The sequence below is a fragment of the Zeugodacus cucurbitae genome, chromosome 5, assembly GCF_028554725.1.
Source record: "Zeugodacus cucurbitae isolate PBARC_wt_2022May chromosome 5, idZeuCucr1.2, whole genome shotgun sequence".
Lineage (NCBI taxonomy): Eukaryota > Metazoa > Arthropoda > Insecta > Diptera > Tephritidae > Zeugodacus > Zeugodacus cucurbitae.
Genome location: NC_071670.1, coordinates 13,670,015 through 13,814,193, shown reverse-complemented (window position 1 = coordinate 13,814,193; position 144,179 = coordinate 13,670,015). Strand labels below are relative to the sequence as shown.

The following is a 144,179-nucleotide window of genomic DNA, read 5'->3' as shown; positions in this document are numbered from 1 at the left end:
GATTAGGAAGCATATAAATATGAATTTTTATACGAAATTTGTGACGTGGCTGCCTTCAGTCTTAAATTATTATGCCTTTCATATAAATTATGAATTCACTGCCTTGTTATTTGTCTACTTAGTTATTAGTTATTCTATATCATCCCAAGATTGGCCCTGTCGCATTAAATTATAAACAGTTTAATGTCAAGTAATAACATGTATAAGTTATTTATTTACATCAAGTAGTATGCACTGTAAATTGTATATAATATAACTCTACTGTGCCTAAAGGTATACTATACTTTTTGTACGCTCTTCGTTCTCAAGATTTACCCAAACAAAATATGTATCTTCTTGTCAACTATTTGCCACTTTAAGGCACTTGAAGTGTAACTAAAACTTATGCTAACAACTGTTAAGCGCCTAAAAGTATGGCAATCGTTGTTGTGCGGCGGACGTTTAATTTATGGCAAACAAAAGCTAGACAAACAAAGTGCAGAAAAAGATAACAAATTTATCAAAAGCCATGCTACTTGTTGCTAGTTAGTCAAAGTACATTGATTGTGAACATACATAAGTTGACACTTGCAAGTAGTTGAAATTGTACCCGTAACTAGGCTGTGCTTGGGGAAAACCTAAGTGATGAAATTTATGACATTTTACTGGCATTAGTAATATTTAAGTAGCCTTTGATAATGTTTAATCAAGCTGACAGTAAATAGATGACTTATTAAGGACGGCACCTTAATGTAGGCAGTGATTAAATACGAAAACAAGGAATACTTTCGCCTGAAATGCTATTTTACGATCGTAGCTATCTATGGCTACATAATTTCATGTTTAAAACTCAAATATTTATTCACTTTGCATGTTTATTTGAATTTAAATTTATTGCGCCTAAAATGATGCTACTAAAATGTATATAAACTTTGATTTCAACACGAAAGGAAACCGTTATCTTTTGTAGCTCTTTCAACTATCTTTCACACCCACTAAAAATATATTTTTATGAATGTCTTAATGACATTTCAAAGACATCGACCCGCCAATAAAATCGATAAAATTTCCATTACCGCTGCCAATGGCAACATAGCGGTATAACATGACTACTTTGCTTGCGCTTTGTAGTCTCGTAAAACTAAATATTTTCGGAAATTTATAAATTACTCAGTCGCAATCGTAAATTGGTTGTTAGCGCGCCTTAAGTTATGCAATGAGACAATGTGACCATTGAGTAGGTGCAGCTAAGGATAATAGTACATGTATGAATTACTTGCATAGAAACCTGCAGGCTACGGACATAGATTTTATGAAGTGTTTTATAAAATGATATTGAAGCTGGAATATTGACTATAATAATTTTACGCTTGTCAGATACTCAGTTATTTGTGCATGAGGTGCTGCTGTTAATAAAATCAATATGAATAATTCCTGTTATGTCTACTGACAGCTAACAATTGACAGATGGTATTTCTGATTACTGAATCCAACAGATGAGAGGTGACAACTGACGATATATAAAGTCTAAAAGACAGCAACAATAACTTAAAATAATGTATCCAAGGATTGATTTGTTTGAAAACTTTTTTAAATAAAGAAAATATTTAAGTACAAATGTATATGACAATTGACAATTAACAGAAGATTGACCGAAGGACTAAACAATTTTTGACACTATCGGAATGCAACTTCTTACTAAAATTTATAGAAGCTGTCTTCTATCATTTATTGGTGATGATTCTATCAAAAAAAATTTAGGTTGCAAACAACTGTTATTTATCATTCAAAAGAAACAAAATGGATTGGAGGTATATTCGTGAATAACTATGAATAGTTACCTTGGAAATTACAAAGGGTAATATCTAAATCAATTGTCACGAGCAATTTTGTGTTCTTAAAATGTTTAAAAATAAAGTCAGCTGTCATTTATCAACTTTCATATACATTCTCATTGAGATATATCTAAATGTTTAAATATTATACAAGTTGTCATGCGTCATATATCACATATAAGTTTCAGCCGTTTAGTTGTCAAATGTCACTTACGGTTTTATAATATTTTGTTGCTTATCAGCTACAATTCAGCTAAGATAATTCAATTAATCGTCAGAGAATGCTATAGTGTTATACCATATCTGAGTTATAATATTTAAAGTCTGTGAACGAAAGTTGTCATCTCTCAACTAATGCTCGTAACATGGCCGAATGATTTGTTGAATACATGGAGTAAAACTGTCATAAAAGTACATGAAATAAACATGTCACATGTCAATTACAAGATTCGACATAGTTAAAGATTATGTCACTTAGATTATAGAGAATTATATCAGCTGTCACCTGTCAGTTATCACCGTCGGTGTTTAGTACTGTGGTTTTTTAAATAATGAAGAAATGTTGTATATTAATTAATGAAGAAATTAGAATATTTTTTGGTATTATAAATTATTATTATATAGATTATGCCTGCTGTCATATGTCACTTGTCATTTTCAACTGTCAGTTATCACTATTGACATGTAGAAGTTATTGTTTATGCCTAAAATGTTGTTAAGTTAAAAAGATATTACAATATTTTTGATGCTGTAAAATTATTGTGACAATTACTTAAAGGTAATAAAATACGAACAAATTAAAAGATATTTATATTCTTCTATTCTTAATTCAGGACTAAAGCTACACACCAAAAATCAAATTGCATATATTGTCAGCTACTTAAGCAAATTAGTATGATATAAGCAGGCCGATTATGTGACAACTTGTCAATTAAGTTATGCGTACACGTTTTCTAAACATAGACAACTACATGTCGAATCGAATTTTTGGGTATGTTTAGTGTATGTATATCAGATTTATAGTCATATGTGTTATGAGCCACCGGCATATGGTCGAAAACTATCAAATTATCCTGCACACTGAAGTATGTAGCTGTGTGTATGACAAGGTTATTACAAGTGACAGGCAATGACAGTGTATATGTGGAAATATATGTAGCTTGAAGACATTAATGCTGATAAAACCAATTTGACAAAACAGCGTTTTGAGGTGCCGCAAGAAATACGCCAGGGTGGGTATTTGAATATAGTTGTATGTATATATATTTAGATATATATATACTTCTGATATGCAATTGCAAGGAAAGTGGTATGCGGACACAAGATTTTGACTGGCTTTACCAGATGGGCTGTGACAGGCTCGTGAGTAGCGCACAAACTGATACATATATGAACACACACCATAACATATCTTCTTCTTCTTCTTCTTGACTGGCGTAGACACCGCTTACGCGGTTATAGCCGAGTCCAAAACAGCACGCCACGTATCCCTCCTTCTGGCAGTTTGGCGCCAATGTTTGTTTGGCTGTTTTTTTATTCGCTGGACTATGTCTATGTCGTCGAATAACACATACAGCTCATCGTTCCATCGTCTGCGGTATTAGTCGTTGCCAATTCTTAAGGGACCATAAATCTTCCGCAAAACCTTTCTCTCGAAAACTCCTAGTGCCGTCTCATCGGATGTTGACATCGTCCACGCTTCTGCACCGTAAAGTAGGACGGGAATGATGAGAGACTTGTAGAGTTTGGTTTTTGTTCGTCGAGAGAGGACTTTACTTTTCAATTGCCTACTTAGTCCAAAGGTAGCACCTGTTGGCAAGAGTGATTCTGCATTGGATTTCCAGGCTGACATTGTTATTGCTGTTAATGCTGGTTCCCAGGTAGACGAAATTATCTACAACTTCAAAGTTATGACTGTCAACAGTGACGTGGGAGCCAAGACGCGAATGCGCTGACTGTTTGTTTGACGACAGGAGATATTTCGTCTTGTCCTCGTTCACCACAAGACCCATACGCTTCGCTTCCTTATCCAGTCTGGAGAAAGCAGAACTAACGGCGCGGGTGTTGTTTCCAATGATATCGATATCATCGCCGTACGCCAGTAGCTGCACACTCTTATAGAAAATTGTACCTTCTCTGTTTAGCTCTGCAGCTCTTATAATTTTTTCCAGAATCAAGTTAAAGAAGTCGCACGATAGTGAGTCACCTTGTCTGAAACCTCGTCTAGAACGGCTCGGAGAGGTCCTTCCCGATCCTGACGGAGCTTTTGGTGTTGCTCAACGTCAGCTTACACAGCCGTATTAGTTTTGCGGGTATACCAAATTCAGACATCGCGGCATAGAGGAAATCCTTTTCGTGCTGTCGAAAGCAGCTTTAAAGTCGACAAAGAGATGGTGTCTGTCGATCCTATTTTCACGGTCTTCTCCAAAATTTGGCGCATGGTGAATATCTGGTCTGTTGTTGATTTTCCAGGTCTAAAGCCACACTGATAAGGTCCAATCAGTTTGTTGACGGTGGGCTTTAGTCTTTCACACAATACGCTCGACAGAACCTTATACGCGATGTTAAGGAGGCTTATCCCACGGTAATTGGCACGGATTGTGGGGTCTCCCTTTTTATGGATTGGGCAGAGCACACTGAGATTCCAATCGTCAGGCATGCTTTCTTCCGACCATTCTGCAAAGAAGCTGATGCAAGCACCTTATCAGCTCTTCGCCGCCGTATTTGAATAGCTCGGCCGGTAATCCATCGGCACCCGCCGCCCTATTGTTCTTCAAGCGGGTAATTGCTATTCGAATTTCTTCATGGTCGGGCAATGGAACATCTGCTCCATCGTCGTCGATTGGGGAATCGGGTTCGCCATCTCCTGGTGTTGTACTTTCACTGCCATTCAGTTAGTCGCCGGATCTTTTCGTAAAATTTTCGAGCATTACCCCTGTCGGCCAGCTTGTCAAGCTCTTCATACTCACGCATTTCGGCCTCTTTCTTTTTTTGTCTGCAAATGCGTCTCGCTTCCCTCTTCAGCTCTCGGTATCTTTCCCATCCCGCTCGTGTTGCGGTCGCTCGCAACATTGCGAGGTAGGCAGTCTGTTTTCTCTCCACTGCGAGACGACAATCCTCGTCATACCAGCTGTTTTTTTGGCTTTTCCGAAAACCAATGGTTTCGGTTGCAGCTGTACGTAAGGAGTTTGATATGCCGTCCCACAGCTCCCTTATACCGAGATGCTGATGAGTGCTCTCAGAGAGCAGGAGTGCAAGTCGAGTAGAAAATTGTTCGGCTGTCGGTTGTGATTGCAGCTTCTCGATGTCGAACCTTCCTTGTGTTTGTTGACGTGTGCGCTTTTCTACACAGAGGCGGGTGCGTATTTTAGCTGCTACAAGATAGTGGTCCGAGTCGATGTTGGGACCACGAAGCGTACGCACATCAAAAACACTGGAGACATATACTTATGTGTAATTCCATGCATATACTTTACATATCACATGTAAGTAATGACATATTATATAATAAGTTGTCTTGTTCACAATATTGCAAGCGCCTTATTAGCTGTCGAAATTGTCAGATACACGTGTGCGTCAGTCGGCATTGCATAACATACGAAATATGTGCGTTATAGCGGTTTGTTGCCAGTAAGCAAACATTTGATTAGTTAAAAAGATAACAAGTTTATGATGCAGATAAGTGACGGCTTCGAATGAATTATAAGCGCGCGAAATATGAAAAGAAAATCTTGGAGGACTTATATAGGAGTTAGAGGAGTGAATGAAAGGTTGAGAGGGGGAATGAGCGGTGAGAAATTAAAAAAACTCTTTGCAACAGCCAGAATTCAACCAAAGTGAGCTTGTAAAAAAATGAAACATAAAAATAAGTAAGGTAGGGAAGCGAAAGAGAAGTGATAGCGAAGCTTGGATACAATCTAAATTTATAATAAATTGAAGATCCCTGTAAAGGGTGTGAATTTACCACTCATTACTAATTAAAATTTTGAATCATTTCCAATAATTCTTACAGTAGAACTAATTAACATTATTACTCATATGCTTACTTAATTTCACATTTCATTAAAATATCTGAGTAAACATTCGAAATATTAACTTTAAATTCGATCAAACTCACTTTAAAGTCGACCTAACTGAATGAAATCCATATGGTGAGTAAATGAAAATATGAAATCATTAATATATCTTGGGAAAAATGCGAAACGCTCACTTTAAAGTCGACAAAACTAAAGAAATAAGTAAATTCACCACATGGTGAATAAGTGAAAATATGAAATCATTAACATATCTTAGTAATTATACGATATATTTTTTTAAAGTCGACCAAACTGGATGAAATCAGTATGCTCACCGTATGGTGGCTAAGTGAAAATTTGAATTAATTTCAACAATTTTTATTTCCTTCAAATAATCAATATATCTGTTATATGGGTACGAAGAAAATGTCTTCACCAATTTTAGCAATTTTTAACAAAAAGGTAGAAAATGTTAAAAATAAATATGTTCATTTAATTTGAATCAGACATCCCTTGTATTGTTCGAAATATAGGGTGTTAAGACAACCGAAAGTTCTATATCCATGCTATTAGCTGTATTAGGTCTAGAAAAGATGTGCAACTAATTCACTCTTTTTAGATACTATGTCGTGTTATACATATCAAAATGTTGTAACCAAATATTATTAACCACAACTCCACCACTAACCGATATTTATGGTATAAAGTGAGTCAGTAGTTCGAAAATCATTATATTGGATATATGAAAGCTAAAATAATCTCTTGATCGACTTAAATTATTTGAGTCAATAATACCGCTATATGGATGATGGGCTTTGTAAAGAGTCAATATTGGCACATAAATAATTATTAAATTTGTAAGCATTTTTCTGTCTATCTCTTAATTTATATATTAATTTTTCGCATTCTTTTAATTTTGCTCTCTTTTGAACTCTTAAAGTCAACGAACTGCTCCAAAGCCAATGACATTAACCACTATTCATTAATCGTAAGCAACGATAAAAGAAATTAAAGCAGACGACAACTTGAGTCTAATAAATGCGCATAACTAAAGTGTCTAACTCGGTCAAACAAAGCCAAAGCGACTTGTGCCCATTGAGTCACACAGCAAAAAGCCACAAAGCTGAATAAAGCTGAGTAAAGGCAACTGCGTACTAAAACGAGCAACAACAACAGTAACCATAACATTTTGTGCCATAAATTATGCAATGCGCTGTGTTTAAGCCAACAACCAACAGGCGTTTAACAGCGCACATCAAAGGCAACACACTGACTGGAAAAACTATGAGTATTTGTTGTTGTTGTTGTTTGTGCGTTAGCAAATGGCAAAGCAAGTAACGCAAAAGCACAAAACAATCTTGACCGCCTCAACGTCACTTTCAACCAAGCTGAGTAGTGTGCTGAAGTGGAGCATGTGTGCCAGTGAGTGCCTTTGGGTCATGTATACGCCATGTTGACCCAGCAACGAGAGCACATGAGCAGGCATTAAAACGCCGTCGAAGCCTCAAAGAGGCAAATGGTGTATGAGTATAAGCATGGAAAAGCGGATTTCATCCAAAGTGAAGCTTCTCTACGGCAAATGTTTCAACAAAATCAAAAAATATATGTGTGTGCTAAGGAGCGTATGAGAGACGAAGTGGTGTGTAAAATCATTAGCTGAATAACATTAGGCATATTGGTTGGCGATTAGAGGCATATCAGACCTTTGTTGCTACATAAATGACGGCAGTAAAGTAGAAAAGGGCAAGGCGAATGAAGGCGAGCAATTCCATTTGAGTTATGCAATCTATGAAAAGGAAATGAGAGATTTCGGTCCCCAAATAGTCGAAGTTGTGTGTGGAGAACAGCAGCAGTTGCGCATAAGTATTTCACAAATGGAAATGGTAATCAAAGCGCATACAGATAATTACTTATGTATTGGACAATATTTATGTGGGAATAAGTAATAACTTTGCGAATTATTAATGATGACAAATACTATTTGTTTGATGAGAATTTTTTGAATTTGTTGTTGAAGCAAGTGGGAGAGCAGATGTAATTATATATCATTAGGTTGCTAGAAATTGATTTGAGGATATAATGATGTTCTTTTGGTTACGGAATTCAGTAATAATGTTTTTCCTGAGTTCGCTAATCGCTAAAAGTAACCAAGTAAACTTACTCACAGCTATTCTATTATTAGACAGTAGATTCTATTATTTCATCTGTGCATAGATGTATAAGTGGAACTAGTCGGTAGAGTCGAAAGTCGTAAGTCGTCCTAGACCGTCCCACCGACAGTTCGACCTTTCAACATATCGATATCCCTGCCTGTCCACTAAATCCGGTGTTACTAGCTGATTGTTATATCAAAGGAGGTCGCATGCTTTTAGAATCACAAGTTATCGGACTAGTTTAGCTCTGTAAGAGTACCTCTTCTTTGTTCGCTAAATCCGTAATATATTTAAGTAGACCGTTGCAATGACAGTAGTATATTCGCTGATTGAGAGTTCGGCCCTGTAACCATTCATCTATCTCTTTGACTGTTCCCCAAAATCCATAGAAATTCCGCTATACCCTTCCAACGACTGCATCTGCACCATCTCGGTTTGATTTCCCATCAATGATAGTCAAGCCCGACAGAAACTATTTGGCGACCGTTTTATGACACTACATTTACAAAACAAAAATATCCGACAAATAGCAAATAAGAAGCCTTCAGGCCACTCCACTGAGCGTGTCGCAATCCGTGAAAACCTACAGTTGCTGCTGTTGAAGATCAAGAATAAGTTATGGCTGTCAACATTGATAACACGCAATTCGAAATGACCAGTAGTTGTGATGGATCTAATGTAACCCATATTCCATATGCCGATCATTGTGTAAGCTGGTTCAGTTCACTTCTAGCTGGTTCGTTGTGAAGGTACACATTATAATTATAGCTAAAGGACATGGCAGTAAGCTTTTACACGTTAATTCAGTTCAGGTTCTGGTCCAAAAACCGGCTCTAATCCTTCTATTTAAAAGGTTTTCCTTCAAAGTTATCAGTCCAAAAAAACTATATAGACGACGGTTTTGAACAGGAATATCACAAGATCCTTATGTTTTTCTAGACAAAAAAAAGATCGCATATCCTATCGCTCTGATCTCACTTGCTTATTTTGCAAAACCATAAATTATTTTGTTGTTATTTTTCTTCTTAAGGATACGCAAAACATACACTGATACATATTAAATTGCCTTCAGACTCTCCAGTGCCGGAGAGAAATGCCGGACGCAACAAACGCCAGAGGTGATGCTCACAATTTCGCACAACATAACGGAAATGTGCATGTTTTGCAGCAATATGTGTGCAACATGTGGCATGCAACTTTGACGTAGCTGATACTTGGCAGCCTTTAATACCGTAAGCATGCTTGCCATTTGCTTATATTCGTGTGTGAATGTGTATGTGTTTTCGAAAACCTGTTGCGGTTAAGTGTTATCTTATATGTTTAAGTGAGCTCAGAGTATTTTATTAATGTTGAATTTTCCACGAGCAACTTGACAAAAACAAATATTTCCACTGCTAAGTTGCAGTTACGGTTGCTGGCAACAACTGTGTTGTGCCCTACATACACGCCCATATCTAGATGCTGCTGTATTATACTTCGCTTTGGTTGCTGCTTCGGTTGGTAGCTTAGAAAATACTCGTTTTCTGCTGTCATGAGCTTAAGCTCGTTAAACAATGCCACACATGCAAGCTTTGTGAGCAGCGAGTGCAAGTGAGTCTGCAGTCGAAATTGTTGAGTACCCAACTGTCAGTTGACTTCTAGTGGTTTGGCTTAACACTTGGGAAAAGTAAACTCTTTCGGTTTTTATGTGGTTTATTATCACATATTTTTTATTCCAAAAACCTTTTTTCATAAAATCCAACAGTGCGTGGAAAGCTGAAGACCCTCCAGAAAAAGTCCATTTTCGGTGGTTTTTAGAAGTGAGAACACGCTGTGAACAAGTCTCCATTACAGAGCTCCATATGAATAATTTGAGAAAAAACAGCGTAGTTTTTACTTTTTTCCACAGTCTTTGCGACTTTCAAACAATCAACGGTAGCAGATTTGCTATTTTTTTATTCCAAAATCAAGCCAAAATTCCATCACTGAATTCATTAGAGTACCTTAACTTCGTTTTTCCTCGCCACCTTTCGAAGAAGCACTTTATTGCTACGGGTCTCCAGCTTGAGGAACTACCGTTGCATATTTAGAAAAACTTGGAACAAGTAATCTTTGCTATTGGTTTATTTTGTTATGTTTATACGATTTTCTCGGTCTTCGTCTGGAATTTGCATTTCGAGCGGAAGGAGTCGAGAGATGAAGATAGTATAACTTGCCTCCGATACCAGGAGTGTGCATTGGGAGCTTTGTTTAAATGACGAGAATAATTCAAGAGGACTCAGCCTCCATAGATGCTCGAAGTGTTCCAGAGAAGTTCGAAGAGGGGTATGTTCAGCACTTTAGTCAGAAAAAGAGAGCAATAAAGCTTCAAGAGTCCTTTGAGACAGTTTAAGTTTTGTACTTCCTCTACAAACACAACAATTTATTTTTCAAAGATCTTAGCACCGATACTTCAGGATTGAATCTCTCGAAGAAACCAGTCTTCTTCTACTTACTTTACCGGCTCGAACAATGAAGTTTTGTATTTTAAAGAAACTTACAAGTTCTTGAGTGCCAATACGACAGCAAACAACTGATATGACTGAGTCTAAAGTTAGTATTCTTATAAAGCACGAAGTGTAGTAAGGTGACAAAGGCTAATATATAACTTACTAAGTGTCCAAAATACATGAGTGCGGTGGTTTTTGAGACTTTTGCTACAACAACAACAACAATAAATTATTTTGCCTTAACCACATTCTGAAAATCGTATCAAGCATTTGTAAATGTTGACAATATTTACCACACTTATCTTTATACTATCGCTTCTCTCTTCTTTATTCCCATACTTCTCACATATTTTTGCCGTAATGATTCTGTTCTCTCACTCGCTACAAGTTTATCTGGATATGGGATACATTAATACTTGCTCCCCAGCAACAATTTGGATTTTAATACATATACACCTGCCTTGAAGAGCGCCCATACGCCCTGGTGCGTCATAACCGGCGTACATACATACATACAAACACAATGTGAAACAAATAAAGATGTGTAAACAATGTATGAAGGAAAAGTGAATGTCAAATGGCTGTAAGGACGATGAGTATAAGTTACGAAAAGTAGTATGTGTTGTTGTTGTGGTGCAAGGTTCTATTTATTATTATTGTGTTGTGTGTATATTAGTGACCGGTATGTCTATTTGCACACCTATAACCATAAGGATATTACTACTAATAACACAAAGGCGCTTGAAGCTTTAAAAGCACTTTGGACAGCACTTCAGGTTACTCTTAGTATCAAAGAAATGTGCGAGAGTCTTATTCTAACGCACTCAAACTCTCACACTCTTACTCTTTCACTTATATTACAGGTATGCTTGTCGGAATGATTTGTATAATCCTTGAGGGTGCTATGGATAGTCTTGCAGATACAAGTTGAATACAAGTTGATGATTTTTGGGTTATCTATTACTAGTCTTCAGTCTGTATATAGTTAAGGGGTTAGGGGTAGTCAGGATTTTCAAAACATCAAATTTTCTTTTTGCATTTTCGTATTTTGTATTTTCGTAGAATGAATAATAAACTCAGGCCTGCAACAAAGTTTTTTTTTTTTAATTCGATTTTTTAAGACCATTTAACTGTTGATTTTTTCCGAACAGCTAGAAAAAAAATTTCCTGAGGCCGCCATTATTTTTGAAAAAAAAAACTTCGATCAGGCCCAGGATTATCTATTTATAAAAGTAATCTTTTTTATCCGATTGATTTTAGATGAATCTCCAAGGACTTATGATTGTCACCGCAAAGACCTTTTTTTAAAACTGAGTCAACACAGACAGCGAAACTTTGGAAATTATAATTTTTTTTTACAAATTTTCGTGACTTTAAGTCAAAACATTTTATAATAATGCCATATTATTATTTTTGTAAAATAACATGATTTAATAGCAAAAAATGTGTTTTCGTGTCCCTGACCACCATTAACCCCTTAAGAAAAGGTTGGAGTCTTTTAAAGACGTATATTACTACTATAGCTTTGAGGTTGTAAAATATACTCAAATAGTATAGTATTTGAAAGAATAAAAATACTTGTACGTATTCTAGTTTTCTATGAAAATTGGGTGCGAATTCTGAATTAATTTCTTTCACTCTACCGCTTTTTATTGGACTGCGGTACTTAAAAATAGTGTACAACAAAAAGCAAACTTTTGCCTTCACCTCTCACAGACTCGCTCACAGTAATTCATGAATTTTAAAATTCATCTGAAAATTTTCATTTCCATATGTGGTACTTTTAGTTTTCTTTTACACGGAATTCAGCGAGGACATTCAAGGGCGATCAGAGCTGGGAATTGTATTAATACACGTTGCGAACGGAGCATCACGTAGAATTGTTGGCAATGTCAATAAGCGCTGCAATGCATGAAAAGCAACTTTATTTACAGCTGTGCGTATTAGGGTGGTACTTAAGTGCAGAAAAGAATTTGCATGAGACAATTTAATCATTTTAGGGCAATCTAAGAGTTTATATGGGTCTTGGACTATAGTAGTGTATTTTAAACAAACAAAATTATTTTTTTCTCATATATAGGGTGCTGTTAAAATACGAAATAGAAATCGTGCGAGGCAGATTAAGCATATTGGGACAATATAAGACATATAGCAGTGTCGATTCTTTCATATTTGAAATTAAGAAATTATTTTTATTTAGAAAATAAGCTGTGCGAAGCAGGTTAAACATCTTAAAGCAGGAGAACAGCTTATATAGGTTGTCATCTGTTATATTAGTGGCAATTTTTTTATAATTTAAGCAAGTTACGTGTTTCTTATATTTTTTAGGGTCATCTAAAGGCCGCCTTAACTATCCCCAAGTGGTAAAAAATGTTTTTCTTTTTATCTTGAACATGAATAATACGAAGATTGATGTTAGTAATATCAAATATATTTAATTTTAAGTCTTAAGTACCACCCTAATGCGTATAAATATGCGTATTGTAAGTATACGTTTGCACATTTGTTTACTTTGCGTGTTTCTGGAGTATTGTTTTATATATTTACGCTTATGAGAACATCCATACTACCTCTGGCGCGTAAAAACCGCAATGCTCGCAAAAAATTGCATATGTATTGTATATATTGCATTGTATGTATTGCATATGCCCGAATTCTTGCATGTATGCAGCGTTTTTTCTCAAACACATGTCCTTAAGCTTGCTGGCTTACTAATACCAATGAATGAAAATGCGAATGGGACCATGGATTTTGAGCTTTCCGCTATGATTTATGTTTTAATTCATTATTTTTTTATGTTTTCGTGTCCAACATATTCGGTGTTCTTTCGCAGGCAAACATTTACATATGTACCGCTATATTTTTGTACATAACCTCAAAAAGCTATTTACTCAGCAAACCCAATTTGAACTTTTAAAATGGTGATTTCATGGTAGTGCCGCAAGAAGTTTGGGTAATTTGAAAATTTTTAAATTTGTTTGAATTATTTTTTATTTTTTCCAAGGAAATCGGCACTGCCCTCTGCAGAATGCTTTTACAGCCTTCAATAGGTATTAAAAATATATATGTTACAGTAATCTTCGACTGGGAGCATTGCTTTTGGGGTGAAATAGAAAATAAATTTTACTTGATATTCAAAAGACCATCCTAGTATATGCATATAATCAGTTATATGAAATTTCCAAAAAAAAAAAATAAATAAATCAACTCATATATGATGCAATAATTTGTCAAAATACACGTCTATTTCCACGAATTAACTTTCATACAATCCTAATATTTTTTCTATATTTCGAAACAGAACCCAAAAGCTAAAAATCTTCTAATCCGTACTGTTGTTGTAGTGGCTGATTTCATATTTCTTATATTTCATACATAAATACTGTTCAGTTAACAGTCATTGGCTGCATATAAATCAGGGTCCTTTATGAATATGTATACCCGACTTTCATCTATCATTAAAGATTACTCTTAATTTTACCATTAAATCTATATATGGAACCTATATAAATTTCCTCTTGTCTTTCATAAATTAACCATTCGAATTTCACTTACTTGTAATATGATGTTTTCTAAAGGGTCCAGGTTCTATAAATACTCTAGTTCTGTTGTCCAATACAAGCTCGGCGATGACTTACTCAATCCTAACTCCAATATAGGTATATACTGTTCCATAACAAAAGTCTATCGACGAAATAAGAATGCATGAATTGTATGGGATCGGTAGTCAGCTTTGTGGCTCTTCTTTTCTCATGCACGACCAGCAGCCCGAGCCACAAGTAGTAAATTATACTGGGAAAGAATCAGATCATAACTATGAAATTTAGCGTTCCGATATTTAAACTGAGAGTGGACAATCAACAGACATCCATTGAATATTTTTCGCAAAACATAGAATGAAACCCAAACAGCAATTTCAACAGACTTCAAACCCTTATGAATATTTTTTCCAGTAGGTAGTCACACTACTTGGCGCTATATTTCAATATCGCCAGTAAGTTGGTGGGTAATCTCAGCTGTCAGTTATAAACTCGCGCTTATCACACACACACACATACTGCGGTCACTCTGCAGCAATGCTTTTCCAATACAAAAAACGGTCTGGCGCCGCTTGAATGCAACTCACGCACATGCAACCAGCCATTTGAAGAGTTGGCCAGAGTAAACTGTCAGCCACAGCAGCTAAAACCATCCTCACACTGAAAACAGTTACACACACTGCGCTCCCACGCTCTACAGTTCAACAATAGAGGCTTGTGAACCGACCTATGAATGCTAACAATATTTTTTGCCATCAACACTTTGGCCTTTGAATAAATGGGCTTTTTTCGGTACAAGACACTCGTGGGATGTGCGATTATTTAATTTTTGTTGCCTTCTATTCAGTAGAAATGGCAAAGCGATGGAAGTTGTAGGGTTTGGGGGAGTGTTATTGGTGGAATGTATGCGGCAATCAGAAATGTGCCAAGACCGGAGGACGCCAGTTTGATGAATTCTGCTTGGCAATGAAAACGCAAATTTTTCGCTGTATTTATAAATTTTATGAGTTTTAAAGCGGAAATGTTGCAGTGAGATGAATTTTTACAAAATACAAATCTTATTTTTTGACTTTAATTTTTAATCGAATTATAATCGAGTTGAAAATGAAATACAACCCTTCAACAAAGAACGTATTTGGTAGATGTCGCTGCTGGCAACAAATAATAAAATGGCAATCATCTGATCAAACTTACCAACTTCTTATGAAAAGCAAAAAAACAATGTATAACAGCTGATCGATTATCGATCAACTAATTTGGCTGTGCGAAAAGGCTATAAGTGAGTAATATTTAATGAAGTTAAGTTTAGTCCAGTTAATTTAAGTTAAGGTAAAATGGAACGTTCGTTCTAAATAAAGTCCCAATTAACCTCCTATGTCAATAATTTAATTTTGAATTTGTCAAAAAACTGCCTTCGGCAATTTACTCATAATAATGATATAAATTAGTTTCAATTTAATTATTATGTGACTTTAGTAAGTTTGTTCGGGGTACTTTAAGACGTCTTTGCACAGAGCGTTTCAATGAAATATTAGGTACAGCACTTAAGGAGTTTCTTATGAAATCTAAAAGATCGTTAGTGGCAGTTATACTTCCAGATGTTGTATTTAGCAACAATTTATCAGAATTTCATAAATTTGGTCTGATTTCTTTCCGATTTTCTGGGCTCAGCAGACTCTAAGAGAGTACTAATTTGTTTTTGAAGACACTCATGTGAGATTTAAAACATCTTTGTGCTTGTTTATAATTGTTTATCGCGGTTTCAATATTGATGTGAAATTTTCTCGCATGTTTTTGATTGCAATTATCCAGAGTTTACTTTTTTGCTCTATCTATTCCATTTCGTATTCTCTAACTATCTTTTATTCACCACAATATACTCAACTTTCATAGCGGAACTACTTCATGTTTTACGGCTTGAAAAAATAAAATTTCCTCAAATAATTTAAAATTTATATTCTTTAAACTCTCCCAAATTGCATGCACAACACTATGTGTAACACCCTCGTAAAAGCTTATCCATCAAAGAATAATTTATGAACCCGGTGTTTGTCCAACACATCACGCCGCAGGACAAAGGCACACACCCACACACTGACGCATACACGGCGGAAGCAAATACAAATTTGATTATGCCCACATGTACAACAAACGCTGCGAATACCCAATGGTGCCGTAGCTTAGCCAGCAAAATGTTATTTTTAATCAAGTCTTCTAATTTACGGCAACGAACGAGAATTTGTGTTTGTTTTTCGGCATTTTGATGAGCTGAGCTCGCTGCGTTAGACGATGGCAGACGGATTATTCAATTTTACTTCCTTTTACAAACACACATACATGCATTCACCATATAACAATTTAAATTTTATTATCAGCTGCGTGTATGTGTGTGTGGAAGGTTGGAAGTGCATAATAAACGGGATCGGTTGCTCAACTTAAAGCTTATGCGTTGAAGCGCCATTGCCTTAGTGTCCTAATATGTTCATGGCTACGAGGCACGTCTTTATCTTTACTTAGCTGTGGGAGTTTGCGGTTAACGGTCTGTGTTTGTTTTGATAACTATTATTGCATATATAGAAACGAGTTTCTTATTTTATAGGGTTGCCAAGTGTGTAGAATTTTTATATATTTTTTTAAGATGCACTGTATATATGTTGGGTGGCAAACTTTGAATAACAGTATTTTGTTAACAAATAATAAAAAAATGTAATATAATATTTTGGAAAACGAAATTCAGGGTTGCCAAATGAATGAATATAGTATGTAAACATTTTTTCTTTAATATAAATACATTTTAAGCTGTATATGCCTTAAAAATTATGCATAAAGTCCATTAATTTGAACTAAATAATTTAGGGTTACCACAATTTTCACGTCAAATTTATATAGAGCCGAAAATTGTTATACAAAAAATTATAAAAAATGTATTCAAAAATATTTCCAATACAATTAATTAATCGGCATAAGAGTAAGAATAAGGACTACCATTTATTTTAGCATTTTATTTATTTTTTATTTTTATTTTTCATAATTTTCCAACACAATCAATATAACAATAATTTAGTTATAATAAAACTCAATATCATAAAAATTATCCTGTTGCCACACTAATAAAACGAATTTTATTGCATGGAATCTCGTCTTCAATATTTTTATCACAGGCTCCGCATAATATCATGCCTAAAAAGTATATTTTACTAAATAGGGTTGCCAAATATTTTAACAAAGAAATTTAATTGAATAAATCTGTAGAAATAATTCAATAAAAATTTTCTGAATTCTTTTTCATTCCTTTCCTTCCAATAAAGTTGGCGTAGCCTCTGGCTAACAGTGGTTTACTGTGTGTTTCATGTATACATTTTTTGTGTCTGCCTTCTTTAAAATACAGTGGTAGGACAACTACGAGTACAATTATCCCAGCTGAACATTCAGCGCCTGACAGGGATTACACTTTCCCCAAATTTTTAATTTCATGTATATTCTATTTACATATGTGTATTTATTGTACTCTTGTGTATATGTATACACCGTCGTATAACCAAAGTCAGCTGTATGCCACCTGAGAGGTTACTATTGTTGTATTTTATATATATATATTCGAATATGTGTGTATTCCGCAGTGGCATGCAGATAACAGGTGAGCTAAGGCATATACGCTAGCGGCATACATTTTTACAATATTCCAGCTTGTATGTAAGTTGCTGACAAACACGGAATAGTTTTTTATGCAATTTGGATGTCCAATTTCAACCTTTGAAACAATATTTTTGCTTGTACTTTACTTCCACTACTTTTGTAGTGCTAAAGAATTTGCTGATGAATGCAACTTAAAGTGCAATACATTTGAGAAATGACAAACTTGGCAAATCGAAAAGCGGAAATCAAATTATAGTTGTGATTGCTGATTTTAAACCTTAATCTGGCATGGAAAGACAAATTCAGTTGAAGAAAATTGATGAACTAATATGGAGAACTATTAGAAATAGCTTTCAGTTAGTTTATAAAAGCTTTTTTAAAAGTTTTCATATTTTACATTCGTCTCACATATCATGCTTTAAAAAAGTGTTCGTCTGCTTAGAGAAAAGAGGTCACTCATACGCCCGGTACACCTTTCTATATTACATTTATGAAAAATAATATCAAATATTGAGAAAACGTCCAAATAATTCATTTAAATTTATTTACGTTTTTTCGTGCTTTGTTCTCTATTTCTATTTCATTTGTGCTTTCCTAAGTGGCTCACTTTAATGAAAATATTACTCATACGCCTAGTACGCCTTCATAAAATCATGAATTTTCCTATATAATATTTATATTTAATTTCAGCGATCCTCTCACATCTGTATCTCAATACTTTAAAAATAAATAAAATATATCCTTCTTCATCACTTTATGTATTAGCAAAATCATTTTAAACGAAATGCTGAAAGTAATTGCCACAAATGATGTCATTTGCCAGTTTAGTACGCTCATTCTGTCTCTCAACGATCTTCACATCGCTTCTTGACGAATGAAATAAAATAAAATAAAATAAAATAAAATAAAATAAAATAAAATAAAATAAAATAAAATAAAATAAAATAAAATAAAATGAAATAAAATAAAATAAAATAAAATAAAATTTATTATTAATTAATTACTATTAAAAAGATTAATTAGATTTTTTTTACTAATTTACTATAAAGACTTAGTTAAAAAAAATATAAGCTTAATTAAACCTTCTAAACTAATATGTGTCTATTTAAATCAGAGTAAATTAAAGTATTTTTCAAATTAAGTACATTATTTGCGATGTACTCTGAACTATTTTATTTTATTTTTTGAAAAAAAAAACTGTTAAGTTCAGAATGAGTTTAGCTTCACAATTTTTGATTCGTTGAGAGGTGTCAGAACCTTTCAGATTCGTAAAAAAATTGTGATATTAAGAATAGAAAAATATTAAATAGAATAAAATTATTTATAAAATTGTATCCATTACTGCAACCAGAGTGAAACTGTTTTTTTCTGCACCCATCTAAACTTTGTTCAGTAAAAACGACACAAAAAAAAATTATTTCCGCTCAGTGGAGCACAGTAAAATAAAATTTTGATTTTTTACACTTCCGAATTTGTTGCTTGAAGCTTTATGGATTGTTATAAAATGCGTCCCTCATATCTGCTGAAAAAAAGCTAAATAAAAACACTAAATGAGCTGCAAATTTTATAATCCTCAAATGATACTTCCACATAACTACCCACTGTCGTACTAAATCCCATTACACCCCTGCGACAAAGCACCTATGTTTTTTAACAAACTACTGAACGCACCGCTGCTGGCGTTTACTCCTCTTCTTTCATGCATAATGACCGGCGCAGCGGGAAACACGCTTAATATCCCTGTAGACTTTGGTTGTCGAAGCAAAAAATGCAGATATATTAAAAATAAAAATACCGATAACAACAATGTGCTCTCTTATTTGTCTGTGTATTTGTTTGTGTTTATAACTAAAGCAACAACAAAGCCAACGTCAGTATAAACGCGGACTAACTAACGCAGTGAAATCACTGCACGCAGCGGAAATCAAGTAAAACATTAAGTGTCACAGCAACAGCTCACTCGTTAAGCAACTATGCATACATACACATAGATCAGAGAGCAGCTTCGGGTATGTTCGAGTGTGTTCAATCACACTAGCTTAAATTCGGTACGAGTGTGTCGTAACACTCTTCAAACACGTGTTCGATCGAGTTTAGAACCCGAAGCGAAAATAACGCAAACGAACAATCAAGACGGTCCTATCTTCGAGTGCAAGCAGCAAACTCGGATTTTATGTATATTATATTTTCGGGTGTGTCGTGCACGTGTTGATTGTGATCGACACACTCGAGTGGCACTCGAAGACCAAAAAATAATAGATAAACATACGTACACACATATGTATGTATGTTGGCGTCGGGATGACGCGTTCTGTCTTAGCTTTTTTGGTTGAATACTTTGAATATTAGACGTACATAGTACATATTATAAAAGAATAATTCAATTTAAGAATAGAATTCACTCAAAACTTATTTTATTTATTAATTCATAAATCATAAATAAAAAACATTTCATTGCACTTAAATATTTTAATTTTTTTTAAATCACAAATTTCAGGTGTAGACCAGATAAGGTGTTTGTGCCATTGGAAATGTTCTCACAACCCGAATTTTCTATCGTTGTCATTATGAATTATAAAAAGTAAACAAAACAAACAAAACCAATAATCGTTGACAAACACTACGCAATAATAGCATGACTGCCAATTACATACATACATATTCTGAAATTTTGTGCACACTCGTGTGTGACTCGATCACATTCAATACGATCGGGTTCCAGCTCGTTCACAAACGAGTGTCAACTCGGCACTCTGTTAAAATAAGCATATATGCTTGTATTTCGAGTGTCGCGAAAGGCTCGTTCGTTTTGAACATGTCTCCAAGCGATCAATACGTGTATTCATACCGAAAAGTTTGATCAAACAAAATCAGAGTGGACATTCGAGTGTGCACGAAAATGATATATCCGTTGCAGCTCTCTGACATAGATATAAATAAATACACGCTCATTGCCACACTTTCACTCGCTCGCTCAATCACTATTTATGGTCATTGCTATGCAATTTTGTTAAAATCCCCAAAATTTCCAAAAAGATTTTAAATAACGAAAGCACGTTCATTTTTCTATTGAAAATATTATTAAATTCGAAATTTCTGAAAAAATGTTAACCCAATCTCGAGTTTAAACCCCGTCAAATCCCGAAAATTCCAAAGAGATTTTACGTAACAAAAACACGTAAATATATTATTATAAAGTATTTTAAAAATGCGGACAAAAATTCACATTATGGAAGTTGCCACGCTCGGCGAAAAAGGGTCAAGGTTTACTTAGGAAAAATGAAAAAAAAAAAAATAATATACGCATAAAAAGCCTTAACAAACGACGAGTTCGTATGCATATATAGAGAGGATATATCCATGTATTTGATTTGGCGGAAAGTTATTTCTACATATTCTTGATAAACAAACTTCGTCGCTGCTTTTGAACTTTTGTTTTTAACGTTTCAGTTGTGTGTTAGCAATGTGTCTTTGAAGAGCAGGATAAATAAAAGAAGATTAGAAAGAATTATGCCTGGAAAAAGATAAAAAAATATAAATTTCCAAAATTGTAATTAAAAATGAAAATTCAAGAATTAATTAAAAAAATTGAAATTAAATATATTGGAAAATGTAATAACCATTAAATAATTATTATTTCATTTTTAACGAAAAGTAAAGCAAAATTTGAAGTAAAGAAATTAGAAAAAATAAAAGAAATTATTTAAACATAATAATTAAGGAATAAAAATTGTTCAAATACATTTTTTTTCTATATAAAATAATTGTTTGTTTCAAAAAATAACCAATTTATTTTTGTTATAATTATGTTTCCGAAAAAAAGGGAAATATCATATAATTTGTAATTTAAATAAAATATAAATAAATAGTTCAATTTATTCAACTATTAAAATGATAAAAAAAAGCATGAAGTAAAGTAAACTTCAAAAAATATTATTAAAAAAATAAAACTACAATAAAAAAATAAATTATAAATAATAAGCAATAAAAAATACAAATATTATTATAATTTATGTATTATAGGCATTTTCAACTGCATAGCCATATATTGTCATCGACGCACACATACTATTCTATAAGGCGACAATACAAATTCCCCACTAACGATTCAACCTCCTCAACCAATTGATCAATGCAATTTATCAGTTTTTCTCCTTCAAGTGTAGTCAATTTATCAATGCAACGCCATAAACCATGCAATAACCGAAACACATTTATTGTGCACAAAATGTAGCATAACAAAGAACACAGTAGCTTATTTTTGGAGGAGTGAATGAAGTGGAAGAGAATCAGCGCAGCTGTGCTAGTTAAAAGAAGAAAGATTGTGCTAAACAATGCAACTATGTAAGCTGTTGTTATTGTTGTACGGTATCAAGTATGGCTGGCGGCAAATGCACTTAAATAAGATGATACTCAAAGTGGAATAAGCACTTGTCGTAGTGACAATTGTTAGAAATTAAGTGTTCAAGGAGAGACATAAAAAATGAAAAAGTGGCAAATAATGAGAAAAATTATGTTATTATTGCATAACACTTCAATAAAGAGAGAGAGAGGAAATAGTAAGAAGACATTATCACCGCGATGGAGCTTTCTGTGATTGATCTCACATGTGTAGACTTTGAAATGTATTTTGGACGTAATGGTTTGGTCAGATATTTCAATCACCTTCAAAACAATTAATAAGTTTAAAAATAAAATATAATAAAATTTGAAAAAAAACACGTATATAGTCCCGAAAAGTCTCACAACTCAACTCTGTTTAAAGCGAAGTTGAAAATTAACTAATTGTAAGAAAAAACGTTTAGTCTCATTAAATCGGAAGAAAATATCAAAATCTCGTAATAATAAAATTCCGACGTAGTCCCGAAAGAATCACGTATCAGATTTGTTAAATAATATTTGAAAACGACTAAATTGTTTTCAAACCGGTATTGTACCGAAATGAATTATAAATGAAACATGAAACATGAAAATGGCTAAAAATCGTTAAAATATTTCCAAGAACACGTTCTAAAAATGTGGGAGTTATAAAATTTCAAAATCATGAAACAGCCCCTAAATAACACCGTGACAAAATTATTAAGTTGTGGAAAGGTTAATATTTCCAAACCCGTTGTAGTCTCGAAATAAAATCGTAATATGACCAGAGGTTGATGAAAATCATTGAAGGATAATTATCAAATAAATCACCTAAAATGAACTATCCACTCTTTTTGCACGTCACAACTTTCGTCCTTAGTTATATATGTATATTATTCAAGAAGTCCACTCATGTCGTCCTCAACATTTCCATCCTCTAATTAACTGTGAAAAAAGTTTTCATATCCAAACACCCAAAGGATAATTAATGCATAATTTGCACGCAATTAGACCATAACTTTCTGAGTGTCAAGGGAAGAAGAAGGAAAAAAACAAATTAACTAAGAAATTTGTGTCGAAGTGATAATTTAATTAACATTTGTAGCAATATATACGTATTTACTTAAATGGATATACATAGGTAGGGAAAAGGCGAAATATATTAAATAAAAGTGAGAGTCAAAGCTTAAGTAAACAGTTAGAAAGAAAGCTAATGGAAAAACTATAATTGTCTTTCGAAATTGCGTTTTCTTAAAACTTTCCTCACCATCACCCGCTGCCCACAAATTGTTTTTTATACTTTTGTAACCATTCTTCACACAAAACCAAAAGCTATAAAGACAGTATCCTTTCCTTTATGTTTTCTTTTATCACCATGTACAACAACCGCCATCATCAATTCACCGCAATCCTTTGCGCTCTTTCTTTCTGCCTTCCATCCTGCCAATGACTTTAACAAGCTAATTAAATAAAATAAAATATTTTACTCACACAATTCACTAATTAACAAGCCTGTGTACTTGCCATCCAACTGTGGGACCCCACTTAGGGCAGCGCCGCTCAATTCAATTAAATTCAATTCCATGGAACCGTTGTCTACTCTTGTGTCTGACACGGGCTCCTTGTATATTTTTATGCGCCGCATGTCGTTTAACCCGTTTTCATCCATTCCTTTAGCCACACGGCGCGAGTCCATCTTATCACTTCATTGTCTGCACCATTTATCTTCGACATGCTTTTGACTTTCCTTTTGTTCTAACACAATCCTTTGGAGAGCATTCATTGTCAATAAGAAATTACCACACCCGTGACTAATGAGTACATCAGATATAGGTATATAGTATAGTATGTGCCCGCCTTGCAAAATGCGCGTCTTTTAAGGATTTTCTGCATTATCCCACACTCTTTTCAAACATTTTCGCTTTATCTCCCACAATTTACAAGTTACTGGATTTTGCACTCAGCGCTTTGTGTGTACATTTTCACTTCACTGCCTGCTAATAAGCCTTTTTGTTTGTACTCATACTTTTTCTTGGTCCGGTTATATGTTCGCTGGAACTTTCACTGGTTTTGGTCCTTCATTTGCAGGCTTAGCTGTAAACTCTACGCACCGCTTTCGTCTTCCACTCTACTATTCCTAGATTCATCTCCCTGCAATTTTAGCTGTCAAAACCCTTCATTGGCAGACTCTGCTTTGGTAGACTTTGCTTTTATATTTCCTGGTAACCGCTCTTATCCCTTAACCATCTCTTTCTTAAACCCTTCTCTCCTTTATGTTCATAACTGTAACGGCTCGTCTCGATTTCCTTGAATTTCACTACCCTTTACGCTACTGGCATTTATAATCGCATTTCCTTGCATTTATTATACCCTCGTCTATTTACCGTGAATTCAGATAATTTGGCAATAATTTTAGCATCCTCTTTCGGTATTCGGCCGGCCAACATGCTCAGTGAGTTGTTAAGTGTTTTGCTATGTTTTATCAGCCTTTTTGGGTTTAAATTTGACTGCTCAGCAATGTAGTACCATTTTTTGTTGTCAACAGCCAGCTTGTGCTGTCATTTCAAACAGAGCTTGAGTTTATAATTTCTTTGACTTCTTCTTCCCATTACCAATAAGCCTGATGTAGGCTCGCCACTGCATCCGATATCTCATTGCTTACATTTTCCTTATCAATTTCACATATCATTATACCTTTGTTCTTGAATCTTCCTCAATTTACCGTTACTAATTTATATGCTAAGCACATGCCGACCTTCTTGTAATCAAATATTCTTTTTTTTCTTTGCTCTTTGTCAAATAACCGTTTATGGCGACTTTTCGTTATATTATAAATTCTAAGCCCACAAAATCAAAGTTAAGTTCACGCACATACTCACAGTTACATTTATTCTAATGCAACTTACTTTCTGCCTTTGTTTAGAGACTTTGTGACCTACGACAAGCTTTAAGGTTATGTTAGTGTAATCTATCGTAATTCTTGTACTAGCCATAATTAAACCCAAAAAATGGTATACCCAGAGAGTATTAAAGAGTGTGAAGCTGAAGTTTTTAAAAGGCAGATTTGAAAAAGTTCAATTTTAACAGTCTGATAATCTCTAAGAGAACTTTCGAACCAAGGCAAGAATTTGTCATCCGTTAAATAAATAATAAAAATCCTCACTGTGTTTAATTTCAGGGAACACCTAATATTTAAATAGAAATAGTAGTAACCACGATGTGCAATTCCGCTTCATAAAACTCTAATTTATGGAAGTCTATCGAGTTGGATACTTACAAGAACCACAAACAATTCGATAGCCTAACATACTATTTACAGACTGTTCCCACAATAGTCGGTTCTACGTAAGCGGAACAGATCTTGATACTTATCAGGCCAAAGATTGTCGATTCGGCATTACTTCCTCAGAAATCAGAATATAAACTTTATATAGTAACCGGTAATCACATTCATGCCATCATATTGAGAGCTATAAAGTGCTCGGACAGAAAAGGAAATGATTCCGTATGAGAAACTCAACTAATTCGAGGGGTTGAGAAGGGAAATGAACGAAACTTCTGAAAATATAAGCTCAACTACACTTTCAGTGTTAATTAAAAACTCATCGAATCCTACAATTTCTTGGAAACATTCGTTCAAAGAATAATCTCAGTAGAATTCTGAAATTTATCGGAAAGAAAGAGGATTTATGAAAAGTGTTTTCTGTTCGACCATACGAAGTGATGGTCATTAGGGAATTTCTCTTCTTTACGTCATAAGTTTCCTTCCTAAGGCTGGATCACAAGCGTTATAACCAGTACAATGATTACCTTCGACTGGTTTACATCTTCATTTATTCATCATTCGAACAAATGGAACTACCTTAATATATTTCTTTCGAGTATACTTGCAGAGGATCAGTGCATATTAGACATCCGTGTTACTAAATCTCTCCTTGAATGGAAAGGTCTTACAAAAGTAGATCAAGTAATAGAAAGCATGTTATTTTGCGGCTAACATCCAAAGCAAAATCAATTTAAAAAGTTCCGAGACCATTTTATGAATAATCTCACTTGATTAAGATGAGAATCTCGATAGAACACGATATTGATAATGAAGTAATAAAGATTCGACAAAATATTACAAATTATTGTATGTATAACTTCACGTCAAGAGATCATTTATTTGAACGCAAGGAAGATGCTCTTTCGAAGTAGTAGTGCCAAATGAAGCTAATTAGTCCCTTCCATAAATAAAATATATACAGTAATAAAGTCCACTGGAGTCTACTAAGGCACCAAACTGACAGTACCAATGGTTTGAGTTCGATTACCCTCTCTATATGATCAACAGACTTATACTGCATTCCACATAAGTTAGTAAATTAGCTCGAAGATAGCCCACGAAAATGCTAGAAAGGTTATATAATATTGATTTGGAAGAAAAATGGTACTTCGAAGCAACTTGAGTGGATTTACAAAAGATTTGTTGAAGTTATTGTCCAATCGTCCGCTTGACAATATCTCGGCTGAGAATTGATTGCTTCCCCAAAAATTAATGTGAAGTGTTGAATAAATTTGGAAATATTATTTCGAGTTTGTTGCTGCAAAGGATGTAGAAAAGGATGAATAGATCTTGATCTATTAATATCTGAAAACTTTTTTACCTCGCCGTTTGTTATGCACTGAAAATATGTTTTTATTGTTGGTGTAACTCGAGTATGAGTGATGTGTCAAGTTGATTGATTATTTCGAGAAATTATAGCGTCATCTACTTCTGTCTTATTCTTGGGAGTATAATAACTGGATATATTCTCTACAGGGATTTTCACATTTCGAAAGCATCTATACACGAAAGCCAATAAACTTTGGCTGATTATGATTAATCACGCAGTTGATGTGTGGAGTAAAAGTTCTTCTCGCACATACAAGAAGAACAAAGTTGTAGTTTAAATCGAAATAAAACGAAAACTTTAGTACGCTGCCAATTACAACCGCTCGAGCTCCCCTCACAGCACGTACAGAGCGAGTAAGTGCAGCTATATGGATTATAAGCTTTGTATTTTCATGTATCTGTTGAGATCCATTTTAAGTGGGGGAAGAAATTTATAGAATTGAGTAATGCTGTTCATAAATCTGTTTTTAGACGAGCAAATCCATTTTGCTTTCATAAGTATTAATGAATTTTAAATGAAGCTTTTGTTTCAAAATCATTATTTATTAAAAATAACTTTCTGTCTTTGAGTCGCCTAAAAGTTTGAGCATTAAAGAGCAAATTTAATAGCGCTCAGGGAAAAGTGAACTTAATGGATGCAATTGGGTATTGGAAAGTGTTAATAAAAGGAGTATGGGTTTAGGGCAAAACTGTGATACATTTATTATTTATAATTTATTATAAAAAAGTAATAAAGTGAGCTAAACTTGAGTAAAAAATTAAAGCAAAAGATAAAATTTTAAAATTAATACTAAGGCTGGGTACATAATGGAGCAGCAAGTAAGATAATACGTAATCTGAAGTGAAAGCTCAGACAATATTGTATATTTTAGAATAAGAATGGGCACATAGCGGATTAACAAATAAGACAAAGAGCAATATCGAGAGAAAAGAAAAAGTAAATGGTTAAATTAGCACTAAGGCTGGATACAAAGTAAAATAACAATAAATCTATATATGGTAGCATATATAAGTTGAGAGCAAAATAATTCAATATAACGAATTGCTACTTTCTGAATATTTATTATGCTTTTCTACTCTCGCTCACCTTTGCTTTTCAAATCAATCCACTGCGTACCTACTTTAAGCTGTGTTGCTTTGGAACAGTTAGTAAACACTTTAACAAGAATTCACACGAATGTCTAGAGAGAGGTACATAAGGGTATGTTTAAAATAACTCTAGACCAATCTCTTTATGAACCTAATTAAATATACGATATCACTAGAAATTTGAAACTCAGATTTTCAACGAAGAATTTGTTAAATACATTTCTCGATATTACTGATTTCTATAAAATACAATATATAAGACTCAGTGAGGTTATATATTTTATGCTCAGTGCTCTGCTAAGCTTTCCAGGTCCTCATATTTTACTAAAATTAACCATCTAAGATATGAATATCATAATAATACAGGACTAGAATGACAATACAATTGGCTTTATGTATGATTTCATTATGGGCTTCATATACCATATTATATGATAGTTAGTAGTTAGGCCTGTATCTAGAATTGTAAATTGCAGGTAAATACTTTTCCATCGCAAAGATATTTATAATTGAAAGATCCAAGAGTAATTCCTTGCATGCCCAAATTGAATATTTTAGAGTCTTGATTAAGTCAGACTAGAAAACCTTCTATCAAGTATTAAGTTCACTGAAAATCTTAAATTTAGGCACATTTTGGAACATGGTTGCCATAGGTCGTTAAAATACCTCAAATGTACTAACCAAAGAAGTTTCATAAAGTATTTGATCAAAGCATTTAGGACGATTAATTCAAAGCTTCAAGGTCAGAGGAATAATCCGCTATTGGTGACTGTAATTAGATTTAAACAAATTTTGCCAGATGTGAAAGACGCAAGACAGCTTTATTTTACTATCTCCATCTATTATATGTATGTATATACGAATATATGTATGTAATTTCTCAGCAATTTATTACTGACTCTCCATTAACTAAATTTAGCCAACCATTTGTTGAGTTTATGTTAATTTTCCAGCATTTTTGGCTTTATGACATTAGCAGCTATTAATTTATACTCATGAAAATATTGCAAATGCCGAGGGGATTAGGCGACTTAAGCACAAAGCCAACGTTTCAGCAAATAATTAGTACACATGTTTGCCGATAATGTGGGGTAGTTTGTATAAATTTAGAATTGACTTAATAAATGATATATGTATGTAGATATATACAAATGTATAATCATTTGAACATGAATAAACATGTATGTAAATATTGTTTATGCATAAGTATATCACAAATAAACGCATAAACGGGACTCAAATCACTATTTATTGGCTACTGAAGCTATTTTAGGATGGCTAATTATGTGTGTGAGCGTAAATTTCTGAGTGTATATCAACTTATGACATGGGTATACTATTGCTAGTACCGTTGTCTACTAGAGATTTAATAATTTAAAACCAAATTATAACCTTTTGTATAAAAATATTTAGTGTAATACAGTTTCATACAATTTGATTTGCATCCAATGTAAAATGCGAAATTGTTCAAATATTTGCTGAAATATGCTAAAAATATGTTTTTTTTGTGCTTCGCTGTTTAAATCTCGCCATGTTTACCTACATACATACATTCTATAGTTTATAATTTCTTTTTATATTTTTTTTGTCGCATTCTACTCTCTACTTCACCACAATAATGGCGTAATTGCCTTTTTATTGCTCAACTATATTATTTTATTTCACCGAATTGCCAAGCAGTAGATGATTGCGTACTAATTAAATAATTTCATTAATTAAATGACAACAGCACTCAGCAATGAAGCAATTATATAAAAACTGAAATTTAATATGACTGCTATGCATTTTTTGCTATTAATTATAATTATACTAGTATTTCATTTTTTTTTTCAAGATTTTAGTGAATAGTCTAGGTATTAAACTTTAATTAAGCAATTAAATCTTAGTTAATGCTAAATTTAATAAGAAAACACATTGGAATTTTGTATGCAAACTAAAACACATAATTTGCTAATATCATTGTAGGTATGTGACATTGGTAAATGCGCCTGAATGTAGGCAAGGTTTCACTGTCATTGTTTAATTGCAATTGAGATTGAAAACCAAATATATGTAGACTCCTATGTACACAGTGTGATTTACGACATTTCAGCATAAGTAGTACTGAATAGGCTTGTTAATTTGAGAGAATTTAAATTATATTTTAGAAAAATATTAATTTTCTAACAATTAAATACTACTTGCGAGCAATAATTTCTTTTTGCCCAGATTTTACATACTTTCGGGTTTGCTATGGCTGTGATTATTAAACAATAGAGTAACGATTTTAATATCGATTTAGGTATGTGACTTCGCTAAATTTAGCCTAAATGTAGGCAATGTAGCAGTAACACATATAAGTGAGTTAGTATAATAAATTTTAATAAAAAGTCAATCAAAATGTTAGCTTCTTTTTAAGAAATGTTGATATGTCGTACCCGAAAATGTTAAGCCACATAATTTGTCAGGGTTCAAACAAGGCGAAGTTTTATACGCATATAAATACATAGACGTTTCTCAACAATATAAGCCTTACCTTTTACAACGATTTTGTTTTTTTTTTTTTGCATAATGAATATAACCGAAATCTGGTCATACAAAATGTTGGCCATATATTAAACAGTGGATATATCTAACTTTTTATAAAAACCTACTTGCCACGTTTTTGATTATTTTAGGTATTCAACTTCGCTAAATGAACCCTAAATGTAGGCAATGTTTTATTGTTTAAAAGTTTTTGGGCTGTCAATTGAAATTATTTGAACTAAAAAATTTCAAAATATAATATTTTGATTAAAAAGATAGGAAAAAGATGATTTATGAAATTCATAAGTGTAATATCATATTTTTTGGAGGCGAACAATATCATATATCTTTTGAAATTCGGCCTCAATAGTAAAATTTTAAATTTTGTATTATTTCCTGTATTATGTTCGATTTATGGAAGGAAATTTGTATGAAATTTACCTTCTATTGCCAATTCAATAGTTCGAGTTATGGACATCTTCGAGTTAAGGAAGTTTCGGTTATAGAAGTTCCACTGTATATTTGAAATTAACGCTTTTAATGTTCTGCTATTGTACCAAAAATTTATGTAATTATATTACACAGTATGTTTAGCGCAAGCACCATGCTTACAACCAAACTGTAATTTTAATATCAAATATAATTACTATGCGCCCCACAACAACCTTATGCATTAATATAAATACTTTTACTGATTCTCCATTTAAAATATATTTTTTATCAGTTTTTTTGTATTTCCTTTATCAATTTGCGCGCACCTGTGTGTTCTTGTCCTTGCATTTATTTTCACTGACGCTACTTAATGTCAACCAAGGTTAATCCACTCAGACGACGAACTATAGTCGCATGCCTGTAAACAATTTACTTTTAAATTTTGCGAGTCAACGCGGATAAAAAAGGCACAACGCGAAATTGAGGTGAAGTTAAATGAAAAAAGGTTCTTTCCGCTATAAATCTTCTACATACAATATACATATTCTTAATGTAATATATCTATGTAGACTTAGATAATATATACACAAAATAAAGCCACTCACGCAGATAAGTTTATTAAAACGTATCACTTGGCTTAGACAAAGCAGTCATTTGTCTTTTCTTGACGGTTACACATATGTACTCGTAATATATATAAATATGTACATATGTACATAACGATTTCCCCCAACTTGTATAAACAACAACGTGCAGTCAGGCGGCTGGCCAACATACACACTTTCAATTTTGTATGTATATACAGAGCTTGAGCACTTTGTAAATATATATTTTTCATATTTATATACACACAACATGGTTTAAATATTTATCAAATACAGTTATGTTTATATGTGTGTCTCGTGCTATACATAGTCATTTTTTATTGCATTCTCTCTCATTTGCCACACTTTCTCACTCACCTGTCATGCGGCGCTTTATCCTTTTCACCTTCATGTTGCGTATCCGCCAGCGCGACTGTCGTTTCGCTGTCATTTTTCTTATCCTTCGGTTTGATGTTGTTGCCATCGCCGCCGACAGTTGTGCTCTGGCCTTGTGCGTTGTTATTGTGACTGATGGCAATTTCTGTGCTGTCGCCACTGCTGGCGGCGTGTTTATCATGGTTCTCGGTCATGCTGTCGATTGCTAGACGTTTAAACTGTTTGTTGTTATTGTTGTTTCGTATAAAATTTGTTTTTTGTATTTTTTATGCACCTATTTTTATTTAATTACGTTTAAGCCACACTTTCCGCACTTGCACAAATTAGCTTCATTTAATTAGTTGGCGCTGTTGCGCTTAAATAATCACTTGAATAATTTGCAATCACTCTTTGAACTGGTATTACAGGTGTATGCTGTGGCCTATAGCCAATATAGATAACACTCAATCACTTTTTGTAGTTTTTATGCCTTCGCTGCTGTTGGTAATTTATCATATGTATACCGCTGGTTGGGTCGGGCGTATGAGCAACGCATTTCAATGCATTTGAAAGGTTTTCAGAAATTTCAGCTCACATTATTCTTTATTAATCATATAATTATTTTTCTCAAAGACGATGTATCACTTGTTAGTCGAATTTCAAAAGTCTGCCTTTGAATGTCTGTAAAAAAATAAAATAATAAAATTTTAAATTTTTTTGTAGAATTTTTTTTTGTAATTATTTATTAAAATATTTTAATTTATCAAATAAAAATTTCAAATATATTAATTGTTTAAAGTACACTTTTCTGCTTTTACTCCTTCCCACAATCAGAGTGATTACTACCCACTGACTACCCACTCTCAATTACTAATTTATTTCGCGCTGTGTAAAAGGTCACGCCTTTTGTAATTAATTGTTCTCTTTCTTTTAACCGCTTCACCTCAGGCATTTGCACTGTCTGTGCGCCACCCAAAGTTCACGGCTACAAAAGTCTATAAAAGTATTTGCTTTTAATTCATTTGCTCCGACTTCAACGGAATACATTTCATTACATGCTATGTTTTAGATAATAATTTTTAAGTGAAGGACAAGATGGTGTGGTGTGTTTAAATGTGAAAATATTTCATGGGAAGTCGCCGCTTCTGCTTACGTCGAATATCTTAAAGGCCTATCGAATCCGAAATATGTTAACCTTAGTTTTTTGTGGCTTGTTATCAATATTGATTTACCACCGCATTCGACCTGGATAACGGAGAGTGAAATACCATGTAACTAATAATTACAGATAAAAGACAATACTTTAAGCAAGATCCTTTTTAATCCAACTCAGTACTAAACATAATATACAAAAAGTCTTGAGATCGATTGACAAATTATATTTGATTTCTGCTAGTAAATCCCTAGCCCTAGAGATGTTCACAAATTCTCAATCTTCGTCTGGGAAGAATTATATAGCAGGATACCAATAGCTTCCTAAAATTAATGCCACGGTAATCGATTCTTGAGAACTTTTTATACCTAAATAACGATCCATAAACTATGATTTTAAAGTTTATCTATCGCACGGTTTCCGACCATATTTTTCATAATTGACTTTTCTCCTGCAACGTAGAATTGAATTCAGTTTGTGCCTTCAAATAGAGACTTTGAAGGTTCAAAAGGTACCCAGAAAGCTAATATATATTTTCAACGTTGTAATATTGAATAATATTGTCCACATAAGTTGTAATAATACGTTTTCATTTAATATCCACTCATGCTTGGAATTCTAAAGAAGTTTATATGAAAAAGGTTTTCCAAATTTACAAATTTGTGTATTATATGAACTTTTTCGATAACAGTAATTAAATTAAATTAATTTGTTAGTTCCATTCTCATGCATGCTTGGAATTCTCAACAGGTTTATAGCTAAAAAATATTATATACCGCTATAGTTTATCTTTATATGGAATACAAAATGTAGTTTCTCACTACAAATGAAATGGCATACCAAATAGAAAATTTGATGCCAAAGGGTTTATAGAGTGACATACTATTTTTATATTCATGAAGTCAGCATAAAATGTAAAAATATTTACTTTTATTATACCTTTTATTATTTAAATTATCTTAAAAACTGAACTGAATTCTTAAAAATGTAATATACTCTATGCGCTTTGGAAAACAAAATATATAAATGAATATATTAAATTATTTTACTATTTGTCGTGTCTGAAGCTAATAATATCAAATAAAAATATAAAATTGACCCACCCTAATGTATCATATTTTGTACTCTATTAAAATGATATATATAATTGAGCGTCTTCCGTTCATCAGGTGTATGTGGGTTAAGTCACTTTCGACACTTTGATGAACTTAAATCTCTACGACCCATCTCTTTCTATTAAAAGAGTAGAAAAGTTTTGAAATTTGTTTTCACATATTTTTACATTTGTTCTTCTTGTTTTTATATGCTTTTAATACTTTTTTCCCCGTAGCTTTGCAAATTAGTTTGCAACTTTTCCATGCATTTTCATTTCACTAATTGCATTTATTTTTTAATATATCTGGCTAAATGAGTCTCAATCGGCTAACAAGACAACACATTACACGTAAACACCATACCAACACCAACACCAACACCTGAGAAGCTCTAATCACCCTGGACACACACCATTTCCACATGCAAATACACATCACTAACACGCTACATTCAGCACACTCACCACATCACCACTTACCATCCACAACACTCAAGAGCGCTCTACAAATCAATACTACACATCGATACACCAATACACACACATACATCAAACCGATAACAGCACACACGAGGACACCACACCGGCCACACAATCTCATACAAAAGGGATCGCAACAGGAGATCTCGCCCCTTCTTTTCGATACGCCGTCGAGTACAAGTTGTCACGCGACGCTGTTCTAAATCGCAATTTTATTCCATCCCTCCTCATAATTGTACTAATTGCCTATTAATTTAAAATCTGTTGAATAAAGATCCTAAGTTTGAAAAAACCAGAAATTACGAAGTGAATACTCGTTTGAATAATTGGTTAGTGTGAGTGCAAAGCTAAAAGGTGAGTGCGGAACAAATAAAGTGTCTAATATCTAAACTCGATTTTTTGTTAATATTTTCATTGTTTTTCTTATTGTTGTTATTATATTTATGGTTGTTGGCAATAAAACTATTTTATAAAATGAACCGTACTCATGCCATTTCCTGCTCTGTGGTAAGTAAACTTTGCAGAAGGCGGAGTGTAGATGGGATGATATGTGTGTATAAGTGTTTCGATATGTGTCTATGATTTAAATTCTGTTTTACACGCGTACAGACAAGTTTCTGTGAATAGTCACACATCTATTTATTGAGATGTTTATACACAAGTATATGGATATATAACCGTAATTCGTTTTTAAATGACTTACGGGACTCTTAGTAACTCTTCTTCAGCTTCTATACGTTCCTCCCTGTGTATGTATATATGTATATACCCTTGTGTACTTTTGGTGGTCATAATTGCTTTTAATGTCATTTAAAGGAGATAAAAATGTAGTAAATAACTCGCCACTTCATAAATATTCACACATATGTGTGTGTACATGTTTTAATTGGTTTTTATTGATGTTGTTATATATTGTATGTGCGGAATATATATATGTAGGCACGCAACTGCAACTTGCCCATTCACGTAATTCGTTTAATGCTGCAAACACTTGAACACGCGAAAACAAGTTCATAACAGAGTGAGTGAAAAAAATCGTACAGAAGAAGAGAATTTAACATAAATGATTTAAAAAAAAATTGGGAAAGCTTAGATTACAATATTAGGTCTACAACTTTGCTTCCGCCGTTACATCCGAGAGCATTCGATGAGCATCAGCCGCACTTTTCTTGGAATTAAAAAAAGGCAAAATTTGCCGCAAATGTCATGTATCCGGCTGAAAAAGTGACATTTTCAGCTGAGAATAAGTTTGGGATGCAAACAGATCTCTACAAAATTTTGTAGGGTAAATGTTGACACAAATGTCCAAGATCGATTAAAAACGATTTAATTGACCAGTGCTTGAACCTAGAGACATCTATTGGAAAACGGCGGAAGCAAGCTTTCATATATGCTTACTTCGAGCTTTATTCTAAGCATATAAGTGAAACTTTAAACCAACTTTCAAGACGAAACCAACATAATAACTCCCGTTTTAACTCATATGCCTTACAGTATTTTCAGTATGCTCTAGGTACATGCTTCTATCTGACAAAGTTTATCTGTCTACAGTTCTATCATTTATGGAGGAAGCAGCTTCTTAAAGTTTATCAAAATGTAAAGGTATGTTTCTAAATAAAGTGGTTTCTGTCATAGCTATTTGTTATCCAAATCTTATGAGCACACTCAGTCTAAATCATGTAGGATCTCGGAAGAGGTTGGATGTACTTTAGTTTAAACAATTTGAAGCTACTTGTTGAGTGAAGTATTTAGAACACCGAACTTAATTGCTGTAAATCAAGACACCTTTACGAGTGTATTCATTCCTTTATCACACACTGTTCATAAATGCATTTGCGTGCTTTCGCCAATGTGTTATATTGTAAACACAGAAGAGTACTTAATTTCGAGATAATCACTTGATATTAATGAGTTTTCAAAACGAACGTGTGCAATTTAAAATTACTTACATACAACAGTACATACATCGAGCATTTTAATTAACTTGCAGAATTAAGATAGATATATCACTACTTTCCTTATATTAAACGTCCACTAAGAAGATATTAAATCAATAAACTTTCAGGAAGTCGTAACAAAGATTGAATCAAACCAGATCACGTTCCAAGAGAAGAGAGTTAGTGTTCTTGAAGCTAAGAAACTATATGTCTAAACCTAAGTGAGGTAAGTCAGTTGAAGCACCATTGTACAGTACGATACAGTACGAGTATAAACTAAGACTAAATTCCTAGAAAGTCATAAGCCTGAAATTTAACACAAACTCATATTTCTACCGGTCTGAAAAACTCGTTTTCAAATCAGTAACTGATGGCTTCTTAACACCAGATATAAATCGATCGGTTTAAAGCTCTAAATTAAAAGAACCAAAATGATCACTTACAATCCTCTACCTGAGTGGTTTCGGAGTAACGATTGCGAAGCCGTAGTTACTTAAACAACGTTTCCTACTGTTTACTCTTTAGCGAACAGATGGTAGATACGGTAGATTGAACTTCTCCATTCGACAGCTGGATGATGTATCCACAGTGAAAGTAATTTTTACTTGGTGTCGGAAGTCCACTAAATGGTTTATTCTGTCTTTTAAGTAACGTCGGTCATAATAAGAGTACTTAGGATCAACAGACAAAACAAATGGCGATTCATTCTAAATAACATTGTCTAGACTGTAATTTTACTCGATATGATACTCGCTGTAGTCACATAATTTACTAAAAGACATAAAAAGCCAACGCTAAAATAAAATGTGTAATCAAAAGCGAGCGAAAAAATGATTTGTGCTTCAAAGAAATACGAGAGAAGGTAAACAACTAAAAGACCCAAATATTTCAACAACAATAAATGCTTTCGGGTTCCTTTCTTTGTAAAACAACAAAAAAGAATTACACATAAAAATCATTAAAAAAAATGTCGTTACTAACAGAAATAAAAACAATAACAACATAAAGTGGAAAAAATTAGCATGTAATAATAAAAACAAAAGCTCGGGTGCTCGTAAAAGGCACAAAACTCGTAACAAAACAAGTAAGAACAAAACAAACGCAACGCTCAGCACACAACGCATAAACTACATAACTTTCTACTTTCACTTATCTAGCAAAATACTACCACCTGCTGCCACCGCTTACACCACACACCGCTAGGTGAGGGTGTTTTGCGGCGCAGAACTTTATTTATTGCCATACTGTGGCAACGTTGCGCTTATTTATTGTCTATTTTGGCTTTTATTGCTGCTACGGTCAACGATAATTTTTGCATATTATAATTTCCTTCCTTCTTTTCTTCAACGCGCCACACATGTATTTATATTATGGGTACTCATATGCATAATGAACGTGTGCGGTATGCTTGTAAAGTTATGTAGAATTTTAATTATTATATTTAGCTCTGAATTTCATTTGGAAATATTAAACTGAGAATACCAAATCAAATTAAGAAAGCTTATGAAACGTAGCGTTACTTAAGTTAACTCGACGTAATTCACTAAACTTAACCTAATGAAAGTGAAATTACTTTAGGAAGTTAAATTAATTTATTACGATTTATTTAATTCAACTTAACTTAACGTAACTTAACTGAACATTACGCGATTGAAATGACTGAAGTAATTGAGCAATAATTTTGAAGTATTTTGCTGTAATTCTTTTTGCTTGACTTAACTTAACTTGACATAACCTAATTTAACTGATAAGTACATAAGTAAGCTAAATTTAAAGTACTCTCTTAATTTTTATAAACTTTAAGTTATTTAAGTTAACTTAACTTGACTTGTCTTGACTTGACTTGACTTAACTTGACTTATTATTAACCCAAACGATTACCCTCCTCCCGCCCAACCGACGCGTGGGGCGCAGTCCGCATACGAGCGGAATTTGCCGAGTCTAGAAAGGCAAGAGATTTTTAAGCGTCCGGTTCTCAAACTGCTCAGCTACAGAAAGAAACATTTCAACAGCTGAGATTTAAAAATTTATAAAAACAAAAAGTTAAAAATTTCTGAATATTATTTATTAAGAGAAGACAAAATAGTTTTTTTGATGCTAAATATTGAGTCAGATGGATCAAATGTGCTGGAATGCGAATTAAAATCATGACATATTCGGCAGAATGGTTCATTTAACTCAAAATTTGTTCTAGAAGATTTTAGAAATAATGGTCTAAACTGCCTGGATGAACGCAATGGGACATTAAACTTAATATCAGACAAAAGGAATGAACTACAAACTAAACCATTCAGAAGTTTTACTAGAAAAATTATACCTAGCATTTCTCTGCGACTAGTGAGTGTGGGAAGATTTATAAGTTTTAAACGACTAGTATACGGGGGAAGATTCAATCTTGAATCCCAATGTAAGTCGCCTAAAGCAAAAAGTAAAAATTGTTTTTGAACGGACTCAAGCTTATCAGAATGGGATTGATAGCTAGGATTCCATACCACAGAACCATACTCCAATATAGGCCTTACCAATGTTGTAAAAAGAATTTTAGTAATATACGGATCACTAAATTCTTTAGACCAACGTTTAACAAAGCTAAGAGCACCTTTAGCTTTTAAGATAATTGAATTTACATGAGAATTAAAATTTAGTTTAGGGTCCATATTAACTCCTAAATCAACAAAGCTAAAAACTTGCTCTAAACTGAAGTTATTTATTACATAGGGGGAAAGATCAACAGTTCTACGGGAAAAGCACATCGTTTTACATTTTTTAAGATTCAGTGGCATATCATTTTTGTGACACCACGTAACTAAATTATTTAAATCCGATTGCAACTCAGTCCTTTCGTTATGAGAAGTATATGATTTAAAAAGTTTTACATCATCCGCATATAATAAAATTTCTGAAAACTTAATTACTGAAGGTATATCATTGATGAACAACAAGAACAGAATCGGGCCGAGATGACTACCCTGTGGAACCCCTGAAGTGACACTAATTGAATCGGATAAAATATTATTAAATAAAACTTGTTGTTTTCTGTTAGTAAGATATGAGGATACCCATTCAAGAAGTCTTGGTTGAAAACCAAGAAGATTCAGTTTTTGCAAAAGAATTGAGTGAAAGGAATTACCTTAACTTAACTTGCAAAAAACATACAAAAAAAGCTTAAATAATTTATTATCTTTAATTTTATGTAATTTCGCTTATCTTCTTAACATAAAATAATATAACGTAACATAACTGCAACGAATGAAACTGCACTGTTTTAAACTTTACTTAGCTTAATTGGTATTAAACTAAATTAACAGAACTTAGACTATGATACCTTGAGTTCAACAGTATTCAGGGTTTGCTCAGTCGATATTGAAAATATTATTTGTGTCGATGTACTCTAAATTAACCTTTTACTTAGTGACCCGCATCACTAAGGCCGCCTTATCTAATAAATCTTTACAAATTGACGCAGCAAATACTTTTAAATTTCAACAACCGCCCATTCTTTGCCCACTCAACTTGCCTTGCGCATTGTTATCTTTACTTATCTTCTTCATGCATATCCATTATATTTTCCGAACTGAGCACTTATAATGCTCCAAAAAAATATCTCGAATTTTTTGTGCATATATGCATGTTTGTGTGTGCAAACTCGCTTTACTTAATCGCATCCTGTTCTTGTGTCCTTCCTGTGACCGGATAAACTACACAAACAATCAAAAGGTGTGGTTTGGAGGTCTTCACATATACGAGCACGAGTGTATATTGTTAGTCTGGTAGCGTGGCTTTGTGTTGGTGTACTACAAATTAAGCTGTTGCTGTTTACTATACTCTCTACTGGTGATATACACCTGTCTACCACGCCTTTACGCCCACAATATGCAGATTGGTCCATGGTCATTCCAAGTCAACGCCTGACATATTGTTGCTGTGGCTTTCAATGTTGATTGAGTCTAAATATTTCTAGTATCTGTGTTATGCATTTTGTTGTTGTTTACATTCTTTCTTACATTTACGTTCTGTAGATGTGCTTCAAGTTATGACTGTGAAAATATACATTTATGTTGTGGTTTTTGCTTTGTCTGCGGATTGTTATTGTGTATTTGTGAATTTGAAAATTCTCTCAAAATATTTAGTTATTTTATTTTGCACTTAATTTTATTGAAAATATTTGCTTGTCATTGATATAATCTTCCGACTATTTATTATGGTTTTCTGCACAAACGGAAGCTGCTTAGAGCTGTCAGAATGTATTAATAATAAATAAAATATTCAAATAATTCAATCAAGTAGATTAACCTATGCTTTGAATCCATGGCGACTAAAAATTAATTCCGATTTCCACATACAATTTATATAATTGTGGCATAGTGTTGCAATTTAATATTGAATTGCATTTAAATACGGTATTTTGAATACAAGAATATCAGTCCATTTTATTTTATTTTATTTTATTTAATTTAATTTAATTTAATTTTATTTTATTTTATTTAATTTTATTTTATTTTATTTTATTTTATTTTATTTTATTTTATTTTATGTTATACTAGCTTTTTACCCGCGGCTTCGCCCGCAGTGGAGTCATTAAATAAGTATGAGAGATAAAGGGCAAGGGTATAATAATAGAAATGAGTCAATATGATAACTAAATTTGATTGTTTGGCTAAGATCAACAATTTTTAAAAATTACTACAGACAGAAGTTTCAACACTTTAATATATGCTTATTGAAATGCAACAACAAATGTTAAAATATATCCGAGGTATCCGGTATCCTAGGTATTATAACACTATTTCCCTTACCGACACCTGTTAATATAGTAGCACCAAGTATGTTGTGTCCAAATTTTGTTATCCGAATCTTTGTTCCATTACATAGCCGAGGAGCATCTAGATTTCGCATAAGCATTACTGGTACATTTGGTTGCAATTGAAATTTATGTGACGGTACACCCGATAGTTCAAGTGAATTTAAAAACTCCACAGGATATGAAGTACTTATTATTATTAAACTTTACCACCGGAACAGCACATTCCAGCAGTTTCATCTTTCCATTTAAAAGCATCGCAGTACTGACATTTTTTATTCATTGAGCCAATAACAATTAATAGATGATTATGTTATTCAATTGAAGGATCATATTGAAACCCAGTACCATTAAACACAGCCCAATCATTACGCATTAAATTTCTGCGCCGCGTGGTCTGCATGTCTGCATTATGAATTCTTCTCGCCTGCGATTGTTCTGGTGTTTCTATTGCTCTTCTAGTTGTCTGCAGTGCAGCTTGTCTTTCTAAACTAACTCGTGCCTGAAGAGGCGTTTCAGCTGTTCTCAAAACTCTTTGTTGCTCTTCTTGTTGTTGTCTTCTCAGCTCTGCGTGAGCAGAAGTTTCTTGATTTCGTGCAACTTTTGCGGCCCGGGCCGCATAAGATAGACCAGATTTCCGCTTTCGAGGCATTTAAAAAAAAAGCAGAGTAAAAATTAACATCAGCGAGTAAGATCTAAAAAAATAAAGTAACAGCTAACCCCAAAAATTACGGATAACCTCAAAAATTGGAATAGTTTTATACTGCATGTAACGACAGAAGAAAGTCACAATAAATATAGAAAAATTATAAACAGTTGAAATTATATTCAAATGAATTAGATATTTTCGTTACCGCCGGTAATACAATGAGACGGTATTACAGCATTCAGGGTTGAAACTTCATGACTGTAAAACTTCATTACTGAAGTACATAGCTAAATTTGACGATTTTTTGACAAACAATTGTTTTATCTTTCGTAAAAAATTTTTTTTTAATATAAAGTTGCTTCTAGTACCTTCAAGAGTATATGTAGAAAGTTTCATGATGATCGGTTCAGTAGTTTTTGCGTGAAAGCGTAACAAACAAACTTACATTCGCATTTATAATATTAGTAGGGATTATTTTATTTCATCCTATTTTATTTTATTTCATTTCATTTCATTTCATTTCATTTTATTTCATTATATTTTATTTTATTTTATTTCAGTCGCACCCGACGCCAACAAAGTTTACGTTCTAACATAACACATGGCCTTTCGATATGGAACTGATTATACATTATTTATTTACCTTTTGCTATGAATCATGTCAGCTTCCATACACACGCGTACACAGTTAAATCGGTTTTTTGCTACCGAAAATTATTTCATGCCGAAAATATATTGATAAGTACAGTCATATACATATGTACATACATATATAGTATACCGTTATCAGTGGCAATGAATTCTGTGCACTATCTTAGCGCTGATTAAACGGCTAATTGCCACACTAATTGATATGATGTTCAGTTATGTATGTATGTATGCATTCGCACTTCAAAATAAACAAAAACACGAAAAAAGCTGAGAGTTAGACTCGCTTGAGAGCAGCTGGTGGATTAATGTTTTTCTGCTCGTCGCTTGAGAAAAGTTGCACTGAAGTAATTTTACACTAACAACTACTGGTGGTCAAGCATTTGAAATACTCCCGCTTGTTGCTTCATATTTTGAAAGCTTTCTTCAAATGTGCTCTCTTCTACACTTTCACTTGTTTATATTACACATTCGCTGCCGCCGCAGCCTTTTCATGAACCACTTTTATTTTTATTTAGACCTTTTTATTTCTTTTATTCTCAAATATTCAAAAAACCACAAGCGTTCGTTCTCCGTTGTACAACCGTTACCGGCGCGAGTTTAACAGCAACTGAGTTCGGAAAATCGGCGATGTTGTTATTTATGGCCAGATCGACTGTTGAACTAACATTTCGCTGTTACGAAATGAGATGCGCAACAGCGCTGGGTGGATAACTGGATGTTCGTTAGTGGCGGCGATGTTTTCGTGCGACACTGTGGAGGTCAAACGGCGGTTGGGAAACAACATACTTCGTGGTGTGGAATTTCGAGAACTCAGCAGTGCAGGATGGATAGTGTCGAGTTAAGTTGACGATGAGGCCGATTCCGTTTGAAGAAAAGAGTTAGTGTGTTGATTTTAAACTTTATAAATTTATTGGGGTGTGTGTTGACAATATTGTTAATTGTTTTAAATGTAATTATTTAGAATTAAGTGTTAGTGGATATTTAAAATAGTGACCTGTTTTGTGTTTGTATTCCTTTTTATGTGTTGTATAGTGTTTTACTCCTCCGTGTTGTTGTGTTGGGTATAATTCGTGGTGTGGATTCGTTCTCCTTGGTTTGTTATTTCCCTTAGGTTTTGTGGATTGATGTTATATTCGTTTTTCACTTGGTTTATGATTTTTGTATAACTGTGGGTTTGTGTTTACTTTAATTTGTGTGTTCACTTTATTTAAAAGCGCGGGTTTTTGTTCGGGTTTTTGTTGTTTTCGGGATGTTCACTTCACTTGCTTTTCTCTATATTGTACACAGGGTAATGTGTGATAGGTGAAGTTGGGGCGGTTTGTCTCCTCTGCATTACTTCTCTATTACTTTTCGGAGTATATGAGAATAATGCAGAGGAGTATTTGTTTGGACTAAACAGATAGATATATGCATATATATATTCCATGTTTCCACGTATACCAGCTGAAGAGCAGTCCAATCCATGCAACAGTTTGTTAAGAGCGAATAAAAGAGGTTAGTAGTTAAGCATACAGTAGCGGTTGTTTTAACAGAGGACAGTATGGAAACAGCACATACTATCCTTTATCAACCTCCAATAAATTAGTAAAGCTGTCATCTCTGAAAAACTACCAATACTAAGTAAGAAACCTTTTCATTTAAGAAATAGACTGAAGACTAAAAACCGGTTGAAGAGACACAAAGCAATAATAACTTTTAAGGCGGCTATATCCGAATTTTCGTTCGATTAGAGTACACTGCATCCACATCTTACTATATAATATCAAGTAGGCACTCCACCATCCGTCCGAGCTTGTGTTTTTTTGACCACAATGGCATCCAGATTGCAGATTCACATCTCACTCTTTGATCAGATCTAAATCTGTGACGATACGAACGTAATACAATTCCGAGTATACCATTCCGACTCTTTTGAACTTATAGATTCATAGAAGGAAATACTTAAAACTTGAGTACGAGAGATTGAGCTCGCTTAAGGCTTTATGCGCTTTACATGATTCCTTTAGCTGTCTAACTAAATGTAATTTAATTGGAGAAAGAGTGAGACAACATCTCAATATGTCGAGTGACCCACTGAGATCCCTGAAATACCATCCAAATCGAGTTTATGTCAAATTCTAGTGTTGGAGTTGATGTTTCTACTTAAACAGTACAACCAAGCTAATATCTAATACTAAAACAATTGACAGATATTATTTCTGAGGATAATATGGTTGAGAATTCGCTCACATAGTGAAAAAGAGATATTTGTTTATTTAACTAATTTGTAAATGGTACTCTCTCTAACGGTAAAATCCAAGTCCGTTTTGATTATGTAGACCCGGCATTCGCTGAAAAAGTTAGTATAAGCTCATAGTCAAAGAGTCAAAGCATATATTCATGATCTTCAACGTACATCCTTTAATTTCTAAATCATAACTTGAGCAGCTATTCTCTGCTGGTCCACGGAAAACAGCTGTTAAACAAACTAACATGCCACTGTTAACGAAAAATGTTATCAACAGCAGTAAACAGCGGCCGAAAATCGCCGAATGTAAACACTGTTAACAGTTTGCAGACACTCTGTTAATACGCAAAGGCCACCTGTTAAACTTGAAATGTTACAAAGGATATGCTGAAATGCAAGAAATGCTATTCAAGATTTACAAGGACACAAACACAAACAAACAAGATTGTGGTACATACAAATGTACATATGTAGGTATGTGTAACACTCATCCCTGGCTAATCTCTTATCGATTATCAAAGCGCTAAAATGTCTTGTCTCTAACATATGAGCTAGTTAATAAAGTGATTCACTTAATTAACAAATTAATTAGTTTGATTAGAGACGTAGAAGCACGTGCCGGTAAATAGCATAATTATGTACTGTTATATTTCATGTGTATAGAAACTGAGAATACTATAACAACTCTGCCGAGTATTCTCAGTTTCTACTCACATATGCGTATGTTTGTATATGAAGGCAAAATTAACCAAATTGTACCAAATGTGGTTGAAAGCATATAAAAATAGATGAATAAATATGTAAGTATAGCCACTTCAGGTGAAAAGAAATAGTCAATCTGGTACGTGATGCTAGTGGCATTATGTAGTTGTTGCGGTTTGTTGTCTCGCAATAATTCGACGAAAATAGAACAAGTTATTTAAGGTAAACCAGCAGATAGATAAGGCTTGAGGGAATTTAAGAGAATTTCACATGACTTAGTAATAAGATCCTTTATGATATTTCAGCTGACGAATGCTACAGTATTGTGCACCGAAATGGGGAAATCTAAATTTTAACTAACGGAACATCGATTTCACTAATAGTAATTTGTTTGCGTCGGGACATTTCTAAAACTTCTCAAATGTAAAAAAAATGTTTTCTATATAAAGAGAAGCAGTCCATAAGTTTGTAACTAATTCTACTATATAGGGTCCCAAAAATACCACTTCCATATATAACACAGTAAAATTGAAACACAAAACCGTTTATGATGTCCGAATACGAGAATGTAGAAAGAAAATTATGGATAATATCCAGTATTCGATGAACCCATTTTGGGTATAACGAGAGATATGATCTATGCGAGCAACCATCTTTTGAGGCTAAAAAACCAGTGGTTATGTGGACTATGGAATTTATTCTGAGTGAATGCAAACTCTACAACTCTGAGGAGTTTTCACTGTGACCCTAGCTAGTTTATGTATGGTCACAGATTGTATCATGAAGACCAAATGGAGACTTACCTGCTAATTCGTACTCTAAGATGACTACCACGGTTTGGTAGGTTAGAAACAGGTCTTTTACACCAAATGTTGCCATCAACCAAAGTATGAAGAACAAACCTACCAAAAAATTTTTCCCTTCCAACACTTTGATTTTTTAGCGTAATATCGAGTAGAACTAAATCTAATCGTATACGTGAATTTTGAACGATCAAACATAACTGAAATCGATAAGTTGTCGGTATTTAAGCTACTCTCAAATCTTTTGTAAAATAAATCAGTGTAACGTTCACAAATGGTTTAGCCTTATTACAGTTTCTTAGATAAAAAAAAATCAAATGACGGAGGGGTTTGATTTAATTGTTGGAAAATGGATGGTTCTCGGAGGAACACAACTGTTTTGGACACACGCTATTTTTCTCAAAATATTACGACTAGGGTGAAATTCCTAGTTTCTGCAGGGTATGTCGTGAGAAGCCATGTTGGCACTGATCACATTAAAGTCTCCAAAGACGTCCATTATTATGAGAAGGTATTAGGTCTACAACTTTGCTTCCGCCGTTTTCCAATAGATGTCTCTAGGGTCAAGCACTGGTCGATTAAATCGATTAAATTGTTTTATATCGATCTTGGACATTTGTGTCAACATCATTCCAATATTTTGTGAGCAGTGTGGTTTAGCAGAGACATAACTGCGAATGATTTGTTAAGCTAAAAGTTCTACTGAACTCTTTCAGGTATCGCATTTATCAACTTTCGTAACAGATGTATGAGAAAATGGAGCTACATCTAACAATAAGTTGTGGGTAAGAAGAGCAAACTTTGATTAAAAACGTGAAGAAGTAATTAGAGATTATGTGTTGAAGTGCATGACTCGATTAGCTGTGTCCTGTGATATACGATACGATACATATTTATGTATATAGAAGTGAATGAATGTAGAAACATGAAACAAGAATTGCGTTTCCTTTACGTAGGTGTTACTAAGTAGCGACTGGTGCAAAAGTTGCTAACAAATTGTTTAACTTAGCTAAAGCTCTTCAAGAGATATTGATGACGATAACCAGAAGACTAGAAGACGAACTAAGATGCTGCGTTTATACTTATAGACGGAATATTTTAGTGCTAAAAATATGTAAGTGAATTTATAGATATGGCTTGTGTTTGTTAAGCTCATCTGAGTGTTAATTAAAAATGAAGATGGATAGAAATTAACAGTGAAAGAACTTTGTTGCAATCAAATTTTGATAAACAGTTGTTTTTCAAATGGTTGCTTTAATTGGACTTCAGAGGATAAAATTAATTTGCACAAGTTAATAGTATAAAAATATTGGCTAGCTGATTAAAGAACTACAGACTTAGAAGGTTATTATGAATATGCGTATGAGTATAAAGATGAGTGTAAATACAAGTCTGAGCATTTGTTGGTTGAAGGCTAAAAATATGGAAAAAAGAAGAATATCTCGAATATAAACGATAGTTCAAATATGAATATGTGTACTAAAATGAATTATAACTGCGAGTATGAGTATTTGTATTACTTACTGGATACTAACTATATTTCAATAGCTGCGAAATAGTGCACAAGAAAGAGCTTTTGATAGTACCAGTTGTAATAGTGTCTCATTAGCCTTAATGAATCCTTCAATTAGTTGGTTTGGGTATTTTTAAAAGCGCAAAGAGGAGTATATGTAAATAACTCATAAACAAAGAGAATTCCGAAAGCGCCTTCGTTTTACTCTCAAACGAAGTGCTGGCATAAACGCCTATTTTAAAGGCGACAACATTAATGTATACGAATGATTTTTTTTTTTTTTAATAAAATTATTAAGCTCCACCTCGCTCCTCTAATCGTGCTTAGTAGAACCTGCTCACCTACTTGGCGTTTCAGCTTCTGGTGTCATAACATTTGCACATAATGGATATTAAATTTTCAAACTCAAAAGCTAAAGTGAAAATATTTTTATTTATTTGATATTATTATTATTTTTGATTAATAACAGGCAAAATTCAAAACTCAAAGCAGGTGACCGCTTTAATGTTTAGTGTCACACGCTTTCGCCTTAACAACGTTAATTGTAACTAACACCGTTTGCTTGTTATAATCTCTCTTCTTTGTAGAATTACCTTTTGTTTCTAGCTTAGTTTAGATTATTAAAAATTTATTTAGCTTCTATTCAACTTACCGGTTTGCCTCAGATATTTTATAAAACATATACACACACCTTTTCTCTACACAAAGAAAACTGTATAACAACAGTTGGTAGGATTAACTTGAATAAGCGCTGTCAAACAAAAGAATGTGCAACAAAGAGCGTTAAGCGTAAAATTTTAATTGCGATAACCTGATTAAAATTGTAAAATATAACACTGGTTAAAAAATATTTAGCTTTTTTTGTCACATGAAAAATCATATCAAATTTTGAATGTTGTTTAGTCAAAACAAATACTCCTCTGCATTACTTTCCAAAAAGTAATAGAGCAGTAATGCAGAGGAGATAAACCGCCCCAACTTCACCTATCACACATTACCCTTTCAACACAACAACACTTAGAGAAACAGAACAAGTGAACAATACGTACAAGTACCCGCGCTTTAAACTAAAGTGAAAAAACACGAACCCAAAACCCGCGCTAATAAAGTGAAACGAACGAAAACCCGAAAACACATAATTTAAAGGAAAATATAAAATCCACAAAACACAAACAAGCACGAATTAAAGTGTAACTAAATAGGAGAAGATCACCCACAACAAAATACATCAAGTGAAAACATATACAACATATACCCACAAAACCCAGGAGATAACAAAATATGATAATCAACAGAAGGAGGAATTAAACACTACACAACATAAGGAATTATACCACAGGTCAATATAGTTACGATATACTAACACTAAGTGTAACTAATTACACAAAAACAATTAACCCTATTGTCACTTACACACCCATATAAATAAACCTAAATATCATAAAGTTTAAACTCTAATCAACCCATCAATCTTTTCTTCAACGGAATCGGCCACATCGTCGACGTAACTCAACATTTTTTGGTCCTTCGAGCCGGATAGTTTGGAGGAGAGAAGAGGAGTCACACAGTAACAACATCGTTGGAATAAACCAACACCCAACAACAACAATATCATCGTTGGATTTATACCCAAATATAGTACACCAACAAGAACACTAATAATTATTAAAATACCCCAAAATTATCTTAACAGTGTGCGACTGTAAGTGCGCCCCAATATTTATTTAAATTAATATTAAAAGTGCAAATCAAAATCGGTGAAAATTAAATTTTCTAATTGTGAGTTTGAGTGTACTTAAATTCATTTTATTTGACCCTAGTTTCACCAAATTTGCTTTGCACCAATTAATTACATACATATGTACCCAAGAGAAGAAGTGCAATAAAAAAAAAACGCATAGATGCCGTCGGCTATTATACTCTTCTCGTAAAAATCAATAAATACTTGAACAAATATATACATACACCAGCACTCAGTTACATACTTACGAACTAGCGATCTAGTTCGCATAAGCATTGTTGGTAGCGATCACCAAAAGCGGACAACGCATAAGAAAGAAAGCACCCAATAAGAAATCCAATACGTGACCCAGTAGGAAAAAATTGCAAAAACCCTTCCTAATTTTATTTTCCGAATTTATTCCCAAAATTCGCCCGTACGTTACAAAAATAAATAGTTTTTCTCACAAATAATAACCCGTACCCTATAAAAAGTCAAAACCGAAATTTTTTAAAATAAAGAAAGTTTTTGATAAAAACAATTTTCTACCCGAATTACTTCAATTTTACTCACTCAAATAATATTATTTATTAAAAACACTCACCCAATTGCTGAAATGGAGGATTTCAAATTCACAACCAGCGATTTAATAGAATTCGTTGAAGATCATTTCCATACCCAAGCTGAAGAAGAAACAGTTTACACCCTAGAAATTAAAAGAGTTACACTAAATTCGCTTTACGAGAAAGCAGAAAGGGCATATGATGCAATTCGGAGAATTTCTAGTGATACCCGCGAAACCATCGACTTTAATAAAGTCAAGGATAGATACAAGAAATCCTATAATATGTACCTATCCTGCTTAGCCTCAATTAATGAAGATGTAAACAGACGTAAAACCCACGCGTCATCCCAACCCATTAAGGAAAGAGCCTCAGAAGACTCTACAATAGATTTCGGTCCCAAGATTGAGTTACCACCATGTGACACCGACATCTTTTACGGAGATTACACAGCTTGGCCCACATTTCGAGATATGTTTACGGCCTTGTATATCCGTAACCCCAGAATAAGTAATGTTGAAAAACTCTTTCACCTTACCCAGAAGACCGGAGGCGAAGCAAGAGAAGCTATTAAAAACACACCCCTTACGAATGATGGTTTCATACTGGCTTGGAAGAATCTGGTCGAGCAGTATGAAAACAAAAGAATGCAAGTCAACACCCAATTAAAAACCCTTCTCAACCTACCCGATGTCACTCAAGAAACAGGCTGCGCCATAAAAGCCCTGCAACGAACGGTTAACAATGTGTTAACCAATTTAACTCATCTTGAGATTGACACAAAAAGTTGGGAGCCGATATTGATATATCTTTGTAGTTCGAAACTACCGAAACAAACACTAGAAGCATTCGAATCTACCCTAGAAGATATTACTTCTATACCCACATGGTCAAATTTCGACTCTTTCTTGACCCATAAATATAAAACCCTCGAATCCGTATCAAATTTCAAGGATTCAGTAATAAAACCCCACTCACCCAACCTATGCACAGATAAAAGATCCGATGAAAAAAGATTTAACCCCAGAAATAGAACCTCAAACTTTCAAAACAATTACAGTTCTTCTCAACCCCACCCGGAAACAGAAAGTTGCAAACTTTGCAAAAAGCATCACTCAATTCGTGAATGCCCCAAATCCCTAGCAATGAATGTTGAGACCCGTATTGCTACGATCAATAAGTATGGTTATTGCTATAACTGCTTAGCAATCTCACACAGCTACAAGAACTGTAGTAGTAAATACTCTTGTCGCAAATGTCACAAGAGACATAACACCTTGCTTCACAGAGAATATAACCCTCGACCTGAATCCACTCTGGAAACTTCAAGAATGACTAGTACGACTTCTGATACCGCTACAAGCACCGCAATACCCACCCACAAAACAATTCAGCAAGCCTACACCAGCACAATACAGTCCACTCAATTCTCAACCCGAGACCCACACAACCCAAGTAGGAAGCAGATATTATTGGGTACTGCAATGGTTCAAGTAGAACACAATGGTCAACTATATTCTGCAAGAGCACTCATTGATTCAGGATCAGAGGCCACATTTATATCTGAAAGACTTCAACGAAGTCTGGATATACCCACTCACCCTGTATCAGCCCAAGTGACAGGAATAACCAACACGGTTCTAGCAACCCCCACGAAAATTTCCAATATTACCCTTTGTTCACCCATAAACACAAATTACAAAATATCGACTCGAGCATTCATCATGAATAGCCTTTCCGATAATGTACCCACTTACCCAATAAACCCAAATCTGGGTCTAAATAATCTTGGCTTCACCCTAGCGGATACCCAATTCCACAAACCGAGACCCGTGGACATATTAATTGGTAGTGACATCTACCCAAATATCCTACTAGGCGGAGTAAAACGAAACATTCTAGGCTCACTCCTAGCTCAAGAGACAGTATTCGGATGGATTCTGTCCGGACCCATTACACAATCTTCCAAAAACTCATCAATAGCATCGTTTCATAACACTATTAACCCGAAGTATCTACTCACTTGCTTTGGAGAGGAGGAGGAAATCCCTAAGGATCCCGTAAGTCCCAAATCACATAAAATATGTGAAGAAAAATTTCAAAAAACTACCCGAAGTAAATCAGATGGGCGCAACATATCAACCCTACCCACTACTCGGAAGAAAAATAAAAGCGATGATCACAACACGACCCGATCATCATCAATCACCCACCAACGAAGAAATAAAATCCATCGTCATGTTGCATGCGGATTATGCAAAGATGACCACCGGTTAGCCACATGTGTCAAATACTTGTCGGCTAACTTGCATAAAAAATTCGAAGCTGTCATCAAACACCGCTATTGTATCAGTTGTTTAGCCAGGTCACACAAGACGGAAGGATGCACAAGCAGACATCGATGTTCCACCTGCAATGGAAAACATCATTCATCTCTACATGGTCACCCAAGACTGGACCCTGTAAATGAGAAAGAAGTTTTTGAGAAACCTAGATCTCAAACCCTACCCACAGAGACCCTACTACCATCCTTACTGGCTAAACAGACCCTTACACACTATTAAACCCGACCCTTAAGAGACTTAAGTGACGTTGATCAAATACTCTTTGACAACATAGTCCTCTCTGACCCTCAATTTCACACCCAAACAGAAGTAATGTTGGAGATCGGAGCGGATAACTACCCACACAATACCCGATATGGATTGTTCGACTCAGACGATGACACAGTGGTAACCCAGAACATGGCATTCATCTGGGCCATAACTTGCACCCTATAAAGCTAAGTACACTTTTTAAATTTACTCATACCCAACTAATACAAAATATATTTCGCAGATACTGCAAGGCGGCCGGGATGTTTAGTCCAAACAAATACTCCACTGCATTACTCTCCAAAAAGTAATAGATAAGTAATGCAGAGGAGACAAACATAGAGAAAGAGAAGAACAACCCCAACACAACCCGCGCTTAAAGAAAGTGTTTTCTTCTAATAGTGTGTCTCTGTTCCAAAAATTATTAAAATCGCGTCATAACATCTCCTAAGTAGCTCCCGTATACCTAATTATAGGTTTTTCAAAATTACGGCGGGCTTTATACCGCATATATCAGTTAATCTAAATATTATGAAATATATTAGCATGGATATAGTGTACCTTGCTGGTGAAAATGAATAAAAACGGTTTAGGAATTATCTCAGCCCGCATATCTATATATAACGATTTTCGTTATTCTATTAAATTTTATGCCGAATTTATGGGGAAATTTGTGTGTTATCTTAATAAAATTTCTGCAACAAATTGCGAGAGTATTATATGTTTGGTTACAACCGAACTTAGCCTTTCCTTACTTGTTAAATTATAGAATATGTAACGTATACATATATGTATGTACGTGTTCAATGTAATTTTCCATAACAGAAAGATTTATTTCTCTGGAACCGCCTTTAGTTTCCCATATACAAAAACTAGCTGTGGCCGCGATTTCGTCCGCGTGGAATAGTGATTTTGGGCTTCGTCTTTATCTTCGTCCGCGTCAATTTCTGTTATCAAAGAACTTCTGCGTAAATTATATTTTTTGTTTTATTCTCTGGTTGCAGAAGAATATATTGATTTTCTCCGCAACCTGATCTTGACAACGCGACGCGACGGCCATGTGAAAACAATCTTTGCGTAAATCGATCCCCACGTGTTTAAATGTTTGCCCCTGCGATTTATAATTGTAACGGCGAAAGATAGCTTAAGGGGAAATTGAATTCTTTTAAAATTAAAAGGTATATCATTTGGGATCATCGGGGTGCGAGGTATAAGTACTGTTTGACCAACCGCTGGACCAGTCAAAACTATTGCAACGATCACGTTATTGCGAAGAAATTTTACTTGAAGTCGGGTCCAGTTGCATAAATTAGATGGTTTCAGATTTCTAAGTAAAATTATTGGGACGCCTATTTTTAGCTTAAGGGAATGTGGAGGAAGGCCACTTGGGTTCAAAGAATTTAGAAACTCCTGTGGGTGATGGACCACATCTTATTGATCCATTACATTATCAATAGATGTGTATGTGACTATATCTCCTTCAAGTTTATTTAAAATTATGTCATTAATTTCGTCTACGCTACTGTTTCTCGCCGCCAATATTGCCCTTTGACTCATCCATTGGTGATCTTTATTTTCTTTTTCGCTGATGCCAGGGTAAACATTTAATATTAAATCCTCAATGTTACCTACTCTTACTCCTAAATCGAGGTCAATTCCAATTTTATTTTGAAAATGAGGTATTTTCCCGTCTACTAAAAGTAATTTTGAAGAGAAAGTTATACCCCCCCAAATGGGCTCTCATATTTGTCGATAATTTTAAAATATTTACAAACTTCCATAATGGAGAACTTTTAAGGTAAGACTTTACAATGTCTGCTCTAGTTCCCCTTACTATTACGGGTAAAGTTTGTCGAAAGTCCCCAGCAAACATAACAGTAATCAAATCAATGATTTTATCACAGCTTCTAAGCCCTAAGAGTTCTGTCTAGAGCTTCTACGCTACTGCTAAGGCTAGCTGTCCCTGAGACCTTACTTTTGCTAATATAAGATAGTAATGAATGTCTTGCCGGTCCCACCGGGAGCGTCCAAAAAAAATCATCCTTCATTGAAACGAACACTTTGCAGAATACCATTATACGCTGTCACCTGGTCATTAACTAATCTTGGTTCATTTTGAATAATATACTCATTTAATTCATTTATATCATATGGCTTTCGCAATGCTACTTCTAACGGGTCCAAAAGCGAATAATTTCTATTTGATGCAGGAAGCCCATAATCAGTTAGGGATTTGTCGCAAATCTCATGAATTTTATATTCTATTATGATTAGTCCATCATTGTATACATAACTTTTGTGTATCTTGAACCGCTTTCGCAGCGCAAGGAACGGAAGCCCTCAAAGATAAATAATTTCCCACGTTTTTTACACATTTACCACTGTTTCATATTGGTCGCAGCGTGATGCTATATAGCCTTCCTCGGTAAATGGACTATCCAACACAAAAATAATGATTCAATTCGAACCAGTAGTTTCGAAGATTAGCGCGTTCAAACAAACAAACAAACAAACTCTTCAGCTTTATAATATTAGTATAGATAATACACACATATTTTTCTAACAAGTATTTACTTCCGCAGACTAGTGTACAGCTGCCTTCACTATCGTAGAGAAACAAAACATAATGATAACCTTTATAACCATTGCTCACAAGTGTATTGAATTCTTATCAAACTCTCGATGTGTTTACCAGTTTTTTACTTGCCTCAACTTGACATTGAAATATGCTGTCAGCTCAATGCGACATTTTGTCGCACACGCACACACTTATCGGTTTTTAACGCCTCCTTCAGTTCATGCGCCTCAGTGTATACTACACTTTGGAGTATTCAAGGTATGACATTTGTTGTTGGTTATTTTCCGCCTCGTACAATTGTTGATTCGCAGATTTCACAATTTACCGTTCGCTTGAATATGTCAAGGAAATTGAATTTTGCAAATTTTCCAATTGTACAGCTGTTGAGTTTATGCGATTTGCCATTTCTATTTTACATACATACTTACTAACAGAGCGTAGGTAGCTGTTTGCATATAATCGATTTTAAGGCTCTTTTCCTCACCCACTCGTACTTGTGTGGAACAAACAAGTAAATGTGATTTATGGTTAACCACAGCCTGTGTGAACAAGCTATTGGCAAGGTTAAGGTGATTTGGTTCAGATTAACATACTTCTTACTTTTGATGAAATATTTGACTTTTAATGAGATATATATTAAAAATGAAATTGGGAAACATAATGTCACAATATATCTTCCACAGCGCCATTTCCCTATGCAGTTCGATTATGGAGTTCAAATCTAGTAAGGAAAATTATATCTGAAATAGTGGTTGTCTTCGAATTATGATATTAACTAAATCGAAATATCAGCACCATATTATACCCTGCATAGTAAAGCCTTTGGCTGCCTTTTAATGCCAGATGGCGTTTATATTTGCTTTTCTCTATCAGATATACATATAAAGCTTTCACGTGATCCCAATATTGAAGATATTAAAAATACTTTACCTTACTCGACCAGAATTAGAATTGCAATCCACAGAGTGTGGGTATCCAGCGCTCTGCCATATGGAAAATCTTTAATATTTTTCTCGTTTTCTCTCTTATCATGGTTATCATGTTGACTTATAATGTAGGGTTCATTGTGCTTGCATAAATCTGCGTATAAATCTGCGATTTATTAAAACAATTAAAAAGAAATCGTAAACAATGTCCTGTCATTTTCTGACTCCAATGGATCTTACTGTAGTGTTTGCTCATATTTCGTTCGAAATTGTCAGATGTTCGTTTTATTGTCAGATTTTCTCGAATCGCTGTGACGTTCCCAATTTGTCTACCAAACTCAGTGGTGTAGTATAAATATTTGTAGAGTAGCCAGGTTAAAGTTCGTGCAAGATATATCGGACCAATATGTACAAAACTATACTCTTTATCGGCTTAATTTGCTTATTTTTTCGCCATTAAACACTTTCTAAGAATTCAAAACCATTTTGACGATTTATTTATGTTTTTTTTTTAATTTTTGCCTTTATTTAATCAATTAGCTCAAATTTTTATTTATTTAAAAATAACAATTTACAATCTCCAATTCGTAATAACGGTAATAAATTATCACATTTTTCAATAAATAGGCAATACAATTTCTTCATTACTTTAACATTACATTAAATAAATTAAAAGTACTACCATTACTCTAAACCATTGCCCCTCTTCAAGCATTACGTTCCCAACTCATTTGTAGGATTTTTCGAACTGTATGAAAACATGTCCCACATGTGTTATTGATAAAGGCGAGTTTCATCCGTCAAGCCATTTTCACGTATCAAGAACCGGGCAACATTCCTGCAAAGGCGCAACCACATTCACATATACACCGCACTTTCAACTCTCTGCTACACAAAGCGCCACCACTAAAAAGAGAAAGCGAAGCAGTTGGTTAATTATTTTCACAAAATTCTTCAAAGTTATTTGGATTAAGGAGTTACTTCAAGTTGAACTCAATACCAGAAAGTATTTTTTTACAAAACTTATTGTTAATGGATTTGAAGTATTTAAAATTTGCTTATGCAATAGTTACCTGGCGATATCCAAGACTCCCTCAGCGGTTCAGCTACAAGAAATAGCAGCCTTGTGGATAGCCAAAAGATACTATAATACATTTTGTAGTCTGCATTTGCGCTCTTTTTCGGCGACTAAGCTTCATCGATAGATTGGTGCTCATTTAAAAATCATGGCGCCTACGAAAAAAGGATATATATAATACTATATATAAGGCTTATCATACATATAAAGTAGATTTATTGAAGTAGCAGATATCAGAAAGCACGCTTTCTATAAAATACCGCGGGAGCATGCTAAATATCAAACTACCTAAGGCATTTTTGTTATGGAAACTCTTCTCCGAAATATTCTTAGTTCTTTCGAAAGAATCTAACTTTCCCTCTATTTTTATTTTAAATAGCCACTTCTTTACTTAGAGTGCCATTTCTTATGAAACATACCACGCAAAAACCCGCATCACACATAGGAGAGACGAAGGTGCTGCTCAACGATTTTAGGAGTCTTCACCGCGATCGGCTTCACCTTTTCCATCTCCACAGCAGCAGCTTTATCATCATTTTCTAGTTCACCTTGTGGCTTCATATCATCCTCTGGCTTTTCCATTGTATAGTTTCCTTCACTTATTTTTCTGTCTCCTCTTGCTGGCATACCAACGCTTCTTCCTCAGTACTCACCGCTCCATGTGAGTATATTTGCACCATATACATTTGTTCCAGGTCCACACCTTCATTAGTCAAACTCTCCTCGGTACAATGAGTATCTTTATTCACTTCTGCCTCTACTTGGTCTTCGATTTCGTCATCTAAATTTTTCGCTAAAGTCTCGCTTCGCACTAACTTACGCTTTCCAGTGGCAGCTGGAACAATAGTTGGCATGGCTGTCTCCGGTATCAGCAGACGTTTCTCATCGGCCCCCGATTCGGCTGCGGATAAGGACGCCGAGGCAGCAATGATGTCTGTGATCTCAACGGCCTCAGTGTTGTGCTGCAGCGTGTCTTCCAGCGCAATCCAATTTTTCGTTTGACCACGTTGTGGCTTGAGTGTGATTGTGTTGTTTAATGTGCTACTGGACGTTACTATGTGATCCACGGGCGAGCTGGTGTCCGAGTCGGTGACGATATTTTTGAATTTGCCATTGTTGAACATGCAGACGTCGATATGTTGAATGGCGAACACCTGGAAAAGGAAGAAAATGGAAGTTGGTGGTTAAGTAAAATGTTTAAATTTAAAATGCTTAAATTTCAAAATAGGAGAACGGATTGCTTTATAAGAATGACACCGATTTAAATTTATTTGTAAGTTCTTAGAGAAAAGCTTTTCTCTGATGACCTAGCATTTCAGATATTTACCGATATTTATGGAGACCTTAAAAGGATAAGTTACTGTTTCACAGTCTAAATTTCTGGCTAAGTCTCCTTTGTAAACCCTGAAGCTTCAGTTCAGTTTCCTGCTGATGGAATCGGTGGATAAGATATGGATTATGGATAATATCTTAGTATTGGATTGTTCTTATAGAGACGGATTCGAGTTTTCTGGACGCTTCATGTTAATAAACCAAAAATACCGATTATGCTTATGTGAACTCGATCTTATTGGCCAGATGGTTATAGTTAAGAAAGATAAGTAGTAGAATACATTCAAGTAGTATGTGAAGTTTCAGACTCTGTGTCTAAGCATGTGATTTTGTTGCTGGAATGCTTGTTTTATAAAGGAAACCATTTGTTTGATCAAATCATGTGCTGAAATAACAACATTTAATCAAAATATATATTCTGAGGGTTCTGACAACAAACCTAACCTCAAAATACAAACATAATATCCAATTTCATTTGGAACAAGTTTTATATTGCTATGACACAACATTAATTAATACACCAAAATGATGCAATCGTCTCTTGACAACATACACAACCTCCAAATTGACCAACAATAATAGCAGCGAAGCCGCAAATGCAAGCATAAGTCAGATAATAAATAAAGTGTTTTCAAAGCAATACTGATGAGTTTCAATAAATAAAAATAAAAACCAACAACAATAAATTCCAGTCAACAAAAATATTCAATCACATAATGACATAACATGCCGTTAAATGTCACTCGAACAACAGTCACGTAAAAGGTCGTGGTCACAAAAACAACACAAATGCTGTAGAAAACCACACTGGTCCGCAATCTCACCACATATGCCAACGCTCAATGCAAGCCTGTATGTGTGCTTGACATGTTAGGGAAATAAATGCGAGATGGGAGAAAAGAAAAGAATTTGCAAATCAACAAACATCAACGACAAGCTCAATTTCTGTTTTCCCGCGTAGTTTTGCGGAATTCCGAATGATTCAATAAATAATCGATTACACAAATACTCGTGTGCCAAGGCAAATGACTAAGCAGGAAATTTACAGCATCTAACTTTTATGCGGTCATAGAGTTGTTTATATAAATGAGCTTTCATGGGTTCAAAATCTTGCTGAAATACAAAATTTTAGAAAATAATTTGTTCCAGGAGCGATCGAACCTAAAGATTTAGAAGATTTCTTATCAAAGGATACCTACTGAGCTTATGTAATATTGAATAACAAAAGTCTGATTACAACTGGTGATGGGACTAAGTTGTAATTGTATTTGACTTCAACCGGCGAATATTAATGCCGAGATGTCATATACAATATGATACTCTATATACTATGTAGAAGAAATGTTCAAATGGCATTATGTTTTCATATCTCAGCACTAAATTTCTATTACTTAAAGGTTCTTCTTCTTGATTGGCGTAGACACCGCTTACGCGGTTATAACCGAGTCCAGAACAGCGCGCCACGCATCTCTCCTTCAGGCAGTTTGGCGCCAATTGGTAATACCAAGTGAAGACAGGTGCTTCTCCACCTGGTCCTTCCATCGGAGTGGAGGTCTCCCTCTTCCTCGGCTTCCACCAGCGGATACTGCATCGAATACTTTCAGAGCTGGAGCACTTTCATCCATTCGAACAACACGAACGTAGCCGCTGTTTTTTTATTCGAACAACACATACAGCTCATCATTCCATCTTCTGCGGTATTCGCCGTTGTCAATGTTTAAGGGACCATATATCTTCCGAAAAACCTTTCTCTCGAAAACTCCTAGTGCCGTCTCATCGGATGTTGACACCGTCCACACTTCTGCACCATAAAGTAGGACGGGAATGATGAGGGACTTGTAGAGTTTAGTTTTTGTTCGTCGAGAGAGGACTTTACTTTTCAATTGCCTACTTAGTCCATAGTAGCACATGTTGGCAAGAGTGTTTCTGCGTTGGATTTCAAAGCTGACATTATTATCGTTGATGATGCTGGTTCCCAGATAGACGAAATTATCAACAACTTCAAAGTTATGACTGTCAACAGTGACGTGGGAGCCAAGACGAGAATGCGCTGACTGTTTGTTTGATGAAAGGAGATATTTCGTTTTGTCCTCGTTCACCACCAGACCCATTCGCAAGGGTTATCAGTATTAAATATCATTCAAGTTAATATTTTCCAATGATTTGCTTAAGAAAAGCTATGACTTTAGAGCGAATATTTTTGGTGAAAACCTTATGCTAAGCACAGAGTGGAGTGAAGCACAATGTCAAAAAAAAAAAAATGAAATGAATTCGTATGGTATTTTACAGACGTGGACTTATACAATAAAATTAGTTGAACTCATTATTCCATGTTCTACTATGTGCTAGTCCAAGGGGGTAAAGAAAGATTGGTTTGAACTAACATATTTTTTGAGAGTTTCGATATAATTTAATCTAATATTAGCAGACAATTTGTTTAGATCAAGAAACTTTGACTTTGCTTAAAACTTCGTAAACTTTGCAAATCTTAGTATAATATTAGTTAAAATTTTAGGCTAAGCACATAGTGAAGTGAAACTGTATTATACAATGAAATCGAAGGTTCAGCTCTTTTTTCTCAATCTTTGAATATATGTATATGTATCTGTCAATGTAATTCAATTGTGATTCTGCTTGTTGTTACACTTTACACTCTATGCTTAACCTTAGTAAATTTTTCCACTCAGGGAATAGACGGCGAGCCATATTTATCGTGGTGTTTATTTATTGCTTTCGCCGTGTTGCTACATTTATTACATACACGATTTGGCTTCCTAAATTGCTTTTGCATAGCTTATGAGTAAAAGCATAAATAATAAAAATTGGAAAAAAAAAATATCGCAATGGAATTGATTTGATTTGTGTTTTGACTTGAGTGTCCCATGTGTGTTGTGCCAATGTTGTATTTGTTGCGTTTAATGAAAATACACCGACTGGACTCAGGCAATTCAGAAAAATTTAATTCCGCTGGTTTCTATATATTCCCTACTGTTCTAGGTGTGCACTATATTCAAAAGAAGAAGAATCTGTCATGAGGTATCCAGTAAACAACTGTATAAATTCAAAAAAGCGTCAAGCTTAATGTAAAAGCTTTCTAGTCTAAATGTCCACTAAGAGATCAGCTTAGATATTTCTTTTACCTTTTTAAGAACTTTCCTTAGACAATCTATCCACAGAATCCTAAAAATTATTGAGTGAATATATTAGGAAATTATTAGCAAATATACACATATCTTTGCTTGCTCTACTCATAATTTTGTTGTTTTTCATGTTCGTGCCAACACACGAATACACATACTCAAGCACTTACTGCCTGACATGTATTTTATTGCTAATATTCATTTCTTGGTTTCGTTCAATGAATTGGAAATCATTATTTTGTTATATCCTTGTTGTGTTGTGTGCTTTCGGCAAACAACAAACTACAAATGAGAAATGAAAACGAGAAGCAATAATTTTCACTACGAATAATAAAGAAATGTCTGTGGCGTCGAAAGTTATGCTACACATGGTTTCAATATTCGTATGGGTTTAATGGAATAATTGGGGGATAATTATGAAAGCATGTTGCCAACTTAAAATTATATTTCAATATAGGGATTTGAATAAAAAAATATATATGAAAATAATCTTAATTTATAAAATATTATTAATTTTGATTATGATTTTATGATTAAAAATATTTTTGGAATATTGGGTTGCCACCTGTATACAAATAATTAAGTAAAATTTTGCGAAATGGATTGCAAAAGTATACTCTAGTATATTTTATACAATTGTTGATTTTAGATTAGAATTAACAATTAATAAAAATTAAGTTAAGTTTACAAATGTTAAGAAATTCACTATATATAAGAACTTGTGAAAATCTTATAACAATTAGTTTAAACATATTTATTCAGACATATTTTTTGTCCATTTTTAATTTTATTTTCAAGAGATCTGGAACCATATTTGGCAAACTGTCTTATTTTCCATATTTAAATTTATTATATTTCCTTAAATTTTCATTCGTTTTTCCTTCTTTTTTATTTATTTTCCCAACTTCCTATCTTCGCTCGTTGTCAAACATCACAATGCCCGAAAGCAGTAAAATTTTAAAGAAGCAAAAACAACATCAAATTTAGCGAGGAAAGTTGTAACAATAAGAGCACTTGCCCTCACCAAGTTTTCGCATACTTTGGGCACACAGAAACTACATTGGAGCACTTTCAAGTGGCGGAAAGAGTGTGGAAAACTATGCAATAATGGCAACAAGAATATTTTCGAAGTACAACAAGTTTGGAAGGTGGAAAAAAGTATGTTTTTTTGTGAAAAAACTAAGGGCGAACAAAAAAAATGGCGAAGATAAAAAAGCCAAATGTGAAAAATAAAATTTCGTAATACTCATATATTATATGGCGTAATTAGTGGAAGAAAATACTGCTGTAATAAAAAAAATATTTTTTAATATAACAAAGAAATTAAAAGTTTGTGATAGATTCTGTTATAATTTCATTAATACGCTTAATGATGGTAGAGCAATATAAAGTATTTTCTAAAAAGTTTAAAAGTTCTCAGATAAAATTCTGGAAAATTCACTTTTTTTCGGCCGTCTAACTGTATATAACCCCTTAAAGGAGTTTATTTCCGAGCGGCGCCGCTTTGCCTCTCAAAAATGTCGCTCACAGACCGCTCATTGTGTGGCCATTTCAAAAGCATTTATATGTTTTAATCGTAAGCAGCTCATCATTCAGCTGCTCGCCGCTAAGGCGCTTATTGCGTTGCCGAAGCCTGTATTTTGGTAATATGATTGAATACTATTTTTTCGTGATCTAATGTAATATTTTTTTACTAAGGTTGCAATTTATTAATGCCGAACTTTTTTTCTCGAACCCAGCATTTTGAGATTTTAAAATACATAGTCTACAGCTAGGCTAAGTTAGTCACTTTCCTCCATAACAGTGAAGTAATGCTCTGAAAACGTTTTTCTTCTACTGTATGGTTATATATTTTTTATTCAAATATATGTATAATTTGTTTTCGATAAAAATGCTTAATTTGTTACTTAATCATATTAAATATATTTGAAGTCTAGTAGTACTTCGGATTGGAAATTGTAATTCTTATTAAAGATTTCCACACTAATAAATTCCATGCAAAAAATAAATTGATTTGCGAACTAGTGCCGAAAAGCCAGCATTTAATTTGCCAGTGAAATATACATTCCAATCAGTTTCGGTGTATTTATAAAACGTTTGAGATTACAAGGCAAAGAAGCCAGAGGAAGCATTTAACTTCAATGAAATCAACACATAGGAACCTGCTCATTAATTCCAAAAATGTTTCTATTTATAGAGATCTTATATAGATAGAAAGCATCCAGTGGATTTATACCATTTAATTTTCTTGCTAGCTACCGACTTTGCAATGCCACCCACTACTTTCAAATAAATGAAGTTTTCCAACGCAACTCAGCGCGTTTAAGGCGTTCCAAAATGACGTATGCGTAGATTGGGAGTGAGACTGTATTTTATGTTTCAGCAAACTTTCTGCTGACACGCATTGTCTATCTAATAAACTCAACTCACACCGTAATGTTGAATGAAATCCGTTTTATTTAAAGTTTTTGCAAACGTTGTGAAAGTTCTTTTAAATTACATTGCTTGAGTAATAGGTTAACGGACCAAACAGGAAGTGCGTGAATTTAATTAAAACTTCTAAGACGAAATATTAGTTTAGCATATGTTTGGGCGTTTAGATATATGTAGTTATCGTTATGGTTCTACACATCACGCAGGAGTGATTTGTGCGTTTTTGCGTTAGTATGCTTTGATATAATTGTGTGTTTCATACTACGCGGATATGCCTACTTATGGGCGTAATTATTTTAATAAATGGTGGTAGAAGATAATAATATTTCATAGAATGCCGTACAAATTGCATATTCTGATATTATTTTTGTAACCCTAAAGGTATGCAACAAAAATCTTTGAGAGGCGCTGAATTATTGCATACTTTTAGGACTTTAATTACATGGCATCACAACAACAAACGAATTAACTTTTCCGTCCGCCTACTACTGGAATAGTTTATGCTGCAAACTTACGAGCGCAAGCACACTTTTATCATTTCCTTTAATTACCTTCTGTTTTTGTTGTGAAATGTAATGAGTTCTAGGTGCACGCCTATGCACACTGAGCAAAAATAAGTATAGTAATGCTGACTCTTCCCGACACACATAATAAATCAATCAACGGAAACTTCTAAATAATGAAATAGCATGGATGCCAAAAATATGAATTTATATATTGCTAGCAGCATCACTACCAACTTTTATAATGCGATTAAAATATGGAAGTAAAATTATGTTAGCGCGCCTAAAAGTATGCAATAAAATGTTTAAATTTAATGTTAAAATTGAAAATGTGTGATTTTTAAAATATATTTTTACATTAATGCAGGATTTATAAAAATAAAAAGTGTATTAAAAGTGTGTAAAACAGGAAAAATGGTGTTTGAAATGCCTGTGATTGTACTTTTGCATAATACATATACAAACATATTTTCAGGCGCTAAGGCCATAAAATATAAAATTTACTGATAATTTTTTTTAATTGCAAATTCTAGGATTTATTAAACAAATATGCTCTGTTGGTCGCACAGTCAATTCAATTGATCAATTCAAATTTTTATTGAGAACCAGATTTTGCACTTCGCACTGCCGGCTACTCAATAAATGATCAGCTGTTACACATTTATGTTTAGGCTTTTCATAAGAATTTGTTAAGTTTTAACAACTGATTCCTATTTTCTCGATAACCACCACAATTATTTCCAGCAGCGACATCTACCGTCGAGTAGTATTACTGCTATTTTATCAAAAAGGTAGCCAAATTTACAGTGTGACCAAAACTAACAGACACAGAACGTATGTATATGTAATTACAAATAAGTTCTTTCTCGTAAAGTTGCATTTCATTATCAACTCAATTAAAATTCTATTTAAAATCAATATAAAAAAATAATATTTTTATTTTGTTTGGTAAATCGATCTGAATCAGTGCTTTAATCGAGCAAAAGTCGGTTAATTGAGCAATTAGCTCCTGTGCGAAAAGGCTATTATGCTAAAGTAATATTAATTAATTTTTGAGGTATATATTTAGGCTGATTTAGATTTTAATTTATGCAATGAAGTTCAGTTCAGTGGGATTGTACTAGAATCTTTAACTGTAAATGAACCATTTTCAAACAATATAAAGAAGAATAAATGTGTGTTGCATAGCATATATGAAGTAAATTGTATAATTCAAAGTCATTAAAATCAATTTTAAGCTAAAGAGGATGCAAAATTAAATAAGTTGCTAAATAAGTTGAGGGAAAAACATGCATAAGCTTGTTTCAAATGTTTCTAAATGCAAAATTAATAACTAAAACTATTTTGTTGCTACCATTTGTCTTGTAAGCTGTTTTGTATGAGGTATATTTACAGGCGCATAAGAAATAATTTTAAGATTTTAAAGTAATTAGCAATAAACATTTATGGAAATATTAATTTATGACAAAATTTATATATTATATAATTATAGCAGCATTTAAAGATGCTTCTACAATGTTTAAGTTTCAAGTTGTCACACAAATTTACTTTACATTTATGATTTATCTCCGTTTTTAAGGTAATATAAAATAATCTGCGGCATACTTTATGCCGCCTGTTGTGCTAAACCTTTACATATCACATGTTGCTTAGAAAATTCTAAGACTTTTTGAGTTTTTGTATAATCATACGTGGCGAAAAAGCAGTTGGAGAGTGAGAGCTTGACCTACAGAGAAGGTGTGAGATTTTAGCAACAAAAATTTTGTGAAAGTGAAAGTTGGAATATAAGAGAGCGACTGCGTGGGGAAGTGTGGCTGGGACATAAAAATTTTATAAAAAAATTTTCGCATTTTAGTGCGTAGTCGAACGCGTAAACCTCACTTTTATATCACCTCACTTGCAGCCAAAATAATTTTTGTGTCGCCACAGGTCTCTTTCCTTAGCGCAGTTGGGAATTTTTATAAATTTCTAGATTTTTAATAGCGAATTTAGTACAGTTGGGAATTTTAATAAATTTCTAGATTTTTAATAGCGACTAGAGTGGCTGTAAAACTTTTAGCAGCTAAAACATAGCAAATGTGTGTAATTTTCATTCAAATAATTCCCAAAAATTTACCGAGAACACAAATTTCCATTAAATTTGTATAAGAAGTCAAAAATCATTTTTCACAAGTGTAAGTTCAGCATTAGATTTATCCTGTATGTCAGTCAAGGGTTTATATTAAAGTAATTACTTTGGTTCTGTATCGCTTTTTGTATAAAATGATGATTTTATATGACAATAGTTAGACTGGACGGAGTATTAAGCACTCAGTTACACAACCCTTTAACCAGATATCATTCTGGAGAATCAGGAAATTTTAAAAAATTCATGTAAACATAAAAATGTGCACATACCAGCAATTAATACCATAAAGAATTTTAAATATATATTATACCTTAGAATTCACTTTTTGATTCTTTTTCCACTGTGTTTACGAGCCTTCACCTGTCTTCGGCAACAATTTCAACAACAGTTGCCAGCAACACAATGTCAACTACAACAATTGATTGTCACAATCGTATAACATCTCAAGATTTACACACCATTAAATTTTACTGAAGTCACACTGTCAGAGCGAGTGCTCTGCTGCGAGTGTGTCATGCCAGCTGTGGCGTATACGTAACATTTGTTCAATGCCAGCAAATCAATATGGTATGGTGGTGAGGACTTCATAAAAAGTGTGACACCTTCGAGAGAGTGCGTGAATGTGTGTGCGCGTGTATGTATTTGTGATTAAGTGTGTATTTCTGTACATATTTTAAGCACCCACACACACATATACATTCATATGCCGATTCAATAAATTGAAATTAAAGTCATATAAGTAAAATGTATGTAAAATGTAATAAAAATGGGGCAACACTTGCAATTTCGTAAGGTCTGTTCGGTTGCTGCTGTCTTATGAAAGTAAATTTTTGTAGCTTTTAATCAAGCGAAGTGGTAAACTTGAATATAGATAAATCAAATTAAATTTATAAGTCTTCGGTAAATTAAAGGATTTCTTTCATGCTTACGCTCTTTTAGTTCCAAGCAGGTGCTGTATATGAAGGAGCGTGCAGTAAAATGTACTTTTATTTAACAGAACTTAAATAGTGAAGCAGATTGTAGTGAATATACTATCTTTTTGAGCTTGTTCAAATACCTGCCACGTTAAATAAATAAGCGGTACAGCAATAAAATAGTGAATGAGAACTCAACTTCAATACAGCTGTCGATTACACATGTGTTGTGAGTGCGTTTATGCTTTTACTTTAATTATTTTAGATTTTTTTAGCGACATTGAAAGCAAAGAAACTCAGAAATTACAACAAAAAATTATCACTGAAGCAATGATTTTGCATGAAAGACCAGCATTAAACCCTAAAAAATAACCAAAAATATTTATTTGACTACTATTACCAAATTCCACTAGTGATTTAAGGCAAACTAGTTACACTTGAATAAGTGAATTATGATTTCAATGCATCAACAAAGCAAAAGCTAAAAAGTGTGTATAAAAATCTTAAAATATCAAACAATACACAAATTATTATATTACATATGAGCGACGACGAAAGCTTAAGTTAACGCACATGAAGAAAGTAATATGTGACCCAGGTATTCGAAATTAAAATTTGTTTGACTTAAGTGCGTAGAAGTCATTTTAATGCAAATTTAAATCATTTAAAATTTTTATTGCACTCAACATTTTTTTTAATATTATAACATATCGATGTTCCATTCCCATTCGCTCCATTTCATTTCAATATATATCGTTCCATTCTATATCGTTTATTCACTATTCTTTATATGCCCTATTTTCACAGATATATTCCATACTGCTTTTTGCTATTGTTGTTGCTACAAACACCTATCTATATGTAGCATTAAACTCACTACTATACACGTTACTCATACGCTATGGTGTACCTAATTTTTCTGCATTAAGTTGCGAAGCAAAATATTCACAAGTAAGTTTTTTGCAAAAAAATAATTATAAGACGCCCGGTAATGTTGTTTGTGTAAACTTACAAAGCCAGTAAAAGTTTATTTAAGATAGCAAGCAGCCAACTATGTATATGGCATCTATGCGGAGTTCCTAAGTTCCTAAGTGTAGTGAGATATTCCAAAGTTCGCCGCGCTGCAAAAATTTTTGAAACTTTACTAAAATAGACTAATGTTAACTTAACTAAGCGTTAAGTAGACACAAAAGTGCCCTGTTACTAGGCGGTATTTATGTCGCTACTCAAGTGCTGTTGTGAGTCCTTCAATTAAAAACGCAAGCACATTAACTATTCATATTCATACCTGCGTCTATGTCTTGTATACAGGTAAGTTCGTATAAATGTATTGATTTTCAAATTTATTAAACGCCTTTATTCTGTTTACACGCAAAATAGCCAATAATGTGCTTAACGCTGGCTTGTCTGGTTGTATACACATGCGTATTGGCGTGTAAGAATATATAAATTTATGTTTGCTTGTGTGCTTGAATATGTACATTAGGTTAGGTTAGGTTAGGTTATACTGGTAGGCCAATAAGCCACACATAGACCATTTATGTCCTTTGCGATACCAGATGGAGTGCCGTCACGTTGTCCACGAGTAGTAGTCATCCTAGGATGCTTGCGCTGCAATATCAAACACATCCGCTCTTTATCACTCGTTTTGTCCTCCATGTTGAGTTTTTAAAATTCGGCGGAACTCTACCCCTAACGTTTTATACCTATCGCCAGGTACCTCATTAGCAGTGGCCAGTGTAGACCCTCATCTACCTTCTCATGAGGTTGCATGTGGAGGTGACCACCATGAGGAGGTGGATGAGGGATTACACCATCCTTAGCTAGGTGACGCCTGCCTGCAATGCTGTGGCTTAGCCCGTTCATGAACAGCTTGAGACCACCACCGTACATGCAACGCCACCCATTGCCCAGTCGACACCCTCGCTGGGGGTATAGCTAAGAGGAATTCAGTCGACGAAATATGTACAATATGTGGTCAATTATTTCACTTGGATAAGTGCGGTATCTTGCCGATATGTACAATGTACATCTATACATATTGAAAACATAATTTAGCAAGAATTTTTTATTCAAAAATGTATCTATTTAGGGGTAGTATGCAGAGATTTGCGAATTTAAAGGAAGATTAAATAGCTTACTGCAGCACACCAAATCATTAGTAGGAAATAGTATCAGTTGAGATAAATAGTAGCTGATTGGTATTTCTAGTAATTAAAAATTAATATTTAACAACAATTTCGTACAAAAATCATACTTGATGTTAACCGTCACGCAGGTATCCTGGCCCGTATACCAGGCCTTATCGAGGCTCGCCCGCAAGTCGACACGTCCGTCCTGCAGGAGGAGTGACTTATCCACCGCAGCCTGTGGTCCACCGTCGCTGCCGCGGAGCGGATACGCTGCATTGGCGCCAATCACACCGCCGACCGTACAGTCACCGCAACCGGCAGGCGAGACGTTGTGTGCTGCGCCGACAACGCCGATGCCGCCGGCAATAGTAGTGCAGTCGTACTAAGAGCGAGTGATTGTTTTCGATTGGATTTGTAAGATTTCATTTTATTATTTTGTTTTTGCAAGTGTTGTGGTGGAAGAGAAACGGAAAATGAAAAAAGAAATTCGATTAGTTGCTAAGTATTAGTATGTCTCACTGGTCGTTTATATGTTTATTAGCTCACATTTTTCAACTTGAACACATCCTAAACTGTTTACACTCCCGCCTCTGTCTCTACTACACACTGTCGAGAATCCACGGTCAGCTCTTCTTCTCCAGTGATATTTGGTATTTGCCAAAGACAAATACATGCAAGTTGACTTTGTACTATGTTGGTTTACTTTTGATTTTTTATTGGCAGTCATTCTGATGTCGGCAAATATTGGCTCAGTTCAACTGCTTTTGTTAGCCTCTTATCCGCTCTGGGCTCTATCGTAATTATGTGCTTTATGTGTTGAAGCTTGTGCTTTCTTATTTATTAGCGTTTACAAGTGTTCTTACTTAGAGCTCTAGCTAAGAGATTTAGAGGTTAGATTTTAAAATATACACAGTGACCCAGCAATGTTGAATTTATTGAGAGAAAAAACTCAAACATAAGCGCCACTTCATCTATAATCTCGCTTTTGTTTCACAAATATAAAATTATGTTTTTTTTTTCATCTAAAAACAAATTGTCTGGAAGTAACGTTATTTGACCAAACTCTCTCGAATAAATTCTCGACAATAATAATCTTGAATACTTCACTCGAGGACTTGGACAATACTCCAGGTGTGTCAGTATGGAACAACCATTTAGTTAGTTCGACATTCTGTCGCTCTTGAATGTGAGGCTTTAGATAGCCATCGCACTCTTTTTAAACTGTATAAAATTCTCTAGCGTCAAAAAATATCCGTAGGTGGGTACAGAGCTGTATGAGTTCTGCACAGACAGAGTAAAGATTAGCCAAACGGGGAGACTATAAAGTTTCTAAAGCGGCATGTACAAATAGAGACCACGTTCATACGGTTAGTTCTAATGAGTTCTTCGGTGAGTTAAGAAATGTATTCCAAAGTGTTTAACCTCGATACAAGATCTACGGTCAAGTTAAAGTTTGATAGGAGATATTAGGAGGCTCTTAGGTATTTTGCATAACATTTGTAGAACTCTTTCAAGATCCTTTTACATGGAGAAGACAACTACAACTGTAAAGTATATTCTATTTGAGTGTGCTTCTCATGTTAAATTCAAGGGTAGTTATTTGGCACTTGAGATGATTCCGCAAGATGAGTTATCGACAGAGGAAAATATAGAGAAAGATGTATTAAGCATTCTCAAACCATTTGCTGTTCAAAGATCATTCAAATATAGATCGACAGATGAAAGAAAATCAACAATCTGTGTACTGTGGCTTAAGGTCCATTTGTTTTACATAATGATCCTCATGAATTCTGCAGATTATTTTCAATCACGATGGGATTATAGTCGCCGTGGCCTTTTGAGCTGAACATAATGAATTAACAAAGCTCATACTTGAGCATCGGACAACAAAAAACTTTGACCGAACACCTTGCCAGGGACTTCCAAAATACATTTATAGGCTCCAAACCTTACGCGGCATTGGCCGATTTCAGACTTCACCGAGCTCTTAGCTCTGAACTTTCATATCCGACCTCAATATTCTCTCTTGAAAGAAACCTAAGTACACTTAAGCCTTATTGAATATTTTAATGTCTAGTAAATATTAGGGACTATCCTTGTATTTATTTTGTCATTATATATAGTTTGTTATATCAAGGCATAGTTGAAGATCAAACAAAGCGTAGAATCTCGGTAATTGGACTCGTATGCCTGCATTTTAACATTCTACAATAAATACAAGCCAAAGTTTTTTTAAATGCGAACAAGAAATCTTTCTTTGTTCAGTCACTTGTCAGCGGTCACGCTTCAAGTACTCAATTCGTTTACAAAAAAATTTAAAATACATATATTAGTGATTAGGTATTACAAATAAAGAATTCAGTTGTTTTATATCTGCTGCCTGCTTAACTGCAGTTTTTCGAATTAAACACCGATCACATGCACCTCTTACATAATCGGATTTGTCGTCGCCAACACTAATGCCAAAAAGCAATCAACTGCTGCTCTCAAAATATGCTCTTATGTGCGACTTAACTTGCATTTGCGGCACTTTAGTGTTAACATAGCAGGGTCGTGAACAAATTCTATTATGTTTACTGACAGCAACATGTCCGCGCTGACGCAAATGTCACGCGTGAGCACACAACAACAACACACACACATTTTTGGAACACTGTGTGAGGTGTGAAACGTACGTGTGTGTGTGTGTTAGCGGTGCATTTAAACGGATTTTCGCATAAATATTGCATACAACTAGGCGCATATGTAATTGTGGTGGCGCCAAGAAATGGGCTCGCCTTGTTGCACCGTTATGAGATACCAGCGCACAGGATATTCAATTTCCGGTTGAATGGTATTGCACTAAGGGAAAATAACTAGAAAATGTTTATGTATTGGTGAGTGCGTGAGTGTGTGTGCGTGAAAAAGAAATTGATATCTCTAGCAATGCACATATGTTTACTTCTGGCAAAGAGTGCACTTTCTAATTTAAATTTTCTATGGCACATACCACAAAACAAAACGTAGCAAGCCTATGATTCAGTTAGCGTTGCACGTATTTTTAATATGATTTATGATATGGTCTATGCGTGCCCTTGCAATAAGTGGGCAATAATAACTTTTGCAATAATATTCTCATGAATATTTCTTATTTATAGCAAAAAATAGCATTGTGGAGCTCAATTATTTTTCTTCTTAATGCCGCTTTCAATAACGTGGGGGAGACCCCACAATTTGCGCCAATTACCGTGGGATAAGCCTCCTCAACATCGCGTATAAGGTTCTGTCGAGCGTATTGTGTGAAAGACTAAAGCTCAGCGTCAACAAACTGATTGGACCTTATCAGTGGTCTGGTGGTGAACGAGGACAAGACGAAATATCTCCTGTCATCAAACAAACAGTCAGCGCACTCGCGTCTTGGCTCCCACGTCACTGTGGACAGTCATAACTTTGAAGTTTTAGATAGTTTCGTCTACCTGGGAACCAGCAATAACAATGTCAGCCTGGAAATCCAACGCAGAATCACTCTTGCCAACAGGTATTATGGACTAAGTAGGCAATTGAAAAGTAAAGCCCTCTCTCGACGAATAAAAACCAAACTCTACAAGTCTCTCATCATTCCCGTCCTACTTTACGGTGCAGAAGCGTGGACGATGTCAACATCCGATGAGACGGAACTAGGAGTTTTCGAGAGAAAGGTTTTGCGGAAGATTTATGGTCCCTTAAACATTGACAACGGCGAATACCGCAGACGATGGAACGATGAACTGTATGTGTTATTCGACGACATAGACATAGTTCAGCGAATAAAACGACAGCGGCCACGCTGGCTAGGTCATGTTGTTCGAATGGATGAAAGTGCTCCAGCTCTGAAAGTATTCGTTGCAGTACCCGCTGGTGGAAGCCGAGGAAGAGGGAGACCTCCACTCCGATGGAAGGACCAGGTGGAGAGGGACCTTGCTTCGCTTGGTATAACCAATTGACGCCAAACTGCCAACAGGAGGTATATGTGGCGCGCTGTTTTGGGCTCGGCTATAACCGCGTAAGCGGTGTCTACGCCAGTCAAGAAGAAGAAGAAGTAAAGTTGTTGGGGTCTCTTAAGTCTGGTATCTGTAGTGTTGTACTTGGTTTATCTAATTTCTTTACTTTACAATTATTTATTATTTTCAGAGCAAACATTATTTTTAGTCTCTTACATATGTATTTAATTTAAACACTCTTTTAATAGTTGGCAGTCCTACTCAGTGAATATTTATTTGAGGCAATTTTAGGAAGAAGAAATCAAATTCGGAGGGACGTCTGTATAATTAACGTCTGGGTATTGTAAGAATACATCGAGAGCTTATCTTGAAAGTCTTCAAATAGGTCACAGAGCATCGGTAGTTCCAAAATGGCACATTCTGTACCTGAAATAAACGTCATCAACGCTGAAGCAACGATGAAATGCTTTCTCAATGGAAAGACATTCTTCTGAAAAACTTTTACACAAGATCCCTACAATCTACTCGAGCCTCTCTGCTCTGTCGTCAATGAATTGCCTTTGCAGTTGTTGTCCATCAATAAATTAATGACGAAAAAGAGCTATATTAGAATCTGAGGACAGATTTATTCAATGAGGTTTTATCTCTTGAGCACTTGTGAAATAAAGAAGCTTCGTACGATATAATAAATCGGCTTTGTGAAAAATGAAACATCTACACTATAAAATTATGCAGGGTAATTAAGTACCGTTAGCTCTCAAAATAGTAGTAGTTTACCTGAATCCAAATCTATCTACTCCTCTCGTGATACGAGCATATTGTATGTGAAATTCTTTTTGCGTTACACATGCATCTGTATAGAATAGTATAGTACTCACCGAAATGTCAATGTTAATTGAGCATACACCCTGTAACCTTGTATCGCCTTTGGATCCACATAGATTATACCACGCAATATGGCCGGATTATTGCCGGAGAGTGTGATCTCACGCGACGGTAGATAGAGTGTGAGCACACAGTTGGGTGAAGTCTTCTTGTACACACGTTGCGTGCCGAACTCATCCTTGTGAGCGCATCTAATTGGGAAGAGAAGCGAAATTAAATACATGAAACTCAAGTGTAATTGGAAATTGGTTTTTTTAAGGTTGGCTTGTGAATTCTCAAGCACTTAGCATATTCTAACTAATTCTTACAAATCAACAGTGATATCAGTTGTTAGCTAGACAGTAAATATAAGTTGTTAGCAGGCGAAAAAAGATAGATTCATGGAAATTTTATTGAGTATTTTATTTTTATTTATTTATTTTTATTTTTTGGTTTTTGTGTTTTTATTTATTTAATTGAATAAAACTAAATTAATATTTTTTAATTTTATTAATTATAATTTTTTAATTTCTAAATCAATGTGAAAGCTGAGAGATGAAATAAATGATATATGAATAAAATGTCATTTTTTTACTTAAACGAACCCACTGTACCTCCACGAAGCCACATCTACTTGTCTCTATTATAGCTTAATATCAGTCGCTATATATAAACTACTTTGGATCCATACGAAGCGCACAAAAGAAGGCGGTACTGAGCCTCCTCTCTTTTTGTTTCTTACAAGTATTTGTTATGTAGTGAGCTAACTAATTCTTAACAAGCGAATGCTTTCTATATCTATATCAATGTTCGTCTGTATGTACAAGAACAAATCATCCAATGAGAAGTGTCAGCGCTAAATTATGCTCATTCATTATGTATGTATAGAAGTATACATGTCCATTTGCCCACTAGATTGTTGCTTACAAAATTTGAGTGAACACACATTTGCGAGTGGGTATGCACGAAGCCTTATTATATGCTTGGAGAACGTAAGTGATCGCACCTATAGACACAGTCTCTCTCACGAGTGAACAGAGTGCAAGAAAATAGCATTAAACATGGGAGAAAGCGATATTAAGCTCTTCGGAGAGCATGCGTACGCAATCTCCGCAGCATCGAAAATGTCAACAAAGAACATAAAAACATGTCTGATGTCAATAGGATATCTATATATTCAATTCAACCGAAATTTCAAAATATATTTTATTATTATATACAGTGGTGTTCATATTAATAGCAGTGTGTGATGGAATTACTTGAATGCAAAATGCCATTCCATTCGCAATAGCGTTTGTATTTCCTCTAAAATAACTATTTACGATATTACCAATATTACGAAACTGTGCTAAATCTCTTTAGTATTTGAAGTATTCTGAATACATTTTCCATCTAAATTCAAGGTCCTATCGTTAACCATTTCTTTGATAAAATTTACACATTATTTAAGACAACGTAATATATTTACAAGAGATCGACTTTACTATCAACTGCACGGTGGGTTCAATAAACTTCCAGTATAAATTATTTTTCATTCACAGCAATTATACACACAAGTTGATAATTTAAAACAACATAAATTCTTCTGAATTTTACAGTATTATTCTCCGTCATAACTATAGTCGGGATTGGCTTGTTTCTGAATTTCTTGTCTGAGTGAGAGATAATACAAAACGTGCTGATAATAAATTTAATTGAAATAATATCATGGAATATATGTGCACCAATGTACTGACTGATCCTACTTTCATTACTTTTGGCCGATCCATTGCTATATTAGAATTACCATAAATTCTTGTGCAATTTTCCTCAGACTCTCTTACGATGGGAGACATTTAGCAGTGTGTTCTTTGTAATCCGTATTAATATTCGTAGTTAACAGTTATATGCAGTTAAACACACGGTTTTGCCTTAAAGCATACTCCTGCACGCAGTGGTATTTATTTGAACGCAACTGTATATAATGCATTAATTAGAATGAATTGGCAATTTCAGTTGAATTGAATATAAAGATAAGGCAGAAGCATTCATCCGCCACATGTCAAGCGTATTGACGTCAACGCTGCTATGAACCATGGCACTGATGCTCTCTGAAGAGTTTGTTGTCACTTTGTCCCATTGTAACGGCGCATTTTCGCTCTCCGTTTGCTGGAGAAAGAGACAATACGTGTGATCGCTTACGCTCTTGAAACACATATTGCTCCGCCCAACCTCGCTCGATGATTGTTGATTACTTAAATTTTATTTTAAGCAACAATTTCATTGGCAAATATTCAACACATATAATTGAGAGAACATACTTCGCGCAACTCACTCTGCTCAGTTGCCGTGACAGAGAGACCGCAAAGAAATTGTGGTGATCTGCATTCTTATCATTCGTGGAATTTTATGTTCTCATTTTTGCTGAGAATATATTTGAATGAACATAGGTATGTGTGAGTGCATGACTGCCCTGACGCAACCAAATTCTATTTCAGTAATTCTTCTACAATATCTCTCAGTTTTTCTTTTGTATGGGAGAGTTAATTTTTTTTTCTTTTCGTGAGAACGGTAATATTAGCTTTCCAAATACTATCACTAGAGTGGCTGTGATTCTCTTGCTCTTCTCTCAATATATAAGCAATTCGCGATCAGTGACTGAATATAAAGCGAAGCAGAAATTAATTCAGTATCATTTCTGTGCTGCGTCTCTTTGGAGAAGGACTAAGGAAGAAGGTGAGTGTAGAATTTAATATATTATAATTTAATTAATTAATTAAATTCATCATTGACATCATTAATATTTATAACAGCGTGCACTGGGTAGGAGTTACACCAACCAAATCTCTGTTGTTATAGTTCGCCATGGCGTATGAGTAATAATATTTTTTATGGATAAATATTCATACAAATTTAATATAGTAAAAGATTGCGGTTTGTGCCACAAAAATATAATTAATTTTTTCTAATATTTATGTTTTTTTTTTTAATAAAAATTGTTCAAGGGGGTATTTAGGTCTAGACGCATGAATTTTAGGCATTTTTTATACTAAGATAAAAAGAAATTGAAAACATTTTTACTATCCATTTTTGTATATGTTTTTTTTATTGAGATTTTAATAATATAAAAAAAATTGTCGAAATACGAGCCGGTGGAGTGGGGGCTTCAGAAAAAGGTGCGTCCTGCTTGACCTGAACACCCCCTTAAAATTAAAATTAAATATATATTTATGAATATCTGTGTATATTTCAGTACATTTTTGAATATCTCTTATAAAAGCAGTAATGCATAAAAGAACTTTGTTTGAGAATTTCGCGCGCAGTCAATATATTAAGCACAAATTCAAACAAAATTTTAATTAATTTACAATACTTTTAATCTAAAATACTTCTAGGTGTACCTTGGGAAAGTACTTATGTACTTGGGATTACCAATTCTTGGCATAGAGGAACATTATTGTCAGTGAAAAACGCCATCTGAATTCCTTTAGGATATTTTGTGAGAGATTTACCGATATTTGCGATAAATGTCACATGCACTGTGATCCTCAAGTTCGATATCTTGGGATTTGTAAACTGTGATCCGATTTTGATTATGTCTAGAGTGATGCCACACTTTGAATACATTATATTTGTTAAACTTAATTTCAATATTTTTATTGCTAATTCATTAATATATATTGTAAAGCAAAGAATCGGATGATATTCAGAATAACGTTAAATGCAAAGTAGGCTTCGTAACATCAATATATCACCGAAATATTTCGTAGCACTTTTCGTTCAAATTGGACAAGTAGTTCCTCAGATATGGGTTTACATCTTAAATGTTGTGTTTCTGGGATTTTGCATTAGGGAGTTACGAACAGATAGGTTTTAGGTGAAGAAACAAAATTTCCGAGAATATTAAAATAAAATTATGCTTAGCGGCACGATTTTCGTTAAAGTTCGTCCATAATTGGACTTACTGCTCAAATTTAATGTAGGCGACATACTTATGAGAACCAGATATTCGAGTGTACTCCGGTGATAATAATATTAAATAGATTAAGAACACTTGTTTCTACTTTTTCTATTCACAGCTATTTGAAGTTATTTTGTAAAATGAAAAATAAACTCATATTATTTGGACTTTTCTTCGCGCTGCTCCAAGCGACAGTGTATGGAAAACGGAATGAGCCTGATCCCCCCATAATCGATGAGCCATTGAAAATTAACGTAGATGCCGGGAAAGAGAGAGACAGTTGCGTGAGTTTGGCTAAAACAATCGAAGAAAAGCAAAGTCTAATAGATGATGCACTGAATAGGTAAATAGAACCAATCCGAAATAAAATGTTATATCACTAACACTTGATTTATTTTTCGAAAATTTCAGAATGACAGCGAAAATCGAAGCAATGGAAGAAAGGTAGAATTAAACGAGAGCAATATTATATTTAGAGCTTCAATATCGCCAACAATAACAAGATCTACTTACATCCATTTGTTTTATTAAAAAAATCCAAATTTCAGAATAACCGCGGAAGCTAAAGCAACCGAGGATAGGTGTACTCAACGGTAATTAATACTTTATTTTTAACTTAAATATTTTAAACTATTTTCATAAGATCTACTACTAACCTTTGTTTTATAAAAATGTCGGAATTTTCAGAATGACCGCGGAAGCCAACGCAACTGAGGAGAGATGGAATCAACGGTAAATAATATTTTGTTTTGAACTTGAGTATCACCAGCTATTCATGAGCTCTACTACTATCTCTTGTTTTATTTTTGGAAACTTTCAGATTGACAGAGGTGATAAAAACAGCGGAAGGAAGGTAGCATTAAGAATGAATACGATTTGGTTTGTAAAATTATTATAACATAACTTGTTAATTTCTCCTTATTTTTTAGAATGTCTGCGGAAATTACACGGTTGAATCAGAAAGTAGTTGAGTTAAGCAACCAGCTTGCCAAAAGGTAGTAAAGTGTTTTAATGTAATTATAAAGTAAACTAACTCTTTTAATGAAGATCAATTTATTGTTAAGTCTGTAGTTTTCTAAGCTTAAAGCTCTCTGAGTAAGCACTAAGTAAAAACACTTGCAATTAATTTATGAAAATAACGCGGTGAACTTAAGAATTTCAATGTTCTAGTGCCACACCTATTTTCGGCGGTAAATAGAACCCATTCACCGTTAGATGAATTCTGTCATGTTTGTTAGTGGACGAACAGTTTAGTGTTGACCTCTTTTAAATTAAGAGTACTTACAAGAAACTACTACTCACGCACTCTTATCGCCATTTATCTCGTGACTATTTGTTAAATTTCTCTTTACTTACAGAACAGATGTTGCCACACCTCAGAAACGTCCAGCAGAACTTGGTAAGTTTCGGATTGTTTTGAATTGCATGTTTTATTTTGTAAACACAGATCTTATGAAACATACTTTTATTGCTAAATGTTAATGGGATTTTAATTTGGTTTAAGCTTGTGAAAAAATAACTAATGATTTGCGATCGATTGATCCCGTGACCTCGTTCAGTGCCTTTCTTTTTAAATCTGACAGTGCAGTTGGCTTATGTAGAGGCAATTGGATTGACAAACGGTTTTATATAACTGCAGCAGGTTGCGTATCAACTGTCAAATTTACGAAGATAGAAGTGGGTTCAGAGCATAAGGAAATAAAGGTAATTAATAAGTTAGAACTTTAACAAATTCTTTTTAAACTGATTTCAACATTTCAGGCAGTTCACATACATCCCGATTTCTCTTCAGAAACACCTTCCCTTAACAATATTGCTTTGATTGAAATGGTGAGTGATTTGGACTACTCTTCCGATTGGCATCCAGTGTGCTTATACACTTCACAAGTGAATCCAGAGAGTTGTGAGTTTTCAATTTGATTTTTATCTACTTTTATTTTATTGTACTATATAAATTTTTATAGATTTGATGGGATATTTCGGAAAAATTCAGATTGTAGCAGACGGTGAATGTTTTGATAAGACCGGTGCTGACCTGAAGCCATCTCAACTATGTGCAAAGAATTTGAAATTTAAGCGCACTTTCCTTGGCATGCCAATATACAAAGTTCAAGAAAATTTCCCCATACATAAATTGTTTGCAATTGTCGCAAAGGAATCTGACGATTTTGAACCTTATGTGATAACAAAAGTGTTTGATCACTTGGACTTTATTGAAAGCATTGTATGGCCGAAGAATGGCAACTGAGGTTCGAAAGTAGTATTTTTCAATATTAAAATTTGCAAATAAAGTTAAACCGTTTATTCAACATATTTACGAATATGTAAAGTTGTGCGTTTTGCTTCGTTTAGAAAATGAACCACGATGGCGTATACGCAACTTCGCTTATATTGATTATCGTTTATTGTTGTTGTATTTTCGATAAGAAGTATCAATGTGATAGATTTTCCTCAAATTACTGGAGATGTTAACCCAATGTTCCTTCTTAATTGTGTCTCTCATATAAATAGAGAACAATTATTTTTCTAGCCTCCAGATGTGACTATGCTGAAAAATTCTTTCAGCATTGGAAAGCTACATTCACCCCCCGTAACATAGGCTATATTTATTGTTAGAATCTCAACTTTCTAGAAATGGTTCCCAGGTGAGGGTGTCAAAAAGACTCCGTGCAAGTCAATCTCTTCGCATCTTATAACTTTTGAAATGTTTATGCGGTTATGGCCGAGTCCACAACAGCGCGCCACGCATGCCTCCTTTTGGAAGTTTGGCGCCAATTGGTAAAAACAAGTGAAGACAGGTCATTCTCCACCTGGTCCTTCCATCGGAGTGGAGGTCTCCCTCTTCCTCGGCTTCCACCAGCGGGTACTGCATCGAATACTTTCAGAGCTGGAGCACTTTCATCCATTCGAACAACATGACCCATCCAGCGTAGCCGCTGTCTTTTTTCGCTGGACTATGTCTATATCGTCGTATAACACATACAGCTCATCGTTCCATCTTCTGCGGTATTCGCCGTTGCCAATTCTTAAGAGACCATAAATCTTCCGCAAAACCTTTCACTCGAAAACTCCTAGTGCCGTCTCATCGGATGTTGACATCGTCCACGCTTCTGCACCATAAAGTAGGACGGGAATGATTAGGGACTTGTAGAGTTTTGTTTTTGTTCGTCGAGAGAGGACTTTACTTTTCAATTGCCTACTTAGTCCATAGTAGCACCTGTTGGCAAGAGTGATTCTGCGTTGGATTTCCAGGCTGACATTGTTATTGCTGGTTCCCAGGTAGACGAAATTATCTACAACTTCAAAGTTATGACTGTCAACAGTGACGTGGGAGCCAAGACGCGAATGCGCTGACTGTTTGTTTGACGACAGGAGATATTTCGTCTTGTCCTCGTTCACCACCAGACCCATACGCTTCGCTTCCTTATCCAATCTGGAAAAAGCAGAACTAACGACGCGGGTGTTGTTTTCAATGATATCGATATCATCGGCGTACGCCAGTAGCTGTACACTCTTGTAGAAGATTGTACCTTCTCTATTTAGCTCTGCAGCTCGTATTATTTTCTCCAGCATCAGGTTAAAGAACTCACACGATAGCGAGTCACCTTGTCTGAAACTTCGTTTGGTATCGAACGGCTCGGAGCATTTGGTGTTGCTCAACGTCAGCTTACACAGCTGTATTAGATTTGCGGGGATACCAAATTCAGACATCGGGGTCTTCTTCAAGATTTGGCGAATGGTTTTCTGGTTATGATGGTCTAAAGCCACACTGATAAGGTCCAATCAGTTTGTTGACGGTGGGCTTTAATCTTTCACACAGTACGCTTGATAGAACCTTATAAGCGATGTTAAGGAGGCTTATCCCACGATAGTTGGCGCAGATTGTGGGGTCTCTCTTTTAGTGGATTGGACAGAGTACACTGAGATTCCAATCGTCGGGCATGCTTTCTTCCGACCATATTCTACAAAGAACACACACAGTACGCTTGATAGAACCTTATAAGCGATGTTAAGGAGGCTTATCCCACGATAGTTGGCGCAGATTGTGGGGTCTCTCTTTTAGTGGATTGGACAGAGTACACTGAGATTCCAATCGTCGGGCATGCTTTCTTCCGACCATATTCTACAAAGAACACACACAGTACGCTTGATAGAACCTTATAAGCGATGTTAAGGAGGCTTATCCCACGATAGTTGGCGCAGATTGTGGGGTCTCTCTTTTAGTGGATTGGACAGAGTACACTGAGATTCCAATCGTCGGGCATGCTTTCTTCCGACCATATTCTACAAAGAAGCTGATGCATGCACCTTATCAGTTCTTCGCCGCCTTGTTGTTCTTCAAGCGGTTAATTGCTATTCTAATTTCTTCACGGTCGGGCAATGGAACATCTGTTCCATCAACGTCGATTGGGGAATCTGGTTCGCCATCTCCTGGTGTGGTACTTTCACTGCCATTCAGCAGGTCGGAGAAGTGTTCCCTCCACAAACTCAGTATACTCTGGTCATCAAGAAATAGATCTCGTCTGAGGGTCCTACAGGAGTGTGCTCCGGTTTTGAAACCTTCAGTTAGTTGCCGGAGTCACTGTATGACTCATGACTTCGCCTAACTTCCATATACCTATAATTAGGACTTTCAAACGTCCGGTGGGCTCTGTACGTATATATCGGTTAGTAGGTGAAATAACTTAGCAACATTAGGTGTGTGTATAGTCTTGGATATAATGTAGTGGTGAAAGTGAATTGAAAATAAATTGCCTCAGCCCTCATACTAAAATTAAATTATTAACGGGATATATAAATACGTGTAATTATATATATATCACACACACACACACGCATTAAATTTCATGTGAGAGTTGTGCGTAATTTGTATAGCATCCAATCCCTCATCCACTGTCAACTGCGCATTGCATTCCGCCGCATTACTATTTAATGGGCGTCATTTCGCAAATGCGTGCTAATTTGCGCGCACAAAAGTATGCCAGGCATTTTGTGCGATAATGATGTTGATTACACATTGCAATTGCATTGCCACACGTGCGTATAATTTACATTATTCCATACATAGAGTTGAGTTGTGATGAGCAGAAGCACAAATCATTTGTGAGTTGAGAGGTGAAATTCGGTTTAAGCGCCTAAAAGTATGCCAATGACAATTACGTTTGTCTATGTGCTGACAATTGTGGCATTGCATTCATTGTAAATATTTTTGGTGAGTGCAGAGGAGACGAGATGTTGGTGGTAAGTTGATAATCGATTTAAATGCTTAGTATTATCAGGTAACCAAAAAATTGATATTGAGGTGCGTTTAGGCTTGATTGAAATAAGTAAGGGAACTATGATTAGTATAGCTAAACTGAACAACTGAGTACTATCTTGGTATAAATAACCAACAGATAACAGGTCTCTAACATTAGCTAGAAGAGCACTGATATTTTTTTCGTGTAATTCACTCATCCATAAAAAGTGAGAGATTCAGTATCGGGAGGAGTAAAGTGTTGTATTTTCGGCATTGATATATGATTAATGACAACAGATCGATGCTGGGATGTATGGTGATATGAATATATATATATATATATTTGGCGTAGGAACCGCTTTAAGCGATTATAGCCGAATCCACCAGAGCGCGCTACTCATTCCTCCTTTTTGCTTTTTGGCGCCAACTGGAAACACCAAGTGAAATTAGGTCATTCTCCACCTGGTCCTTCCATCGGAGTGGAGGCCGCCCTCTTCCTCGGCTTCCACAAGCGGGTACTGCATCGAAAACTTTCAGAGCTGGGACACTTCCGTCCATTCGAACAACATGAACTAGCCAGCGTGGCCGCTGTCGTTTTATTCGCTGGACTATGTCTATGTCGTCGAATAACACATACATCTCATCGTTCCATCTTCTGAGGTATTCGCCGTTGCCAATGTTTAAGGGACCATAAATCTTCCGCAAAACCTTTCTCTCGAAAACTCCTAGTGCCGTCTCATCGGATGTTGACATCGTCCACGCTTCTGCACCATAAAGTAGGACGGGAATGATTAGGGACTTGTAGAGTTTTGTTTTTGTTCGTCGAGAGAGGACTTTACTTTTCAATTGCCTACTCAGTCCAAAGTAGCACCTGTTGGCAAGAGTGATTCTGCATTGGATTTCAAGGCTGACATTGTTGATGTTGTTAATGCTGGTTCCCAGATAAACGAAATTATCTACAACTTCAAAGTTATGACTGTCAACAGTGACGTGGGAGCCAAGACGCAAGTGCGCTGACTGTTTGTTTGATGACAGGAGATATTTCGTCTTGTCCTCATTCACCACCAGACCCATACGCTTCGCTTCTTTATCTAGTCTGGAAAACGCAGAACAAACGGCTCGGAGAGGTCCTTCCCGATCCTGACGGAGCTTTTGGTGTTGCTCAACGTCAGCTTACATAGCCGTATTAGTTTTGCAGGGATACCAAATTCAGACATCGCGGCATAAAGGCAGCTCCTTTTCGTGCTATCGAAGGCAGCTTTAAAATCGATAAAAAGATGGTGAGTATCGATTCTTCTCTCTCGGGTCTTTTCCAAGATTTGACGCATGGTGAATATCTGGTCCATTGTAGATTTTCCAGGTCTAAAGCCACACTGATAAGGTCCAATCAGTTCGTTGACGGTGGGCTTTAGTCTTTCACACAATACGCTCGACAGAACCTCATACGCGATGTTGAGGAGGCTTATCCCCCGGTAATTGGCGCAAAATGTGGGGTCTCCCTTTTTGTGTATTGGGTAGAGTACACTGAGATTCCAATCGTCAGGCATGCTTTCTTCCGACCATATTCTGCAAAGAAGTTCATGCAAGCACCTTATCAGCTCTTCGCCGCCGTATTTGAATAGCTCGGCCGGTAATCCATCGGCCCCCGCCGCTTTGTTGTTCTTCAAGCGGGTAATTGCTATTCGAATTTCTTCATGGTCGGGTAATGGAACGGAACGACAATTCCATCGTCATCGATTGGGGAATCGGGTTCGCCATCTCCTGGTGTTGTACTTTCACTGCCATTGAGCAGGTCGGAGAAGTGTTCCCTCCATAATCCCAGTGTGCTCTGGCCATCCGTTACCAGATTACCTTCTCGGTCCCTACATGATAATGCTCCGGTCTTGAAACCTTCTGTTAATCGCCTCATCTTTTCATAAAATTTTCGAGCATTACCCATGTCGGCCAGCTTTTCAAGCTTTTCATACTCACGCATTTCGACCTCTTTCTTTTTACGTCTGCAAATGCGTCTCGCTTCCCTCTTCAGTTCTCGATATCTATCCCACCCCGAACGTGTTGTGGTCGATCGCAACGTTGCGAGGTAAGCAGTCTGTTTTCTCTCCACTGCGGAACGACAATTCTCATTGTACCAACTGGTTTTTTGGCGTTGCCGGAGACCAATTGTTTCGGCTGCAGCGGTATACAATGAGTTTGAGATGCCGTTCCACAGCTCCCTTATGGTGATATGAATAAATCTGAAATAATTTTCACTTGGATCGTGCTGTGCTGGGTAAGCTAGAAAAGATCCCACGGAAATTGGTCTATGTAATCGGAACCAATCTGGGTTTATGTCTGGAAAAATATTGTAAACTCGGCAGTATTTTTTAAAATTATTGACGGTATGTATTTTGGCTCTACAACAAAAAGTTATAAGCATAAGTACTGAAATGAGCCTGATACTTAACCTCAAGAAAGAGAAAAGTTAGTTTTTAACCAACCCACAGAAACTGCACTTTTTCTGAGGGTTCATTCAAATTCTCTAGAAATATTTATATAGTTTTCAGCGATAAAACGATCAGTTAAGATCAAAAGCTAAGGCTGGCCACAAGACAATACAAAAAGAAAAATCTTCAGAAGAGATGTAAAAGGCTGTATGAACATTGAAGAACAATGGAAACCGCCGTTTATGACTACATGAAAAACTGTGAAGACAGTGAGTTCGTCTCATGGAGTCAAAATCATTGGATTTCTGAAAGCCGTGGAAGATAATGCTATCATCTTATGTTTTTTTTTTTTTTATTTTATTGAATTATGATTTATTTTAGATCTATCGAAGCTAATAAAGCATAGCGAATTAGATAGATACTTAAAAAAGAAGCTGAGTCAAATGAAATCAACAGTCAATTGAGACAATAAAATAAGACACTTTAGAAGAAAAGGACGCTGGATCATCACTGTAATTATTAGACAATTTTTAATTTTTTTTAATTTCTATATACAATAACTGTTTCTTATACATATCACTATTTTGTATTTTAGATCAGATGGCAACACCATTAAGTCATAATCTGTTGCTAAAATAAGAAATGCATAATGCATAATGCTTATTAATTAAGTGTGGCAACCCTTTAATTTAAAGTCTTAGATAATATTTAAGCAATTGTGTTCCACCTCTATCTAAATTTTTTGTTTGTTATTATGTACTTGTAATACTTTGTAAGATAGCTCAGATTTAAGCTCTGATCATTCATCAGTGTTACTAACTTTATGTGAAAAACCAGTAATTTCGTCCGGCACATGTTATTTATCTAGTAAACATACTGATTGGTATAAATTTAAGACTATACTAAATAAAGTCGATTTTAAGCTAAAGCGCATATCGACAGATGCTGACTTAGATTGTGAAGTTTAATCTTTCATAAAAATAATTCAAAATGCAGCGTGGAACAGTACACCGAATATTCGCGTGAAGGTAAGTGGAAACAAATTCCCAAAATACATCTTAGATGGTATCCATAAAAAACGCAAACTTCGACGAAGATGGCAGCAAACTAGGTCGGCTGCTCTCAAAACAGAGCTTAATAGATGTACAGCGGAACTAGGAAGAAATATTAGACAGTTTAAAAACTATCCCTTCAAAACGTATTTGTCCAAACACACTGTTGATAAAACTACCGATTATTCGCTCTGGAAAGCTGCAAGGAATATTAATAAACAAATAAAACATGTCGTACCAATAAAATTTAGCGAAACTGAATGGGCCAAAACGAATGCACAAAAAGCTGCAGTATTTGCAAATCATTTGAGAAACACATTTACACCTAACGATGGCGATGAGCTAAACTGTGAAACTAGTTGGTTGGATTTACTCGTCAGCATTTCTCCAGTTACTAGTAAAGAAATAAAAAGTCTTATCTTAAATTGTAAATATTGTAAACAGTGCATTATACTTAAGATATGTTCCATCGCTTTGGAAAGTATCTGAAGTTATTATGATACCTAAGCCGGGTAAACCTCTACATTATGTCACATCTTACAGGCCAATATCGCTGCTGTCAGCTCTATCGAAAGTCTTCGAGAATGTTCTCATAAAGAGGCTCAAATCAATAATAGATCGAAAACATCTTATACCAGTACATCAGTTCGGCTTTCGTGATCATCATTCAACAATTGACCAGGTATACAGAATCGTTAATTTCGTTGAAAATGCTATGGATAAAAAGAACGTTTTTTCGGCGGCTTTCTTAGACGTGTCTCAGGCTTTTGATAGAGTTTGACATTCGGGTCTACTGCTGAAACTGAAATGTATGTTACCAAACAATATTGCGAAATAATTGCTTCCTACCTAAACGATAGATACTTTCGCATAAAACAAGAGGATGCATACTCAAACTTGCAACCGATAGAAGCGGGCGTTCCCCAGGGAAGCGTGTTGGGACCAATGCTTTACTTGCTTTTTACAAGTGATATTCCCACTGCCTCAAGTTATGTGACAGCGACGTTTGCGGATGACACAGCCCTCTTAGCAGCAGGAGAGTCAACCTCAATATCTACCCTTCGAGTGCAAACAGCAGTCAATGCAATTACACAATGGGCTTCCAAGTGGCGCATTAAATTAAACGATTCCAAATAAATGCACGTAGACTTTACTTTAAAAAAACCATCATACCATCCCATTTATATAAATGGTACTCCAATACCACATCACAATAATGCCAAGTACCTAGGAAACACCCTAGATGCTAATCTTCGCTGGAAAGAGCATGTGAAGTAAAAAAAGGGTGAGCTTGATTTAAAATTTGCTAAGTTTTACCATCTAGTCGGTAGAAGATCCACGCTTTCTATCGAAAACAAGTTGTTTATTATAGATATAATCAAGTACTAAAGCCATTTTGGGCCTATGGAGCTCAACTATGGGGTTGCTAAGTCAAAACTGTATTGCCTGCATTCAGCGCTTCCAAAATAAGGTACTAAGTATAGTTAATGCTTCTTGGTATGTTAGATCTGCTGACCTTCACCGTGATCTTGGTGTGAATTCAGTAGCGAACGAAATAACCAAACTTGCAAAGACTCACGAAATGAGGCTTATACAGCATGCAAATTAAGAGGCATCCAGACTCATTGGTACTGCTGAACGAGAAAACCGACTGAAACGTAAGAGGCCTTCAGACTTAGCAAGACAACTGTAGGAGCAAATGCATTTCTCTAATATTTAGCTTTTAATTATTATTTTTAAGTTATTAGAATTGAATTGTTGTTAGTATTTAATCATTACAATTATAATACAATACAATTGTAAAAAAAAAAAATTATGTACTACATTTGTTCAATATTTTTTTAATCAGGTGGCAACTCCAAAAAATTATCATTTTGCAGTAAACCAAAAATATGTTTTTAAAAAACATTTCTAGCCGTTTTATTAAAATTGTTTATTAGTTAACATTTTTGAACTAAAAAGATATGGCAATATTTTAGAAATTTTTCTTAAATTTATTAAGGAAATCGAGAAAAGTGTAGTTGAAGGTATTTAAAAATTTTATGTTTTTATCCTATATTGTGAAAGCATTTAGTTAATTGTAAAGATCGCATAAGTGCTGATCAGGGCATTAAACTCCTCAGTATGAGTGTCGTTTTAAAAATAGTTTGGTTATAATCCAGTTAGAGCATGACTAAAAATTAGAGGTTTAAACTTCATTTCGCGATTACTGTTAGAGTAACAGTGCTCCGGTTATAGTCCTCAGTTGAATATAAATTCGAGTTATCGCAAGTGTAGCGAATACTTGTCTCTCTGGGGAAACATTCACGATATATGAACCGAGATTAAGTTGTTTTATTCAAAATTTGCATCACATATTCCTCTAAATATTTATATTATTTCAGATAATTGCTATGTCTTCTGAAGTGAGAAAGTGCTTAAAGATTTTTTTATTTTTGAATATTTTCGTATTGGTTTAAGTACTTTGCAGAGTATGAAATTCGGTGCTACGGTGCTATTTTCATATATTATAGAAACATGTTAGTACACGATTTGAAGCTTTGTCAAGTAGTTTAATAGTTTTAAGCGTTCTAGGCTTCTCGATCCCTATCTATCACTTGACTTCTTGTTTATGGTAGTTGCCACCCGGCTTATATACGTTAAATAAATGGTAAAACATCGTGAATATTTCAATGTCAAGACCTCAGCATTTATTAGTCTCTACGACATCTAGTACAACTTTTCCTTATAACTAATTAGCGCACTGTCCACAACCTCATTATTTCCATAGCACAGATTGATTCATAATTTGTAAAGAGCCATTGACATTCACCATTAGTTCTCGCGCACCTTCCACCTTCCTACTCGAATACAATTAAGTCACATTTTAATTGCATCGCTACTCTCAATTAATATCAATTAAACGCTGCAAAACGTAAATAGCATCCACAAACCATGTAAACAAAGTGCTTGAGGGACTCACATAAGAATATGCCATAATAAAGAAGACGACAAATTGAGGACGAGGGGAAAAAAGAGCGCCACTGAAGCAATGTACATAATTGGTTGCGAGTGGAGGCTGGCGCTGGTAAGAAACCGTGACTAGAAGTCAAAAGATGGATAGAAGGCGTTTATGAGCGTAGTATGAGAGGAGAGTAAATAAATATTTGTATGTATACACGTATGATAGATGAAATTACAATAGATTTACAAAAAAAAAAGAGAACAAAGAAGGAAACCAAAACAAATAAGCCCACAATTGAGTTACTTGTTTTCCTCAGTTTCGATCTGCCTCATAGTTCATTTCATTCCAGCTTTATTGGCAGTAAGTTCAGCCGAAGAAGTTTTGCTGGACGCTCTCACTCTCAGCTCCAATTTAGCCTCTCCGGGTTTTTTGTTGTATTGTAGAGAGTGGATTCAACAAACTGTGAACCTTTCGTGATGTCTAATGAATTGTTCAATTTTAGTCCAATGTTCTCAAATGTAATCAAGTCTTTCGAAATTGGTAAAGATTGACACTCACCGACAGAGAAGTTCAATTTAGATTGCTGTGGTTGAACTCTGTATGCTTTATGACCTCAGTCGCATTATATGGGATCCATTTGTAAACAGTTAAAAGGCATCTCAAGAAACTTGCATTAGATTTGCCACTTTTTGGCGATAAGATTCATCCGTGCTTGTACATCGCTTTAATTGCATGTTTCATTTGAATGTTTTTGAGTACCATTCCGTCAATGATTTCACATGTTCAATATCGGTAAATAAAAATCAATGTTTCCGAGTTCGCTTTTGACCTCTCTTGCTGTGCGTTGCTTTCACGATTGTGGAGTGATTCTAATGTTCTAGCCTCTCTCTAATCAGTTATTGTCAAGTAAATTCAAGTAACCACTCCTTTGTGAACTCTTAAATGCTCCGTCAACTCAAACACATACATTCGCCAAGTATTTTACACCCCTAAAGTACGTCTATTGCTGATTTCCGGTTCGGTTACCACCGTGTCTTATCGAACACCCCTCGTATTGCCTACTAAAGTTTAACAATGGGAAGTGACAATCCGATTAACTTACCCAGTGATTCAATCAAATAAACAAACACAATACTCAGTTCAATATCAGCAAAATACACATGTCATTGTGGCATACAACACCCAAATCACCTCCTGACTTGAGGAGGTCTTGAACACATATAGATATGTATATATGTACATATATAATATATATATATTTTTTATATGATTTGTGTATTTGGTGTTCTTTGCAGTTGATTTGCCACAAATGTGAACCGTGCTTCTATTGACCTATAAATTGATAATCGAAATTATATAGGAACTCTGTTTTAGTGGTGGCAAGAGTGGTGTGCTGAGTTCGTCATTAATGTCACTCACTATTGACGTTGTTCAAATAGTCGGAAAATTAACGGTTTTGCAAATAGCTTTGGTAAACAGTTGCATGTGTCTGTCTGTGGTAGTGAATTAAGTGGGGTTATGTTGTATCGATTGTTTATGCACTACACATACAACTTTTGATTACCAACAGAGTCAGTTGAAATAGGGAATCTTAAATTGTTTCTTTGGCACTATTATTTATAAGTTTATGTATTTTAAGTCTCTTTTTTCGGACACGAACGCGATAAATTGAGTTGGTTTCGATGGTTAGCAGTAACCCCAAGGTGGTATGGCCGGTGTTGATAAATTTTGCTTAAAATTGCTCAAATATTTTCGACAAAATTTAGTCATCTGGTGGGTTTTTTTTAAATTTGGTAACCATTGAAGAAAGTGGAGCTAAATTTCGTTTGAAATAATTTTTGGTAAATCATATTTTTGTAATTATCTGAGAATTTTTCAAATTTTGCTCAATTAAGTACGCAATTTATTCGCACAATTATTTATACAACAAATAGCGCCATATACATGCTTATGTAAATAATAATGACTTTCACCTGGAAATGAATTTCTAATGATATACGCCGGAGTGAAATCAAAAATTCAATAAATAATTGTATTCCAATATTTATAGAATTTCAGTATGTGTGCAAGAATTCACACATTCCTTAAGGCGATAAAAATGCCACGCAAAACTCGCTGTTCATAATTGGATGACTGGTTTGCAGAAGCGGAACTGCAGCCGACGGGGGAATACATGACATATGTACATATATGCTATGCATTTAATTACGAAAACAATAAATTATTTACCATGTTTTTTCATTACTAAAATGTTATAAAAAAATGGAAAATTAATAATCTTTTATATATTTATTTGATACAGAAGCTAACAGTCTGGCAATCATCAAACAAACGAAATTATCGAAACATTCAAAAATAGTGTTTTAGCTAGCGGTAATGCTCACTATCCTAATTTTTTATTTGCTTTGTTGAAGAATTATGAATGGATGGCAACTTTGTCTACAAATAATTGCAAAAATGTAAGGAAAACTGAAGTTTCAATTAGTGTTAAAAAATTGTACCCCCGGTTGATCCAAAATAATTGCTTTTGATGTGTTTACCGTTTATAACATTTAATTGGCACACTTAGGTGGCAACACAATTTGATAATTAATTTTAAAAATATTATTTGTCCTACAGAAATTTTCAAATATTATAATAATTGACGACAATTTCATTATTTAATTTAAAACATTATTATATTTTATTTCTACACAGGTGGCAATCATGTAATTTGGCAGGCACTAAAAATGTGTTACCTACTATATTACAAAATTTGAAATACTTTAAATTTTTATTCGATTCAGACTCAGGGCCGCCTTTTATATCATTGTAGTATTAGACGTAGAGACGTCTAATACGTGCGTAATCTGTTTTAGGGTATGTCGTGGTAAAGACAACTTTTTTTCAGAGTACTCATACTTCTATTAATTCCTTTCGAAACCTCTAGATGTAGATAGAAGCAGTTTAAATGTTTGTAGATGGCTTAAATAACTACGAATTTCTAAAACACAGGAATGTCTACAACAACATCAATCAGCTAATGAAGCCCAGATTTAATAATAAATTGGAACGGACGAAATTATAATACTTATTAGGAGACTGAATAAAACATGAAACTTTTGAATGACTGAGGCTTTGATATGTTCGTTTCTTTTTTACAAGTGTTTTTGCAGAATACTAATATGGTGGATGTAGGATCTTGCAATGGTTCCCTACCGGATTCCCCTACCGGAGTTCGATCGAAGGAATGATTTTGAATGGATTTCAAAAGCTCGGATTTCGTCTACCAGAGTTCAAGTCTATTCTCACAAATGAGCTCACGGAGTCATTAACTTAAATAAACTTGAATTGAACGGCAATTTTTCAAATAAGTGAGATTGCCTTTAAATCACTCAAAACTAGTTCAGAGAAATACAGACAGCCGACAGTATAGGCTTTGTAGATGTATGTATATAGAGAGACTTTAATAGCTTAGCGTTTTCTTAAACAATCCAGTTCGCTGTTCGCTTTTTTTGATATTTAGCTAAATCCTCAGCTAAACTCGGACAAAATGTTGAATATCTACAAGGACTGTTCCTACGAAATTTACTAATAATTTCACAAAATTAGTCCTTAAATTGATTTTTGTCTCACAAAGCCTCTTGAGCATACAAGTAAGTATTTTTAACTGGTAATTATAAATACATTCTAACCTCATATTCGATGTATTTTAAGAAACTCCTACGAAATTTAACGCGTGTTCCACAGTTGTGCCTTTGTTTGTCTATATTTGTACCCACATACCCTCTTAATTACCTCCCAACTCTCCTAAACAGTTCTATTTGTTTGCCCAACGCTCGCTTTAGTCGTTTAATAAAGAAGTTTTGTAGCATGAACCTCAACCACTTTGTGACATACACACTGGCGGTAACTGGAAAGTTTTGACATTAAAAATAGCTAACCAAGGAAAGTGTCTCAAAATACACCGAAAAAGAGTGTTAAACATAAATGCGTTGTGAGGAAAGGGGAACACACACTCGGGGAAAACGAAGAACAGCTGACGCACTTGGAAGAAATCCTGTTTGCTGTTAACGCGGGATTCAGCGACGAACCGAGCAACACAGATTGACTGCCTGGTTGCTGCGTGGCTCTCGTTGTTGGTACTTGATTCTACAGATTTATCTTTTTACTTTCAAAGTTCGTCTGTTCTCCACAGTTGTTGGCATTTGTGCCAGCCATGCAGCCAGGTGTATCGATTTTATATTAATGTACGTTGGCGGCAATTACGTCAGAAGCAATGTATTTTGGTAAGGTTGTGAAACATAAAAATGTAGAAAATGCATGGAAACCTCTAAGCTCGAGAATGTTTCAGTTATAGTGAAGAATAAGCTTTAAAAACTTCGAGGAATCTATGTTCAAATTAAGTGGTAATGAATGGGCCTTTGCATTCATGGAGGCAGAGCTTTCGAAGCTTGTTTGATCGCTGATACAATTGTTTCACTGTCATTCCACCGCTTTCTTAATCGATACAAAATTCAATCAACATTTCCACTTTACAAATACTCACTTTTGCTCTCTTTATTAACGCAGGAGATACGAATTGAATGGGGAATACGTGCAAAAGCGCAGCGGACAGACAACATGACAAAATATAAAAACGCGATATGCTTGAATGGATACTTGAGTACTAAGGGAAAGTGAATGAGAGCCGAAAAAGAACTTGGAATAATAATAAAAATAAAATGGAAAATAATTTTAGAAATCTTGAAAGAAAAGTTAAGTGAGAATTGTAGAAAGAGAAACACAAGTGACAAGTAAAATAAAAGTCGCTGTCAGCAATAAGTGCGTTTAATAGTGACAAAATGAAAGACGAAACAAAAAATTAAAAAAAAAATAAAAAATGAATAGATAATCGTATGGGAAGCTGTAGCTTTGAGACAAAAACCAAATAAGTTTATGAAAAGTGAAATAAAAATGGAGAAGTAAGAGAAGTAGTGTAGAAAACAATAAATAATAAAGAACGAAATTCTTAGTCTAAATAAAATAATTTTGGAAGGAAAATTTTGGGGGAAAAAATTAAAAGAAATAAAAAACCGCCAGGGAATATTTAATTTGTATGAATATGCCAGACTACAACGCATTAGCAAACTTTACAAGATGAGAAATAATATTGAAAACCCGGCAACATTGTCTGTCATTGCGAGTAGTAGAAAGTGAGCTTAAGTGATTTGATTAAAATTTTGAGACACTAAAAGGAAGTAAATAAAATAGAGAGAAGAAGTGGAGAAGAGATATGAAGCATTTGCAAGCGAACACTTGACATACAGAATGTCGGTGACAGCGTCCTCTCATAAATTACCACACGCGGTAGTTAAACTTTTTGTTAAACCTTTTTTCTTAAGAGTAAAAATAATAAATTATTACAAAAAAAAATATTTACTCCCTTGGTTATGCTGAACATTTTCTTTTGATATTTATTAAATTTTGAGGTCAAAAATGCCTTAATTTTTTATAAAGAAACTTTATTTAATACTAATTATGTAAACACAGCTCAGCTCAGCAGCATCAGCTGTTCGAATTTATTCGATAGAGTTTGTTGTAGTTGAGATATTCAATAATTATGTACGTGGAAAGAAGCTGCATCAAATTTGGTAGTAAAGATTTAAATATCTAAAGTTTTCTATATTTTTTTGAAAGCTATTGTGACATTAAGATATAGAAGATAATAAACTTTCTTGATACCAATAAACGAGATATAACTAGTGTAGGGCTCTTTGATAAAGTGCTTACATGTGAATATAGAGACAATATAGTCTTTTTTCACTTGTTAAGCTAGTTTTAAGAAGAAACAACAAACTTTCAGAATGAACTGGATAAGTCAGCCTCCCGACATCTGACTGTTTCGGTGTATAGTCAAAGTGATTCCTTAGATACCCAAATTATATTATCATGTATATGAGATTGGCTTTAATATGAATACGTAAGCTGCTCCAAAGCTTCGCGCTCAGCATCCATAACTGGTATATCTTCTTTCGAAGCAGCAACAGTACTCGACATTTATGTAACAAAAATGAGACGAAAATATAGCCCGACACTCATTTGTGGCCAACTTAATGGAATAATTAAAATAATTACAGCTTGTTAGCTATCTGAAGGTGACGTGAAAATTAAAGAGGCACCGCTGTTTGTATTTCCATTATAATGCGTTTAATTTGCTGGTGTGGAAGTGCCAGTCATACTCACAAAAATGCAGAACATTTTGAGTTTTTCGCGTAACACTGCTTGGTTTCACATAATTTTCGCTTATTACACATTTGCATTATACTTTTAATTCTTCTTTTCGTATAAAATTGCTTCTTCTCTTTTGTGTTTTTCGCACTACAATATTCTTGCGCTGACAAGGTAATGTGACTGCTCTAGGGACTGCCAGCGAAGGCTCCTCTCAAGCGACCTATCACCGCATTTAGCATTTCATTTGTTGTACTTAATTTACAGTAAATTCCGTTGTTGACCACATAAGTTGAGAAATTTGGGAAATGAAGATAGAAAGTTATTTAAGTGGTGGGCGGAAGAGACAGATGGGCAAGCAATATCTAAGGAATTGTAGCGAAGTGCAAAATTATGTAGCAAAGCGATTAGTTTGACTAACTTCGAATAACTGTACTTAGACTTCTACGTATTCATAATTCAAAATTAAGAAGATTCCAAACAGCTTTTAATTAAGTTTGACATACATATCTACTTCGTTTGTCCGCTGTAGTTATTACAGCTGCGAGCTCCCGAATTCCTTTTACACATAATGAAGACCGGGATGTGTAGACACATCAGCAGTTTTGTATCGATTCAGGTTACATGTATTATTTCAGTTTGTAAGAAACGTCCATTAGTCTGAAGCTCTGGATCTCAAACCAGTATTTAAAACGACTTACTTTCAGACATAACTTTAGTTTGAGGTTGGAGGACACGGAACTGTCGAAAGGCTGGGAATCCATTAACTATTAAACTGCGCGACTAAACTCTTCCCACTAAGTCAGTTTCGGAAATCCCACTAAGCCAAGACCTAAGACTTATGATCAAAACCGGTTCAGCAGCGGTTGCATCATTCTGAGATGAATTCTGGTCTTGTCCCCAGTATCACATTGGAATAGAGGATACAGAAGGAGAGGGGGAAGAATATCGATCACCATACTCTAATAACTAATAAGAGCTCAACTGAATATTGCTCTAATATATTGCGACTGACACTACTACTTGAGCTTATGTTCTTCGGGCGCAATATTTCTTTTAGCAAATTGTGGATTATTTTTTTGGAGGTGTTTTATTGATGTTCCCCTCTCTCCTGATCCATTGGTAGATATGTACTTGGCCTTGCTACGAGACTCTAAATCAATAGCAATATCAATCTGCTTGAGTTCAAAGTTGCATGCGAGAGTTGTCTATAACAGTAGGTTGTTAAATCGAAAAAGAGATTGGGTTTATGAAGGATTGGATAATGATTTTACAAACATTTATGTATCCTCAGACTTTAGTACTTTATTTTAGGAGGGTTTAAGTATTGGATTCAATATTTTAAGCCCTCGATAGGGTCCGAAGTGGCATTACCTTTCTTCTTCTTGAACTTTTAGAGCCTTAGCATCGGTGAGGCGAGCCTGATGTGCTAGAAATTCCTTAATGTCGTGGTATATTAAGTATTAGGAAATCTTAAGATGTTCAACAAATGCGACAAGTGACAGTGGAAATTGGTTGGTAAAAACGAATGACTGGCTCTACAGCAGCTTCAGATCTAGTATAGTCTCTCGTTACGTCGCTATTATGAAGTAGAGTAGAGTAATGGCATCAGGATTCCTTTTTTCCCGAGAGGAGTAGGACGGTTTTTGAACTCTTTGAGAGTGTTCCACGTGAGCCCACGTGAGTGGATTCCTCATTGCTGTGCCTGTTGTTGATAACAGAGAAGTAGGGAGGTTAGTCTATGTTTGGAACTAGGAAAATTATTAAGAATTATTCTCTGAAGACTGATGAAGTCTTTCTAGTGGTTTCAGCGACAACAAGGCAGACATATTATGGAGAGAAAACAATCGTTGCAGGATAGTACAGGTTCTGGTGCTTGTTATTCAGAATGTATGATTAGTATTCAAATTTGTTGGATCAAATAAGTTTAGGATCGCTTTTATAATTTGATGTGAACTATTTTTAATATTTGTTGTTACACCTTAGCTCTTTAAAGCCTCTCTTTCGATTGTGTAGCCCTGCAAACCGACTCACATTTAAATACACACACAACATGCAAGGGCATGCATTACACCAACTGATCTGACCTTTCATTGTAGTCGCTTATTTCCCCAGTGTCCATGTCCAGCAGCAGTATGGCGCTCTGAAAGCTCGCGCACACCGTGCGATAAAATGTGTTGCGACGCAACTCCTCGCTGGCCAACAGCTGTTGTTGTTGCTGCTGCAATTGTTGTTGCAGGTGCGTAGCTGACGACAGTGTTGTTGCCGTGGCTGACGCTGAGGATGAAGAGGCCGATGAGGCGATCGAGGGCGTCGGTGTTGTAGCCGACGTGGTGGGACTGAAGAGGCCAGTCGCACTGGCGGCCAGCGGCATAATGGGCGTGGTCGCTAGTGGCGTGGCGGTGGGTGGTGTCACCGATGGCGAGTGCGCAGTTGAGTGCGTGGATGTTGGATGCAGCCAGTGACGCGCATTAATTTTGGCCATCATGCCACCGCTGCCAGCTGGTGAGGCAGTGCCACCAACATTCATCACGGCCGCGTCTGCGGTGCTACCAACTGCTGTCGCTGTGTGTTGCGTGTGATGCGTGGCCCATTTATCCGTTAGCAAACGTGTCAGTCGCCGGATTCTGTGACTGGAATTTAATATTCAATGAAAGCAAATGTAATGAAATATTTCAATAGCCAAACTCATTTGGAAATTCACTTTTTGACTGTATTTGTGTCTCATGCACACACATACACACATATGTTGTAATGTACGTGTGGCAGCGTGCAAATCTCTATGTCTGTTTAGATTTCAAATGCGTGTGTGATTTGTTTTCAATTTCAAATTCACCATTTGCATTCCATGCAAGTCCACGTAACGAGCTCAATCACAATTTCCGTATATATATGTGTATATATACATATATTATTTTCTTTAAGCTAATGTACATAAGTTTGTATGTTGATGTTTCTTACGCATGCCAGGCAATAATTCAAGTAACATACATATTTATTTGAAATTTATGATTTTTTACAAAATGAAATAAGACTTTTGCCAAAATTTCAAAGAGTTGTTGGTCTATTTTCACTCTTAGCTTGCAGAAAAACGGTTTGAAAATATTTTCATAAAATACCAGAAAAACTCATCTTTGTATATTACTTTATACATTTACCAGAAACAATATATATTTTTTTATTATTTAGGAAAAGTAGTTATATTCGTAAAAGGGAAATTTCTAAATAATATGTATACCGAAGAAAAAAATAATTCCTTATTAAATAAATGAATGACAAAATGCTTAAAGTAGAGTACATTCATATAGTGATCGTATTAACGCTAAACAAAAAAAATCGCCAAGAGACCGATTGAATTTTTGTATATTATAGGGTGATCCTAAAAAAAATAAAAATAATCGAACTAACCACTTAATCTATGTATATCCAATGGTAAAACACACTAAATTCGGTGATTTCAGTGGACACAACTTCTTAAAAGATTAAGTGTCCAAATACAATACTCACTAAGAATACTTAGAATTGTCAGTTGAAAAAGTTTTTTAAGCGCCAAAATAAAAATACTAGTGTTGACTCGAGGTTTGAAATTACAAAGAAAATTGCGATAAAATATTCTGCTTGGAGTTACGAACAACCTTTATTTTATACACAAACACTTTTATCGCTTATCCTGCTTTTCTTTTATGGCTGTTATCATACATTATATTTACATTTCTTTTAATATTTATCCCATTTAAGTACAATAAGTTAATATACAAATGCGTACAGATATCATTTCCCATTACAAACAGACATAAACAGGCACAATGGAGTAAAATGATTGTTATTCTTCACTTGTATGCCTTTCTTCTCGCTGCAATCAAAAACAAATGCACTCAGCTCTGAATTATAAAGTGTAAAGCTCCGAGCGTCTACGCCTATACAGATTAAGTTTTTACATATGTGAAGGTAATAAAATTGTCCTGGGAGAAATGCCTAAAAATATGCTACATTAAATTAATAGCTACAAACGCTTCAATGCAGACAGCAATTTAGATACAAAACAATACAATTTGTTATGGCAGACGAAAGACTCTGCGAAAGGCTATTAGTCTCAAAGCATTTATAAGGGTATATATGCCAAAAATATATATTATATTCACAAAATACACAAGAATTTGCTGTAAATTTTGATGAAAAATTTTTTGAGGTTAGATTCGAAAAACTGGCACTAGTAGCACGACAGCTGCTGCACACGCTTAAGGCAGAATCGCAAAGAAAAATATATTAACTGAAATTAAATGAAACTGAAATTGCGCTTTTCTCAGCCAACGAAAGGTAAATAAAAGTCTTTTCATTGCCTACCTTCTGGCGCTATGCTAATATTTTTCTGAGCACAGCATGAGATGGGTATTCAAAGGTAACATTTCGTGCGAATTGAAGGAAACTGAATTTGAAAGTTTTAAAAATTGTGTTTATATCTTGCAGCAGTAAAATTTGAATGACAAAACATATTTAATTTTGCTAAACAAACTGGCTTCAAGTATTTTTACGTTTCGTTTGCCTTGCACACAAAACACCCACACATATGCACATAGAAAATCCGCAAAATTTACGCTTCCACTTTTATGATTTCTTATAAAGACACAAGCATGCGAATGAGTGGATATATGTAGATCAGGACATAGTATATACAAACATAGACACATTTGTTCATGTAGCCCCTTTCTTTACGTGTGCATGTGTGTGTGTGAGCAATGTATCATTTGCTGCTTGCTCAGTCAACATTGCTTTGTGTGTTGTCGTTGTTTTAGCTGGGTTATGGGCAGCAAAATTAAATGTAAATCCATGCCATTAAACGCCTATGGGTATGCTTTGTTTAAATTATTTCTAACAATACACGCCTGTACATTTACTTGTAGCACAAAGTACATATATACGAAGAAATAAAGAGAAGTGTGGTGAAAAATAAACGCAAATATGTATTTTTGAAATATTTTTATAAAAGTAAATTAATGAAATGAATAATATGTTCATATAATTTTAATTAAATGCATAGAATTTATTCTTAGCAACTGTCATATGTCACTTGTCAGCTGTCAACGCTCAGCAGCTTTAGTTTTTAGACGAGTTCTAAACTCTATAACAACTTACTTAGAAGTTTTTGTGTGTTTTTTGTTTATTTACCAACCCCATACATTATATTTTGTTTTGTCATCTGTCATTAGTCAGCTGTCGTGAAAACCAATTTCTTTAAACCACTATGATTTCTCACTACTATATCTAATTATATAATATATATATTACTCTCTATTATTAATTCATTATTACTTGCGTCTGCTAATTTGTAGCTGTTATCAATCAAGTAACAGCTGTCAGCTGCATTTTTTCACTGTTGCTACCTCACTTCAATGCCTTTTATTGATTTTATCAAGAAATTTTCATTTACTTTATTTTGTGTTCATTTCAGCTCCTAACACTTTGTTTATATGTATCTTCTAAGACTGTTGTCATTAGTCATGTGTCAGCTGTCATGACCATTAAATTTAACTATACACCTTTTGATCAATTTTCAAGCCACATGAGTTATAAAATATCAATATATACTACCCGAAATGGCTGAAAAAAAAACCAATGTATACTTTAGTTTGGTGTAACAGTTCTAGAATAATATAAGTATCAACTTAACACTAATGTTTTTAAATAAATATCTTGTCAGCATTGTTGTGATTAGGAAGCTTATAAATACGAATTTTTATGCGACATTTGTGACTTGTCTGCCTTCAGTCTTAAATTACTATGCCTTTCATATAAATTATGAATACACTGCCTTGCCATTTGTCTACTTAGTTATTAGTTATTCTATATCACCCCAAGATTGACCCTGTCGCATTAAATTATAAACAGTTTAATGTCAAGTAATAACATGTATAAGTTATTTATTTACATCAAGTAGTATGCACTGCAAATTGTATATAAAATAACTCTACTTCGCCTAAAGGTATACTAAACTTTTTGTACGATCTTCGTTCTCAAGGCTTACGCAAACAAAATATGTATCTTCATGTCAACTATTTGCCACTTTAAGGCACTTGAAGTTTAACTAAAACTTATGCTAACAACTGTTGAGCGCCTAAAAGTATGCCAATCGTTGTTGTGTGGCGGACGTTTAATTTATGACAAACAAAAGCTAGACAACCAAAGTGCAGAAAAAGAAATTTATCAAAAGCCATGCTACTTGTAGCTAGTTAGTCACTTTGCATGTTTATTTGAATTTAAATTTATTGCGCCTAAAATGATGCTACTAAAATGTATATAAACTTTGATTTGAGCTCGAAAGGAAACCGTTATATTTTGTAGTTCTTTCAAATATCTTTCACACCCACTAAGTATATATTTATATGTATGCCTTAACGACATTTGTAAGACATCGACCCGCCAATAATGTGTACTTAAGTAAATCAATAAAATTTCCATTACCGCTGCCAATGGCAACCCCGAGGTATAACAGGACAACTTTGTCTTCGCTTTGCACTCGCATAAAAATTAATATTTATCGGACATTTATGAATTACTCAGACGCAATCGTAAAGAGGTTGTTAGCACGCCTTAAGTTATGTAACGAGACAGTGTGACCATTGAGCAGGTGTTGCAAAGCATAAAAGTACTTGTATGAATTACTTAGATGCAGGCTACAGAAGTAGATTTTATGAAGTGTTTTATGAAAGGTTATTGAAGTTGAGATAACAATATAATAATTTTGCTCTTGTCAGACACTCAGTATTTGTCATTGAGGTGAAATAACAGCAGATGCTGCTGAAATTAAAATTAATTTATTTGCTTTTTCTGCGAAAAATTTATTGAAAGAAAAATTACTTAAGGTTCATTAAAGTTCAATTCTTGTGAGATTGTGTTGTTGGTACGTCACTAAAGCAGAATACTACAAGAACAAGACCCAACTTTATGCATTGTGCTAGCGTAGAAAGGTTTGAAAAAGACAAATATCCCATGTATAATATCATGATGACTACTGACAACCAAAGTTGGTGGTATAATTTTAATTCTAGCGATATGTCAAGTTACATAAGCTTAATGACGTAAAATACTTTTTCCAAGGGTTGACAGCTTGAGTGCTTGACAGCTTTTTTAGATATAGAAAATATTTGCAGTACAAATGTATATGACAGCTGACAATTGGCAATTAACAGAAGACTGACAAAAGTACTGAACATTTTTTGACACTAGCGGATTAAAAGATTTTTTTATTTATTTTTATGGTCATATATATATGACGGTTCTATCTACTAACATTTAAGTAATTTGTCATTAAAAAAAAATGCAATGGTCTGGAGATATATTCATTAAAACAACTGTTTTTTTAAATTACAAAGAGTAAAAACTAAATCAATTGTCACGAGTAATTTTGTATTATTATTATTATGTCATCTGTCATATGCATTTTCATTGCGAGGTCTAAACATATCTAAATATTATACAAGTTGTCGCTTGTCGCATTCAAAGTTCAGCTATTGAGCTGTCAACTATCACATTACAAGTATATAAAATAGTGTCATATTTTAGGTATCAGAATTAATTCAGTTCATTTAAATATCACAAAATGCTGTAGAATTATACCAAATGTTAGTTATAATATTCAAAGCCTGTGGACTAAAGCTGTAATCTCTGAACTAATGCTCGAAAAATAGCCAAATGATATGTCAGTTGTCATAGAAGTATATAAATTAAAGCTGTCATAAAAGTACATGACATAAAAATGTTATATGTCAATTACAAGTTCCGATATAGTTAAGATTATGTCACTTTAGATATTAGAGAAGTGTATCAGCAGTCCCCTGTCAGTTATCACCGTCGGTGTTTAGTACTGTGGTTATTTAAAAAATGTTGTACATTAATTAATGAAGAAATTTTAAAATTATTGTCACAATTAATTTTAAGTAATTAATTAAGTAGCTGTCATATATCACATATCATTTTCAACTGTCACTTATCACTATTGACATGTAGAAGTTATTGTTTATGCCTAAAATGTTGTTAAGTTAAAAAGATATGAAAATATTTTTGGTGCTGTATTATTATTATTATTGTGACAATTACTTAAAGGTATTAAAATACGAACAAATTGAATAAAAATATTATTGTGTTTTGGGCTTAAATCATGGCTTAAGCTACACACCAAATGGCCATATATTGTCAGCTACTTAAGCAAATTAGTATGATGTAAGCTGACTGATTATGTGGCAACTTGGCAATTAACTTATGCGTACACGATTTCTAAACACAGACAACTACATGTCGAGTCGAATTTTTGTGTATGTATAGTGTATATAAATATCAGCTTTATAGCCGTATGTGCTATGTGCCACCGGCATATGGTCGAAATCTATCAAATTATCCTGCACATTGAAGTATGTAGCTGTGTGTATGACAAGGCTATGACAAGTGACATGCTATGACATGTGTATATGTGGAAATATATACAATGATATATACCTAAGCATATATTTAGGCGTATGGCTACATATTATACATATACTCTTTCGTAATAAAATTGCCAGGCTTGAAGACGTCAATGCTGACAAAACCAATTTGACAAAACAACGTTTTGTGGTGCCGCAGGAAATTCGGCAGTGTGGGTATTTCAATATAGTTGTATGTATATATATAAATAAATATGTATATATATGTAGCTATATATGTATATACTTATGATATGCAATCGCAAGGAAAGTGGTATGTGGACAAGTGATTTTGACTGGCTTTACGAAAATTACAAAGGCGACAGTTGTCAGGTAGGCAGTGACAGGCTCGTGAGTACGTACAAGCTCATTCTTAAAGATATATATAAGCTCACACACATATATGGTACATTTACCTTTTACACATTTACATCTACATTTACTTTTAATAACATGTATTTATGAGTATTTACATGCATATACTTCACATATCTCATACAAGTAATGACATATTATGCAATAAGTTGTCATGTTCACAATATTGCCAGCGCCTTATTAGCTGCCGAAATTGTCAAATACATGCGTGCGTCAGCCGACATTGCATAACATTCGAAATACGTGCGTTATAGCGGTTTGTAAGTTATGGCTGATTGTATGCCAGCAGCCAAGCATTTGATTATTTAAAAAGATTACAAGTTTATGATGCAGATAAATGACGGCTTCGAATGAATTATAAGTGCACGGAATATAATAAGCAATTGTTGGAGAACTTTTATGGTAGTGAGAGGAGGGAATGAGGGGTTTCTGCTGAGTATTTGTAATAAAATTCATCAAAATTATGTAGCAAATTGTGTGGCAAACTAAAATTAAAGAAAAGTAAGCCTGTAATGAAATATAACATACAAATAAGTAAGGTAGGGGTAAGCGAAGCTTGTGTACCTTAAAAATTTGTAATAAATTTGAGATGTCTAAAAATTGCATGAATTCGCCACTATTTAAAATTTTGAAATATTTGCAATAATTCTTGTTGTAGCGTTTATTAATATTATTGCTCATGTGCTCACTTAATTTCATTAAAATTACTGAGCAAATATTCGAAATATTCACATTAAATTGGATCAACCTCACGGATATCAGTAAACTAACCATGTGGTGAATAAGTGAAAATATGGAATCATAAAAATTTCTTTGAAAAAAATGAGAAATACTCACTTAAAGTCGACAAAACGTATTAAATCAGTAAATTCACCATATGGTAAGTAAGTGAAAATATAGAATTATTAAAATATCATTGAAAAATGCGAAATAATAACTTTAAAGTCAACAATACTAAATAAATCAGTAAATTCACCATATGGTAGGTAAATGAAATTATGGAATCATTAAAATATCTTTGACAAAATGAGAAATACTTACTTTAAAGTCGACCAAACTTAATGAAATCAATATACTCACTATATGGTGGGTAAAAGAAAATATGGCATAATCTGTAAATTCATCATATAGTGAATACGTGAAAATATGGAATCATTAAAATATCTTAGTATATATTCGATATATTCACTTTAAGGTCAGCGAAACTGAATGAAATCAGTATACTCAGTATGCTACTACTATTTAATTTCAACAATTTCTATTTCCTTCAAATAATAAGCTAAGCGGCACATTCTCAGCAAATTTCCTTGAGAAATCTTACTTTGTAGCTGGTAATATGATGTACATATAAAGTCAAGCGGAAGCACGATAATCACTAAATAGGGTATATGGGTACGAAAAACATGTCTTCACCAATTTTAGCAATTTTTAACAAAAAATTGGAAACTGTTAAAAATAATTATGTTAAAATAATTTGAATTAGACATTTTATGTATTGCTCCAAATATAGGGTGTAGAGTCAATTGAAAGTTCAATATTCATGCTATTAGCTATATTAGGTCTAGAAAACATATGCACCTAGTTCACCTATTTTTGATACTATGTCGTGCTATACTTAGCAAAATGTTGTAACCAAATATTATTAACCACAACTCCACCACTAACCGATATTTATCGTATAAAGTCAGTCAGTAGTTAGAAAATCATTATACTGGGTATAAGGAGGCTAGAGGAATATCTTGACCAATTTCAACCATTTGGTTCAATAATACCGTTATATGGATAACCGGCGTGGTCAAGGACCAATATTGAAAAATGAATAAAAATTAGATTTTTAAGCATTCTTTTTGTCTCTCTCTTAATTTATATATTCATTTTTGTGCATTATTTTAATTTTGCTCTCTATTGAACTCTTAAAGACAACGAACTGCTCCATAGCCAATGATATTAGCCACTATTCATTAATCATAATCGCCTATAAAAGTAAATAGAACAGAAGACAACTTGAATCTATCAAATGCGCATAACTAAAGAGTCTAACTCGGTCAAACAAAGCCAAAGCGGCTTGCGTCCATTGCGTCGCACAGCAAAAAGCCACAAAGCTGAATAAAGCTAAGTAAAGGCAACTGTGTATTAAAACGAATAACAACAACAACAGCAACACATTTTGAGCCATAAATTATGCCATGCGCTGTGTTTAAGCCACTAGGCGTTTATCGGCGCACATCAAAGGGAACAAGTGACTGGAAAAGCTATGTGTGTGTTGTTATTGTTTGTGCGTTAGCAAATGGCAAGGCAAGCAACGTAAATGCACAAAACAAACTTGACCGCCTCAACGTCACTTTCAACCAAGTTGAGTAGTGTGCTGAAGCGGAGCATGTGTGCCAGTGAGTGCCTATGGGTCACGTATACGCCATGTTGCCCCAGCAAAGGGAGCACATGGGCACGCATTAAAATGCCGTCGAAGCCACAAAGCGGCAAATGGTGTATGAGTATAAGCATAGAAAAGCGAATTTCAACCAAAGTGAGGCATCTCTGCGGCAAATGTTTGAACAAAATCAATAAATATGTGTGTGCTAAGGAGCGTATGAGAGACGAAGTGGTGTGTAAAATCATTAGCTGAGTAACATTAGGCATATTGGTTGGCGATTAGAGGCATAGCAGACCTTTGTTGCTTCGGAAATGACGGCAGTAAGGTAGAAAAAGGCAAGGCAAATCAAAGTCAAGCGAGCAATTCCATTTGAGTTATGCAATCTATGAAAAGGAAATGAGAGATTTCGGTCCCCAAATAGTCGAAGTTTTGTGGTGGGAACAGCGGCAGTTGCGTATAAATATTTCGCAAATGTGAAGGGTAATCAAAGCGCATACATCTAATTACTTATGTATTGGACAATATTTATGCGGGAATAAGTAAGAACTTTGCGATTTATTAATGATGACAAATATTACTTGTTTGACGAGTATTTGTTAAATTTGTTGGTGAAGCAAGTGGCAGAATAGATATTACATATTATTACGTAACGAGTGATTAAATTGGACGATATAATGATGTTCTTTTAGTTACGGAATTTAGTAATAATTTTCTTCCTGAGTTCGCCACTCGCTAAAAGTAAACAAAGGTTAACTTACTCACACCTCGTAGAGTCTATTATTTCAACTATAAATAGATGAATAAGTGGAACTAGTCGGTAGAGTCGAAAGTCATAAGTCGTTCTAGACCGTCCCACCGACAGTTCGACCTTTCAACATATCGATATCCCTGCCTGTCCACTAAATCCGGTGTTACTAGCTGATTGTTATATCAAAGGAGGTCTCATGCTTTTAGAATCACAAGTTATCGGACTAGTTTAGCTCTGTAAGAGTACCTCTTCTTTGTTCGCTAAATCCGTAATATATTTAAGTAGACCGTTGCAATGACAGTAGTATATGGAAAGATTCGCTGACAGAGAGTTCGGCCCTGTAACCATTCATCTATCTCTTTGACTGTTCCCAAAAATCCATAGAAATTCCGCTCGGTTTGATTTCCCATCAATGATAGTCAAGCCCGACAGAAACTATTTGGCGACCGTTTTATGACACTACATTTACAAAACAAAAATATTCGACAAATAGCAAATAAGAAGCCTTCAGGCCACTCCACTGAGCGTGTCGCAATACGTGAAAACCTACAGTTGCTGCTGTTGAAGATCAAGAATAGGTTATGGCTGTCAACATTGATAATACGCAATTCGAAATGACCAGTAGCTGTGATAGATCACGAGCAAGCTATATTCTAAAAGCCGATCATTGTGTAAGCTGGTTCAGTTCACTTCTAGCTGGTTCGTTGTGAAGGTACACATTATAATTATAGCTAAAGGACATGTCAGTAAGCTTTTATATCCAGTTCAGGTTCTGGTCCAAAACACGGCTCTAATCCTTCTATTTATAAGGTTTTCCTTCAAAGTTATCAGTCCAAAATAACTATATAGACGACTTTCGAACGAACGGATTTTAGTATTGAGCTCATCTGGTGCAAACTCGAGGAACTTATTCTTGTTTTTCTTGACTTGAAGTCAAGTCAAGTCTTCTCTTTCATCTCTGTGCTGTTCGGTGAGAGTCTCAAAGTAAAGGCTTTAATAATGGTAGATCGGGAAGGAGGTTTATTTAGAAGCTGTAAGAAGCTCTACCTACTGTTTGGGAGCTGAGTTAATCTTTGACTCATCTGCACAACCAGAACGCATCAGTAATGGACTTTTGTGTTACGGAAATGGAATAGAAGTCATCAGCAACAGTCTTTTGTGTAAAGAATTCTACACCGTTCAATATTTATACATTTGGGATTTGTGATCTCATATCCATCACAGGAATATCACAAGATCTTTATGTTTTTCTAGACAAACAAAATATCACATATTCTATCGCTCTGATCTCACTTGCTTATTTTTCAAAACCATAAATTATTTTGTTGATATTTTTCTTCTCTAGAATACATAAAACATACACTGATACATATTAAATTGCCTTCAGACTGGCGAGTGCCGGAAAAATGCCACAAATCACATGGCACAGCTGCGAAGTGCCAGACGCAACAAACGCCAGAGGTGCTAACGGTGTATGCATACAATTTCGCAAACCATAACGGACATGTTCATGTGTTGCAACAATATGTGAGCAACATGTGGCATGCAAATTTTTCGTAGCAGTTACCTAACAGTATTTAATACCATAAGCATGCTTGCCATTTGCTCATATTCGTGTGTGAAGGTGTGTGTGTGCTTTCGAATTCCTACTGCGCTTAAGTGTTATCTTATATGTTTGAGTGAGCTGTGAGTATTTTATTAATGTTGAATTTCCACGAGCAACTTGACAAAAACAAATATTTCCGCTGCTAAGTTGCAGTTACGGTTGCAGGCAACAACTGTGTTGTGTCCTACATACACTCTCACATCTAGCTGCTGCTGTATTATACTTCGCTCCGGTTGCTGCAAGATTGGTAGCTTAAAAATACTTGTTTTCAGCTGTTGTGAGCATCGAGTGCAAGTGAGTCTGCAGTCGAACGTGTTGAGTACCCAACTGTCAGTTGACTTCTAGTGGGTTGGCTTAACACTTGGGAAAAGTAAACTCTTTCGGTTTTTATGTGGTTTATTATCACATATTTTTTATTCCAAAAACCTTTTTTCATAAAATCCAACAATGCGTGGAAAGCTGAAGACCCTCCTCGAATAATATCAAGGCCAATACTACAAGTTGGTTCTACTGTCTCTCTCAGCAGCGAGATCGAGCCGTCTTGTACAGATTTGAAATGTAATAAACTATCTTCCCTCACTTCAACCGGCTGTAGATGACTGCACAGAGAACGCAAAATTGATATACTACTCAGAAAAATTCCATTTTCGTTGGTTTTTATAAGTGAGAACACGCTATGAACAAGTCTCCATTAGGGAGCTCCATATAAATAATTTGAGAAATAACAGTTTTGCGGCTTTAAAACAATCAACGGCAGTAGTTTTTGCTTTTCGAGCGGAAGGAGTCGAGGGATGAAGATAGTATAACTTGCGAATCCGATACCAGAGGTGTGCATTGGGAGCACTGTATAAATGCCGATAATGATTCGAGATGACTCAGCCTCCATAGATGTTCGAAGTGTTCCAGAGAAGTTCGAAGAAATTCGAAGAAGGGTATGTTAAGCACTTTAGTCAGAAAAAGAAGGCAGTAAAGCTTCAAGAGTCCTATGAGGCAATTTAAGTACTGTACTTCCTGTACGAAAACAACAATTTCCAATGATCTGAGCACCGATACTTCAGGATTGAATCTCTCGAAGAAACCAGTCTTCTTCTACTTACTTTATCGGCTCTAACAATGAAGTTTTGTATTTTAACGAAACTAACTAGTCCTTGAGTGCCAGAAAGTGTACGATAGCAAACAACAAATTCGACAACAACAAGTATTAATTTGGTTGAGTCTACAGTTAGTATTCTTATAAAGCACGAAGTGTAGTAATTTGACAAAGGCTAATATATAACTTTCTAAGTGTCCAAAACACATGAGTGCGTTGGTTTTTGAGAACTTTTGCTACAACAACAACAACAATAAATTATTTTGCCATAACCACATTCTGAAAACTATATCAAGCATTTGTAAATGTTGACAATATTTACCACACTCATCTTTATACTATCACTCTTCTCTTCTTTATTACCATACTTCTCACATATTTTTGCCGTAATGATTCTGTTCTCTCACTCGCTACAAGTTTATCTGGATATGGGATACATTAATACTTGCTCCCCAGCAACAATTTGCATTTTAATGCATATACACCTACCTTGATGAGCGTCAATACGCCCTGGTGCGTCATAACCGGCGTACATACATACATACAAACACAATGTGAAACAAATAAAGATGTGTAAACAATGTATGAAGGAAAGGTATTCACCTAGGTTAGGGGTAGTCAGGATTTTCAAAACATCAAATTTTTTTTTTGCATTTTCGTATTTTGTATTTTCGTAGAATGAATAATAAACTCAGGCCTGAAACAAAGATTTTTTTTTAATTCGATTTTTTAAGACCATTTAACTGTTGATTTTTTCCGAACAGCTAGAAAAAAATTTCCTGAGGCCGCCATTATTTAAAAAAAAAAAAACTTCGATCAGGCCCAAGATTATCTATTTATAAAAGTAATCTTTTTTATCCGATTGGTTTTAGATGAATCTCCAAGGACTTATGATTGTCACCGCAAGGACCTTTTTTTAAAACTGGGTCAACACAGACAGTTATAACTTAGGAAATTATAATTTTTTTCTTACAAATTTTCGTGACCTTAAGTCAAACATTTTATAGTAATGCCATATTATTACTTTTGTAAAATAACATGATTTAATAGCAAAATTTCGTGCCTCTGACTACCCCTAACCCCTTAAGTAAAGGTTGGAGTCTTTTAAAGACGCATATTACTACTACAGCTTTGAGGATGTAAAATATACTCAAATAGTATAGTATTTGCAATAATAAAAATACCTGAATTCTAGTTTTCAATGAAAATTGGGTGCGAACTCTGAATTCATTTCTTTCACTCTACCGCTTTTTATTGGACTGCGGTACTTAAAAAAAAATACAACAAAAAGCAAGCTTTTGTCTTCGCCTCTCACAGACTCGCTCACAGTAATTCATGAATTTTAAAATTCATCTGAAAATTTTCATTTCCATATGTGGTACTTTTAGTTTTCTTTTACACGGAATTCAGCGAGGACATTCAAGGGCGATCAGAGCTGGGAATTGTATTAATACACGTTGAGAACGGAGCATCACGTAGAATTGTTGGCAATGTCAATAAGCGCTGCAATGCATGAAAAGCAACTTTATTTACAGCTGTGCGTATTAGGGTGGTACTTAAGTGCAGAAAAGAATTTGCATGAGACAATTTAATCATTTTAGGGCAATATAAGAGTTTATATGGGTCTTGGACTATAGTAGTGTATTTTAAACAAACAAAATTATTTTTTTCTCATATATAGGGTGCTGTTAAAATACGAAATAGAAATCGTGCGAGGCAGATTAAGCATATTGGGGCAATATAAGGCATATAGCAGTGTCGATTCTTTCATATTTGAAATTAAGAAATTATTTTTATTTAGAAAATAAGCTGTGCGAAGCAGGTTAAACATCTTAAAGCAGGAGAACAGCTTATATAGGTTGGCATCTGTTATATTAGTGGCAATTTTTTTATAATTTAAGTTTCTTATATTTTTTAGGGTCATCTAAGAGCCGCCTTAACTATCCCCAAGTGGTAAAAAATGTTTTTCATTTTATCTTGAACATGAATAATACGAAGAGTCATGTTAGTAATATCAAATATATTTAATGTTAAGTCTTAAGTACCACCCTAATAAAGGGTGATTTTTTAAGAGCTTGATAACTTTTTTTAAAAAAAAAACGCATAAAATTTGCAAAATCTCATCGGTTCTTTATTTGAAACGTTAGATTGGTTCATGACATTTACTTTTTGAAGATAATTTCATTTAAATGTTGACCGCGGCTGCGTCTTAGGTGGTCCATTCGGAAAGTCCAATTTTGGGCAACTTTTTCGAGCATTTCGGCCGGAATAGCCCGAATTTCTTCGGAAATGTTGTCTTCCAAAGCTGGAATAGTTGCTGGCTTATTTCTGTAGACTTTAGACTTGACGTAGCCCCACAAAAAATAGTCTAAAGGCGTTAAATCGCATGATCTTGGTGGCCAACTTACGGGTCCATTTCTTGAGATGAATTGTTCTCCGAAGTTTTCCCTCAAAATGGCCATAGAATCGCGAGCTGTGTGGCATGTAGCGCCATCTTGTTGAAACCACATGTCAACCAAGTTCAGTTCTTCCATTTTTGGCAACAAAAAGTTTGTTAGCATCGAACGATAGCGATCGCCATTCACCGTAACGTTGCGTCCAACAGCATCTTTGAAAAAATACGGTCCAATGATTCCACCAGCGTACAAACCACACCAAACAGTGCATTTTTCGGGATGCATGGGCAGTTCTTGAACGGCTTCTGGTTGCTCTTCACCCCAAATGCGGCAATTTTGCTTATTTACGTAGCCATTCAACCAGAAATGAGCCTCATCGCTGAACAAAATTTGTCGATAAACACATTTCGAACCGAACACTGATTTTGGTAATAAAATTCAATGATTTGCAAGCGTTGCTCGTTAGTAAGTCTATTCATGATGAAATGTCAAAGCATACTGAGCATCTTTCTCTTTGACACCATGTCTGAAATCCCACGTGATCTGTCAAATACTAATGCATGAAAATCCTAACCTCAAAAAAATCACCCGTTACATGTAAATATGCATATTGTAAGTATACGTTTGCACATCTGTTTACTTTGCGTGTTTCTGGAGTATTGTTTTATATTTTTTACGCTTATGAGAACATCCATACTACCTCTGGCGCATTAAACCGCAATGCTCGCAAAAAATTTCATATGTATTGTATATATTGCATAGAAATGGAATTGTATGTATTGGATATGCCCGATTTCGCATGAATTTTTGTATATATGCAGCGTTTTTTTTCTTATACACATGTCCTTAAGCTTGCTGGCTTACTAATATCACTGAGTGAAAATACGATTGAGACCATGGATTTTGCGCTTTCCGCTTTGATTTATGTTTTAATTCTTTATTTTTTTTTACATTTATTTCCACGAATTAAATTTCATACAACCCTAATATTGTTCCTACATTTCGAAACGGAACTCAAAATCTGAAGATCTTCTAAGCCCTACTGTTGTTGTAGTTTCATATTTCGTATATTTCATACATAAATACTGTTCAGTTAACAGTCCTTAGCTGGTTATAAATCAGGATCCAGTATGAATATGTATACCTGAGTGTTATCAATCATTATAGATTACTCGTAATTTTACCATTAAATCTATATATAGAACCTATATTAATTTCTTCTTCTTATTCATAAACTAACCCTTCGAATTTCACTTACTTGTAATATGATGTTTTCTAAAGGGTCCAGGTTCTATAAGGATTCCAAAGTCACCTATAATGGTAGTGCTTGTTTATTGAATGAACAGAATATTGGTAAAGTTTGTTTAATTTGGCGGAAGATGTTCGATAGTAAAGACAAATACTCTAGTTCTGTTGTTCAATACAAGCTCGGCGATGACTTACTCAATCCTAACTCCAATATGGGTATGTACTGTTCTATGACAAAAGTCTATCAACGAAATAAGAATGCATGAATTGTATGGAGTCGGTAGTCAGTTTTGTACCTCTTCTTTTCTCATACAGGATCAGCAGCCGAAGCCACAAGTAGTAAATTATACTTGGAAGGAATCAGATTATAACTATGAAATTTAGCCTTCCGATATTTAAACTGAGAGTGGACTATCAACAGACATCCACTGAATACATTTTCGCAAAGCATAGAATAAAACCAAAACAGCAATTTCAACAGACTTCAAACCCTTATGAATATTTTTTCCAGTAGGTAGCCACACAACTTGGCTGAGACAAAGGGCGCCATATTCCAATATCGCCAGTAAGTTGGCGGGTAATCTCATCTGTCAGTTACAAACTCGCGCATTTCTCACACACCCACACACTGCGGTCACTCAGCAGCAATACTTTTCCAATACAAAAAACGGTCTGGCGCCGCTTGAATGCAACTCACGCACTTGCAACCAGCCACTTGAAGAGTTGGCCAGGGTAAACTGTCAGGCACAGAAGCTAAAGATACCCTCACACTGAAAACAGTTACACACACTGCGCTCCAACGCTCTGCAGTTTAACGATAGAGGCTTGTGAACCGACCTTTGAATGCTAACAATATTTTTTGCCATCAACACTTTGGCCTTTGAATAAATGGGCTTTTTTTTCGGTACGAGACACTCGTGGGATGTGCGATTATTTAAGTTTTGTTGCCTTCTATTCAGTAGAAATGGCAAAGCGATGGAAGTTTGGTGGAGTGTTATTGGTGGAATGTATGCGGCAATCAGAAATGTGCCAAGACCGGACGCCAGTTTGATGAATTCTGCTTGGCAATGAAAACGAAATTTTTTCGCTGTATTTATAAATTTTATGAGTTTTAAAGCGGAAATGTTGCAGTGAGATGAATTTTTACAAAATACAAATCTTATTTTTTGACTTTAATTTTTAATCGAATTATAATCAAGTTGAAAATGAAATACAACCCTTCAACAAAGAACGTATTTGAAATTACGTACTAGACGGTAGATGTCGCTGCTGGCAACAAATAATCAAATGGCAATCATCTGATCAAAATTACAAACTTCTTATGAAAAGCAAAAAAACAATGTATAACAGCTGATCGATTATCGATCAATTAATTTGGCTGTGCGAAAAGACTATAAGTGAGTAATATTTAATGAAGTTAAGTTTAGTCTAGTTAATTTAAGTTAAGGTAAAATGGAACGTTCGTTCTAAATAAAGTCCCAATTAACCTCCTATGTCATTAATTTAATTTTGGATTTGTCAAAAAACTGCCTTCGGCAATTTACTCATAGTAATGATATAAATTAGTTTCAATTTAATTATTATGTGACTTTAGTAAGTTTGTTCGGGGTACTTTAAGACGTCTTGACACAGAGCGTTTCATGGAGATATTAAGTACAGCACTTAAGGAGTTTCTTATGAAATCTAAAAGATCGTTTAGTGGCTGTTATACTTCCAGATGTTGTATTTAGGAATAATTTATCAGAATTTCATTCAGTTGTAATAAATTTGGTCTGAATTTTTTCCGATTTTCTGGGCTCAGCTGATTCTAAGAGGGTACTAATTTATTTTTAAAGACACTCATGTGAGATCTAAAACATCTTTGTGTTTGTTTATAATTGTTTATCGCGGTTTCAATATTGATGTGAAATTGTCTCGCATATTTTTGATTACAATTAACCAGAGTTTACTTTTTTTTCTATCTATTCCTTTTCGTATTCTCTAACTATCTTTCATTCACCACAATATACTCAACTTTCATAGCGGAACTTCTTCACGGTTTACGGCTTGAAAAAAAAAATTTTCCTCAAATAATTTTAAATTTATATTCTTCAAACTGTTCCCAATTGCATGCACAACACTACGTGTAACACCCTCGTAAAAGCTTATCATTCAAAGAATAATTTATGAACCCTGTGTTTGGCCAACAAATCACGCCACAGGACAATTGCACACACCCACACACTGACTCATACACAGCGAAAACAAATATAAATTTTATTATGCCCACATGCACAACAAACGCTGCGAATACCCAATGGTGCCGTAGCTTAGCCAGCAAAATGTTATTTTTAATCAAGTCTTCTAATTTACGGCAACGTTCGAGAATTTTTGTTTGTTTTTCAGCATTTTGATGAGCTGAGTTCGCTGGGTTAGATGATGGCTGACGGATTATTTAACTTTTTTCTTTTACAAACACACGTTTCCTACACTCAACAATGTAAATTTCATGTGTGTGCTAATATCTCCATAGCTTTGAGGCACGTCTTTATCTTTACTTAGCTGTGGGAGTTTGGGGTTAACGGGCTGCCTATGTTTTGATAAACAGTAAGTAACGGAAGAGAGAGTTACCAACTTGTTTTATGTGATCAATCTTGTCTTCAATATTTTTATCACGGAATTCACATATCATGCCTACAGAGTATATTTTACTAAATAGGGTTGCCAAATATTTTAACAAAGAAATTGAATTGAATAAATCTGTAGAAATATTTCAATAAAAATTTTATGAATTCTTTTTCATTCCGTTCCTTACAATAAGGTTGGCGAAGCCTCTAGCTAAAGATGGTTTACTCTGTGTGTCATGTACACATTTTTTGTGTCTGTCTTCTTTAGAATACAGTGGTAGGACAACTAAGGGTACAATTATCCCAGCTGAACATTCAGTGCCTGCCAGGGATTACAATTTTCGCCATATTTTTATTTTCATGTATATTCTATTTACATATGTATATTTCTTGTCCTCTTGTGTATATGTAAACACCGTCGTATAACCAGAGTCAGCTGAATGCCACCTGAGAGGTTACTATTGTTGTATTTTGTATATATATCCAAATATTTGGTATTCACCAGTGGCATGCAGATAACAGGTGAACTAAGGCGCATACATTAGCATTTTTTGTTTGACAATATTCCAGCTTGTATGACAAACACGGAATAGTTTTTTATGCAATTTGGATGTCCAATTTCAACCTTTGAAACAACATTTTTGCTTTTACTTTACTTCGACTACTTTTGTAGTGCTAAAGAATTTGCTGATGAATGCAACTTTAAGTGCAATAAATTTGAGAAATGACAAAGTTGGGAAATTAAAATCGAAAATCGGAAATCAAGTTATAGTTGTGATTGCTGATTTTAAATCATAATCTGGCATGGAAAGAAAAATTCAGTTGAAGAAAATTGATGTAATAATATGGAGAACTATTAGAAATAGCTTTCCGTTAGTTTATAAAAGCTTTTTTTAAAGTTTTCATATTTTACATTCGTCTCACATATCATGCTTTAAAAAAGTGTTCGTCTGCTTAGAGAAAAGAGGTCACTCATACGCCCGGTACACCTTTCTATATTACATTTATGAAAAATAATATCAAATATTGAGAAAACGTCCAAATAATTTATTTAAATTTATTTACGTTTTTTCGTGCATTGTTCTCTCTTTCTATTTCATTTTTGCTTTCCTAAGTGGATCACTTTAATGAAAATATTACTCATACGCCTAGTACGATCCTCTCACATCTGTATCTCAATACTTTAAAAATAAATAAAATATATCCTTCTTCATCACTTTTTGTATTAGCAAAATCATTTTAAACGAAATGCTGAAAGTAATTGCCACAAATTATGTCATTTGCCAGTTTAGTAAGCTCATTCTGTCTCTCAACGATCTTCACATCGCTTCTTGACGAATGAAATAAAATAAAATAAAATAAAATAAAATAAAATAAAATAAAATAAAATAAAATAAAATAAAATAAAATAAAATAAAATAAAATAAAATAAAATAAAATAAAATAAAATAAAATAAAATAAAATAAAATAAAATAAAATAAAATAAAATAAAATAAAATAAAATAAAATAAAATTAAATTGAATTAAATTAAATTAAATTAAATTAAATTCATTATTAATTAATTACTATTAGAAACATTAATTAGATTTTTTTACTAATTTACTATAAAGACTTAGCTAAAAAAAATATAAGCTTAATTAAACCTTCTAACCTAATATGTATCTATTTAAATCAGAGTAAATTAAAGTATTTTTCAAATTAAGTACATTATTTGCGATGTACTCTGAACTATTTTATTTTATTAAAAAAAAAAAAAAACTGTTAAGTTCAGAATGAGTTTAGCTTCACAATTTTTGATTCGTTGACAGGTGTCAGAACCTTTCAGATTCGTAAAAAAATTGTGATATTAAGAATAGAAAAATATTAAATAGAATAATATTATTTATAAAATTGTATCCATTACTGCAACCAGCGTGAAACTGTTTTTTTCTGCACCCATCTAAACTTTGTTCAGTAAAAACGACACAAAAAAAATTATTTCCGCTCAGTGGAGCACAGTAAAATAAAATTTTGATTGTTTACACTTCCGAATTCGTTGCTTGAAGCTTTATGGATAGTTATAAAATGCGTCCCTCATATCTGCTGAATAAAAGCTAAATAAAAACACTAAACGAGCTGCAAATTTTATAATCCTCAAATGATACTTCCACATAACTACCCACTGTCGTACTAAATCCCATTACACCCCTGCGACAAAGCGCCACTATTTTCATGCATAATGACCGTCGCAGCGGGAAAGACGCTTAATATCCCAGTAGACATTGGTTGTCGAAGTAAAAAATGCAGATATATTAAAAATAAAAATACCGACAACAACAATGTGCTCTCTTATTTGTCTATGTATTTGTTTGTGCTTATAACTAAAGCAACAACAATGACAACGTCAGTATAAACGCGCAGTTAAATCACTGCACGCAGCGGAAATCAAGTAAAACATTAACTGTCACAGCAACAGCTCACTCGTTAAGCAACTATGAAAACACACATTTATTTATAAATATATAAGTATACGCTCATTGCCACACTTTCACTCGCTCGCTCAATCACTATTTATGCTCATTGCTATGCAGTGCTTGACACTCATATGAGAAGCGCAGAGTAATCATACGCCCTGTTGAGCCAAGTAAGCATTCGGCGATCGGTCGGTGGTCTGTGCGCCACTACAACACAGATGCGCATAGTTGTTGTTGTTAAGTGATAAATAGTGTTAGCGTTAGTGATGGATAGTGAAATATTTATGGAGTTATATCAAGTTTGAATGTGAATACGCCTTATATAACGATACTTTATTATGAAAATTGTTTTTACATATTTTTGGTAAACAAATTTCGGCGCGGCTTTTGAACTCTTATTTTTAATGTTTCAGTTATTTATATTAACAATGTGTCTTTGAAGAGTAGCATAAACAAAACAAGAAATTATGGCTGGAAAAAGATAAAAAAAATTAAAATTCCGAAATTTTTATTAAAAATTAAAATTTAATTATTAATTTAAAAAATATTAATTAATATATTTGAAAATGTAATAACCTTTAAATAAATATTATTTTATTTTAAACGAAAATGAAGTAAAATTTGAAGTAAAGAAAAATCAAGAAAATCAAGAATCAGCAAAATCAAGAAAATTAAATGGCTTTTACGAATACAATGAAAAATTAATAAAATTAAATTTTATAATTGAAAAAGAAAAGAAAGATGTTGAAAATCTTAATAAGAATATACATCTAATAATAACAGTAAATAATAGATTTTACCAAACACAAAATAATGTTTAATATTTAAAAATCAAAAATTGGGAAAATTGTGTGAAATATTAAAAAAAATAAGTAAAAAAAAGAAAATAATTATTATATAATATTAAAGGGTGATTTTTTAAGAGCTTGATAACTTTTTAAAAAAAAAAAACGCATAAAATGAAACGTTAGATTGGTTCATGACATTTACTTTTTGAAGATAATTTCATTTAAATGTTGACCGCGGCTGCGTCTTAGGTGGTCCATTCGGAAAGTCCAATTTTGGGCAACTTTTTCGAGCATTTCGGCCGGAATAGCCCGAATTTCTTCGGAAATGTTGTCTTCCAAAGCTGGAATAGTTGCTGGCTTATTTCTGTAGACTTTAGACTTGACGTAGCCCCACAAAAAATAGTCTAAAGGCGTTAAATCGCATGATCTTGGTGGCCAACTTACGGGTCCATTTCTTGAGATGAATTGTTCTCCGAAGTTTTCCCTCAAAATGGCCATAGAATCGCGAGCTGTGTGGCATGTAGCGCCATCTTGTTGAAACCACATGTCAACCAAGTTCAGTTCTTCCATTTTTGGCAACAAAAAGTTTGTTAGCATCGAACGATAGCGATCGCCATTCACCGTAACGTTGCGTCCAACAGCATCTTTGAAAAAATACGGTCCAATGATTCCACCAGCGTACAAACCACACCAAACAGTGCATTTTTCGGGATGCATGGGCAGTTCTTGAACGGCTTCTGGTTGCTCTTCACCCCAAATGCGGCAATTTTGCTTATTTACGTAGCCATTCAACCAGAAATGAGCCTCATCGCTGAACAAAATTTGTCGATAAACACATTTCGAACCGAACACTGATTTTGGTAATAAAATTCAATGATTTGCAAGCGTTGCTCGTTAGTAAGTCTATTCATGATGAAATGTCAAAGCATACTGAGCATCTTTCTCTTTGACACCATGTCTGAAATCCCACGTGATCTGTCAAATACTAATGCATGAAAATCCTAACCTCAAAAAAATCACCCGTTAGATATTTTTCATGATAAAAAGTAAAAGCAATTCAAATATTCAAAAATAAAATTTATGGAATAATATAAAAATGTTTTCCTAATATGCCATCATCAAAAGCAGATTAGATAAATTATAATAAAAAAATATTTATCAAAAATATAAATAGAAAAAATAAAAGAATTTATTTAAACATAATTATTAAACAATATTTGTAAATTGTCACTTAAAAGTTATTTTAATACATCTTTTTCTTAATCTAAAATAATTGTATGTGACTAAAAATAACAATTGCCAGAATTATGTTTCCGGAAAAAAAACAATAAAATGTTTAATGTAAATAAAATATAAATAAATAGTTCAATTTATTCAACTATTAAAATGATAAAAGAACATGAAATAAAACTAAAATAAAAATAAATAAATTATAAATTATAAATAATAAGCAATAAAAAATACAAATAATATTTTATATATTATAGGTATTTTCAAATGCATAGCCATATATTGACATCGACGCACACATACTATTCTATAAGGAGACAATACAAATTATCCACTAACCATTGAATGCTCCTCCTCCAATTAATCCACGCAATTTATCAGTTTTTCTCCTTCAAATGCAGTCAATTTATCATGCAATAATCGAAACAAATTTATTGTCCACAAAATGTAGCACAACAAAAACGCCGTAGTTTATTATTGGAGAAGTGAATGAAATGGAAGAGAAGAGTGCAGATGCGCTACTTATAAGAAGAAATGCTTTGCTAAAAATTGCAAAAATGTAGGCTGTTGTTATTGTTGTACAGTATCAAGTATAGCTAGCGGCAAATGCACTTAAATAAGATGATACTTAAAGTGGAACAAGCACTTGTCGTAGTGACAGCTGTGAGAAATTAAGTGTTCAAGGCGAAACTACAAACATGAAAAAGTGGCAAATAATGAGAAAAATTATGTTATTATTGCATAACACTTCAATAAAGAGAGAGAGGAAATAGTAAGAAGACATTATCACCGCGATGGAGCTTTCTGTGATTGATCTCACATGTGTAGACTTTGAAATGTATTTTGGACGTAATGGTTTGGTCAGATATTTCAATCACCTTCAAAACAATTAATAAGTTTAAAAATAAAATATAATAAAATTTGAAAAAAAAAAACACGTATATAGTCCCGAAAATTCTCACAACTCAACTCTGTTTAAAGCGAAGTTGAAAATTAACTAATTGTAAGAAAAAACGTTTGGTCTCATTAAATCGGAAGAAAATATCAAAATCTCGTAATAATAAAATTCCGACGTAGTCCCGAAAGAATCACGTATAAGATTTGTTAAATAATATTTGAAAACGACTAAATTGTTTTCAAACCGGTATTGTACCGAAATGAATTATAAATGAAACATGAAACATGAAAATGGCTAAAAATCGTTAAAATATTTCCAAGAACACGTTCTAAAAATGTGGGAGTTATAAAATTTCAAAATCATGAAACAGCCCCTAAATAACACCGTGACAAAATTATTAAGTTGTGGAAAGGTTAATATTTCCAAACCCGTTGTAGTCTCGAAATAAAATCGTAATATGACCAGAGGTTGATGAAAATCATTGAAGGATAATTATCAAATAAATCACCTAAAATGAACTATCCACTCTTTTTGCACGTCACAACTTTCGTCCTTAGTTATATATGTATATTATTCAAGAAGTCCACTCATGTCGTCCTCAACATTTCCATCCTCTAATTAACTGTGAAAAAAGTTTTCATATCCAAACACCCAAAGGATAATTAATGCATAATTTGCACGCCATTAGACCATAACTTTCTGAGTGCCAAGGGAAGAAGAAGGAAAAAAACAAATTAACTAAGAAATTTGTGTCGAAGTGATAATTTAATTAACATTTGTAGCAATATATACGTATTTACTTAAATGGATATACATAGGTAGGGAAAAGGCGAAATATATTTATATCAGACAAGTGAGAGTCAAAGCTTAAGTGAACAGTGAGAAAGAAAGTTAACGAAAAAACTATAATTGTTTTACGAAATTGCGTTTTCTTAAGATTTTCTTTATCACTCCTCCTCTTTCCTCAATCTGCTTTTTATACTTTTGTAACCTTCGTTCACACAAACCCAAAAGCAATAAAGACGTCATTTTTGCTTCCTCCGTTTATCACCATGTACAACAACCGCCATCATCAATTCACCACAATCATTTTGTGCATTTTCCTTCCGTCTTTCATCCTGCCAATGACGTTAACAAGCTAATTAAATAAAATAAAATATTTTTCTCACACAATTCACTTATTAACAAGCCTGTGAACTTGCCGGCCAACTGTGGGACCCCACTTAGGGCAGCGCCGCTCAATTCAATTAAATTCAATTCCATGCAACCGTTGTCTCTTCTTGTGTCTGACACGAGTTCCTTGTATATTTTTATGCGCCGCATGTCGTTTAACCCGTTTGCATCCAATCCTTCAGCCACACGGCGCGAGTCCATCTTATCACTTCATTGTCTGCACCATTTATCTTCGGCATGCTTTTGACTTTCCTTTTGTTCTAACACAATCCTTTGGAGAGCATTCATTGACACTCCCCACCCGTGACTAATGCATGATCGATATAGATATACATATGTACCGGCTCATGTACTCACGAAAATAAAAGACTTTTGAAGTGTTTTGATTTAATTCGGCTTTGTTTTGGGTTCAAAATGCGCGTCTATTAAGGATTTTCTGCATCAGCCCACACATTTTTCATAAATTTTCGCTTTATCTCCCACACTCAGCGCTTTGTGTGTACATTTTTACTTCACTGCCTGCTTATAAGCCTTTTTGTTTGTATTCATACCTTTCTGGGCCCAGTTATATGTTCGCTAGAACTTTCACTGGTTTTGGTCCTTCATTTGCAGGCTTAGCGTTAATGCCTACGCACCGCTTTCGTCGTCAACTCTTCTACACCTAGATTCATCACCCTGCAATTTTAGCTGCCTTGTCTACGCTTCTTACCTTCTCATTACGCGTTTCTAATTTATATATCTGCTCACGTTGCTGCTTTGGCTCTGGATTAACGATCTCTACTTCGTTAAGCCACTGTGTATATAATACATCTGCTACAACAATTTTTTCCCCCACTCGCTTTGACTCATTCTTATTTCTCTCTTCCTTAACTGTTTTGTCCCTTCATTGGCAGACTCTGGTTCGGTAGACTTCGCTTTTATATGGCCTGGTAACCGCTCTAATCCGCTCATCCTCACTTCCTTTAACCCATCTCTTCTTTATGTTCATAACTTTAACGGCTTGCCTCGATTTCCGTGAATTTCACTACCCTTTACGCTACTGGAATTTATAATCGCATTTCCTTGCATTTATTATACCCTCGTCTATTTACCGTGAATTCAGAAAATTTGTCAATAATTTCAGCATCCTCTTTCGGTATTCGGCCGGCCAACATGCTTAGTGAGTTGTTAAGTGTTTTGCTATGTTTTATCAGCCTTTTTGGGTTTAAATTTGACTGCTCAGCAATGTAGTACCATTTTTTGTTGTCAACAGCTATATTTTGCTGTCATTTCAAACAGAGTTTGAGTTTATAATTTCTTTGACTTCCCTTTACCAATAAGCCTGATGTAGGCTCGCCACTGCATCCGATATCTCATTGCTTACATTTTCCTTATCAATTTCACATATCATCATACCTTTGTTCTTGAATCTTCCTCAATTTACCGTTACTAATTTATATGCTAAGCACATGCCGACCTTCTTGTAATCAAATATTCTTTTTTTTTTCTTTGCTCTTTGTCAAATAACCGTTTATGGCGACTTTTCATTCTATTATAAATTCTAAGCCCACAAAATCAAAGTTAAGTTCACGCACATACTCACAGTTACATTTATTCTAATGCAACTTACTTTCTGCCTTTGTTTAGAGACTTTGTGACCTACGACAAGCTTTAAGGTTATGTTAGTGTAATCTATCGTAATTCTTGTACTAGCCATAATTAAACCCAAAAAATGGTATACCCAGAGAGTATTAAAGAGTGTTCATGCAGAGCAACCAAACTGTCTTTAGAAACAGCTGAAGTTTTTAAAAGGCAGATGTGAAAAAGTTCAATTTTAACAGTCTGATAATCTCTAAGAGAACTTTCGAACCAAGGTAAGAATTTGTCATCCGTTAAATAAATAATAAAAATCCTCACTGTGTTTAATTTCAGGGAACACCTAATATTTAAATAGAGATAGTAGTAACCACGATGTGCAATTCCGCTTCATAAAACTCTAATTTATGGAAGTCTATCGAGTTGGATACTTACAAGAACCACAAACAATTCGATAGCCTAACATACTCTTTACAGACTGTTCCCACAATAGTCGGTTCTACGTAAGCGGAACAGATCTTGATACTTATCAGGCCAAAGATTGTCGATTCGGCATTACTTCCTCAGAAATCAGGATGGAAACTTTATATAGTAACCGGTAATCACATTCATGCCATCAAAACCTTAGCACAACTTTCAGTGGAAACGACGTAAAGGCATCTTCATTAACATTAACTTTAACTTCACTATAGAGGCACGCTCGAGACTTATTTTTTTCTCTGAGGTCGGTGCTGGCCGACGATAGATTGGTGGCACTATTCTGCCAAGCCTTCTCAACTCCTGTTCATTATAGCCTTGGTAGGTGCTTTGTCGATCTATAATAACGATTTAAGAAAACCGATCGTTGTTATAACCTCCAATGGTATCGGGTGCTCTTTCTGCTATGTCAATCAAGGTCATTCAATAAACTTTTGAATGAACTCAACACAACTTTTGGTTTAGCTTCCAATCCTTAATTTAGTACTTTAAAACTAACTGCATTAGGGTTAATTACTTTAAAAGATTAATTGGTATACTTGTATCAAAGAACCTTACCATCTGGTGTACTATTCAAATTTAATTTTTCTGATTTTTGTATTTTTTATTTTTCGCTACTACAACCCTGTGTAGACTTCAATCAGCACGTTATTTACATTCGTTAAATCATTTTCTCTGCTGTTACAGCATTTGCAGTCATTAAAAAGTTGTTAGTTTTCATTTCTTGTCGATTTCGTATTTCATCGCTCATCTGTACATACATTGATTATGCCAGTATATTGAGAGCTCTAAAGTGATCGGACAGGAAAGGAAATAATTCCGTATGAGAAACTCAACTAATTCGAGGGGTTGAGAAGGGAAATGAACGAAATTTCTGAAAATATAAGCTCAACTACACTTTCAGTGTTAATTAAAAGCTCATCGAATCCTACAATTTCTTGGAAACATTCGTTCAAAGAATAATCTCAGTAGAATTCTGAAATTTATCGGAAAGAAAGAGGATTTATGAAAAGTGTTTTCTGTTCGACCATACGAAGTGATGGTCATTAGGGAATTTCTCTTCTTTACGTCATAAGTTTCCTTCCTAAGGCTGGATCACAAGCGTTATAACCAGTACAATGATTACCTTCGACTGGTTTACATCTTCATTTATTCATCATTCGAACAAATGGAACTACCTTAATATATTTCTTTCGAGTATACTTGCAGAGGATCAGTGCATATTAGACATCCGTGTTACTAAATCTCTCCTTGAATGGTCTTACAAAAGTAGACATCCAGAGCAAAATCGATTTGAAAAGTTCCGAGACCATTTTATAAATAATCTCACTGGATTAAGATGAGAATCTCAATAGAACTCGATATTGATAATGAGGTAATAAAGATTCGATAAAATATTACAAATTATTGTATGTATAACTTCACGTCAAGAGATCATTTATTTGAACGCAAGGAAGATGCTCTTTCGAAGTAGTAGTGCCAAATGAAGCTAATTAGTCCCTTCCATAAAGAAAATATATGCAGTAATAAAGTCCTTTGGGATTTACTAAGGCTCCAAACTAACAGTGCCAATGGTTTGAGTTCGATTACCCTCTCTATATGATCAACAGACTTATACTGCATTTCACATAAGTTAGTAAATTAGCTCGAAGATAGCCCACGATATCGATAACGATAACGAAAGGTGATATAATATTAATCTGGAGGAAAAAGGGTACTTCGAAGCAACTCGAGTGGATTTACAAAAGAAAGTTTGTTGAAGTTCTTGTTCAATCGTCCACTGTAAAAAGTATATTTTTGCAATATCTCAGCTGAGGATTGATAGATTGCTTTCACAAAAAATAATGGGAACTGTTAAAAAATTTTTAGAAATGTTATTTCGAGTTTGTTGCTTCAATTGATAGATAGATAAGGATGAATAGGTAGTGATAGATGGATCTCTAAAAACATCTTCTCCTCTCGGTTTGCTATGAGCTGAGTTTTTTCAAGATTTTAGCGAATGGTCTAGGTATTAAATTTTAATTAAATAATTAAATTTTAGTTAATGCTAAATTTAATAAGAAGTAAAAACATATCGGAATTTCGTATGCTAACTAAAACACATTATTTGCTAATATCGTTTTAGGTATGTGACATTTGTAAATGCGCCTGAATGTAGGCAACGTTTCACTGTCATTGTTAAATTGCAGTTGAGATTGGAAACTAAATATATATGGACTTCTATATACATAGTGGGATTTGCAACATTTCAGCAAAAGTAGTACTGAATAGGCTTGTTAATTTGAGAGAATTTAAATTGTATTTTAGAAAAATATTAATTTACTACCAATTAAATACTACTTGTGAGCAATAGTTTCTTTTTGATCAGATTTTACATACCTTCGGGTTTGCTATGACTGTGTTGACTCACAATAGCGTAATGATTTTAATATCGATTTAGGTATTTGACTTTAGCTTAAATGTAGGCAATGTTTTACTACTATATAAGTGAGTATAGTATAATAAAGTTTAATAAAAACCCCATTAAAATGTTAGCTTCATTTTAAAAAAATTTACATAAAATTTACACATCGTACACGAAAAGGTTAAGCCACTTAATTTCTTAAAGTTCAAAGAAGGCGAAGTTTTATACTCCTATAAATACCTACATGTTTCTGAGCAATAGAAGCCTAACCTTGTACAATGTTTGTGTTTTTTGTACATAATGAGTAGAACCGAAAGCTGGTCATACAAAATGTTGGCCATATGTTAAACAATGGATATATGTATCTAACATATAATATAGACTTTCTTTCCATATTTGGTTAGGTATGAGACTTTGCTAAATGAACCCTAAATGTAGGCAACGTTTTAATGTTTAAAAGTTCTTGTGCTGTCTTTTGAAATTATTTGGAACTAAAAAATTACATAATATAATATTTTGATTCAAAATATAGGAAAAAGATAATTTATGAAAGTCAGTGTATAAAAATATAAGTATAAGTGTAATATCATATTTTTTGTTCGCCTCCATACGATATAGAGGGACTCTTTTGAAATTCTGTCCCGATAGTAAAATTTTAAATTTTGTATTAATTCCTGTATTATGTTCGATTTATGGAAGGAAATTTGTATGAAATTTAATTCTATTGCCAATTCAATAGTTTGAGTTATTGAGATCTTCGAGTTATGGAAGTCCCACTATATATTTAAAATTCACGCTTTTAATGCTCTTCAGTAGTACCAACAATATATTTAATTATATTACACAGTAAGTTTAGCGCAAGAATAGATCAATTTGCGTACCGTGCTACCCAACCAAATTGTTTTTTAATATCAAATATAATTACTATGTGCCCCACAAGAACCTCATGCATTAATATAAATATTTTTACTGATTCTCCATTAAAAATAAAATTTTTATCAATTTTATTTATTTCCTTTATCAATTCACGCTCGACAATGTGTCCTTGCCCTTGTATTTATTTTCAGTGACGCTACTTAATGTCAACCAAGGTTAATCCACTCAGACGACGAACTCTAGTCGCGCGCCTGTAAACAATTTTCGTTTAAATTTTGCGAGTCAACGCGGATAAAAAAGGCACAACTCGAAATTGAGGTGAAGTTAAACGAAAAAAGGTTCTCTGAGCTATAAATTTTCTACATATAATATACATCTTCTTTATGTAATATATCTATGTAGACTTAGATAATATATACACAAAATAAAGTCACTCACGCAGATAAGTTTATTAAAACGTATCACTTGGCTTAGACAAGGCATTCATTTGTCTTTTCTTGACGCTTACTTCTATGTACTCGTAATATATATAAATATGTACTTATGTACATAACGATTTCCCCCAACTTGTATGAACAACAACGTGCAGTCAGGCGGCAGGCCAACAGACACACTTTCAATTATGTATGTATATACAGAGCTTGAGCACTTTGTAAATATATATTTTCATATTTATATACACACAACATGGTTTAAATATTTATCAAATACAGTTATGTTTATATGTGTGTCTCGTGCTATACATAGTCATTTTTTATTGCATTCTCTCTCATTTGCCACACTTTCACACTCACCTGTCATGCGGCGCTTTATCCTTTTCACCTTCATGTTGCGTATCCGCCAGCGCGACTGTCGTTTCGCTGTCATTTTTCTTATCCTTCGGTTTGATGTTGTTGCCATCGCCGCCGACAGTTGTGCTCTGGCCTTGTGCGTTGTTGTTGTGACTGCTGGCAATTTCTGTGCTGTCGCCACTGCTGACGGCGTGTTTATCCTGGTTCTCGGTCATGCTGTCGATTGCTAGACGTTTAAACTGTTTGTTGTTATTGTTGTTTCATATAAAATTTGTTTTTTATATTTTTTATGCACCTATTTTTATTTAATTACGTTTAAGCCACACTTTCCGCACTTGCACAAATTAGCTTCTTTTAATTAGTTGGCGCTGTTGCGCTTATATAATCACTTGAATAATTTGCAATCACTCTTTGAACTGGTATTACAGGTGTATGCTGTGGCCTATAGCCAACATAGATAACTCTCAATCACTTTTTGTAGTTTTTATGGCTTCGCTGCTGTTGGTAATTTATCATATGTATACCGCTGGTTGGGTGGGGCGTATGAGCAACGCTTTCAATGCATTTGAAAGGTTTTCAGAAATTTCAGCTCATATCATTTTATATTCTTTATTAATTATATAGTGATTAATTATTTTTCTCAAAGACGATGTATCACTTGTTGGTCGAATTTCAAAAGTCTGCCTTTGAATGCCTGTAAAAAAAATAAAATAATAAAATGTTAAATTTTTTTGTAGAATTTTTCGACATTTATTTATTTCTTTTTATCTTTTCTATAACTCCAAACTATGCTTCTAATTAATTAGTTCGAAAAAATTAAGTTCAATATCTTTTCGTCGAATTATTAAATAATTATTTATTAAAATATTTTAATTTATCAAATAAAAATATCAAATATATTAATTGTTTAAAGTACTCTTTTCTGCTTTTACTCCTTCCCACAATCAGAGTGATTGCTACCCACTCACTACCCACTCTCAATTACTAATTTATTTCGCGCTGTGTAAAAGGTCACGCCTTTTGTAATTAATTGTTCTCTTTCTTTTAACCGCTTCACCTCAGGCATTTGCACTGTCTGTGCGCCACACAAAGTTCACGACTATAAAAGCCTATAAAGTATTTGCTTTTAGTTCATTTGCTCCGACTTCAACGGAATATATTTCATTACATGCTATGTTTTAGACAATAATTTTTAAATGAAGGACAAGATGGTGTTGTGTGTTTAAAGGTAAAATATTTCAAGGGAAGTCATTGCTTCTGCTCACGTCGAATATCATAAAAGCCGTCCGAATCCGAAATATCTTAACCATAGTTTTTTTGTGGTTTGTTATCAATATTGATTTACCACCATATTCGACCTGGATAACGGAGAGTGAAATACCATGCAACTAATAATTACAGATAAAAGACAATACTTTGAGCAAGATCCTTTTTAATCCAACCCAGTACTAAACATAATATACAAAAAGTCTTGAGATCGATTGACAAATTATATTTGATTTCTGCTAGTAAATCCCTAGTCCTAGAGATGTTCACAAATTCTCAATCTTCGTATGGGAAGAATTATATAGCAAGATACCAATAGCTTCCTAAAATTAACGCTACGGTAATCGATTCTTGAGAATTTTTTATACCTAAATAACGATCTATAAACTATGATTGTAAAGTTTATCTATCGCACGGTTTCCGACCATATTTTTCATAATTGACTTTTCTCCTGCAACGTAGAATTGAATTCAGTTTGTGCCTTCAAATAGAGACTTTGAAGGTTTAAAAGGTACCCAGAAAGCTAATATATATTTTCAACGTTGTAATATTGAATAACATTTTCCACATAAGTTGTAATAATACTTTTTCTTCTTTACTTTTATTATTTAAATTGTCTTAAAAACTGAACTGTATTCTTAAAAATGTAGTATACTCTATGCGCTTTGGAAAACAAAATATATAAATAAATATATTTAATTATTTTGCTATTTGCCGTGTCTGAAGCTAATAATATCAAATAAAAGTATAAAATTGACCATTAGGGTGGGTATCATATTTTTAAAATGATATATATAATTGAGCGTCTTCCGTTCTTCAGTTGTCTGTGGGTTAAGTTTGATGAACTTAAATCTCTACGACCCATCTCTTTCTATTAAAAGAGTAGAAAAGTTTTGAAATTTGTTTTTTTTTTTTTTTAATTTTTCTACTTTGTTTTTCTTCCTTTTATATGCTTTTAATACTTTTTTCCGTAGCTTTGCAAATTAGTTTGTAACTTTTCCATGCAATTTTCATTTCACAAATTTCTATTTATTATTAAAAATATCTAAGCTTGACTTTGTTGCTATTGTTTTCAATGTTTTTCTTACTTTTTTTATTATATTTATGGTTATTAGCAATAAAACTTTTTTATAAAATGAACCGCACTCTGCCATCTCCTGCTCTGTGGTAAGTAAACTTTGCAGAAGGCGGAGTGTAGATGGGATGATATGTGTGTATAAGTGTTTCGATATGCGTCTATGATTTAAATTCTGTTTTACACGCGTACAGACAAGTTTCTGTGAATAGTCACACTTTTTTTTATTGAGATGTTTATACACAAATATATCGATATATAACCGTAATGCGTTTTTAAATGACTAACGGGAATCTTAGTAACTCTTATTCTGCTTCTACACATTCCTCCCTGTGTATGTGTATATGTATATACCCTTGTGTACTTTTGGTGGTCATAATTGCTTTTAATGTCATTTAAAGGAGTTAAAATTCATTAAATAACTCCTCCTTCATAAATATTCACACATATGTGTGTGTACATGTTTTAATTGGTTTTTATTGATGTTGTTATATATTGTATGTGCGGAATATATATATGTACGCACGCAACTGCAACTTGCCCATTCACGTAATTCGTTTAATGCTGCAAACACTTGAACACGCGAAAACAAGTTCATAACAGAGTGTGTGAAAAAAATTGTACAGAAGAAGAGAATTTAACATAAATGAAAAAAAAAAAATTGGGAAAGCTTAGATTACAATATTAGGTCTACAACTTTGCTTCCGCCGTTACATCCGAGAGCATTCGATGAGCCTTAGCCGCACTTTTCTTGGAATTAAAAATAAGGCAAAATTTGCCGCAAATGTCATGTATCCGGCTGAAAAAGTGACATTTTCAATTGAGAATAAGTTTGGGATGCAAACAGATCTCTACAAAATTTTGTAGGGTAAATGTTGACACAAATGTCCAAGATCGATTAAAAACGATTTAATCGACCAGTGCTTGAACCTAGAGACATCTATTGGAAAACGGTTTCATAAATGCTTACTTCGAGCTTTATGCTAAGCATTTAAGTGAAACTTTAAACCAACTTTCAAGACGAAACCAACATAATAACTCCCGTTTTAACTCATAGAGCTTACAGTATTTGCAGTAAGTTCGAGGTACATGCTTCTATCTGACTAAGTTTATCTGTCTACAGTTCTATCATTTATAGAGGAAGCAGCTTATCAAAATGTAAAGGTATGTTTCTAAATAAAGTGGTTTCTGTCATAGCTATTTGTTATCCAAATCTTATGAGCACACTCAGTCTAAATCATGTAGGATCTCGGAAGAGGTTGGATACACTTTAGTTTAAACAATTTGAGATCTACTTGTTGAGATAAGTATTTAGAAAGGAACACCCAACTTAATTGCTATAAATCAACACACCTTTACGAGTGTATTCATTCCTTTATCACACACTGTTCATAAATGCATTTACGTGCATTCGCCAATGTGTTATATTGTAAACACAGAAGAGTACTTAATTTCGAGATAATCACTTGATATTAACGAGTTTTCATAATCAATGCCCACATAAATACGCGCATTTAAAATTCTTTACTGCCAACAGTACATACATCATCAATCATTTATATTCACCTTCAGAGTTAATATAGATATACATATATATATATGTCCTATCGCTAGGTTATATTTAACTTTTACTAAGAAGATATTTAATAAATTCACTTCCTGGTAGTCATAACAAACCTTTAGTCACACAAGATCTCATTCAAGAGTTTCTTGTTTGAAAAACCTCTGTGAGGTAAGAGTTTGACAATTGAAGTGCCATTGTTTTGAAAATCGTTTCTAGGGAATATAACGTAAGATAATATCGTTACAGTACGAGTATAAACTAAGACTAAGTTCCTAGAAAGTCATCAGCCCGAATTTGAACTCATATTTTTACCGGTCTGAAAAACTTGTTTTCAAATAAGCAACTTACAGCTCTTTACTGCAGATATAAATATAGCTTTAAAGTTCAAAATTAATAAAACCAATATGATTCTTATGGGCATCCTCTATATGTGTGATTTCAGAGTAGCGAACTGGAAGGCGAAGCTACTTAAACAACGATTCCTACAGTTGACTCTTCAGCGAACAGATGGTAGATGCGGTAGTTTGAACTTCTCCAATGGACAGCTGGATGATGTATCTACAGTGAAAGTAATTTTTAATTGGTATCAGATGTCCACTAAATGGTTTACACAGTCTTTGAAGGAACGTCGAATATAAGAGGATATTATTCCAAGCATTTTGGATTTGTGCATGGCTGTTATTATACTACACATGCCTAACTTCGAGTTCTTCGAGTAAATTTCGATACATTAAACGAATTCAATTCTAACTATAGTTGAACTTCCATAACACAAATCAACATAATCTAAAGAAAACCTCAAATTGGAGAGACTTCGAGTTATGTAAAGCAAGTTGTATGAAATTTGACTTATATTGCCGATTCAAAGGTTCGAGTTATGGAGAATTTCGAGTTATAGAAGTTCGAGCATTGGGGTCGCATTTGCTCCGGATAGCGAACAACAATTGAAATAGTAGCTGCTGTTCTCTTATTCATCTACTCTCTCTTCAATATTTTAGCTTTATAATGACTTGATCCGTTATAATTTCGTAGTCGTATGAGAAAATATGCGAGTTAGAAGAGTACTTAGGATCAACAGACAAAACAAATGGCAATTCATTCTAAACAACATTGTCTAGACTATAATTTTACTCGATATGATACTCGCTGTGGTCACATAATTTACTAAAAGACATAAAACAGGCAACGCTAAAATAAAATGTGTAATCAAAAGCGAGCGAAAAAATGATTTGTGCTTCCCAGAAACACGAGAGAAGGTAAACAATTAAAAGACCCAAATATTTCAACAACAATAAATGCTTTCGGGTTCTTTTCTATGTAAAATAACAAAAAGGAATTACACATAAAAATTATTTAAAAACAATAAGAACAAAAAGTGGAAACATTGAGCGTGTAATAATAAAAACAAAAGCTTGGGTGCTCGTAAAAGCCACAAAACTCAAAACAAAACAAGTAAGAACAAAACAAACGCAACGCTCAGCACACAACGCATAAACTACATAACTTTCTACTTTCACTTATCTAGCAACATACTACCACCTGCTGCCACCGCTTACACCACACACCGCTAGGTGGGGGTGTTTTGCGGCGCAGAACTTCATTTATTGCCATACTGTGGCAACGTTGCGCTTATTTATTGTCTATTTTGGCTTTTATTGCTGCCACGGTTTGCGTTAAGTTTTGCATATTATAATTTCCTTCCTTCCTTCCTTCCTTCATGCGTGCCATACGTGTATTTATATTATGGGTACTCATATGCATAATGAACGTGTGGGATATGGTCGTAAAGTGATGTAGAATTTTAATTATTATATTTAGCTCAGAATTTCAATGGAAGTATTAAACTGAGAATACTAAATGAAATTAAGAAAGCTTTTGAAACGGAAGGTAACTTAAGTTAACTCGACGTAACTTCACTAAACATAACCCAATGAAACTGAAAATACTTTAGGAAGTTAAATTAATTTATCACAATTTATTTAATTGAACTTAACGTTACTTAACTTAACTAAATCACTGAAATAACTCAACAATAATTTCGAAGTATTTCCTATAATTCTTTTTTGTTTGACTTAACTTAACTTGACTTAACGTAATTGAATATAACTTAATGTAACTTAACTTGACATAACCTAATTTAACTCAAAAGTACACAAGTAAGCTAAATTTAAAGGTCTCGGTCATTTTTTATTAGCTTAACTTAACTTAACTTGACTTAACTTAACTTAACTTAACTTAACATGACATGACTGAAAAAACTCAATAATTCAAAAACAAGCTTAAATAATTTATTATATTTAACTTCATGTAATTTCACTTAACTTTTTAACGTAAAATAACATAGCTCAATATAACTGCAACGAATGAAACTGATAGTTTGAGCCGAACGGATTTACGTTTTGCTCAGTCGATATTCAAAGATATTATTTGTTTCAATGTACTCTAGCTTAACCTTCTACTCAGTGATCCGCACCACTAAGGACGTCTTATCTGAAATATCTTTACAAACTGACGCAGCAAATATGTACTTTCAAATTGCGTGATAACAACAAACGCCCACTCCTTTTCTAATCGTCATGCCTTATGCTTTGTTGTCGTTACTTATCTTCTTCATGCATGTCAATTATATTTTTTCAAACTTTCTGAGCACTTATAATGCTCAAGTATATATATATATGTCAGATTTATTTGTGTATGTTTGTGTGTGCAAACTCGCTTTACTTAATCGCATCCTGTTCATTGTGTCCTTCCTGTGACCGGACAAACTACACAAACAATCAAAAGGTGTGGTTTGGAGGTCTTCACATATACGAGTACGAGTGTATATTGTTGGTCTGGTAGCATGGCTTTGTGTTGGTGTAATACAAATTAAGCTGTTGCTGTTTACTATACTCTCTACTGGTGATATACACCTGTCTACCACGCCTTTACGCCCACAATATGCAGATTGGTCCATGGTCATTCCAAGTCAACGCCTGACATATTGTTGCTGTGGCTTTCAATGTTGATTGAGTCTAAATATTTCTAGTATCTCCGTTATGCTTTTGTTGCTATTCTTGTTTTATTTACATTCTGTAGATGTGCTTTTAGTCAGTATTGTGGAAGTATATATATTTTGTTGTGATTTTCGCATTGGGTGTTGATGGTTATTGTAGATTTGTGAATTTGAAAATTCTCTCAAAATATTTAGTTATTTTATTTTACACTATTAATAATAAATAAAATAATCGAAAAATTTAATCAAGTAGATTAACCTATGCTTTAAATCCATGGCGACTAAAAATTAATTCAGATTTCCACATAAAATTTACATAATTGTGGCATAAGTGTTGAAATTTAATATTGAATTGCAATTAAATGCGGTATTTAGAATGCAAGAATATCAGTCCATTTTATTTTATTTTATTTTATTTTATTTTATTTTATTTTATTTTATTTTATTTTATTTTATTTTATTTTATTTTATTTTATTTTATTTTATTTTATTTTATTTTATTTTATTTTATTTTATTTTATTTTATTTTCTCACACAACAATGTCTACAAATAAACAATGAAGCTTGTAAAATAAATTAACACGCACTCAGTCGCACTTGACGCCAACAAAGTTTACGTTCTAACTTAACACATGGCCTTCCGATGTGGAACTGATTACACATTATTTATTTACCTTTTGCCATGAATCATGCTAGCTTCCATAAATACGCGTACACAGATAATTCGTTTTTTTGCTACTGAAAATTATTTCATGCCGAAAATATATTGATGATTATAGCCATATACATATGTACATACATATATACCGTTATCAGTGGCAATTAATACTGTGCACTATCTAAGCGCTGATTAAACGGCTAATTGCCACACTAATTGATATGATGTTCAGTTATGTATGTATGTATGCATTCGCACTTCAAAATAAACAAAAACACGAAAAAAGCTGAGAGTTAGACTCGCTTGAGAGCTTGAAAGCTGAGAGTTAGACTCGCTTGAGAGCAGCTGGTGGATTAATGTTTTTCTGCTCGTCGCTTGGGAAAAATTGCACTGAAATATTTTCACACTAACAACTAGTGGTGGTAAAGTATTTGAAATACTCCCGCTTGTTGCTTCATATTTTGAAAGCTTTCTTCAAATGTGCTCTCTTCCACACTTTCACTTGTTTATATTACACATTCGTTGCCGCCGCAGCCTTTCCATAGACCACTTTTATTTTTATTTAGACCTTTTTAGACCCTTTTATTTATTTTTTTCTCAAATATTCAAAATACCACAAGCGTTCGTTCTCCGTTGTGGAACCATTACCGGCGCGAGTTTAACAGCAACTGAGTTCGGCCAAACGGCGATGTTGTTATTTATGGCCAGACCGACTATTGAATTAACATTTCGCTGTTACGAAGTAAGATGCGCAACAGCGCTGGGTGGGTAACTGGATCTTCGTTGGTGGCGGCGATGTTTTCGTGCGACACTGTGCAGGTCAAACGGCGGTTGGGAAACAACATGCTTCGTGGTGTTGGAGCTCGCGAGCTCAGCAGTGCAGGATGGATAGATATATGCATATATATATTCCATGTTTCCACGTAAACCAGCTGAAGAGCAGTCCAATCCATGCAACAGTTTGTTAAGAGCGAATTAAAGAGTTAGGCTGGTTAGTAGTTAAGCATTTAGTAGCGGTAGGTTTAACAGTGGACAGTATGAAAAGAGTACATACTATCCTTTATCAACCTCCATTAAATTAATAAAGCTGTCATCTCTGAAAAACTACCAATACTAAGTAAGAAACCTTTTCATTTAAGAAATAGACTAAGACTAAAAACCGGTTGAAGAGACACAAAGCAATAATAACTTTTAAGGCGGTTATATCCGAATTTTCGTTCGATTAGAGTACACTGCATCCACATCTTACTATATAATATCAAGTAGGCACTCCACCATCCGTCCGAGCTTGTGTTTTTTTGACCACAATGGCATCCAGATTGCAGATTCACATCTCACTCTTTGATCAGATCTAAATCTGTGACGATACGAACGTAATACAATTCCGAGTATACCATTCCGACTCTTTTGAACTTCAAGATTCATAGAAGGAAATACTTAAAACTTGAGTACGAGAGATAGAGCTCGCTTAAGGCTTTATGCGCTTTACATGATTCCTTTAGCTGTCTAACTAAATGTAATTTAATTGGAGAAAGAGTGAGACAACATCTCAATATGTCGAGTGACCCGCTGAGATCCCTGAAATACCATCCAAATCGAGTTTATGTCAAATTCTAGTGTTGGAGTTGATGTTTCTACTTAAACAGTACAATCAAGTGGTATCCAGCGATTTATAAAAGCTAATATCTAATATTAAAACAATTGACAGATATTATTTCTGAGGATAATATGGTTGAGAATTCGCTCACATAGTGAAAAAGAGATATTTGTTTATTTAACTAATTTGTAAATGGTACTCTCTCTAACGGTAAAATCCAAGTCCGTTTTGATTATGTAGACCCGGCATTCGCTGAAAAAGTTAGTATAAGCTCATAGTCAAAGAGTCAAAGCATATATTCATGAACTCAAATGTACATCCTTTAATTTCTGAATCATAACTTGAGCAGCTATTCTCTGCTGGTCCACGAAAAACAGCTGTTAAACAAACTAACATGCCACTGTTAACGAAAAATGTTATCAACAGCAGTAAACAGCGGCCGAAAATCGCCGAATGTAAACACTGTTAACAGTTTGCAGACACTCTGTTAATGCGCAAATGCCACCTGTTAAACTTGAAATGTTACAAAGGATATGTTTAAAAGCAACAAATGCTATTCGAGATTTACAAGGGCACAAACACAAACAAGATTGTGGTAGATACAAATGTACATATCACTGGCTAATCTCTTATCAATTATCAAAGCGCTAAAATGTGCTTGTCTCTAACATATGAGCTAGTTAATAAAGTGATTCACTTAATTAACAAATTAATTAGTTTGATTAGAGACGTAGAAGCACGTGCCGGTAAATAGCATAATTATGTACTGTTATATTTCATGTGTATAGAAACTGAGAATACTATAACAACTCTGCCGAGTATTCTCAGTTTCTACTCACATATGCGTATGTTTGTATATGAAGACAAAATTAACCAAATTGTACCAAATGTGGTTGAAAGCATACAAAAACAGATGAATAAATATGTAAGTATAGCCACTTCAGTTGAAAAGAAATAGTCAATCTGGTACGTGATGCTAGTGGCATTATGTAGTTGTTGCGGTTTCTTGTCTCGCAATAATTCGACGAAAATAGAACAAGTTATTTAAGGTAAACCAGCAGATAGATAAGGCTTGAGGGAATTTAAGAGAATTTCGTTTGACTTAGTAATAAGATCCTTTATGATATTTCAGCTGACGAATTCTACAGTATTGTGCACCGAAATGGGGAAATCTAAATTTTAACTAACGGAACATCGATTTCACTAATAGTAATTTGTTTGCCCCGGGACATTTATAAAACTTCTCAAATGTAAAAAAATGCTTTCTATATAAAGAGAACCAGTCCATAAGTTTGTAACTAATTCTACTGTATATGCTCCCAAAAATACCACTTCCATATATAACACAGTAAAATTGAAACACAAAACCGTTTATGATGTCCGAATACGAGAATGTAGAAAGAAAATTATGGATAATATCCAGTATTCGATGAACCCATTTTGGGTATAACGTGAGATATGATCTATGCGAGCAACCATCTTTTCAGGCTAAAAAACCAGCTGTTATGTGGACTATGGAATTTATTTTGATTGAATGCAAACTCTACAACTCTGAGGAGTTTTCACTGTGACCCTAGCTAGTTTATGTATGGTCACAGATTGTATCATGAAGACCAAATGGAGACTTACCTGCTAATTCTTACTCTAAGATGACTACGACGGTTTGGTAGGTTCGAAACAGGTCTTTTACACCAAATGTTGCCATCAACCAAAGTATGAAGAACAAACCTACCAAAAAATTTTTCCCATCCAACACTTTGATTTTTTAGCGTAATATCGAGTAGAACTAAATCTAATCGTATACGTGAATTTTGAACGATCAAACATAACTGAAATTGATAAGTTGTCGGTGTTTAAGCTACTCTCAAATCTTTTGTAAAATAAATCAGTGTAACGTTCACAAATGGTTTAGCCTTATTACAGTTTCTAAGATAAAAAAAAAATCAAATGACGGAGGGGTTTGATTTAATTGTTGGAAAATGAATGGTTCTCGGAGGAACACAACTGTTTTGGACACACGCTATTTTTCTCAAAAAATTACGACTAGGGTGAAATTCCTAGTTTCTGCAGGGTATGTTGTGAGAAACCATGTTGGCACTGATCACATTATAGTCTCCAAAGACGTTCATTATTATGAGAAGGTATTAGGCCTACAACTTTGCTTCCGCCGTTTTCCAATAGATGTCTCTAGGGTCAAGCACTGGTCGATTAAATCGATTAAATCGTTTTATATCGATCTTGTGAGCAGTGTGGTTTAGCGGAGACAAAACTGCGAATGATTTGTTAAGGTAAAAGTTCTACCGAACTCTTTCAGGTATCGAATTTATCAACTTTCGTAGCAGATGTATGAGAAAATGGAGCTACAACAATAGATTGTGGGTAAGAAGAGCAAACTTTGATTAAAAACGTGAAGAAGTAATTAGAGATTATGTGTTGAAGTGCATGACTCGATTAGCTGTGTCCTGTGACATACGATACGATACATATTTATGTATATAGAAGTGTATGAATGTACAAACATGAAATAAGAATGGCGTGTCCTTTACGTAGATGTTACTAAGTAGCGACTGGTGCAAAAGTTGCTAACAAATTGTTTAACTTAACTGACACTCTTCAGTAAATATTGATGAAGATGACCAAAAGACTAGAAGACCAACGAAGATGCTGCGTTTATACATTATAGGATGTTAAGTGAAAATGAATACAAATAAACAGTGAAAGATGTTTGTTGCAATCGAATTTTGCTAAACTATTTTTGTAATGGTTGCGTTAATTGGACTGCATAGACTAAATTTAATTTGCACAATTTATTTATTGAAAAGTATTTGGTGGCTGATTAAAGAACTCAAAAGAAAGAAAATTATTTTGAATATGTATTAGTATAAATACAAGTATAAGAATAAGTCTGAGTATTTGGTATTTGAAGGCTAAACTCATAGACACTATGGAAGAATATCATGAATATATGAGTTTAAATATGGATATGAATATGAGTAGGCGTATAAGTATAAATACAAGTATAAGTATAAGTCTGAGTATTTGTTGTTTGAAGGCTAAAGTCATGAAGCATAAAACAAAACACCATGAATGTATGAGTTCAAAGAAGAATATGAGTATGAGTATGGGTATAAGTATAAATATGAGTATAAATACGAGTCTGAGTATTTGGTGGTTGAAGACTAAAAATATGGAAAATAAAGAAGAATATCTCGAATGTAAACGATAGTTCAAATATGAATATGAGTAGTAAAATTAATTATAATTGAGAGTATGAGTATTTGTATTACTTACTGAATACTAACTAATTACTCATAAAGGTTAAAATGAGAAGAAGTTATATTTCAATAGCTAAGAAATTATATTCAAGAAAGAGCTTAGGTGCAATACTCTCTCATTAACCCTAATGAACCCTTCAATTAGTGGTTTTGTGTATTTTTAAAAGCGCAAAGAGGAATGTATGCAAATAACTCATAAACAAAGAGAATTCTTAAAGCGCCTTCGTTTTACAAGCATACGAGAAATCGCTGAAAGAACCAAAGGCTCTCCCAAAACTCGAATTTGAGAAGTATTTCGATGATTGGGAGAAGTGCTGGCATAAGCGCCTATTTGAAAGGCGACTACATTAATGTAGACGAATGAATTTTTTTTTTTTTTTAATAAAATTATTAAGCTCCACCGCGCTCCTCTAATCGTGCTTAGTAGAACCTGCTCACCTACTTGGCGTTTCAGCTTCTGGTGTCATAACATTTGCACATAATGGATATTAAATTTTCAAACTCAAAAGCTAAAGTGAAAATATTTTTATTTATTTGATATTATTATTATTTTTGATTAATAACAGGCAAAATTCAAAACTCAAAGCAGGTGACCGCTTTAATGTTTAGTGTCACACGCTTTCGCCTTAACAACGTTAATGGTAACTAACACCGTTTGCTTGTTATAATCTCTCTTCTTTGTAGAATTACCTTTTGTTTCTAGCTTAGTTTAGATTATTAAAAATTTATTTAGCTTCTATTCAACTTACCGGTTTGCCTCAGATATTTTATAAAACATATACACACACCTTTTCTCTACACAAAGAAAACTGTATAACAACAGTTGGTAGGATTAACTTGAATAAGCGCTGTCAAACAAAAGAATGTGCAACAAAGAGCGTTAAGCGTTAAATTTTAATTGCGATAACCTGATTAAAATTGTAAAATATAACACTGGTTAAAAATATTTAGCTTTTTTTGTCACATGAAAAATCATATCAAATTTTAAATGTACTAACGTCACTAAGCAATAATAATTGAACGAAAAAGTATTGACACGTCAAATTTTCTCTTGACATCGAAACATACATTTTCTTAAAAATTATAAAGGCGTCGCCTATTTATGATTTTCGAAATCGCACTATAACTTTTCAAGGCCCCGGATATCTACATGAGAACTCAGTGCTTATGGGTAATTTTTCACAGAAAATATCAGCAAATCTTTCAGATATTTTAATTTAATTCAGAGGAAATTGTTTTATTCTAATAGTGTTTCTCAATTCCAAAAATTATTAAAATCGCGTCATAACATCTCCGAAGTAGCTCCCGTATACCTAATTATAGGTTTTTCAAAATTACGGCGGGCTTTATACCGCATATATCAGTTAATCTGTGAAATATATTAGCATGGATATAGTGTATCTTGCTGGTGAAAATGAATAAAAACGGCTCAGGAATTATCTCAGCCCGCATATCTATATATAACGATTTTCGTTATTCTATTAAACTTTATGCCGAATTTATAGGGAAATTTGTGTGTTATCTTAATAAAATTTCTGCGACTTATATATGTATGTACGTGTTCAATGTAATTTTCCATAACAGAAAAATTTATTTCTCTGGAACCGCCTTTAGTTTCCCATATACCAAAATAATACACACATATTTTTCTAACAAGTATTTACTTCCGCAGACTAGTGTACAGCTGCCTTCACTATCGTAGACAAACAAAACATAATGATAACCTTTATAACCATTGCTCACAAGTGTATTGAATTCTTATCAAACTCTCGACGTGTTTACCAGTTTTTTACTTGCCTCAACTTGACATTGAAATATGCTGTCAGCTCAATGCGACATTTTGTCGCACACACACACACTTATCGGTTTTTAACGCCTCCTTCAGTGCATGCGCCTCAATGT

General features: G+C 34.2%; 3 protein-coding genes across 5 annotated transcripts; 1 reads left to right on the top strand and 2 right to left on the bottom strand.

Moving 5' to 3' along the window:
- Window positions 1-31,619: 31,619 nt before the first annotated feature.
- LOC128922029 (ABC transporter G family member 5-like) lies at window positions 31,620-42,984 on the bottom strand. Its single transcript, XM_054231338.1, has 2 exons — window positions 42,381-42,984; window positions 31,620-32,305 (listed from the first exon to the last, which is right to left on the bottom strand). Exon 2 carries the CDS (start codon window positions 31,837-31,839, stop codon window positions 31,624-31,626), a length of 216 nt encoding a protein of 71 aa, XP_054087313.1. The 5' UTR covers window positions 31,840-32,305; window positions 42,381-42,984; the 3' UTR covers window positions 31,620-31,623.
- A 31,523-nt stretch (window positions 42,985-74,507) lies between these two features.
- On the bottom strand, window positions 74,508-130,495 carry LOC128921945 (ABC transporter G family member 5-like). Its single transcript, XM_054231003.1, has 2 exons — window positions 129,851-130,495; window positions 74,508-74,709 (listed from the first exon to the last, which is right to left on the bottom strand). Exons 1-2 carry the CDS (start codon window positions 130,060-130,062, stop codon window positions 74,508-74,510), a joined length of 414 nt encoding a protein of 137 aa, XP_054086978.1. The 5' UTR covers window positions 130,063-130,495.
- Window positions 77,084-86,833, top strand: LOC128922027 (serine protease Hayan-like). Of its 3 annotated transcripts, none has more exons than XM_054231334.1 (11): window positions 77,084-77,212; window positions 78,556-78,780; window positions 78,849-78,881; window positions 78,986-79,030; window positions 79,125-79,169; window positions 79,258-79,290; window positions 79,367-79,432; window positions 79,796-79,836; window positions 79,942-80,141; window positions 80,199-80,340; window positions 80,402-80,750. In XM_054231334.1, exons 2-11 carry the CDS (start codon window positions 78,578-78,580, stop codon window positions 80,683-80,685), a joined length of 1,092 nt encoding a protein of 363 aa, XP_054087309.1. In that variant the 5' UTR covers window positions 77,084-77,212; window positions 78,556-78,577; the 3' UTR covers window positions 80,686-80,750. The 3 variants fall into 3 exon arrangements, with proteins under 3 accessions (XP_054087309.1, XP_054087308.1, XP_054087310.1); XM_054231333.1 differs by lacking the exon at window positions 77,084-77,212 and adding an exon at window positions 77,327-77,352; XM_054231335.1 differs by lacking the exons at window positions 77,084-77,212; window positions 79,942-80,141; window positions 80,199-80,340; window positions 80,402-80,750 and adding exons at window positions 77,327-77,352; window positions 86,481-86,611; window positions 86,695-86,833.
- Window positions 130,496-144,179: the final 13,684 nt, after the last annotated feature.

Bases quoted from the DNA above. Each gene is read 5' to 3' on its own strand.
- LOC128921945 (XM_054231003.1), bottom strand. From the start codon at position 130,062: ATGACCGAGAACCAGGATAAACACGCCGTCAGCAGTGGCGACAGCACA. The intron at 74,710-129,850 runs GTGAGTGTGAAA...CTTCCCAATTAG, and splicing joins GATAAAGCGCCGCATGACAG to ATGCGCTCACAAGGATGAGT.
- LOC128922029 (XM_054231338.1), bottom strand. From the start codon at position 31,839: ATGACCGAGAACCATGATAAACACGCCGCCAGCAGTGGCGACAGCACA.
- LOC128922027 (XM_054231333.1), top strand. The intron at 79,291-79,366 runs GTAGCATTAAGA...CTTATTTTTTAG, and splicing joins ATAAAAACAGCGGAAGGAAG to AATGTCTGCGGAAATTACAC. The intron at 79,837-79,941 runs GTAAGTTTCGGA...ATTTGGTTTAAG, and splicing joins GAAACGTCCAGCAGAACTTG to CTTGTGAAAAAATAACTAAT.